The 144,179-nt window shown below is 38.8% G+C and overlaps 1 protein-coding gene across 1 annotated transcript; it reads left to right on the forward strand.

Annotated features, from left to right (window-relative positions):
- Positions 1 to 37,688: 37,688 nt before the first annotated feature.
- Positions 37,689 to 117,130, forward strand: IPCEF1 (interaction protein for cytohesin exchange factors 1). Its single transcript, XM_060114519.1, has 10 exons — positions 37,689 to 37,759; positions 43,480 to 43,625; positions 44,245 to 44,414; positions 76,102 to 76,175; positions 77,611 to 77,682; positions 84,159 to 84,217; positions 85,543 to 85,631; positions 94,606 to 94,978; positions 108,190 to 108,383; positions 116,915 to 117,130. The coding sequence occupies exons 1-10, from the start codon at positions 37,689 to 37,691 to the stop codon at positions 117,128 to 117,130; spliced, it is 1,464 nt and encodes a 487-aa protein (XP_059970502.1).
- Positions 117,131 to 144,179: the final 27,049 nt, after the last annotated feature.

Raw genomic sequence — 144,179 nt, forward strand, 5'->3', positions numbered from 1 at the left:
GCATAAATGATATTTGCAGATACCTTCAACAATGATACAGGAGATGAGAATACCTCATTTTGTTTCTATGGGAAACAAAATCACAGATGCTGATAAAACTTTGGTGGTTTGTTGCCAGTATTTATATTAGAAAAAAATGTTAAGTTTCAGTTAGAGATCAGTGAAAATGAACATATACTTTCCCCATTTAAGTGTAGAGACTCCCTGAATTCTGTTCACAGGACCCTTGGACCCCCAAGTGAAGGACCCCTGGAATAGGAAAATCATTTTCATAGGATTATGAGCATTGTTGAGATAAAATTTCTTCATATAAATATTTGTATACAATTCCTGATACAGTTATGAACATTTATTTTTAATTTAATTTATTTTATTTTTATTTTATTTTTTTGCGGTATGCGGGCCTCTCACTGTTGTGGCCTCTCCTGTTGCGGAGCACAGGCTCTGGACGCACAGGCTCAGCAGCCATGGCTCACAGGCCCAGCCACTCCACAGCATGTGGGATCTTCCCGGACTGGGGCACGAACTCGCGTCCCCTGCATCAGCAGGCGGACTGTCAACCACTGTGCCACCAAGGAAGCCCTGAACATTTATATTTTTAATTCTCAAATGGAAATGTCATTCATTCATTCATTTATATTCTTCCTTATAAACTGCCTTGTTTTTGAAAGGATTTGAGGCAAATTGCATATTTACATACAGCAAAATGTAATAAAATTACAAGATTGTAGATGAGAAAAAAGAAAAGTTGGTGTGAAATGTAAAAGGTGTTTTGAAGTAAAGTTAATATACAAAGTGTGTGGGAAAATTCTAGACCTTTACTAGAGTACAATGGCAAATTTGATTCTAAGTTTAACATTCAATGCGAAGAGTAACAAGCAATTAGTTATAGATTCACGATCACATCTCCTGAGATGCCAAACTCTTTCTCTACTAAAACTAGAGAAAAAATTCTTCTATAGGCTTTGCCTCATAATGACTTTCTTAGCTTGAGCTGTTATGGCAAAATACCATAGACAGGGTGGCTTAAACAACAGACAAGTATTTGTCACAGTTCTGGTGGCTGGGAAGTCCCAAATCAAGGTGCCAGCATGGCTGGGTTCTGGCGTGGGCTCTCTTCCTGGTTTGCAGACAGCCACCTTCTTGCTGTGTCTTCATGGGGTGGAAAGAGAGCGATTTCTTTCTTTTCTCTTCTTCTCTAAGGACACTAATCCCATCATGAGGTTTCTACCTTCATGACCTTTGAATGGCCCATCTCCAAATATTTTTACATTGGAGTTTAGGGTCTCAACATCTGAATTTTGGGAGCAACACCATTCAGTCCATAGCAATGATACACTGAGGAATGAAATTAATAGTACTTTTGAAAACTTCCCTTGTTTCATTGGGCTATTTCTTATAATTTCTCAGTGTAAATTACCAACATATGTTTCTACTGGCCCAACTACATATAGAAATGGATTTTAAACTATCTAGTGTAAATTTTTAAACTTTTGGAGGTATAAAGTATTATTTATTTACTTTTAGTACCACCTTCTTGGAGGTACTTGTTCTTGAAATGTAGATTAGTGATTATTAATTTTTACCACTTTGAGATGCTGATGAAAGCTATAAATGCCAACACACATTAAATTCTGCATTCAATTTCAGGGAATCACAGACCTCCTGAGTTCTCAGTACTCTGAGAATAAATAACTCTGCAATATAGAGTAATAGATATGCCTTTAAACATATTATATAAATATTGTTTACTGTAACTGAGCATTTGACATGGATTGAGAACCAGCCAGTTGGACTTAATGCTCTTGGCAAGCATGGGAATTCAGCTATTCTATGATGCAGATTAAACAAATGCTTTAATAACTTGGAGAATAGGAAAGCTGCAAGCACATTTAGCTAAATACAATGCTAATATTTCAAGGTTGGAGGGATGCCTGGATCATATAGCCTGAATTCTTATACCCAAGATTCTCATGCCCTTTGGAAACATCACAAATCTCTAACTACCACCATTTCATGGTCCCAGGATGACGACCCAAATATGGTCACAGTCCCCAATTCCTCCCCTAAACCCCTCCTCCCATCATATATCATAGCCCAGTTGAGACCAAGCTGTAATGTGAGAAATCAGAGATAAACAAGGTGGGTCCAGATTTTGTAAGACCCAAATCTTATACAATTTCGAGAGTCCTTTTTAGGAAATATGATACAAACTTACAAAGTTGTAAAGAAACTCAGTATTTAAAAGGCATGACAGAAATGACAATAAATTTCAAAATTTAAAAAGCTGACAAAATACCAGAAATAGCACATTAGTCAGAAAAATAGGATCGTTTAAAAATTAACTGCCTGACATATCTCTAAAATCCTTTCCCCCTACATTTTTAGCTGCATGTTTTTTGTTGCCTCTTCACATGATAATGATTTTATAGTCACTTTTCTTGAGAGAACATAGAAAGATAATCCAGTCTGTCTAGCATAAGTTGATCAGAATTGTTTTTTATTGATTGTTCAGAAAAACCTCTTTTGCCTTCACAGTTTATTGCTGGTAATGTAAAATTTTAGGATTTCTCTTTCAAGTTTCTTTCACCTGTGACCTATAAAATTAGGAAGAATTCCCCCCACACTTACTTCTGGTTCTGTTCATTAGAAACCCTGTTTCCCTCCACTACCCATAGGCACAGGGAGACACATGACCTGTTTACATTGTAATATGATCTCTGGTCCTGAGCCATCATATCACTGTGCCAGGTGAATTGGCCAATGGAAAGTAGTGTCACCGGAAGTTATTACCACACTTGACAGTTGGCTATAACCTAACAAAGAAGAGATTGTAAGAAACATAAATATATCCTAGTAACTACAAAGCAGGTATATCCCTCCTTATATGCCTGCTGTTTGAAATCATGGGCCACAGCTCACCCTCGTGAGAGCATTTTTGTTCTCCTCTCTCACAGCCTACTCCAAGGGCTGTCTACATATGGCTGTGGCTGTCTTTGCAGCACCTCCATAGAGCCTTCTACTAAGATTCCTTAGAGTTCAGGCTCAAGAGAGCAAGGCCAAGAAAAGAAGGAGGAGGAAAATTTTTCTTACCATATCTCAGAATCTCAATTTTTCCAAGTTCGTAGACATGGGAAGTATATGCCCTCTTCTGGGAAGATCTCATTCCCAGTTGCAGGGGTATGATCTTACCATAGGCCCCAATAAGGCAAATATCTCAGAACACACCAGCCTAAGATCAGAATGGGAAAAAGCCACTTGGAACAATATGCGATTTATTTCAATTCACAGATGAAAGGGTGTTTAAGGCCATAGACACATAGACCATAGCATATGGCTTCAGTGATTTTAACCTGGAAGATCTAGAACCATATGGTCATTTCAACGCTAAAACTCTTAGTTCAGCACACATGGACTATTTTAATTCATTGATGTAATTTTCTGGTGACTGCCCCAAGATAATTAGCTACAAAATATAGGCTTTGGTAATTGGTCGAGTTAACTTGTTTTATAGATATATTGACTATAAGCAGATTACATGAGAAGCTAAGTCTAACAAAGATGCTCACTTTGGGTTTAGAATTGTTGATCTGTAGTCTTCTTTTCAGGGGTCAGGTATCAAGGCAACTTCTCCATTAAAGCCACTCCTAGCTTGCAACAATAAAATCTATTGTTTTTGAATACAATAGATTAAGAATAAGAATTCTTATTTTATTACAAAGGGAATTGTCTATTTCATCCACGAGAAAAGTGAGTTGTAAAGGCATGAAACATCTGCTTCTTCAAAGCCTATGGGAAGCACCATGTTTATGTTTTTGACTTTGTATTTTTGGGGGAGTATCTACTTTGCTTGTTTAGAAGAAAAAGCCACTTCTCTCAATACCTATGTTCAAATAAGTTGGAAATAAATATTTTCATAGACTCAGTTGAAGAATCAGAATAAATAAGAACACTCTGCTTATGTTTAACCTAAAGTATCATCTGCTTTGGACTTTATCCACAAAGAGGCCAAACCTGCATTTTATTTTATTTTTAAATTTTTTTTTACTTTTTGGCCACACCACGTGGCACGTGGGATCTTAGTTCCCCGAACAGGGGTCGAACCCGTGTCCCCTGCTGTGAAAGCTCGGAGTCTTAACTGCTGGACCACCAGGGAAGTCCCAGCTGCATTTTATTTTTAATGGAGATGCAGAGGAGCTGTTCTTTCCTTCTGGGAAGGAATACATAACACCAGAAATCATAGTGGGAGGAACGCCCTCCTCCAGGCATAGAGGCTTAGAAAATGAGCAGTGACGTTGTAGACGAGAAGCGTAATACATCTGCATTAGCGTCAACTGATTTATAACAATTCTAGAAACGGGTTTTCATTTTTTATGTAGTAATCCAACTATGAATTTTATAAATTATTCAGACATAGAATAATGAGAATAGTATAGATTCACAATATTCAAAAGAATTAAAAAACGTATTTTTAAAAGTCATGGAACCTTTTCTTTGAATGAAAGTATGGCCTGCATTTTAAGGTGAAACCAGTAAGTGTGGACTTGCCCAGCTCACCCAGGCTCTCTGCATCCTCCTTAGTCTCTTCTCCCTGCATAGAACTCTGCCTGGTCTTGGGCATAGAGCAGGTACCCAAGTTCATGAAGCTCTCATGGGAGGATTGCTTGTTCAAGGTTTCAGGAGGAGAACCACTGACAATAGCATTTTAAGGCAGGGATGATTCACAACCTTACTGTGAAAGAAATAGTATTTCCTGAGAACTTTTGGGGTGAATACTGCAATAGACAGAAACACTGGCAATCTTTCTTCCTTTGATTACACATGTGTGTGTTTATGAGAGGCTGACGCTGGTAACCTGAGTAAGAATTACTCATTTTCTGTTGAAAGAAGAGACCCTTCATGGTTCTTCATTCTTTAAAGGAAGGCCGCCTTCTATTTCCTTTGCTCTCTTTGGGTTTGTGTCATTTTTTCAGTTGAATTAACTGAGCACAGTCTGTTTCTTGAATGAACAAATAAAAATATCTTCTTGATTGGAGATGATATAATTGACTATAATAACTCATGAAATATTTGGGAAGTTAAAGTTAAGCTGCCGGCTTAAATTTGCTTTGTTAGTAATAAGACATTCTTACAAACCAAATTTAAAAAGATATTTTGGGGACAATTTGAGAAATTGTTAAATCAAAGTGGTGTGTATATGCAATATAATTGTAATATGTTTTCTAATATGACCTCAAAGTTTTTTCTAAGAAAAATTTTCTATAGTTCTCTAAAATAGAGCCAGATGATCCTGAATCCCACATTTTCAGTGAATTTTGAGTGAAACAATCTTTGCTTTCTGTCATTATGTAGCTTTTTCCCCAAAAGAACACAGAAATGTTAAACAATGAATATTTGAGATGGCACCAATCATTGAGCCTTATAAGTTACTGGTCTTGTTCTCAAAAGCACTTCTGTGCTTTATGTGCTGGTTTCAAATGCTGAAAATGTCCATGTGGACTTTTACATTATTCTGTACCCTAGGACCTCCTGCTCAACAACTGAGATAAGAAAAGAATGCTCTTGAGAGCATTAGGGTGCTGTCCAAAATCTCATATATGCCTGATAAAGTTAGTGGAATGTCAGGGTCTCTGCTGTGATTAAAAGATCTAAATGTGACTTGTCAAGTAGCTCAAATATTAGCTCTAATCCCCATTTGCACAGAGCTCTAATTTTAGGCTTTGTAGACCCAAAGCTGTATATGTAGAATATCCCTTGTTACATTACAAATTTTCCAAATGAATACAAGGAAACGGAGCAGGAATACACAAGTTAAGAGCGGGTATCTCTGGAGTTTGGGCTTATGGGTGATTTTTGTTTCCTTTTATTAACTTTTTTTCTTTTGCATTTTAAAGCTCAAAACAATGCAAATATGTATTTTTTAATATCAAAAACTTCATTTTCTAAAAAGTAGAATAGATGCTGTAGTTATTGGCAGAGCCAACCTTGGAGTAAGGACATGGTGAACAAGGGTCCTGAAGACACCTTGTTCCTTCCAACACTCAATAATAAGCACCGTGTCAGACGTGCCTGTCAACTTCGGGTTTAAAAATATGCTTATGGTAGGGGTGGTGAATCAGGAGTCTGCTCTTTTTTTTTTTTAAAGAAGATGTTGGGGGTAGGAGTTTATTAATTAATTTATTTATTTTTGCTGTGTTGGGTCTTCGTTTCTGTGCGAGGGCTTTCTCTAGTTGTGGCAAGCGGGGGCCACTCTTCATCGTGGTGCGCGGGCCTCTCACTGTCACGGCCTCTCTTGTTGCGGAGAGCACAGGCTCCAGACGCGCAGGCTCAGTAGTTGTGGCTCACGGGCGTAGTTGCTCCGCGGCATGTGGGATCCTCCCAGAGCAGAGCTCGAACCTGTGTCCCCTGCATTAGCAGGCAGATTCTCAACTACTGCGCCACCAGGGAAGCCCAGGAGTCTGCTCTTGCAAGAAGTACTAAACAACTAGAAATGTAGTGACTCTAGACCAATAGGGAAGAGAAGGGGAAAGCTTCTTGTATAACCTGCATTTAGCATGTGCATCCCATCCTTCCACCCCTCCCTCCCAGCATCGGGAGGTGGGTGGGAGGTGGGTGGGAGGTCCCTGGCAGCCTCTTCTACTTTAATGTTCCTTTGTCTTTAAGCCACTGATGCTGATATTTACGAATGAGCAGTTTAGGTGGAATACGCATTTTTGTCAGTGAGAGGTACAGAAGGGGAGTCTTCCTAGGTGCAGGAAGTTGACACAAATGAACCTGCAGTCATGGGAGTTTCTAGGGAGTGTGACGGAGCTTTGGGGGGGCGGACATAGGTAAAATACGTGATTTTGGTTTCTGGGAGAAGCAGAATAGGGAATGGTAAAGCGGAGAAGGGACTATTGTGTTTCGTGTTTGCCTGCCTTCTTTATATCCTCTTCTGTGGCAGCTTCTTTCCCTGGCCTCCCATGCCTGGCCTCCTGCCGCCCTCTGGCTGGTCAGAGACCTACAATAACACACCATCGAATTGCTCTCTTCCCCTTTCTTTTCTTTCTCCCCGTGCCTTCCCTTCATTCTCATCAAATGTAAGTAGAGTTGACAGCATATCAATAATCAAAGCACAGAAAAGTTTGAGAGTCATGAACTTTACCTCCTTCATGTAGCTAATCATTTGGAATGTAGTCTCTTGAACCATGTCAGGATGAGAGTTGGCCAACACAACTGGCAAAGTTAGGCTGCAGCCAACCAACTGCTAATACACGTGTGCATGTCACAGCAGGGTCACTCCTGGCTGGCTGAGAGCATTTGGTGAACAGCCAAGTAGCTTCAGAAAGGACTCAGAGGCATGACCAGGTGCACTGCGTGGGGTCCAAGAACCCTGGGAAAGAGGGGCTAAACTTATCTGCAGTTTTGGTTTAGACATGGCAGACTTGACTGATGGACAGAAGGCTTCCAAAAGGACCTGGACTAGAGGGAGAGGCCTGGGTGCCTGGCAAAAGCTGAGATGAAAAAAGCTACCCATCCCTTCACAATCGCTCTTCTAGGGTGTCTGTGGGTTCTGGAGGGAGAGAGATACGGTCAAAGGAAAGCGTATGTCACTGTGGAGAATCCTCATCAAAGTACTGATCAGAAACAGGTGTGTGTGTGTGTGTGAGAGAGAGAGAGAGAGAGAGAGAGAGAGAGAGAGAGAGTGTGTGTGTGTGTGTGTGTGTGTGTGTGTGTTGGGGGGCGTGCCTAGAGGAGGTTGGGGGTAGTGCAGGCAGCCTCCGATGAGCATTGGGGTGGTAGCTGTCCACAGAGCAGAGGATGCCAGCCAGAGCTGCATCTTTCAGGGCAGTCGTCTTCATCTGTAAAAAGGGAATAAAGACAGCACCAACTTCACAGAGTTGTGAAAACTAAATGATTGATGCGTGTACAGCATTTAGCATATGCCAGCACAAACAAAGTGATAAACAGTGTTTAATAAATGTTGGCTATTGTTATTTTCATCATTGTTGCTTTTGTGAGATCCCTTCTCTCTGCTTATCTTCTACTTATTTTCAAGCGGTTGCATAGTTTGATTTTATGTGATGCAATAAAATGGATTTTGCCAGTGTTTTTGTTTTTAATCAGAGAAATTACTTCTCGGGATGTAATAGAAAAGGGTTAGATTACACCTTAAGTACGTTGAACTTGAGCAAAGTTTTAAAAATGATTGTGGCATCTCCAAGTTGAATTTTTACTGAATAAAAAAATTAAGCACGAATGTCATTTTTTTTCTCTAAGAAGATCATGGGAATAACTAATAACACTTGGTAGAGGTTAACATAGTATTTAAGGTAGTAATTTTAACAGTTTTGAACTCATTTTTAAAGACATAATTGGAATACTTTTCAATAGACATCAGTCTTTATTTCTTAGGAAATTACAATGATTAACTGCAGGCAGCTTCTCTTATTGTTATTTGAAGACAATAGGAGTCTGTTGAGGATTGGTGGGGCACAAAATGAATGATACATGTTTTATTAAAGACTTCACCGCTGAAACATTTTTCATCACTCTTTCTGTCTGACTACAATTTATGTATTCAAGGCATAGTCTTCAAATGCAGCTTTCTTTACTGTATTTGGCCTAGAAAATGAATTCAAATGAAGGAGAAGAATAATGCTTTTCCTAGGGCTAAGATATAGATTTTTCTTTTGAGGGGCTATAGATTTTTTTTCCACAAAAGAAAATGATGTTACACTTGCAGAACTCTGTGAAAGTTGAAAAGAGAATTTTCTTCCTTTTGTTCCTGCTTTGGGTATTTTCAGGATTCTGCTTCTGCTTCCTTATGAAACTGTGCACTGGACAAGGACAAGAATATCACTCTCATTATTCAGGCATTTGAAATTACTCTTTTCCTTTGAAATGAGATATTCAAATCATTGAGTGTTAGAGAAATGGTGCATGGGTGTTAGAGTAAACGGATCTTGATCTGTCCTCTCAGCATGAGGCTTTCTAGAGGTGGTAAAGTGGTTTTAATCAGTGGAAAATAGCACCCAATTTCTACAAGATCTTCCCAAGCTCAAAATGATTTAGATAGTAATCTGAGTCTGAATACCACCCAGATAAGCACCTGCAGTCACATTTACCTGGACGCGGGTGACATTGCTTTTTACATTTCAGTATTACTATAAAAGTTGTCTGGCTTTTACCCCTATCAGTTCTCTTGATTTAGAGGATGGGAAAACTTTGTGCTCTTTCTGGCTGGAATGTCTAGTTAGAGATTCATTCTGCTGGCTGTGATCAAGTTACTTGCACTGATACCCCAAATTTTCTTGATCTGGCCCTCAACTAAACAATACCAGGACTGTGAAGTCCAACAGTAAAGAGAAAAATTTAAAACGAATTTAATGTACTATGAAGTTCTTGTACAAATGCTGATTACTACAACGTGAAACAATGCAGTTTTCACTGTTTTGGGAAGTAGAAATCTTGTTCCGGGGAGAAAGAAAGAGCTGGTTTATTACTAGGTACACTAAGTGCAAAGACAAACTTGAACAGAAGTCCATGACTTGGCATCCAACACAGCTAACATTCATCTACTTTTACATTGTTTCTGGTGAACTATTATAATTTCAAATCATTATAGTTGGAAAATATTTAGATAAAACATAATGTCACATTACTTTTCAATTTAAAATAACAAAACTGGAGCTTTAAGCCACACAGTGTGAACAATGTGGAGCGCAGGTTGTAGGAGAGAAAAAAAGATGTCTAGATGTATTTGACATGAAAATAGAGGGCCTTTTACTGCAGTATGATAATTACAGTATCTTTATACTTAAATTTTGGCCACAGAAGTAGTCTTACTGGTTATATACACTTGGATAGATTTCCATCCAAAAAGAAAAGATGATTAAAAATACCTATCTTGGGACTTCCCTGGCGGTCCAGTGGTTAAGACTTCACCTTCCATTGCAGAGGTTGCGGGTTCGATCCCTGGTCAGGGAGCTAAGATCTCACATGCCTTGTGGCCAAAAAACCAAAACATAAAACAGAAGCAATATTGTAACAAATTCAATAAAGACTTTAAAAATGGTCCACATCAAAAACTCTTTAAAAAAGTACCTACCTCACTCAGCCATAAAAACGAATGAAATAATGCCATTTGCAGCAACGTGGATGGCCCTAGAGATTATCATACTAAGTGAAGTCAGACAGAGAAAAGTAAATATCATATGATAACGCTTATATGTGGAATATAAAAAAAAGATACATATGAGCTTACTTACAAACCAGAAATATTCTCACAGACATAGAAAACAAACTTATGTTTACCAAAGGGGAAGGGGGGGAGGAACTAATTAGGAGCTTCAGATTAAAACGTGCACATTACTATATCTAAAATAGATAAACAACAAGGACCTAGTGTATAGCACAGGGAACTCCGCTCAGTATTCTATAATAACCTATGTGGGAAGAGAATCTAAAAAAGAATAGATATTTATATAGGTATAACTGAATCACTTTGCTGTACACCTGAAACTAACACAACATTGTAAATCAACTATACTTCAATAAAAAACCATAATATATATCTATACTATAACTGAATCTCTTTGCTGTATGCCTGAAACATTGTAAATTAATTATACTTCAATAAAAAATAAAAATTAAAAAAAAGGAGAAGTGGAAATGTATTTTGAGGAATGTTCAAGAGATTAGAATATTATTTTCATTTTATCTTTTAGAAAACGTTCAATTCTGGGGGAATCTCAGTTTAATGATTTCCTGCTAGCTTACTACCCAAGTTTTCCTATTTTCTATGAGATACAACTTTCTGCCTCATTCTCCAGGAGAGACACTGGGTAATTATTATGATGAGCAAGTTACTATTTTGCTGCCTCTTCTTGGGGTTGATGTGGTAGGACTCTAACTTCCTCCCAGGCAGTTGAGTCCTGGCAGAAATCTGATGACCTCTTTCTTGTCTTTTTCTTGTACAGATCAGAAGCAACAGAACTGGAACGAGGAAGTTCATAGCTTTTTGGTATGTAATTGAGAACTCTTCAAAACCAATTCTTTCTTTTGGTGATATTCATGACCTGAACAGCCCATACTCCACTTTGTTATTCTAATTTGTGAACCAAATTATAATAGCCTAGGTATATTTACCCCTAGGCTAGGATTAATGCAGAGAGAAGCTAATGGTATTCATAAATAACCAACTGTATTTGGTCCTCTGGATTTCCCTTGAAAACGGATTCTTGACGGCGATTACATTTCAGTAGGAGAGCTGTTTAGTAAAGCAATTTATTTATGGAATTGTCTTGTTTGAGCCCTTTACTGGTCAGGGACATAACAAACTGTCAAAGTACCATAGAACTATAATTATGTGAAGAATCTATTTTATAAGCAACTATGGGTTTAGATGCCCATATGTAAATTGAAAGTTCTAGAAATGAGGCATTTACTAATATAAATTTACTAAGGACTATAATGAAATATTTATATTTAGTAATTATTATATCAATATAAAAGTAAAATAATCTTAAGATGTTCTCATCTTTAAAGTTCATCCCTAATGATCTAGGTAAGACTGGAGTTCTACAAATATATATCTAATTTTTCTCATTATTCCTTTAATTTCCTGTTTATAAAATGATTCAAAAAGAATGTTTAGTTACTCACTGGGACACCCATCTCTTGTTTAGTTTAACTCTGCTTATAACTTGCCAGAGAATACAAGAGAAACATTCTTTTCACAGCTATCTATCAAGAATACCTTCTTTTGTGACTCCATGGATATAATGAAATAGTAGTAAATTTTCAGAAAATATTAGTATATTAATTCAAGCGCTATTATTTTTCTATGAAGTGAAGAAACAATAGTAATAATAATCACTTTTCTCCCCAGTATGTACTTTCTACCACTTCCAATTACCTAGCAACTGCCTTTGAAACATTGTTACTCATTATAATTGCTTTACAATGGTGTGTTAGTTTCTGCTTTATAACTAAGTGAATCAGCTATACATATACATACATCCCCATATCTTCTCCCTCTTGCATCTCCCTCCCACTCTCCCTATCCCACCCCTCTAGGTGGTCACAAAGCACTGAGCTGATCTCTCTGTGCTATGTGGCTCCTTCCCACTAGCTATCTATTTTACATTTGGTGGTGTATATATGTCCATGCCACTCTCTCACTTCGTCCCAGCTTACCCTTCCCCCACCCCATGTCCTCAAGTCCACTCTCTACGTCTGAGTCTTTATTCCTGTCCTGTCCCTAGGTTCATCAGAACCTTTTTTTTTTTTTTTAGATTCCATATATATGTGTTAGCATACAGTATTTGCTTTTCTCTTTCTGACTTACTTCGCTCTGTATAATGGACTCTAGGTCCATCCACCTCACTACAAAAACTCAATTTTGTTTCTTTTTATGGCTGAGTAATATTCCACTGTATATATGTGCCACATTTCTTTATCCATTTATCTGTCGATGGACACTTAGGTTGCTTCCATGTCCTGGCTATTGTAAATAGAGCTGTAATGAACACTGTGGTACATGACTCATTTTTTTTTTTTTTTTTTTTTTTTTTGGCGGTACACGGGCCTCTCAATGTTGTGGCCTCTCCCACTGTGGAGCACGGGCTCTGGAAGCACAGGCTCAGTGGCCATGGCTCATGGGCCTAGCCGCTCCGCGGCATGTGGGATCTTCCCGGACCGGGGCACGAACCCGTGTCCCCTGCATCGGCAGGCGGACTCTCAACCACTGTGCCACCAGGGAAGCCTGACTCTTTGAATTATGGTTTTCTCAAGGTATATACCCAGTAGTGAGATTGCTGGGTCGTATGGTAGTTCTATTTTTAGTTTTTTAAGGAACCTCCATATGGTTCTCCATAGTGGCTGTATCAATTTACATTCCCACAAACAATGCAAGAGGGTTCCCTTTTCTCCACACCCTCTATAGTACTTATTGTTTGTAGATGTTTTGATGAAGGCCATTCTGACTGGTGTGTGGAGATACCTCATTGTAGTTTTGATTTGCATTTCTCTAATGATTAGTGATGTTGAGCATCCTTTCATGTGTATGTTGGCAATCTGTATATCTTCTTAGAGAAATGTCTGTTTAGGTCTACTGTCCATTTTTTGATTGGGTTTTTTTTTTTGATATTGAGCTGCATGAGCTGCTTGTAAACTTTGGAGATGAATCCTTTGTCAGTTGCTTCATTTGCAAATATTTTCTCCCATTCTGAGGGTTGTCTTTTCGTCTTGTTATGGTTTCCCTTGCTGTGCAAAAGCTTTTAAGTTTCATTAGGTCCCATTTGTTTATTTTTGTTTTTATTTCCATTACTCTAGAAGGTGGGTCAAAAAGGATCTTGCTGTGATTTATGTCATAGAGTGTTCTGCCTATGTTTTCCTCTAAGAGTTTTATAGTGTCTGGCCTTACATTTAGGTCTTTAATCCATTTTGAGTTTATTTTTATGTATGGTGTTAGGGAGTGTTCTAATTTCACTCTTTTACATGTAGCTGTCTGGTTTTCACATCACCACTTATTGAAGAGGCTATCTTTTCTCCATTGTATATTCTCGCCTCCTTTATCAAAAATAAGGTGACCATATGTGCGTGGGTTTTTCTCTGGGCTTTCTATCCTGTTCCATTGATCTACATTTCTGTTTTTGTGCCAGTACCATACTGTCTTGATTACTGTAGCTTTGTAGTATAGTCTGAAGTCCAAGAGCCTGATTCCTCCAGCTCCGTTTTTCTTTCTCAAGATTGCTTTGGCTATTCGGGGTCTTTTGTGTTTCCATACAAATTGAGCAATCTTTTGTTCTAATTCTGTGAAAAATGCCAGTGGTAGTTTGATAGGGATTGCATTGAATCTGTAGATTGCTTTGGGTAGTATAGTCGTTTCGACAGTGTTGATTCTTCCAATCCAAGAACGTGGTATATCTCTCCATCTGTTTGTATCATCTTTAATTTCTTTCATCAGTGTCTTATAGTTTTCTGCATACCGAAAACTTGTCTTTTGTCTCCTTAGGTAGGTTTATTCCTAGGTAGTTTATTCTTTTTGTTGCAATGGTAAATGGGAGTGTTTCAGTAATTTCTCTTTCAGATTTTTCATCATTAGTGTATAGGAATGCAAGAGATTTCTGTTCATTAATTTTGTATCCTGCTACTTTACCAAATTCACTGATTACCTCTAGTAGTTTTCTGGTAGCATCTTTAGGATTCTCTATGTATAGTATCATGTTATCTGCAAACAGTGACAGCTTTACTTCTTTTCTGATTTGGATTCCTCTTATTTCTTTTTCTTCTCTGATTGCTGTGGCTAAAACTTCCAAAACAATGTTGAGTAATAGTGGTGAGAGTGGGCAACCTTGTCTTTTGCTGATCTTAGTGGAAATGGTTTCAGTTTTTCACCATTGAGGATGATGTTGGCTGTGGGTTTGTCATATATGGCCTTTATTATGTTGAGAAAAGTTCCCTCTATGCCTACTTTCTGGAGGTTTTTTATCATAACTGGGTGTTGAATTTTGTTGAAAGCTTTTTCTGCATCTATTGAGATGATCATATGGTTTTTCTCCTTCAATTTGTTAATATGGGTTATCACATTGACTGATTTGCGTATATTGAAGAATCCTTGCATTCCTGGGATAAACCCCCTTGATCATGGTGTATGACCCTTTTAATGTGCTTTTGGCTTCTGTTTGCTAGTATTTTGTTGAGGACTTTTGCATCTATGTTCATCAGTGATATTAGCCTGTAGTTTTCTTTTTTTTGTGACATCTTTGTCTGGTTTTGGTATCACGGTGATGGTGGCCTCATAGAATGACTTCGGGAGTGTCCCTCCTCTGCTATATTTTGGAAGAGTTTAGGAAGTTTTAGTTTTGCCAGTTTTATTATTTTATATAAACAGAATTATACAGTGTATATTCTTTGTTGTCTGGCTTCTTTCTCTCAATATTATATGACTGTGAGATAAGGAGTTTCCCCTTTTTTATTGCTAAGTAGTATTCCATTGTATGACTAATCCACAATTTATTTATCCACTTTCCTGTTTATGGACATTTGGATTATTTTTTTTAACATTTTCTCTATTATTAATAAAGCTGCTAGAAACATTATTATACATGTTTTCAGTGTACATGTGTGTGCATATCTGATGCATGTACACTTAAGAGTAAAATTTATGGGTTATAGGCTATGCATGTGGTCAGCTTTAGCAGATTTTGCTAAACGGTTTTCCAAAATGATTGTCCCAATTTACGCTCTCTACAGCAGTGTTTGAGTGTTTTCTTTGGCTCTACAATGTACTTGTTATTGTCAGTCTTCTAAAATTTCATGATTTTGGCCAGTGTTTAATGATGTTTCTTCACAGTTTTATGTTGCATTTCATTGAATGGTAATGAGGTTAAGCACCTTTTCATACATATATTGGCTAATTGATATCCTCATTTGTGAAACGGCTCTTAAGTCTTTTCTCATTTTTCTCTTGGGTTTTTCTGTCTGTTTCTGACTGATTTGTAGAAATTCTTTATGCATTCTGGTATATAGCCTTGTATAGGTTATATGTACTGCACATATCTTTTCTCATTCATTTACTTGCTTTTACAATCCCTACTGTTGTCTTTCGGTAAATGGAAATTCTTAATTTTAGTGGGTTCCAACTTATCAAGTTTTTCCTTTATGATTAGAACCAATGGGGAAATGACAGTGTTTTCAATAAATGATACTGAGACAAGTGATTATTAGTTTTAAAAATGAAAATTAACCCTTATTTGAAACCAGAATCAAAGATTAATTGCAAGTAGATTATAGATCTAAAATTAAAGGCAAAACAACAGAAGTTCTAGAAGAAAAGGTAAGATAATATCCTTTTGGCCGTAGGATAATAAAATTAACAGCAAAGAAAAAGCACTAACCATAGTCATCTTTGCAATCTTTTTTTAAAAATTTACTTATTATTTTATTTTTTGGCTGCGTTGGGCCATCGTTGCCGTGCGCAGGCTTTCTGTAGTTGTGGTGAGCAGGGGCTACTCTTTGTTGTGATGCGCGGGCTCCTCATTGTGGTGGCTTCTCTTGTTGTGGAGCACGGGCTCTAGGAGTGTGGGCTTCAGTAGTTGTGGCACATGGGCTCAGTAGTTGTGGTTTGTGGGCTCTAGAGCTCAGGCTCAGTAGCTGTGGTGCACGGGCTTAGTTGCTCCACGGCCTGTGGGATCTTCCCGGACCAGGGCTTGAACCCGTGTCCCCTGCATTGACAGGCAGATTCCTAACCACTGAACCACCAGAGAAGCCCCATCTTTGCAATCTTGAGTCCTCTAATTAATGAATATGACATATCCTTCCATTTGTTTAGATCTTCTTTAATTTCTTTCAATAATGTTTTATAGATTTCTTCATAGAAGTGTTACATGTCTTTTGTTAGAGTCATTCTAATGTATTTGGAATTTAATGATGTTATATTTGTATCTTCTTATAAATTTTATTTTCATGCTATCTGTTGCTGGCATGTACATATTGGGCAGGTATCTAGAAACCCTTCTGTATCCACTTTTTAGTTTAAATAATTCACATGTAGATTCTTTTCCATATGTAAAATCAAATATGAAAATATTGACAATCTTACTTTCTTATTTTTTAATTATTGTAATTCTTACTAATTTTTAATGAGCTCTTCTGATACAATGTTCAGCATCTTTGGTTTATTCCTAATATTCAAGAAAAGGTTTCAACATATTACCATCAAATATGTGATGGAAGAAAGAAGGACCACCTTACTTACTGAAAATGGTAGAGTGAGGACCTCTTTGTTTTGCCCAGGACAGAATTTGAGAAGAGCTCGGCTTGGCAGTTCTTCTCTGATTCATGTGGTTTTAGCTGGAGTGCTTGGGACAGAAGGATCCGCTTCCAAGATTTTTTTTTTTTTTTTTTTGCGGTTCGCGGGCCTCTCACTGCTGTGGCCTCTCCCGTTGTGGAGCACAGGCTCCGGACGCGCAGGCTCAGCGGCCATGGCTCACGGGCCCAGCCGCTCCGCGGCATGTGGGATCTTCCCGGACCAGGGCACGAACCCGTGTCCCCTGCATCGGCAGGCGGACTCTCAACCACTGCGCCACCAGGGAAGCCCCAAGATCACTTTTTCACCCACACGTCTGTGTTCCTTAGGTCCTCCTTTTCCTAGCACTTTGTTTTCCTGGGACTCTCCACATGGCTTGGCTTTTCCTGGCCCAGCAGTCCCAGAGTGACTGGACTTTGTAAATGTAATCTGGCTTCCCTGAGAACAACTGTTTCTCTTTCAGATTTAAAATTCTACGAGTGGAGTCCGTGATTTCATACCCATTGAAATTAAACTTATCTATTTAATTAAAAAAACCTTTCTCCTCTAAATGTTTGACATAGCCAAATTTCAGTAAAATGGGGTCAGGAAAAAATAAATAATTCCTTGTTTCCTTGTGATGACAGACTTTTGAGGTTAAAGTTATCTAGGGCAGTGGGAGGGCGGCAGATGCAGATGTAAGCTGAATGTGAGAAGATGGGTATAAAACAGTGTGTAGGTGAGGTGTGGGTGAGAAATGCAAAACGAAGAGAGCAGGCCGGTCACAGGAAGCTGGGCGGACCACAGGAAACTGGCTGGAAAAAACGTCTTTGGCTTTACTTAATTAAAAGCAAGAATAAAACAACCCAAAGACAAATGGAAAATCTCATACATAAAGTCTATAAAGAGATGGAAACAAAAAAATAAGCACACATGAGTTCAGAGAAAGGTGAACTCAAGTGGCTGGCCAATTACATTCTACTCTAATTTTTGTGTTACTTCTCAAGACTTTATGCAGTATGATAATCTAATTAAAAAACAGTAAAGAGCAAAAATTTCCTTTAGAAATAAACAAATAATAGTCTTTTGTAAAGCTTAGATTTCCAGCTTTATGATTCTAGTAGTTTTAAAAAATGCTCTATTGAAATCAAAAGCAGGAGTGAGAATGATCTTTCAGTCTTCGGTCTCAAGCTAAACGGTGTACTTACATGTTTGTCCACTAGGTGTCTCTTTGCATACATGTTATGATTCCAGAGAAAGCTAATCTATTTCTGCAGGCAATAGTTTACATGGATTGTGTCAACAAATGTCTCAATTTTGGGGTATTTAAGAATGGCTTTAATTTAACAGGTCTTCTTTAATAAATAGATGCATCTTGGCTAGAGCTCTCATTCTTGCTTTAAAAAAATTTTGGAGACATTAACCAGGAATTGTCAGCAGACACAGAATTCAGGTACTTGCATCAGGGTTGTCGGCAAACTGATACAGGCAGCCTGCCCATTAAGGATTGCGACCAGGAAGTTAGCCCTACATTATTTATAAATGAAGCCTTGGCAAGGGTGCTCAATTCCAAAACAAGCTGCATTTGGCTCTCCAATGTCTCTTTCCAGAAACTATATTCCTTGTGGATCAGATCCTTCAAAATCACCCAGTGGCAGCTGACCTGTGGTCCCATATGTAGCCCTTTGAGTAAAAGATATCAACTGTGGTGAGTCACATAAGGCTTCTCTGAATTGTTCAAACCTGGTAAATTGTTTACCTTCTCTAACTTGTCCTAAAATACAGGCAGGGTCAATATAGATCAACAGATATTTATTAGGTGCCTACGGTATGCCTGGCCTGCAGTATCTACAAGAATTATGGGACTCAATTCATTCTGTAAGAATGTGATGAGACTTACTGTTTGCAGAAAAATTAAGCATGCTGCTAAGGAGAAGTTGAAAAGGCAACATTATTATAAGAGGCAACACTGTTAATGTCCAAAGGACCCTGAGCTTGGGGTCTGAAGGCTTGAATTCTGACTTTATGACTTGCTAGCTGTGTAAAGTAGCTAGTCTATCTGCTCTGTATGTCAGTTTCTTTACTTGTAAAGGTATAGGTAATATTACTCTACAGAGTTGGGACTTCCCTGGCAGTCCAGTGGTTAAGACTCCATGCTTCCAATGCAGGGGGCGAGGGTTTGCTCCTTAGTTGGGGAACTAAGATCCCACATGCCTCACGGTGTGGCCAAAAAAAAAAAAAAAAAAAAGAAAAAAAGAAAAAAGAAAAAAAGAAAAAAGAAAAAAATTACAGAGTTGATGTGAAGACTGCAAATAATTTGCTATAATTCTGCCGAGTATCATTGTAAGAGCTTCCAAGAGAAGTCTCCCTCTTCTTGGTAAAGGCAGCCTTTCCTATTATGATGCAAAGCAGGTTAGTTCCTTATGGTCACTACTTCTCCTGTCGGACAGGGCCTTGGGCATGAATTTTGCAAAATCATGAGGCCCATCAAAGTGATATTTCCCAAGAAAGAGCTAGCCAGACAAAAGGGGAATTTTTGCTCCAACTGCAGAGCAATGGGTGCAAACAACAGGCAGCTTTGTAATAGTTCTTCTTTTTCTGGCTTCCTTCTAGCCTTCAATGGTCCTGTAGCAGAGGCCACTGCTGCACGGGGTACACCTATTCCTTTTGGTGAAAAGAGGGTTCAATGGAGGGTTGTTTGGCAAAGCTGAGTTAAAGTGATGGGCTGCTCGGAGCAGTGTGAACACCGTCTGGAGTTCACAGGCAGAAACATATACTCTCTTCCAGAAAGCAAAAATATGAATATAACTCATGTGGAGAAATTTAGGGCTGCAAATGGCCGAAAGGTAAGGGTGATCATTTGCCATTCCTGTCCGGCCCAGCTTAGTGCATTGTATCTGCTTTCACCCCACACAGGCTGGAGTGAAGTGAATTTATGAATCAGGTGTTGTTACTCAGGGGCTGCCATTGTAGACAACCAGGGTGTGCTTATGGGACAGACTGTTGTTGCCCTAATAACTGATGCTTTGCTTGGGGGCTACCAGTGCTGCCTGTGGTCTTGTCATAGGCCTGGTGGCCCTGTCCCTACTTGATGGAGCATCCTGGGGCTAGTACAAATCACTGAAGAGGTTCCTTGGGTTTCCATCACAAATCTTTTAAATCCAACCTAAGCACATAGCTAGTTTGGATCTTAGAACGACTGGCTCCTAGAAGTGTCTTGGATCTGTCACTGGTCTAGGAGGCAGGTGCCTTGCAGGTTTTATCTGCATTGGTGCACAAAGCTGCTACTATGGCATGCATGTGTATGTGTGTGTGTGTGTGTGTGTGAGTGTTGGGAGGTGTGAAAACATATTTTGCAGGGCCCCTACCTTTATAAATAATTTGAAGAGCCAAAAGTCAGTGTGCTAGCCCGATTCTGGAGGGCTGGTGGGATCAATCACTTACTGGGCTGGTGCTGTGGAATTTAAGACAATCGCGGAAACAGAATCAACCCCACAAAGATGAGTTCTGGTGGTCTCTGGGCATCTGGTCGACCTCACTAGCTGGTGAAGGGAAAGCGCCTCGGTTGGGAGCAATGGGCACAGGGCACACATGGGCAGCGCCTGGCTACTGCCCGGAGGTGGATCGGCAGGGCCCTGCCCCCTTGCCAGAGCCCTAAGGGCATGCTGGGACACAGACGATAATCTGTGACTTTCGGGTTCTGGAGGCTGCACACAGGAATATACGCCTGCCGCAAGGGATGCCAGGGAGCTTCGTGCCTCCCTAAGGGGCAGGTCCAGCAGCCGTTTGGGTTTGGTGCAGGTTCTTCCAGGACGTAGAAGAGACAGATTGTTAGTGATCGCTTACAGTTTGCCACCTGCTTGTTACTTTGGTAAAATCATCCTTTGGGAATAGAGATTGACATTGTTGGCTGAAAGAAGTGTTTTTTTCACCCTTAGATTTGTGGATTTTTATGTCTAAACCTTGATTGTCAGGGCTGACAGCTTACGTGGGAATGCAGGAGAGTAAGGAAGAAGCCTGCCAATCTCCTCAGATGATGGATCACGGCATTTCAGTGGTGTTGAAAATAAAATAATTTTATCATCGTTTCTGTTTTAAAAAAGTCGCGGCTCTTAAAACCATCTGTCAGATTATCCTTAAAGTTGAGAGACTGCAGAAAAGAAATGCAGTGAAATGAGTGGAAAAGTTAAAGATAAAAAAGAGAAAATAAATGAAAGAGGAAGAATGAGACTTTTAAAGCATGTAGGAGATGGATTGGAACAGAATGACAATAGAGCTAAAATTAAAAAGGAAAAAGTTTGAAATAATTTGGATAAATATTTCCATTTCATAAATTTCCTGGACAAAGTAGCAACCCCAGGCCAGCCCATCCCTGCAGGTGTACCGTACATCCCTGCAGGTGTACTCACAAGAAGGTCATCTTGCATTTTGCTCCCTTCTCTCCTGCTCTGCCTTAACAAGAGATTTCCTGCTAAGTAGCAAAGCTAATGGATTGTTTCATGTCCTTTGCTTTTATATCTGAGCAAAGATGAATTTTCTCTCCTGCTTCCCATGGCATCACTACGATGGACAATCACTTAACAGAAGATGCTTACAGACAGTTCTCATTGTTAGTTAAGTGTACACTTTGTTGTTACATGTTTTCCATGCTTTTCGATGATTGAGACTTCTGCCTCTAGAATGACCTGCATCTTCTGGCTCCAAAGAGCTCTAGTTTTTGGATTAAGGATAATGCACATTGTTTGCCTCCTGGATTGTCCATAAATCCGTTCACTGTTCTGAGAATGTCTTGTCAAATGCTAACACTGTAATGTTAAAGGATAAGCATGTGAATTAATCTGTTGGTTTTTAAAATTTTTGTTCAGTTTTGTTGTTTTCACTTAAGGCTCTATGAAAAAGAGAATAAACCTAGCTCATAGTTTCTTTCAATTGGAAAATTATCTCAAAATCACAATAAATTGTATTCTTTAAAAAAAATCTTTAAAACAGTAGGCATGGTACTTGTTTTGCTGAATCATCCCAAAGATTATAATGTTCACTGAGGAATAATCAAGACAGTTACTTTTGGATCAGTTGAACCTATAACTGCCTTTAGTGAGTTTTTTAAAAAAGTTTTTTAAAAAAATACCAGTTATACTATCTACTGTCTGCTTTATCAATAGTGCCTTTGTTGCATATTGATATTCTTGGTTTATTTTCTGGTTTTAAAATGATACAGGACCAGAATCCATATTTCTGACTTAACTGATTTACCAAACAGTTTCTAAAATAAATTGCTAGAATGAACTTTTGTTTGTGTAAAATGAGAGGGACTGATTCTTCACCAGTGTCTTAGTCAGCTTGGGCTTCTATAACAAAATACTGTAAACTAGGTGGCTTATCAACAATAGAAATTCATTTCTCACAGTTCTGGAGTCTGGAACTGGCATCATGGTGCCAGCATGGTCAGGTTCTGGTGCGAGCCCTCTTGTGGGTGGCAGAGTGCTAACTCTTCTTCTTGTATCTTCACATGGTGGAAAGAGTGAGCTGGCTCTCTGACCCCTTCTTAAAAGGGCACTAATCTCATTTATGAGGGCCCCTGCCATCATGACCTATTTACCTCCCCAAGGTCCCACCTCCAAATACTACCACACTGGGAATTAGATTTCAACATACGAATTTTTCAGGGACACAAACATTCAGTCCATAACAACCAGTATATATTAAGGAAAAATCTCTTCTTTGAAATTAGCTTTATTATGCATTTGGTCATGAAATGTGTTTCCACTTTTCAGTTACAGAGCTTATCAGAAATACATTTTATGTCATTGCACTCACTTAAAAAATATTAATAACCTCAGTGTTTTGGCTAAGTTGTGGTGTGTTAAGAAATTGTTCTTTAAAGAAGGTAACTGTCTCAAATATGACTGAGAAAACTATTCCCTTAAACTCTGAAATATGGTACCAAAAATGTCTAGAGGAGAGTAGGTTAGGGAGTTTAATCCACCTCCAAGTGTGAACGCTATTTTATTTGATGAAAACTGCTGTCACCCTGGCTCAGACCCTTCAGTTGTGTGCTGAGTCCATTAGGAAGAATAGTTTTCTATAACAAAGCTATTTCTAGGTAATTGCTCCCATTCTATGTAATTGCTACCACTTTTTGAGCATCCACGTGTTCCCCATATGAGATTTCACTTAATTCTCACAAAAACCCTATCAGCTGGTTATTATCATTTCTGTTTAAGAGATGAAGCTCTTACCATTTATAGAAGTTAAGTGATTTTCCTAAGTTTCCGCATTTAGCAAGTGGCAGAGTGAAATCTGTTTGACCATAATCCATGTGTGTCCAGTAGTTTTAAAGCTTTTTTTTTTTTTTTGGTTGTGTACCCATAAAATAATATGGAAACCCTATGTGCTCCCTCACAGTTTAAATTGTCACTCAGAGTTTTTATTGTATGTTTAAATAGATGCGAAAGATGTAATTTCTGGCATATTATAAATCTTCATAGTGAAAAAGGTAATATTTCTCTTTAAATACAACTTATGCAATATAAACCAAAATCTGACATGTCTTGTTATTTTTTTAAAGTGATCTTTGAAGTTTTAGATTTTACATAGCTCTTTTTTATTTTTCCCCCCAGAGCTCATTTTTTCATTCCAGTACTCCATAGATTTTTGTTCAATTATATAATATTTTTATGCTTGAAAATTTATTGATAATTATTAATAATCATTAATAAAATTATTATCAATAATTTATTGATAATTCTGTAATACAACTATATATATTTAAAATTAAATTAATTAAAAAATTTGAGGTGATATAATTCTTTAAGCCATAAATGATTTCATTTGGAATGAGTTATTATTATAATTATTATTGGTACATAACAAACAATATGAATGTTACACATTTTGACAGATAATGATAACTACAAGAGGTAAATATTTTTTATTGAAAATGCATTGTTTAATGACATAGATGAAGCTTTCCTTCTAATTATGTAACATACCCATGAATATTATTTACTTCTAGAATGAGAGTTCAGAACCAATTTTAATCCTATTATTGTTTTTTATGTATGCTGAACACTTAAAACTATTTTTCACATAAATAAATAGATGGGAATGGAGCACTTTTTGAACTCCTTCCAAGGATATGCCAAATATTACGGTGATTTATCACAACTACTTTTAATAATTAAGAGACTTAAACTAGATTTTTCTTCAATTTTGTTGAAAGCAAAGAACTGGAAACTTGATTTACAAATGTTATTTGTTACCCTGTCATTAGGCTCTTATATGTTTTTAACTCCTGGGAACTATACAAAAATTCTTTATCAAGACATATCAAATAACTACTACTTCTTCCTTTAACTCTTTCACTCATGGGCACCTTGCTCAAACTGACATTCTCAGAAAGATTGGGAAAATGGAAAAATTATTACTTCCGAAGCACTTTTGCCAACATTATTATTATTTTTCATGAGTTACTTTTATGGTGTGCTTTATAAATATTTTTATCAAATCTTGGAGCTACATGTTATTTATCATTGAATCATTTTGGTGAAATTTTAGATTTTATATATGTCAACTACCTCAGGAAACAAAGTACCGAAACTCCAAAATCATTAAGTAAACACTCCCATAGCCTCCACAAAGGTATATTCATTCCTAGGTCCCCTCACCTATGCGTCCTTGCAGCAGTGATTGCATATTATTTCTACCCACTTGCTCTTTGATTTGGGAGGTTTGACATCAATCAACACAGTTTCATTTCCATATTCAGCAGATTGGGAAGATTTCTCATGGGATATTCATGACAGTACTATTTCACTAAATGAAAAAATTTGTAATTCATAGGTTTTCTTTATGGAAACTCATCTATAGTTTAGTACTTTCATTTTTTGTATTTTTAATTCATTTGCTCAACAAATGTCTATTTAATCACCTGGTATACAATGACTGTGGATACAGCAGTAAACAGATAGAAAAGGTAAGACAGAGTGCCTGCCCTTAGACAAGTTATACTATAGTGGGAGTCAGAAGTTAAAGAACTAATTGCAAAATTAATAATTCTGTACAACTATGAGACCTTCTATAAGTAAAAGATAAGGTACTATGAGAGCAAACAAAAGGAGATCTCTAATAAGGATCATGGAAAGCTTTCTTGACTAAATGATATTTGGTCTGAGTGTTGAAAGATTAGATGGTATAAGTCATCTTGGCTGGTGACTGTTGAAAAGCGTGCACAAAGGTTCTGAGATTGGTAGAAACGTGTTTAAGGAATTTAAAAAATATCTAGTGAGTCAGGGAGATGGAAAGAAAGAGACATGGAAATGATCCAAGTTGGGGTTGGAGAAGGAAGCAAAGGCCTGGTAGTACAAAGCCTTCCTTTCATAATTTTGGTCTTTATCTCAAGACTCAACAGCTATTGTAGAAGTGTAAAGAAAGAGATGAATAGTTAGATATGCATTGAAAAAACCTGACTCTGGGCAAGAAGGAAAGCCAGGACATTAGCTAGGATGTTCCTGCAGTGGTCCAAAAGTGGTCCAATTGCTAGGGTGGTAGCAATGGGTATAGACAGAATGGATGCATTTAAGAGATAGTCAAGTGGTAAAGAGGTACAATATGTACAAGGGAAATATTCCTCGAGTTCCAAGGAAGGCTTAATATCAGTGACTGAAGAAGTGTATTGTCTACCTATCCCAATGCTTAGGAGAAGAATTAGAGGTGAATTTTTCCCTTTGTCTTCCATCATCTCCTGTCAATTCTGTGCTTGTTTTACTACTAGAAAGCTGGCTGAGTGAAGGGATTTAGGTTTCCACTGAAATAATAAAGTTGCCTGAGGGTACAGTCTAAGCTGTGTGCCTCACTGGGCTAGAACATGGGGCATAAAGAAGACTGGGTCTTGGCCTCTGCCTTTGACATTCTCATTGTCAAACCAGGGAGACCTGTCCAGCCATTAGGAGTTAGTGGGAGACTTTGAGGGAGCCAGGATAGTATTGTGGTGGTTAAGAGAGCAGGCTCTGGAGTCTGGGTTTGAATTTGGAAATACCTATTTACTAACTTCCTCCTCTAAATTGCCTTATCTAAGACATCGGACTAATAATAGTATATTATTCATAAAGTGGTTCTAACAATAGTATAGCATGATATATGAAATCATCAATTGGCCAGGCACATAGTAACTGCTTAATAAATGCAATCAATTTATGTTATTATACGGGAGGGGCCAATTAGCCATCTGGGTAGAGTCAGGAAAGGTTACACTGTGATCCCTTACAACTTATTTAAAGAGTATATATAATTGACCTTTAATAAATGCTTGCTTAGGGAATGAATATGTTTTATGACAATAAAATAATTTATTGAGCAATTATTCTATGTTAAGCCCCATGTGAGCCTTATAAAGATATTTTCTCATTTAATTCTTATCTGATCCTAAGAAGAAAATACAATTCTTATCCACATTTCACAGATGGGAGTCCTGAGGTCTCAAAATATCAGTTATTTGCCCAAGATTACAGAGTAAGCTGTATTTAAGCTAGGATTTAAGTTCAGTCCAGACCAATTCAAAATTTCGCTTTTAACTTCTACAAGTTCTGCAAGCTTCTTTACCTAAAAGCGCTGCTGAATTAAAACTAGCTTTTACTTATTATGTATTTGCTCAGTTGATTGATACTAAAAATACGTTAGTATACAGAATCGAAAAATATTCATAGTATTTTACCTGAACATCTTCATTTTATAAATAAATACTTATTGTAGGAAAATAAGTAGGTATGGGAATAAAAATTAACATTATTACAACTCATAATTACTATACACATTTTGCTGTAGATTTCTTCAGACTTTTTTCCCCAATGCATTGATGTTTGAGTTGTATGTATATAAACCCACATTTTTATGATAAAAATTGAATGAAGTTAAATCACACATATTTTCCCCTACTTTTTCATTAAGAATATATTGAAAACTCTTCACATGTTTGGTATGGTAGCACTTAGCATGGTTGATGGCACATAGTAAAGATTCAGCCAATGTCAGCAGCCGTTGAAATTGTCACCACTGTCATCAACATCATCTTGCCCTCCAGCAAGGCTGTAATGTTTTGACATCCCAAAAACAAATTATTCTTTTCAACGCACCTCCAGCAAACTTGGCTTCTGACAGTTCTTTTGTGTATGCCAATCTTGAAGAATGAAAATGGAATTAGGCTGTTGTTTTACTTTGCACATACTTTATTACTAATGAGATTAAACATTAGTCATTTTTATTTTTATGTTTTGAATTTTCCTTCACTTGCTATTTTATTAGTTCTCTATTTTATTTTTTTAATTTTTAGGTTTTTTTCTTGAAGCATGTTTGATTTACAATGTTGTGTTAGTTTCTGGTGTACAGAAAAGTGATACAGTTATATATATATATGTATATACACATATGTATATATAGTTTTTCAGATTCTTTTCCATTGTAGGTTTATTATAAGGTATTAAATATAGTTCCCTATGCTATACAGTAGGACCTTGTTGCTTATCTGTTTTATATATAGTTGTGTGTATCTGTTAATACCAAGCTCAATTTATGATGGAGAATGTTCTGCCTATGTTCTCTTCTGGGAGTTTTAAAGTGTCCTGTCTTATATTTAAGTCATTTTGCGTTTATTTTTGTGTATGTTGTGAAGGAGTGTTCTAACTTCATTGATTTACATGCAGCTGTCCAGCTTTCCCAACAACACTTGCTGAAGAGACTGTCTTTTCTCCATTGTATATTCTTGCTTCCTTTGTCGAAGATTAATTGACCATAGGTGTGTGGGTTTATTTCTGGGCTCTCTATTCTGTTTCATTGATCCATATGTCTGTTTTGTGCTAATACCATGCTATTTTGATTACTGTAGTTTTGTAGTATTGTCTGAAGTCTGGGAGTGTCATGCCTCTAGCTTTCTTCTTTTTCCTCAGGATTGCTTTAGCAATTCTGGGTCTTTTGTGGTTCCGTATAAATTTTAGGATTATTTGTTCTAGTTCTGTGAAAAATGTCATGGGTAATTTGATAGAGTGCATTGCATTAAATCTGTAGATTGCTTTGGGTAATATGGTCATTTTAACAATATTAATTCTTCCAATCCAAGAGCATGGGGTATCTTTCCATTTCTTTGAATCATCTTCAGTTTCCTTTATCAGTGTTTTATAGTTCTCAGTGTATAAGTCTTTCACCTCCTTGGTCAAGTTTATTCCTAGGTATTTTATTTTTTTTGACATGATTTTAAGAGATTTTTTTTTTTCCTGACAGTTCATTTCATTTCTGTGTTTACTGTACCTGGATATGTTTCCTTCTTTAGGTTTTGGAAGTTTTCAGCCATAATTTCTTCAAATACTTTTTTGGTTCCCTTTTCTCTTTTTTCTCCTTTTGGGATCCCTGTTATGTGTAGATTGGCATGCTTTTTTTTTTAACATCTTTATTGGAGTATAATTGCTTTACATTGGTGTGTTAGTTTCTGCTTTATAACAAAGTGAATCAGCTATACATATACCTATATCCCCATATCTCGTCCCTCTTGCGTCTCGCTCCCACCCTCCCTATCCCAGCCCTCTAGGTGGTCACAAAGCACTGAGCTGATCTTCCTGTGGTACACTTTATATTATCCCATAGGTCTCATGTTGCTTTCATTTTTTTCATTTTTCTTTCTGTCTGCTATTCTGATTGAGTGATTTCCATTATTCTATCTTCCAGATCACTTCTTCTCTCTTCTGCATTATTTAGTTTACTATTTATTGCATTTAGCTCAGTTTCCATCTTGGCAATTGAGTTGTCTAATTTTAATTGTCCTCTTTATAGTTTCTATTTCCTCACTACAGTGATCCACACTTCTATCCATAGTCTTTCTTAATTTCTTCAGGATTTTTATTACTTCCTTTTTGAACTTGGGGTCTAGTAAACTGGAGGGGTCTGTCTCATTGTTTGTTCTTTCAGGGGATTTCTCTTCTTTTAATTGGGAATGGTTTCTCCTTCATTTTACTTATATTTCTCTGACTCTATTAATTTAGGAGAAGCAGTTATCTATTGTGGTCTTGAAGGGCTGTTTTTATTTGAGTCTGATATTTTTAGCGTCCTGTATGAGTCTAATATTTTTTGTGCTAGGGCTGTTTTCTGTATGGATGCCTGCCACATCTTTCCTCAGTGTGTGCTGGCCATTATCCCCTTGATAGGGGGTGTGATTGATGTTGTGGTGGCCAAAGCCTGCACTGGATGTTGGAGGGGTCTCCTCTTTGCTCCATGGTTGTCATAGCCCTGTCGGGGGCAGGGCCTGCTCCCCAGTTATTGGAATAGAAGCCCTAAGATCTGGTTCTAAGCTGTGGTGTGAGGTAGGTGGGACTGGCGCACTCTCGCTGGGAAAGGAGCCGTCCACTGAGACGTGTGCTCTGTGATGTTGCCTGTCACCCTTGTGCGTGCTCACAAAGTACACTGTTGAAACTGCTCTCTGCCCCATCTCAGCAGAGGAAAAGCTAGCAATCAGGCTGCAAGTCCCTCAGGCGCTGTGCTCACAAATCTGCCAGTGGCGTAAATCCGTGGAAGTCACGCGCCCACCAGGAATCAGTTCAGATTTCAGCCCCACTTCTGTGTGTCGGCAACCTGCAGGTGTTTGTGTACGCCCAGAGCTTGTAAAGTTGGGGCTGCACCCTCTGTGAGCAGGCTGAGAATGAGGCTGCTATGATAGGGCCATGCCCCTCCCTTTGCACTAGCAGTGACAATAGGGCTCCTATTTGCCCTCACACACCGCCAGCTGTGACCTGAACCACTATTACGGCCAAACTGAATCTTCTCCCTGGGTTTGTCTGCTGAAGCCCGAGTATCAGAACCCAGCTGCCACCGGCGAGCACTCCAGCAGGTATGCGCTTCAGGCTGGGGCATGCAGTGAGGTGGCCAGGACCTTCTGTGCAGGTCTCTCTTTGTCCTGCCTTCTACAAGCTAGTTGCTGCACTCACCTCTGAGCCCCTGAAGTCTCCTATCTGTCCTGGCTGATCTCCCAGCCCGTGAAGGCGGTTCCCAGGGTGAGGAAACTTTTCACAGCTCCCTCCAGGGGTACAGGTCCAGTCCTACTTCCTTTTCTACCCCTTTCATCCTACCCAGTTATGTGGTGGTTTTTCTTGCAGCTGTGGCTGTATGAGACCTTCAGCCAGCACTCAGTGGGTGTTCTGTGAGAACTGCTCCAGATGTAGTTTTGATGTATCTGTGGGAGGAGGTGAGCTCCACGTCCTTCTATTTCACCATCTTCATCTCCCAGTCTGCTTATTATTTTCTTATTGGTGAGTAAGGACTCTTTATGTTATGATTCTCATGTATTAAATGTATATTGCAGATATTTTCATCAGCTTGTGATTTGATTTTCTATTTATATTTTAGTGTATTTTTTAAACAATTAATTTAAAAATTAAGTAATTAAATTGGTTGGTCTTTTTTTTTTTTTTTTTTTTTTTTTTGCGGTATGCGGGCCTCTCACTGTTGTGGCCTCCCCCGTTGCGGAGCACAGGCTCCGGACGCGCAGGCTCCGGACGCGCAGGCTCAGCGGCCATGGCTCACGGGCCCAGCCGCTCCGCGGCATATGGGATCCTCCCAGACCGGGGCACGAACCCGTATCCCCTGCATCGGCAGGCGGACTCTCAACCACTGCGCCACCAGGGAGGCCCTGGTTGGTCTTTTTTATTGTGGTTTTTCTCTTTGGCATTTTACAAATAAATGTTTTATTCATATTTATGTAATATAAATACGGCATTTTTGACATAAAAAAGTGGTATACATTTTTCAGAACTTGGGGAACCATTGGTGTAAGAAATAAAGTCACATGGGGTATATATCTGCATTTATGGTGTTACTGGGAAGAACTGAAAGGCTCTTTGCTTTGGGGAGAGTTTCAGTGGCTTGTGGATGCTTACCAAGTTCCTCGCTTGTCAAAGTCTGAAGATATGAGATTTTTTTTCTTTTTGTTTTCATCTCCTTTTCTTGAAACCAGAGTGTCTTGTTTTTCAGGTAATCCACTACAAAGTGCAATACATCAAAAGGGGCTCATCTTTATATTAAAGTTGGGACTCCTGAGGCAGAGGGATTAGTTACATTTTTGAAATTGTTAAATTAATACAATCAGAATAATAGTAATGGATCAAATATTTCTGCATCTTACATTATGTTGTTCATCATGAAGATGAAAATATTTTCACTTTCAAAGATATACATTTATGTATTATACAATATTAAGTAGATAAAAAATAGATACATCTTGCTGTAGACTTGAAAAAAATACTGACAAGTGTGTGGATGAAATTCTGGCTTATTTTATGAACTCAGTTTTTAACAGTTGGCTTATTCTGGATTAAAAGGCCATGTAATGAATCACTTTTATTGTGAAATTCATCGATCAAAATAGAAATGCCCTTCATCCCGTCAAAGAGATACGCTTTTATGAACAATTTAATCCAACATTTAACTGAAAATCCTTCTTTTCTTCTAGTTTTTGTTTCTATCAACTTGACATCATACATGGCTACTGATGGCAGTGATCTTGTAAGTACCCTTTGGAATACTTCAGACTTTAAATATTAATTGTCAGTTTGATGAATGAGTAAAAAATTAGGTCGATTTTAAGTTTGGCTAGCTATTTATTGTCCTCCATTTTGTTAGTCACAATGGAATTAAATGATCCTCTTGTTAGAGTCTGAGGGTTTCTTATGATCACCAAGCATTTGTTTAAGACTCCTAGCTATTTACTTTTAAAGAGCAAGAAACATAACCGGATTTTAACATACTGTACATAAATTATCTCCATTTTAAATTAACTATGTTATAGTGTAACCTCTCATGCAACTTCTATGGGAATAAGTCTGCTAATTATTATGGTGAAATTGTAGGTTCTTCTAAAAATAATTTTATAGCCATAAATTTGCCTAACTTAGGTAAGTCAATTGAGCAAATTTCCTCTATTAGATGAGGCAACTTATGCAGGGCAATTAGAGAAGTTGGTATCAGTAACATGACACTTCAAATAGAAGGGGATGTAGGATAGTGTGGGATTGGATGGTGTCCGTTTTTTGGCAAATCTAATGACTTCGTGATGGACGCGTAGGACAGAGTTTTTGCAGCAGAGCCAAAAGCAGAATCAGAAGCGGAGTGTCCAGAAAATACAGTATAGACTTCCTGCCAAATAGGGAACCTGGACAATGGTTTCCTGATGAACATTAGGAGATGGATGTCAAGGAAGGTTGTAATAATAATGATGGAGAAATGGAGGGAGCCAGACAGCTCCTGGAAGGGCCACTTTACTAAAAAGCAGGACAGCATAGTAATTCTCTGCTTCTTAACAATTTCATATTCCAGAGAGAGAGAAGGCAATGACAGCACTTTAATTCTGATGCTGCATCTAAATGAGGAGGGAAAACTTGCTAGTGATGAAAAATGGTGGACACTTCGGGAGACAGGGCTGCAGAAAACTAAAAATGAAAACGCAAATTACAGTCACTTAGGCAAGCTAGGAAATTCGCTATCTAAAACTTGCAGAAAGAGGAAAGTGTGATTCTTTGGACATGAATGGGTGTGTGTGTTTGATGATAGAAATGTGAACAATCACAGTGAAGATAAAGAAGAACAACTAAGAGAATAAATGTGGCTGCGACGGAAGATTTTTGCTAGGATGAGATAGAAAGGTGTTTGTACAGGGTGTTAAAGGAGGGTCTTATGGTCAAGGGCAAAAGCAAATGGATGTCACAGATCTGTAAAGATAGAGTCAGGGAGACTCAGGTTCAGAATATACAAAGTTTCTGAAAAATTTTAAAAAGAAAAAAATGCATGGGATTATAAGCATATGTGTCCTGTGTATGTGTTATGTGGAACAAAGATATGAAAAGAAAGAATTAGGACTGTTGGGTCCTTGAGAAAGGTAATGGAGGGTTTAATTATCACACTGCTTTGCTTTTTCTGAAGAAAAAAGGTAGTCTTCCAGCTGGAAGGAGTTCATCTTATATGTTTAAGAGGAAATGGAAATTAAGATAATAAGAGACCACCTAAGGACGTTAAATGCATAAGTTCGTTCATTCATTCATTGAGACATTCATTTAATGCTCACTGATTACCTCTCCTGAGTTTATCAAGTGTCAACCACTGTAATAGGTGAGAATTGGAGATTTAATTGTGACTTGAAACAAGTTAAAATCTTCACATCTTAAAAATAAAAGTATAGCCTTGGGTTTTGGAACAAAGATGGCAGATGTGATTACCAAAGGACTAACATATCATTCTGTAGCCCCCAGTCTATAGCTATTACCACTGTAATAGGTAACCTGCTTCCCCTTGGTCCTGGGCACAAGTGGATTCTGTTCTTCTTGGTGGGAACTCTGGCTATTTATGGGTCTTTCTCATTTCATGAGCCATCCTCCACTCCTAGACGCAATCAGCTCAGCTCTCCTTGTGTGTCTATTTACCTGTTATTTTTATCTCACAGCCATCAGCGTCTGGGCAGTACTGCTTAATGTCTCTCTTAAGCATGTCTTCCAGCTGCTTTTCAGTGGTTACCCTACTTTATCTTTCCATTCAGAAAATTAGTTCAATTTTCTGCTGTCATTTGTTCTCTAAATAAAATGTAACACAGGAGACCTATTTTTATGCTAGGTAGTTTCGGTAGGTGTGACACATTTGACCTAATCGCGTCCCGAATTACACCTCATTTCCACTAAACTAACATTTATTGAACTACATGTGCTGAGCTCTCTGCTCGGTGCTGGGCTACGAAGAGGAGAAGCCGACCACCTGGTCGGGGCAGGATGATATGGTGAAGTGGTGCTAATAAAACTGTTCAAGAAAGTAGATTCTAAGCATCTGAAATCTCATTATAGTATACTCATTATAGTATATTATAGTATAGCATAGTAAAAAAGCATCGGTCTTTTTTTTTTTGTTAAGCTGACTTGCTGTTATCTGATGGTATTCTTTTCTTTCCTCCGGTTTTCTCTCCTCTGAAGGGAAAGAGCAGAATTTTCAAAGCTAAAGCTTCACACAGAATCAAAAAGTATTAACTCACCAAGTTCTCTGTTTTCCCTCCCAAATATTTCTCCGTCTTCGCAGATGCAACGCTTGCCCTTCCTTCTGTTCACCGAGCTCTTTGCCTCTCTCTGCACCTGCTCTCAACTACCCCACCCCCGACTACTCTCCGCCGCCTCACAACAGCCAGGGTGGATTTTCCTAACTGCAGATGTGATTTTGCCACCCACCTGCTTCTATCTGTTCAGTGGCTTCCCTTGGCTCGCCGATGAGCTTCATACTTTCAAACATAACTTACATGACGTGGCTTGGCCACTCTGAATGTGGTGACCACGTCCAAAACCTACCTGCACTCGGTGGTCAGTGCCTCCTGGCTTGTACCTGCATGTCTGTATCACATCCTCTTAGGCACAGGGCTTTATCTGGAGGGCCTGCCCTGACTCCCCAGTTCTAGGTAAGCTCTGTAATGGAGTGCAGACCTCATTATCCTTGTTCAGCTCTCTTTCTTCTGTGTTTCACTGGAAGCTGTGTTAGAACTTGCTTGCCATTGAATCTCTGGTCCTCGGCACTTAGTAGTTGTGCAGTAAGTGGTGGTAATCACCTGTAGTCATAGCTTTTTGGGAAATTTTTAACATAAATGATTAAATTTGGTACAATCGGTAAACATCCATTTGTGTAAGTCTTGATGTTTATAAGACTTTCCGTACATTATACTGTGGTGATTAAGCATTATACACCAAATCAGTATGGCTTAGTTTTCTTTTATGATTAGTTTCTTTTTTTTTTACATCTTTATTGGAGTATAATTGCTTTACAATGGTGTGTTAGTTTCTGCTTTATAACAAAGTGCATCAGTTATACATATACATATGTTCCCATATCTCTTCTCTCTTGTGTCTCCCTCCCTCCCACCCTCCCTATCCCACCCCTCTAGGTGGTCACAAAGCACTGAGCTGATCTCCCTGTGCCATGCGGCTGCTTCCCACTAGCTATCTATTTTACATTTGGTAGTGTATATATGTCCATGCCACTCTCTCACTTTGCCCCAGCTTACCCTTCCCCCTCCCCATATCCTCAAGTCCATTCTCTAGTAGGTCTGTGTCTTTATTCCTGTCTTACCCCTACATTCTTCGTGACATTTTTTTCTCTTAAATTCCATATATATGTGTTAGCATACTATGTGTTAGCATAGTAGTTGTTCTCTTTCTGACTTACTTCACTCTGTATAACAGACTCTAGGTCCATCCACCTCCTTACAAATAGCTCAATTTTGTTTCTTTTTATGGCTGAGTAATATTCCATTCTATATATGTGCCACATCTTCTTTATCCATTCATCTGTCAATGGACACTTAGGTTACTTCCATGTCATGGCTATTGTAAATAGAGCTGCAGTGAACATTTTGGTACATGACTCTTTTTGAATTATGGTTTTCTCAGGGTATATGCCCAGTAGTGGGATTGCTGAGTCATATGGTTATGATTAGTTTCTTATTAAAATAAATAGATAAATAAATAATAACGACCAGCATGTGAATCTTAAGGCTTGGTTAAGAAACTTCTCTGGTCTCAGATTTTAGTAACAACATTCTACGTAGAGAAAAAAAACAGCCTTAATTTAATGATGACAAGGCTCAGAGGGAATGTGACACATCATCTCTTTTACCATTGTACATAATTCTTTTCCCTAAAGCTTTCAGGGATGACTTTCAGGGATTGCTCTAGTGGGGAAGAAATGTCAGAATTATCTTAGATCAAAACTTTATGACAGTGTTTTCTCAAAAATTGTTTAAAATAAATTTCCTTCAGGAAATATTGCCTGGAAAAAATGTCAAGTGAAAACTTTTTCCTGAAACGAAAGTCTCTGCATATAAATCATGGTTACATTGCTCAATTTTTCCGCTGATGAGGACAAGCTCACTGAATGCGAATGGACATTTACTTCTGGCACTGTGGTCATTGGGTTATCTGCTGTTGCCTGGACTGTCATCTATGTGGTGATCTAACAGCAGACGGGTCCCTGATGCGTTTGCTTCACAAGAGAGCTCTCCATTCGATGTTCACAGAACATGTATTGCCTGGTCTTTATGTGTACTGTGTGCTGTGAGCAGCCCAGATATGATTCCAGCCCCCATGGGAACCTGCTCTGCCCCCCACTCCATCCCTGTGCTCATGGTGTGTGTCTCAGGGATGTGGTGATATTCAGGGATGAAGTGAGGAATCTAGTTTCCACCTTTTTGATCAACTAGAAAGAGCTGAAATGTTGGCAGCTTGTTTTTTAGGCTCCATCAACAGAACTCTATGTTGAATTGGCTGTGCCAATGCTGCCTTGGACGCAGGAGACTGTTTTGCATATTTTCTGTCCCAAGTAGGACTTCGAGTGGAGAAGTGTGTGACAGCTATCTGGGGACCAGATGACTGGGGGAGGGCTTGTTAACTACCACTGGGAAACTGTGTCCCTCCTCCCAGTGCCTCTCCTCCACCCCATGCCTTCCTATTTCTTGGGTTCCTGATTCTTAGTATTTGGTGGATATGGTTAAAACAGGATGCTGGAGAGCTACTGTGTTTTTTGAGGAAATAGTATTTTACCTTCAGGGAAACGCCAAGGGTCATCTCTCCAGGTGGGTTCAAACTTAGTGTCAATTGATCCCAGGGGCTTTTCTCTATGTATGTTCCTCTCTGGGGGGAGAAAGATGTTGGAGCAACTTTTATGTTGCTTTTCTCTGCTGATGTTAGCGGAGGTATTTTTCAGCTCTGAGTAATCAAACAGTAGAAATGGCTTTCCAGATATTTGTTAAATCTCCACTTGTACCAGGCACTATTATTAAGGCATTATAGGAAGTAAAATTTAATACAAGACCCAGTTAATCTTTTGGTAAATATTTATTGAACACTTCCTCTGTGTCAGGCATCACTCTAGTTGCTATATTTTGAAGTCATGACGTGTTCAAGAACGTCAATTCTATCTTGAATTCTTGGCCAATCATTGACTCTAAGCAGAGTCGTCATTCAACTACAGAGCTGATAAAAGAGATTTGATAAAAAGCAACATTAACAGGGGAAGTGATTGAGTAGTTGTGTGGGATAGAGGGTTGGACCATTAGATGGATTGTGTTACTACCATGTATGTACCACTCAGATATATAAAGAGATAGATTATAATACCCATTTAAGAGGCATCAGCAAAACATTGTGGAATATAAAAGACAGAAGAAGTAGTAACACTGAGTTAAACAATAGGCTTAGGAGTCTGACTGGCCTGGGTCCTAGTCTTGGCTCTGCTACTAGCTATGTGTGATCTGAAGGGAAGTTACTTAAGCACACTGAGATGAAGTTCCTTTTGTGAAAAGGAAGGTAAAAATAGTACCTACCATGAAGATCTTTGGGAAATAATATAAATCAATTGTTACAGTGACTACAAATGAATAACACTGGGTGAATGTAAGATTTTTATAAGAGCTCATGCCTTCTAAAGTCAGAAAGGGCTTTATGGTGGAGGTGGCATTTGACCTCGATCTGAAAGGATGAGTAAGCATTAAGCAGATGAAAAATGGGGGAAGAGAATAAAGCATTCAGAAGTATGGAGTTGTTAAAGTGCCTCACATTTCTGTAGGATAGAAAAAAGTTTAAGGTGCCAGGAGCAGAATTGGACAGATGTCTTGGTGGGATATTGAAGCTACTGTGGGAAGGGACTTGCTTGTCACTTAAACTGTGATTTCAAGATGGAATCTCATACATGAAATGACTGGCTTCCATTCAATAATGGTCCTGCAGGTTCACACGTAGACACTCCACTCTGCTATAAATACAGAGCAATGATAGACAAAGAGAAACATAGAAAACAGGAAAAGCACAGTTAGGCTCAAAAACACAGTAATCATCTCTATGGATCAGAAATAAAAAGTGGCAACATGACTGAAGCTTCGGCCTGTTGGGCACCTACCTCATCTGGAGGCAGGAAGCAGTTTGCCTCCTGGTCCAGGTTAGGGAGGTGGGAAAATGCTCTGCTAAATATGAAGGAGCTATGGTCACTTATTTTTTTAAATTTTATTTATTTATTTATTTATGGCTGTGTTGGGTCTTGGTTGCTGCACACGGCCTTTAGTTGCGGTGAGCAGGCGCTACTCTTCCCTGCAGTGCACGGGCTTCTCATTGCAGTGGCTTCTCTTGTTGTGGAGCACAGGCTCTAGGAGCATGGGCTTCAGTAGTTGTGGCTCACGGGCTCAGTAGTTGTGGCTTGCAGGCTTCAGTAGTTGTGGCTCTCGGGCTCAGTAGTTGTGGCTTGCAGGCTCTAAAGTGCAGGCTCAGTAGTTGTGGTGCACGGGCTTAGTTGCTCCGCGGCATGTGGGATCTTCCCTGACCAGGGCTGGAACCCGTGTCCCCTGTACTGGCAGGCGGATTCTTAACTGCTGCGCCACCAGGGAAGCCCCTACGTTCACTTCTCAATGACAGTGGTAAACAGCAGCTCCCCCACTCGTGAAAGGGGCTAAAGATGAAAAGAGAAAAGCACTGCCTGGGGTTACACAATTCCACAAGCTACCTGAGGACCTAAGAAGGGAGGAATAGGGACACGTACCAAAATCAGGAGCTAAACCTAGTCACCAGCCAGACCAGCAACTGGATAGGCAGGAATTCCCATGATGGCATCAGGACCTGATTGTAGGACCGATTCCACATCAGGTGGAGGCAACGTCCAAACGGATAAGGAGGGAGACCCGGCTGTAATGGGGGAAAGGGGAGCAGAGAGGGAGGGAGAGACTGAGAGAGAGAGGGAGGGGGAGAGAACATAAGGCCCTTCCACTCACAATTCTGCAAACTTAAAAGTCCAAAACAGATTTGAGAAATGCTAAGAAAGATAGACTCTCAAATACAAAATTCAAGTATAACTTTATTTTACATAAAAACAAAATTTTAAAGCCTGACAAAAAAAGCCTGTTACTCTCATGTCTCCTCTTTTCAATCAAGGTTCTGGTGAGACTAGTCTTCAGTGCTGGGTTGACTTCTTTAATTCCCATTCCTCCCCAACCCACTGGAATTTGTTTTCCAGCCAAGAGGACAATGAAACTGTTTTGCCAAGGTCTCCAGGAGCTTTTTCTTTCCCTTTGACACTGGTCGTATTTAATGGTTTGGACTCACCTTTCCCTTCCATCTCTCCCTCACTTCCATGACAGCTCCTCTCCTGGTTTTCTTTTGTCCTTTGCTGTTCTGCTCAGTCTCCCTGACCTTTCCTGCTGCTTCCGTGTGAACATACTGGTCTTCCTTTGGATTCTGACTTCAACCCTTTGACATTCTACACATCTGGGTTATCTTATCCAAACTCAAGACTTCCACTCCCTGTACACTGATGATTCCTAATTGTATGTCTTTATTCCAGATTCCCTCCAAATCCTTAAACCCTTAAGTACTATATATACTGACTGTTTCCATCAGATGCCTCTTGTGTACATCAAACCCAATATGTTGATTACTGAATATATTATAATTCAGTATATAGGACCGTGTCCTCTATATTGATGTCATTTATCCCATTGCTTAAGCTGGAAACTCGTTCCCTGGCACGTTGCTCTCCCTCACTTTCCAGGTTCTAAATTCCTCCTCCTCTTCCCCCTCAGCTCCCTGTCCGTCCTTCCTTTTCTCCTCTCTCTTTCTTCTTCTCCCTCTCCCTAGTCCCTCTTTTATAATATTTCTCGAATTTCTCTTCTGTGTAGAAAGTGCCATTGCTTCCAGCTTCCCCTCAGACTCTAGTCCTTGCTTCCCTGTCCTCCTCCTTTATACAACATCAACAACCAAAGCAAATACCTTAAAGGCTACTACTTTGTGAATTTTACTCTTGAAACAAATACTTGCCTTTTACCATTTACTTTTGTGACTTTGGGCACAATACTGAACCTCCGTTTGCTTCCATTTCCTCACCTGTAAAATGTGCATTATAATAGCACCTAAGCCATAAATGTTGTGAGCATTCAATCCAGGTGTTTATGAGAAGACTCAGAGCAGTGACTGCCCTATGGCAAACATTATATGAGTATAAGCTTTATATATATTTCTTAGCTATCATTGTTTTCAATTACTGTCTATTGTTATTATAAAGTCTCTTATCTGTCTTCATTTTTCACTAATAGAGATTTTCTTTTCATATTAACTTATTAAGTAATATTAAAGTGGTTAGCCTTCTGAAAAAAACTAAGCAAGTTTTTCATGTATTTTTACAGGTAAAATTTTAATATATAAAAGCTTTAAAATTCTCTTTACAAAGTTGAGTTTAATTTGCCAGGAAGGAGGAAAGATGTTTGTGGGGCAAAGGTGTTTGTGGGGCAAAGTTGTTTGTGGAGAAACATGCCTAATAGCTTTATCAGCTGGAGCTGGCTTGGATCTAAAATATTTAGGAATTTTTGTGGCTTCATTAAAGTAGTGGTAAAATTGGCAATCGTGAGGTTTTACACCATGGAACTTGGGTAAATGCCACAAATCAAGACTAGCATAACACTATATAATTGCTTAATACCAGGACCATTGTGAAGTTTGATGTAATGACAAACCACTTTATGGTGAATTTTAATATATCATGGGGGGTAAATTGTACCTGTAAGAGTTAATAATTACTATATATATTAGAAGTCAATATAATAATTACCCTGATCTTGGTTGTGAGCACCATCATTCAATATCAGAGGAGGTCCATTTGTATATTTTACACTGGTTCCTTTTTAAGTTTATACAACGTGTGATTTTGAGTGATTAATGACCAAGTGAATTTTTTAACCACCTTAAAAAGTAAAAGAAAAATAGTCTTTTTCAATAAAAAGGAAATATTTATTTAAAAGAGAAAATTTTCTCAAGTTTTAGAACCAAGTTAGGGCAAATTCAGAATTTAGAGTAATTCTTCAGTTTTACCTGCAACATGCCAATGGGTAGAAAATTGTGTGAGAAAAATATCTTATTAGGCTTCGGATATTTGTTATGATTGTTTTAATTCCCTATTGAAAAACTGTCTCATAAAACGCACACTGCTTGCTTGGCTTTTTGTCACTCACCTAGTGAAATAAACCACATGTAAGATCTTTATGAAACTGACTAGTTCGTGGGTTCCATTTCCTGTTGTGAGGGGTTAGATGTATCTCAAATTCACTAAAGTTCTCAAGATTGTTTTCATTTTTTCATGTAAACCAGTTTAGGTTTCAAATTCATATATTTCAAGTGAAACTGAAATTCTCTCTAATTTGTCGTTTCTATAATATGCAGTTCTGCTTCTGGTTGGGGGAAAGAGTTTGAACAGTTATACAGATTTTATGATAATTTGCCTTAGGAGAAGTACTGTCTGAGGAGGGCAGACTCAATGACCAAACTCCCTGCCCCCCTTTAAAAAAGTCTGAATAAAGTCCTCTGGGTGTTGGGCACTCACATTGCTTGAGGTATTGTCCTGCTTAGAGCCCCACTTCTCATCCAGCCCAGGTGCAAGAATCTAGCATAGATGGAGCCCTGGTTTGGGGCAAAGTTGAGATAGAGCCTACAGTTTGATAGGGGGCTTTCTCTAGAACCAGCCGTACGGTTGGCTGGTAGAGCTGGAGAGCCCTTGCTGCACTGGGAGTCCATAAGCGATGGATGGAGGAGACTCACTGACTCCCAGTCAGGAGGCTTGGAGTGGGTGATGCTTCCCTTTACAGATCCTACAGCTGTCCTCTCCTACTTCCTCTCTCTCTTCTTATCAGAGCTGCTCTTTTTGTATGAGCTAATGTGATTTACCTTGTTCTGATGGGGCCAGAACGCTCTAGGAATGCCTCTGTCTACAACTCCCTTTTCTTCCTATTCCCCTGGTTCTTAGTTTGTCTTGAGTACTTCCTGGGGTCTCCTGGAGCCCAGATTTTCTAAAAGTGTTCCCACGATCTAAATTGACTTACTCTCTTCTTCACCTTTAGTCCTGGCTCTCAACTAAGTTCTAGCTATCCAAATGGTATACATTATGCCAATAAGATATTTGGGCTAATATATTTTGTTAATAGGTTTTGCTGACCTCAGATAATTGCCTATAGAAAAGACTCCAGGAGACCTTTTGAGGGGATGGTGGGAATTTTAGACCGAGATGCAGGTCAGTGTGGGAGATATCTTATGAAGTGGAGCTGGGACTGGAACTTGGTCAAAAATGCCTAAATTTTAGTTGTGTGTCGTGACTCTAGCATGTCTACTCTTGACTAAAATTTAGAGCAATTATTGCCTTTGTCATGTCCTTTTTTCACAAGGACGATTAATTTCTTCAGGAATAAAATTTTCTTCTAACATTTGTAAAATAAAAAGTCGGTACGGGATTTCCCAGGAAATACAATTTAAGCACTTTAACTTCATCATTGTTGCTGAAGGAAATACAAATCCTACCTATCTTGAAAATCACTAGGAAATTTTTGTTTATTAGATATGAAGTACTTGTTTATATCTATAATCATGTATTATAGTACATAGTCACATAAAGTATTTTTAGTTTTTAGTGCACTTTCAGGTACAATCTTGTTAAATATTTTTGAGACCTACAGGATTGGAATTATTATAAATATCTTGATTTTACAAATGAGGAAGTTGGTTTTGAATAATAAACTGATTTTTCCCTGAGTAACACAGCTACTATGTATGACAACCGTGAGTTGATTTCAGGCCTCTGGATTTTAAAATCCCATTTTATTTCCACTCTGTCATATTCCCTCTTCAAACATATTGTAGAACCATTGTAGCTATTAGATCAATAGTTAGATATGGAGAATACTAGCCAGGTGCATCTAAAATAACATTATAAAATCTTGTAATAAGATTGCATACCAGTTTTTAGAACTGCTTTTCAATTATGTACAATGTTTTTCAAATTCTCCACTTGTTACCAGAAAAGATTAAATCAATTAAACTTGACTAAATTCGGTTTAGATATTGTGGAGGAAAAAATGAAACTTCTTTAATCTAAAATGTTTCTCTCTCTGCACACACATACAAAGCCATTGAAAGCATTTTTTTTGTTTTCTATTTTTGCTGATAGTCTGATGATTTTACATGAATTGTTTAAAATGTATTGTGAAAAACATGTATTTCAGATTGTCTTTTGTCTGATTTGAATATTTGAAGAGCTAATGTCAAATAGAAATTGGCAATTAATTTATCTTCCATAAAACATATGAGAAACATTCAGAGATACTTAAGGCAATATGTAACTTAAATCTAGATGTAAATAAGAATTTCCTGATAAGGAGGGTTGATAGGTACTTAGATCTCACCAAAAGAGGTTGTGGAACTTCTTTTTTCTGGGATGTTTACTTCATGTGACTTAGATGCAACCCCATGGTGTTAGCAGGACCATAAATTTAACAATCTGATGTGAACCTGTAGTATTGCGACATTGCAATGGTTATCTTGCAGGTTTATTTAAATAACTGCTGTTATTTAGAAACGGCACAAAAAGAAGCACAACATAATTTTGTCTTCTCTCACAAAAAATAAAAAGGGAAATATTTTTATTATTTTTAAGAACTTGAGTGAACGGTGTCCTGTCATAACTAAAGCGGTAGTGAGAAAGATGCCTGTGGGTGGAAACAGGAAACATTAGTGATAAATGCTGTTACATATTTTTTTCAGGTGCAGCTCCATGTCTATTGATTCTAATTAGCACATTTTGTGCCTCAGCTAGTAGCTCCCCTTTAGCTCTGCTTGGAGAGTTTTTTTTTTTAGCTTCCATCCTGCTCATACATACTGCCACCTCCTCCCTGTTTCTCTCGTTACAAATGTTACAACACAATCAGAAATTTCCTCTTTTCTTTCCTTCCTGCATTTCCAGCAGGTTCCCTTGCGTCAGAAGCAGAGAAAGAAAACTAAAGGTAATTAGATCTTTTGTTTCTTTATCCCGTTTGTGTGTGTGAGTGCCCTTTCTCCTGGATGCCTTCTTTAGGATCTGATTTTTGTCTGTCTTAATGCTAATATCAGAAGATGGATGGCAGATTAATTTGGGGTTCTTTTGGATCGATTTTAAGAAATAACGACATGCTGTTCATTTGGATTAATCCCCGTGGTATGTCAATAGAGCTTAGAAAGACTGGCACTGAGTCGGGGAAGTGGCCGTGTTTCTAGGTGGGCATTAACCCTTTTGCATCTCTTGCATAACTACTGCTATTATTGTTGAAACGAGCTGTGTTAGTGCAGTGATGTGCCTGCCAGACTCATGATTTTCATGTTTTCAGCTTATTCCATTGAAGAATATTCTTAGACTAACACTTGCATGTGAGTCTCACTGTTTCTTTGATCATATCTTGTACCTTCTAAGCACCAAATGAATGGTTAAAAATAAAATCGATAAATTACTTTCTTTTTGCATTTGCTTTGCATAAATCTTGGTACAAAAATCCAACTTCCTGGAGGTAAACAGCGAACAGTTATCTTTCAGTCTGTCACATACATCGGGGTACGATGTTACCTACCTTTTTCACATAATTGTTGCAGGTTTTTTCACCATGAGTCGGAGGAGGATATCATGTAAAGACCTGGGGCACGCTGACTGCCAAGGGTGGCTATGTAAGAAAAAGGAAAGAGGAACTTTCCTAGGCAACAAATGGAAAAAGTTCTGGGTGGTCCTGAAGGGATCATCTCTGTACTGGTACAGCAATCAAATGGTGAGTCCACTGTCTTCCTCCTGTCCCAGGACTCTTTAACAAAGGGTGGGTCCAAGATCATTGTGGAACAGGTGATCCCCATGGGAAAGACCATTTTTATTTCTGGGACTTGGAACAGAGCAAAGAAACAAATAAGTTCTAGAAACTGTTTCTGTAGATATGTAGGTTATTCTATTACACTTGATGGAGGAGAAAACCATCCTGCTTGACTAATCTTTGGTTGAAGAGGGGCATCGAAATATATATCCTTATTGAAGGAGGATTTCAGGGCCTGTTAATGTTACTCTTCCATGATGCTAATCATTTCAGGATTTCCTTGGACAGCACCTGATATGGGAACTTGACATTGTTAAGAGCTCTACTAAAAAAATGGGACTCAACTTTAAGACCTATTGGGGTGTAAATGGATTCAGTCCACAGGAAGCTATTTTCTTTTCTCCTCCTTTATTATCTTCTTTTCCTCTGACCTTCTCTATCAGGTGGGTTGGTTTTGGAATCGCTAACCTGTGTGCCAGCATTGCGTTGGTGACTGTCATCTCTTGTTCTTTGGCATGTACAGTGAAGGCATTAAACTAATGATGCTTGGACAACACTTGATAAGAAAGCTGCCTAATTTATCCTGTAATAGGCACTTCACTTTTGTGGTCTGCTTTGCAGGCGAGGTTTCTTTTGGAAAGGGCTGCAAATAAAGTTACTGTTAAAATGTGTACTGATCTTTCCTGGCTTGAAACATTCTGAAAACAACGCTATTTGTTGAATATTGAGTAGAGACCTCTCACAAAGGAACTCTCTCCACGAACACCGAGTAGCCATTTGCTGATCTCAGGAGAGCCTGAGTTTCTCTTTGTGGTAGAGTGAAGGTCAGCAATGGATGTCCTTTAATCCATTAAGGGAAAATCATTTAAAAATTGACCACAAGCCAGAAAAATTCTTTTTATGTGACACCATTCTTTTAAAATGACTTGGGTATGCCCATCTCTCAAGCAACAGAGCTTTAGGGCAAATAACTTTATAAATGTAAAATAAGTGCCCCGTGTAGTTTGTGGGTGAAATTTTTAGTTGATAAATTTACATTCACTGGCCACTAATCAAAAAATTGTGTACCCACATAACCCAAGGCACCTGTCCTGTAAGGATTTGATTAAACTGGACCCAAATCCAATTCCAGTGCCCTGGAATAAGCATCCTCCCCTGTGCTTTTCTCTGTACTCCCCCTCCCCCGTCCCCCGTTCCCAAGCTTACAGATTTGGTTTCACCCAAAACATGGTACAAAATTCTCACTGAGTTTTATAAAAAAATATATTTTTGAGCTTTTGGTGAGTTTTAACAATTTTATCAAATATTTGGGAGCTTCACAAGAAAGAAACACCTTGCAGAGTATGCAGTCTTTCACTATCTTCTTCTTCTCTCTTTTCTTCTCCCCTCCTGGATACATTTACCATCTTGTCTAGCATGGAATAGTTTTACCCAAATTAAGGCAAACTGGAGCTGGAGGTCTCACCTTCTATCCTAAGGGATTTTTCCTGAACAAATACAGCTTCCTTCTTAACGAAGGTTAATTAATTGTGGTTAATATAACTTTCTCCCTCTCATTTATAATATTTTAGGCTCTTGCTTTTGGTTAGTTGTGCAAGTGATAGTTTGCATCTTCTATGAAACGAGAGGGCTTACTGATTTACCTTTTAATAGCTCTCTAGGAATTTTCCGAGGCTGTTGGAAGGATTGGGTACTGAGGGAGCATGACACATCTGTGGGAAGTAACAAAACTCAGATATAAGCATAGAATTAATTTTCTCATTCAGTCACATTATTCTGCACGTATGTTCTGGTGCTGTTCCTGTCTTCATGGAATCGAGTCCCCTCTGAACCACACATAGTTACAGATTTGGCTTATTTGGCTTCATAAGTTCATTTGGCTTAAGTTTCTCTTAGAAGAGCAATGAAATACCTATTTTAGGCATTAGGAATCTCATGCTTCCACCGGGAGCAGCACTGTTGACTGAGACTAGATTAGAAAGAGGAACAGGAGAGAGCATCAGACCCCCTTGGGCACCCCTGGCCTCACTTGCTGTCATGCAAACAGATAAAGCAATATTCACATAGCAAATCACGTACTCGAATAGAATTAGATTAGAAACATTGAATGGAGAATAATTTCACTGTTATTTGGCCACAGAATTATTCTATTAAACTTGTGGTATATAACAGAAGGACCCTTTCAACTTCCTAATTCTATGACTGTGTTCCAGAGGAATAATCTCTACACACACACACACACACACACACACACACTCTGGCATCTTAATTATATGTTTGTTTGGGGGAAAAAAGGCTACTCAGTGAATACTTAATTAACAGTCATAGTCCTGCTATCTGTGTGAATATCAACTGTGAAATAATTGCCGAACACATACCCTCAGGCTGAGAATATTTATTTACTTTCTGCCACTCAAGGAATTCAGATTCAATAAGGTAGCTCCCAAGGCACCAACGTCTCATGAACAAACTTCTGTTTCTTCTACCTTCCCTGTTCCCCATTCTTCCTCATATGGTAACGGAGCTGACAGCATCACAGCCAGAACCACCTCTTATCGAGGCACCTTCGCCTACCATATGTCAAGGGAGAGTCGAGGTACCTTTCATACACACTCTTCTTAACTTCTCCAAAATACTCTCCAAGGTAGCAATTGTCACCACGTTTAGAAAGTTGGGAAGGCTGAGACTCATAGAACTTGTGTACATTCTCCAAGTGACCCAAGTGACCTAAGGGAAGAGGGTCAAATAGATCCTCTTTAGCCCCTTTGACTCTTCAGCCCCCGGTTGTTGCCATATGCCAACCTGACTCCATGCAGGGACCAGGATAAATGATGTGGTTCAACTCCCCTATTGTCTGCATTCAACGGGGTTTGGAGAGAACAACTCTAGAAGGGAAACGTGGGGCCGTTCTTATGTGCAAGTACAAGTGAGCTCATGGGATCCCCTTGCTTGTCTCTCTTGTTCCCTGACACAACCTGAGGAGACATCGCCCTCACCTCTCTCAGCGTTTTGTCATTGCTGTTACCTAGTAACTGACGCATGGTGTACTGCCTTCTTCCATCACTCTCTGCTGCTTTAAAAAGTACTACCCAGATTTCCTTGAGAAAGGTCAAATCCAGACAGTCATCTACTATTTTTCACACCCCATATTATGTGCATAGAATGAGATGCAGCACACAAGAATTTATGCCATGTCTTACAAAACCATATTCAAGTTGAACAGACTTAAAAATCCAGGCTGCTTAAAATCCTGGATTGAAATCCACACAATTGTTTTCCTTTGCCTCTAGATAAAGTACCAGTTCATTTCCTGGCTCCTGGGCGTCTCCTGACCTGTACCTATCTTACTTCCCCAGCTTCCCCACCTCCACCCAAGCTTCAACTACAGAACTGCATTTAATTCCTTATTACTGTCCTATATGCCGGCTGTCTCTTTAAGGCTTTGCATATGCTGTTTTTCAGCTCAGAAAGCTCTTTGCCTTCATGCTGTACAGTCTTTCTCCCACCCAATTCCATCAAGCTTATTCCTCCTCATAAGTCAAATCTTAGTTTAAATAGCGCATCCTCGAGGTGTTCTTACCTTTCCTCTGACCCAAATTAGGCTGCCTCTTCTTCTCCCATAGCAACCTATACGTATACACTTCTCTTCCTCTTTCGTACATGTTGTTAGACTTGCTGTTTTCCATAATTGATAATAATCTCTGTAGGGAAAGACCGTAGTATATCTTTAGCACCTTAGGTAGTGTCTGATACTTCCTAGGCACTCAAGTAATATTTGTTGATTTCATAAATAAATCAGATTTAGGAATCATCAGCATTTACCTTACCCATGGGAATTTTGAGAAATGGGATGGTGAATAAGGACTGCTTTTTTAAAAAAATTAATTTAATTTATTTTTATACAGGAGGTTCTTATTAGTCATCCATTTTATACAAATCAGTGTATACATGTCAATCTCAATTTCCCAATTCATTACACCACCACCCCAGCCCCTCCAGTTTCCCCCCTTGGTGTCCATACGTTTGTTCTCTCCATCTGTGTCTCTATTTCTGCCTGCAAACGGGTTCACCTGTACCATTCTTCTAGGTTCCACATATACGTGTTAATATATGATATTTGTTTTTCTCCTTCTGACTTATTTCACTCTGTATGACAGTCTCTAGATTCATCCATGTCTCTACAAATGACCCAATTTCGTTCCTTTTTATGGCTAAGTAATATTCCATTGTATATATGTACCACATCTTCTTTACCCATTCGTCTGTCAGTGGGCATTTAGGTTGCTTCCATGTACTGGCTATTGTAAATAGCACAGCAGTGAACATTGGGATGCATGTCTCTTTTTGATTTATGGTTTTCTCAGGGTATATGCCCAGTAGTGGGATTGCTGGATCATATGGTAATTCTATTTTTAGTTTTTTAAGGAACCTCCCTACTGTTCTCCATAGTGGCTGTATCAATTTACATTCCCACCAACAGTGCAAGAGGGTTCTGTTTTCTCCACACCCTCTCCAGCATTTGTTGTTTGTAGATTTTCTAATGAAGCCCATTCTAACTGGTGTGAAGTGATACCTCATTGTAGTTTTGATTTGCACTTCTCTGATAATTAGTGATGTTGAGCAGCTTTTCATATGCTTCTTGGCCATCTGTATGGCTTCTTTGCAGAAGTGTCTATTTAGGTCTTCTGCCCATTTTTGGACTGGATTGTTTGTTTTTTTAATATTGAGCTGCATGAGCTGTTTATATATTTTGGAGATTAATCCTTTGTCCGTTGATTCATTTGCAAATATTTTTTCCCATTCTGAGGTTGTCTTTTCGTCTTGTTTGTAGTTTCCTTTGCTTTGCAAAAGCTTTTAAGTTTCATTAGGTCCCATTTGTTTATTTTTGTTTTTATTTCCATTACTCTAGGAGGTGGATCAAAAAAGATCTTGCTGTGATTTATTCAGAGTGTTCTTCCTATGTTTTCCTCTAAGAGTTTTATAGTGTCCGGTCTTACATTTAGGTCTCTAATCCATTTTGACTTTATTTTTATATATGGTGTTAAGGAGTGTTCTAATTTCATTCTTTTACATGTAGCTGTCCAGTTTTCCCAGCACCACTTATTGAAGAGACTGTCTTTTCTCCATTGCATGTCATTGCCTCCTTTGTCATAGATTAGTTGACCATAGGTGCATGGGTTTATCTCTGGGCTTTCTATCCTGTTCCATTGATCTACACTTCTGTTTTTGTGCCAGTACCATATTGTTTTGATTACTCTAGCTTTGTAGTATAGTCTGAAGTCAGGGCGTCTGATTCCTCTAGCTTCGTTTTTTTCCCTCAAGACTGCTTTGGCTATTCAGGGTCTTTTTTGTCTCCATACAAATTTTAAGATTTTTTGTTCTAGTTCTGTAAAAAATTCCATTGGTAATTTGATAGGGATTGCATTGAATCTGTAGATTGCTTTGGGTAGTATAGTCATTTTCACAATATTGATTCTTCCAATCCAAGAACATGGTATATCTCTCCATCTGTTGGTATCATCTTTAATTTCTTTCAACAGTGTCTTATAGTTTTCTGCATACAGGTCTTTTGTCTCCCAGGTAGGTTTATTCCTAGGTATTTTATTCTTTTTGTTGCAGTGGTAAATGGGAGTGTTTCCTTAATTTCTCTTTCAGATTTTTCATCATTAGTGTATAGGAATGCCAGAGATTTCTGTGCATTAATTTTGTATCCTGCTACTTTACCAAATTCATTGATTAGCTCTAGTAGTTTTCTGGTAGCATCTTTAGGATTCTCTATGTATAGTATCATGTAATCTGCCAACAGTGACAGTTTTACTTCTTCTTTTCCAATTTGTATTCCTTTTATTTCTTTTTCTTCTCTGATTGCCATGGCTAGGACTTCCCAAACTATGTTGAATAGTAGTGGTAAGAGTGGACATCCTTGTCTTGTTCCTGATCTTAGAGGAAATGCTTTCAGTTTTTCACTATTGAGAATGATGTTTGCTGTGGGTTTGTCATATATGGTCTTTATTATGTTGAGGTTGGTTCCCTCTATGCCCACTTTCTGGAGAGTTTTGATCATAAATGGGTGTTGAATTTTTCAAAAGCCTTTTCTGCATCTATTGAGATGATCATATGGTTTTTCTCCTTCAGTTTGTTAATATGGTGTATCACGTTGATTGATTTGCATATATTGAAGAATCCTTGCATTCCTGGGATAAATCCCACTTGATCATGGTGTATGTTCCTTTTAATGTGCTGTTGGATTCTGTTTGCTAGCATTTTGTTGAGGATTTTTGCATCTATATTCATCAGTGATGTTGGGTCTTTTTTTGTAGTATCTTTGTCTGGTTTTGGTGTCAGGGTGATGTTGGCCTCAGAATGAGTTTGGGAGTGTTACTTCCTCTGCAAGTTTCTGGAAGAGTTTGAGAAGGATGGATGTTAGCTCTTCTCTAAATGTTTGATTGAATTCACCTGTGAAGCCATCTGGTCCTGGATGTTTGTTTGTTGGAAGATTTTTAATCACAGTTTCAATTTCATTACTTGTGATTGGTCTGTTCATATTTTCTATTTCTTCCTGGTTCAGTCTTGGAAGGTTATACCTTTCTAAGAATTTGTCCATTTCTTCCAGGTTGTGCATTTTATTGGCATAGAGTTGCTTGTAGTAGTCTCTTAGGATGCTTTGTATTTCTGCAATGTCTGTTGTAACTTCTTTTTCATTTCTAATTTTATTGATTTGAGTCCTGTCCCTCTTTTTCTTGATGAGTCTGACTAATGGTTTATCAATTTTGTTTATCTTCTCAAATAACCAGCTTTTACTTTTATTTATCTTTGCTATCATTTTCTTTGTTTCTATTTCATTTATTTCTGCTGTGATCTTTATGATTTCTTTCCTTCTGCTAACTTTGGGTTTTGTTTGTTCTTCTTTCTCTAGTTCCTTCAGGTGTAAGGTTAGATTGTTTATTTGAGATTTTTCTTGTTTCTTGAAGTAGGCTTGTATAGCTATAAACTCCCCTCTTAGAACTGCTTTTGCTGCATCCCATAGGTTTTGGATCATCATGTTTTCATTGTCATTTGTCTCCAGGTATTTTTTTATTTCCTCTTTGATTTCTTCAGTGATCTCTTGGTTATTTAGTATCGTATTGTTTAGTCTCCATATGTTTGTGTTCTTTACGTTTTTTTCCCCTGTAATTGATTTCTAATCTCACAGCATTGTGGTCAGAAAAGATGCTTGATATGATTTCAGTTTTCTTAAATTTACTGAGGCTTGATTTGTGACCCAAGATAGATCACAATTTTTTGATCAAGCTTTGTGATCTATCCTGGAGAATGTTCTGTGTGCACTTGAGAAAAAAGTGTAATCTGCTGTTTTTGGATGGAATGTCCTATAAGTATCAATTAAATGTATCTGGTCTATTGTGTCATTTAAAGCTTGTTTTTCCTCGTTAATTTTCTGTTTGGATGATCTGTCCATGGTGTAAGTGAGGTGTTAATGTCCCCACTATTATTGTGTTACTGTCGATTTCCTCTTTTATAGCTGTTAGCAGTTGCCTTATGTATTGAAGTGCTCCTATATTGGGTGCATATATATTTATAATTGTGATATCTTCTTCTTCAATTGATCCCTTGATCATTATGTAGTGTCCTTCCTTGTCGCTTGTAACATTCTTTATTTTAAAATTTATTTTATCTGAAATGAATATTGCTACTCCAGCTTACTTTTCATTTCCATTTGCATGGAATATCTTTTTCCATCCCCTCACTTTCAGTCTGAATGTGTCCCTAGGTCTGAAGTGGGTGTCTTTTTGATAGTGTATATATGGATCTTGTTTTTGTGTCCATTCAACAAGCCTGTGTCTTCTGGTTGGAGCATTTAATGCTTTCACATTTAAGGTAATTATCGATATGTATGTTCCTGTGACCATTTTCTTAACTGTTTTGGGTTTGTTTTTGTAGGTCCTTTTCTTTTGTGTTTCCCACTTAGAGAAGTTCCTTTAGCATTTGTTGTAGAACTGGTTTGGTGGTGCTGAATTCTTTTAGCTTTTGCTTGTCTGTAAAGCTTTTGATTTCTCCATTGAATCTGAATGAGATCCTTGCCGGTAGAGTAATCTTGGTTGTAGGTTCTTCCTTTCATCACTTTAAGTATATCATGCCACTCCCTTCTGGCTTGTAGAGTTTCTGTTGAGAAATCAGCTAACTTTATGGGATTTCCCTTCTATGTTATTTGTCGTTTTTCCCTTCCTGCTTTCAATAATTTTTCTTTGTCTTTAATTTTTGCTAATTTGATTACTATGTGTCTCGGCGCGTTTCTCCTTGGGTTTATCCTGTATGTGACTTTCTGCAGTTCCTGGACTTGGGTGGCTATTTTCTTTCCCATGTTAGGGAAGTTTTCGACTATAATCTCTTCAAATATTTTCTTGGGTCCTTTCTCTCTCTCTTCTCCTTCTGGGAACCCTGTAATGCGAATGTTGCTGCGTTTAATGTTGTCCCAGAGGTCTCTTAGGCTGTCTTCATTTCCTTTCATTCTTTTTTCTTTATTCTGTTCCACAGCAATGAATTCTACCATTCTGTCTTCCAGGTCATGTATCCATTCTTCTGCCTCAGTTATTCTGCTATTCATTCCTTCTAGTGTATTTTTCTTTTCAGTTATTGTGTTGTTCATCTCTGTTTGTTCTTTAATTCTTCTAGATCTTTGTGAAACATTTCTTGCATCTTCTCAATCTTTGCCTCCATTCTTTTTCTGAGGTCCTGGATCATCTTCACTATCATTATTCTGAATTCCTTTTTCTGGAAGGTTGCCTATCACCACTTCATTTAGTTGTTTTTCTGGGGTTTTATCTTGTTCCTTCATCTGGTACATAACCCTCTGCCTTTTCACCTTGTACCTTTCTGTGAATGTGGTTTTTGTTCCACAGACTGAAGGATTGTAGTTTTTCTTGCTTCTGCTGTCTGCCCTCTGGTGGATGAGGCTATCTAAGAGGCTTGTGCAAGCTTCCTGATGGGAGGGACTGGTGGTGGATAGAGCTGGTTGTTACTTTGGTGGGCAGAGCTCAGTTAAACTTTAATCCACTTGTCTGCTGATGGGTGGGGCTGGGTTCCCTCCCTGTTGGTTGTTTGGCCTGAGGCGACGCAACACTGGAGCCTACCTGGGCTCTTTGGTGGGGCTAATGGCAGAGTCTGGGAGGGCTCATGACAAGGAGTACTTCCTAGAACTTCTGCTGCCAGTGTCCTTGTCCTCACAGTAACACACATCCACTCTCCACCTCTGCAGAAGACTCTCCAACACTAGCAGGTAGGTCTGGTTCTGTGTCCCTTGGGGTCACTGCTCCTTCCCCTGGGTCCTGATGAGCACACTACTTTGTTTGTATGCCCTCCAAGAGTGGAGTCTCTGCTTCCCGCAGTCCTGTCAAAGTCCTTCAGTCAGATCCCACTAGCCTTCAAAGTCTGATTCTCTACGAATTCCTCCTCCCAGTCCCGGACCCCCAGATTGGGAAGCCTTACGTGGGGCTCAGAACCTTCACCCCAGTTGGTGGACCTCTGTGGTATAAGTGTTCTCCAGTTTGTGAGTCACCCACCCAGCAGTTATGGGACTTGACTTCATTGTGATTGCGCCCCTCATACCATCTCTTTGTGGCTTCTCCTTTGTCTTTGGATGTGGGGTATCTTTTTGGTGAGTTCCAGTGTCTTTCTGTCGATGACTGTTCAGCAGTTAGTTGTGATTCTCATGTTCCTGCAAGAGGGAGCGAGAGTACATCCTTCTACTCTGCCATCTTGAACCAATCTCCCCTGTCTTTGTCAGAGTTGAATGAAGGAGCTTTCAAATTATATGGAGGGAAAAAAAAATCTGTTTTAAAATTATGTGGACTACTGTCTTCCTTCTTCTATCCCTCATATTACACAGCACAATCCTTGGTATGATTTGCTAAATTCTTGTTAGAGTGAAGGTATCTTATTTTGTTGTTGTGTTTTACATTCAGGCAACGAATGAGTTGGGGATTGTTCCCATTAAGCAGGTGAAGATTATACTTCCATTTCTCTAGTGAAAGATGATCTTTTCCAGCAAGAGACAGTTATAACCAGTGAGTCTTACAGAAACTCAAGACCTTCTCCCTTTTAAGATCTGAATGCCAGAAGAATCTACCATAAACTGGGTGGATTAAATAACAGTTTTTTTTCCCTCACAGTTCTGAAGGCTTGGAAGTCCCAAGGTTAGGGTGCCAGCATGGTTGATTCCTAGTGAGGGCTCTCTTCTTGGATTGCAGACAGCCACTTTGCCTCAGTGCCAGAGAATGTCCCAGGACTGCTTTTGCTAGAAAATAATTTTCCAGCAAAACTATGTCTCTTTTAAAAATAGTCACGTATAGTCACATCCATTCTTAAAAATACAGGAAAAGGTCCAATTTGAGATTTGCTAGAAGGGCTCCATGGTCCCAAATAGGTCCCACACAGCAGTTCCCGTTTTGCTAACATCTTATCAGAGTTTATTTTATTAGATTCTTTCTAGCCATGGCCTCTGGCTGAAAACAAGGGTTCATTCATCCAGATCACCAGGCTGGGGGCAGAAACGTTGAAAGAGAGAAAGGTTTCCCAGGGAATTCCCTCCATTCTAGCATTTCACCTGGATTTCAGGCACAGCTGGAGACTGATGTTTGTGATCAATATCTTCTCTCTGGAGAAGGAGAAGCAAAGTTCTGAATTATTGTTTTCCTTCAGGCATGTTGCTGTGAAATAGTGACAGTATAGGTCCTTAAGATGTGATTACTTACTTGTTAAAACTATCTTATATCTTACAGTTTTTAGATTTCCGTCTTTTGCTATAACTTCTTATTTTTCTTTTCTAAGAATTCTTAATTAAAATTTAGCATAGTTCCTTGGGAAATATATTGTGGATTTTATTTATACCCAAGACCAATCATATGGTAAACATTATACATATTATTATGTTATACAACCCAGTTAAAATCAGTGAGGTTCTTAAATGTTTCTACTCAAGGAGCATTTACTCATCTTAGTGGTGTATCTTCTTACTTTATCCAAGAGCACATGTGAGCTATCAAAATACATCAAGGGAACAAATGCATTATGCTGGTATACAACTTGGAGGCATTGCCTGAACAATTTAGGCTTTAATTACAAAGCACAGTTTAATATTAGTTACAGATAATAGTTATTAAAAGTCTCTTCTTAAGTGAGCCCAACATGAAAAGTTTATCATCCATCCATCCATTCATCCACCTACCCACCCACCTACATATCCTTCCACCAGTATTTATCGAGGACTTAAAAATAATTTGGGCTAACTGTTGTAAACGTAGAATTAAAAATAAATGAGAGACTACAGTTCTTCTGTCTTAAGAACTTACAGACTGGTGGAGAGGAAAAGACCTATGTAAGTGACATGATCAAAGAAAAGTTGGTGAAAAAAATGGCTCCGAGATTGAACAATACAGATGAATTCTGGAAATTCCAGGGGTAAGGAAAATATTTTGGGTCGAATGTGAGAGAGTTCTGCCAAGCAACTTTTATTCCTGGAAGATTCTTTCTCCTTTCTACCTAGGAAGGTGTGTTTTTTCTTTTCTTATCATCTTCCAAAGCTGCATGATTTCCTTGGTCAAAGAGGCCAGCCTTCTTTACTAGATAAACATAATTTTCACCAATCAAAAAACATTATTCCTGTGGGTTGCAGTGGATGTAGAAAGTCTTCATGGAGAAGATTCTCTTAAGATCAGCCTTGGAAGGCAGTTTTTGTTTGTTTGTTTGTTTGTTTTAAGGATAGAGGGTAGTGTGTGGGCATTCCTGTCTGGGGACTAATGTGAACAAAGGAATGAAAATATACATGAGCTGTGCCAACCCATTGTTTTAGGCATTATATTGAATTCTCATAATAACCTGGCAAGAGAGATTGTATTATTCCCATTTTTCAAGGGAGTTTAATGAAGCTCGGGGAATTTAAGTAACTTGCTCAAAGTAGCATAACGAGTATATGGCAGGGCTGGGATTAAAAACGAGATCCACCAACACCGAAGCCAGGCTATTTCCTGGGCTGCATGGCTTCTCCATTTAGAGGTGAGCCAGGGCTGGTAAATGGGGTCTCAAATGCACAGGGTAGGAATGTGGATTTGATCCAGTAGGCAGTAGGGAGCCACTGCAGATTCTTGAGTCTGAAGTTGATCTCATGAAATTGGCATGTGAAAATACTAACCAAGCAGTAATAAAGGGGATGTATTGGAGAATAAAGGAGTTTTCAGAGGGTCAGTTAAGAGATGGTGACAGAATGCAAGTATTGAGACAGGAACTCCTAGAGTAGAGGGGAAACTGAAAATTTGGGACACACTACACAATACGAAAGGGCAAGGTGTGTTGAGTACTTGATATAGGACACAAAACATTTGAAGCTAAAATAAGAATGACTCCAAGTTTTGGAGCCTGGGGAGACTGGGAAAATAATATGAAAATTGAGGAAGGACAAGTTCGTGGCTAAAAATGTGGAGTTCATTTAGATTCAATGTCATTGACTTTTCTGGTCTATTTTAGCTTTGTACACTCTTTCTTTGTATAAAATTACTAGAAATCCATGTTCTTTAGTAGTGAAGTAACCATTTATTGATGCCATTTGTGCTATTGCATCAGTGGTTCAAGGGAGCCCTGGGCCTCTTATAGAAAAGGTGAATCACCAGCTCTTTATTTCATAAAAATTTTTGGTAAACTGGTGAGGTTTGTTGGGTTACCATGTGGTTTAATACATATTATGCAGACTTTTCAGTTCTTTGAGAATCCAACCTGCCTGCCCTAATGTGATCGTCTTTTCCCCTCACCGTCTGAATGATTCCACGTGTCTGCAGGTTCAAGTTACTGGGACTATATCAGATGTTTTAGTATTTAGCTGTATATGCAGGTCCTGTGAATTTTGGAGGATCTTAGATTTGGAAGGGATTTTTCTTGGAATCGGTTTTATGAGAATCTCTATAGAAAAAACCTAATCAGTTTTTAGATTAAACTGAATATACTTCTGCAGAAAATGTTACTTGAAAGCCAGAATTTCTCTTTTCATGAGACAACTGTTCTAAAAGTTTCAGTAAATATAGAGCACCTTATTTTTTCAGCATAAGAAAAGTAAGAAGTGTGTTAATTCTCCCTTTGAAAGAGACATTTAAGTTTTCTTAATTTTCCTTATTAATCACCTATCAGCATAGATTTTGGGAAAAGTGTCTCAGCAAGTTTAGCATAGGTTGAAAAAAAAATCTGGGACTTCCCTGGTGGTGCAGTGATTAAGCATTCGCCTGCCAATACAGGGGACATGGGTTCGAACCCTGCTCCCGGAAGATCCCACATGCCACGGAGCAACTAAGCCCTTGAGCCACAACTACTGAAGCCCACGTGCCTAGAGCACGTGCTCTGCAACAAGAGAAGCCACCACAATGAGAAGCCCGAGCACCGCAACGAAGAGTGGCCCCCGCTCGCCACAACTAGAGAAAGCTGGCACACAACAACTAAGACCCAACGCAGCCAAAAACTAAATAAAATGAATAATTAAAAAAGTAGATTAAATAAAAAGAATCTGTAGGCATTTATAGTGCAATCAGAGCTTATTATATTCTTGTTTTCTTTTCCCCACTATAATGTAAACACCTGAGGGCATATTCTTTACCTCTCAGGTTTAGACTGTGTCCCTAGAGCCTAGAACCAGTAGGCACAGGGTAGGCACCAGTCATTTTTTGAGAAAATTACTTATTACATTACTTAATTATCAATTAGTTATATAAATCAATTAATCAAAGCATTTTGAACACCTAATATATTCTGAGAGTTCTACAAAATGAGATGCTTTATGAATTATGGGCTTCTAATGTGTTTGATATCCATATTCATTGTTTCGGCTAACAACCAGCTTCTGTGTGTATCCCGAGCAAAATTCCAATATTTAGAAAAGTTTCTTCAGTGAAGACAATTGAAACCAATTAAGTAAAACTGATAAACTCTTTGCCAACCTGTGTTTCTAGAGTTTGTATGGGAAAGGAATATGAGAAAGTGAAATGATGACAGATCCACACAGGGCAAAAGATGTTTCAGCAGCTGTAAGTGAGCAGTTTACTTCAAGCTGACCACATGGGTGAAAGGGGTAAACGGGACAGTTTAGGTACCTGAAAACCTGAACATAGGAATTATTGAGGACTTTTTGAATTCTGTTACTTCCCTCATAATTTCAGGTGAGTGAAGAGATCTTTAAAATGGATGTTTGTTTTTAATTGGAGTATAGTTGCTTTACACTGCCATGTCAGTTTCTGCTCTACAACAAAGTGAACCATCCATATGTATACATATCCCCTCTTTTTTGGATTTCCTTCCCATTTAGGTCACCACAGAGCACCGAGTACAGTTCCCTGTGCTATACAGTAGGTTTTCATTAGTTATATATTTTATACATAGGGGTGTATATATGTCAATCCCGATCTTCCAATTCATCCCACCTGCCCCCCGCCATTTTCTCCCTTGGTATCCTTATGTTGTTCTCTATATCTGTGTCTCTACTTCTGCTTTGCAAATAAGATCATCTATACCATTTTTCTAGATTCCACATATATGCATTAATATATGATATTTGTTTTTCTCTTTTTGACTTACTTCACTCTGTATGACAGTCTCTAGGTCCATCCACATCTCTACAAATGACACAGTTTCGTTCCTTTATAAGGCTGAGTAATATTCCATTGTATATATGTATCACATCTTCTTTATCCATTCCTCTGTTGATGGACATTTAGGTTGCTTCCATGCCCTGGGTATTGTAAATAGTGCTGCAATGAACATTGAGGTGCGTGTATCTTTTTGAATTATGGTTTTCTCTGGGTATATGCCCCGGAGTTGGATTGCTGGGTCATATGGTAGTTCTATTTTTAGTTTTTTAAGGAACCTCCATACTGTTCTCCATAGTGGCTGTATCAATTTACATTCCCACCAACAGTGCAAGAGGGTTCCCTTTTCTCCACACCCTCTCCAGCATTTATCGTTTGTAGATTTTTTGATGATGGCTATTCTGACCAGTGTGAGGTGATACCTCATTGTAGTGTGTTTGGTTTTGGCTTAATTTATTTGCTGTTTATGATGCTATCACCATGTCCTAACATTTATTTTCCTTGGTAGGTTCCAGAATGTATTTCTAAAATAATGGTTCCCCATCCATATCTTTATGACCAGGGCAGTCAATAGCTGAGGCAGGCTTTTTTTTTTTTTTTTTTTTTAAATAACTTCTTGTTGCTAAATTCACACAATGTGGGAACAATTGCTTATGTTGCCAATATTATTTTCCTTTCAATTCTTTCCAAACTTTGCAAAAGCAATTGTGAAACACTAAGGCTGTGAAATGTTTCATTTGTTGTCTTCTTCTCAAGAGGCTGTGGTATGCTTGGGCACTGCTGATTTGGAAGAGGACACCAGGGTTAATGACATAGGTTGGGCTGTATCAGAGGACAGTCTTCTTAGCTCACAGCAGTGACTGAAATGCCCAGTCAGGGGAATGCAGCATTATCTTCTCTCATCTGGTAGGCAGTGCATAGTGCTTTTTCTGATGTTTCCACAACCTTTCTCTCTTAAATTACTTTATCTTTTTTTTGGTAGGATCCAGCTTCTTCCTTCTTGAAAATTTAAATAATTTTTTAAATGCCTTAAATAATTAAGAAAATGCTTTAAAATATCAGACAGATATGGAGGCAGACAGAAAGAAATAAATGAATTAAGATCATTTATTTATTTAAATGAATTAGGATCCCACCACCTTGGTGCGATCACTATAAACATTTTAGTGTATCTGTTTCCAAACATTTTTCTATGTTTTCCAAAAATAAAATTATAACTTGGTTTTCTCACTAAGCAATATATTACAGACATATTTTCATGTCAATATGCATATATATCCACAACATCATTTCTAATGGCTGTATTACATATGGATATATCATAGTTTATCAATCCATAGAATTTGAAATCAGAAATCCTGTTATTTTAAAATCATTTAAAATATCTAACAGAAAATGGAATATACAAGCACACATATGCTAAATTGAATATAAAGCAGTAGGTATTTATAGTTATGTATGTTTAATATATGTGTTTATATAATTACTAATATGTATATAAATATATTGATAGGTGTGTGTGTGTGTATAACTCAATTATTCTTTTAAGCAAGCAGGCAGGAAGGTGAGTTTCGCCAGCATGTGTATGAAGGACAAACGTCACCAGGATTCTAGTCCTGCCCTTTCGTACTAAGTTATGTCATCCTAGGTCAGTGATGTAACTCTGTATGCATCCATTTTCTTACAAGTACACTTTGACCAAGAATGCTGTCCCTACAGAATTCAGAGTGTTATTTGAGATCAAATGCATCTTAAAGCGATAAAAAAAATCATATAAAGAAAGACAATTTTATATATGCTTTAGATGAGATGTGCTTACATAATATTGTGATTTTAGTATGCAGAAGAATTGTGCTAAGGATTTTCAGACACCAGAAATGTTTGTTTGTTTTTGTTTTTGTGTTTTGTTTCCTTGGTGGCAATGGCTATCGTGTGCTGGAGATTCTAAAAATACGCTTACTGACCCTGTGTCAAGGGTGATTTTAAGCCATAAAACAGGACAGTGAACTAGGAGGCCCTGGGGGATACTTCAGCACAGTAGTTCCTAACCTGGAGGAAGAGTTTAGGTAATACATGATTTAGTGATACGGGCTGTGTGCACATTTCCGGAGCAATAGAATGAGAAGTGCCCCATGGGATGAGCTGAACTTTTGGTTAGTTTTGAGGATTTTCCAGAGAAATCATTATGTGAACATTTATCATTCCCCTGGAGCAAGCTTTTTAAGGACCAAGGGACCAGCTTCTTCTACCGACAAGCTAGCTGATAAACTCGTCTGTCATTGTGCTGCTGTGTTTGGTTTCCCATAAAACATGTTTCAAGAACATTTGGAAAGGAAGCTATGCAGTGGAAATGAAATATATATATATATATATATATATATATATATGTATATATAAATATAAATATATATAAAATATTTTTTTAAAGGAGTCAGCATTTAAAACATGTTTGAAACAATGTCTTCAATAAGGACACAAGGAAATGACATGCTATAGTCGAAGATGTCCCGGGGTTCAGAATCAGGATGACGGTTCCCACCGTGATGCTGCAGCCAACAACTTAGGCCAGTCCCCAACCCACTCTGGGCTTTCTTCCTTATCTGTGAAATCGGAACATGAAGAGCTGGCTGTTCCCTGGGAAAGAGGTGCTCTCACGAACAGCATATTAACTACTGATATTTTCCTATTTTGAATCTTAGGAAACTTACTGTGGCAAATGCATTCTCACCCTTTACTGACAAATAAAGATTTTCAGAGTAGTAGCTTAACATTTTTTAGAATTTATTTTTGAAAAATTATGGTACACTGCACATAACGTGAAATTTCCCATCTTAACCATTTTTAAGGGTACAGTTCAGTGGCATTAAGTACATTCACATTATTGTGCAACCATCTCCAGAAGTCCTATCATCTTACAGAATGGAAACGCTGTATTCACTAAACAATAACTCCCCATTCCTTCTTTCCTCCATCCCTGGCAACCACCATTTGACCTTCTGTCTTTACGAGTTTGACTACTCTTGGTCCCCCATATAACTGGAATCATAAGGTATTTGTCCTTTTGTGACTGGCTTATTTCACTAAACATAATGTCTTCAAGGTTCATTGCATTATATTGTAGCATGTGTTAGAATTTCCTTCCTTTTCAAGGCTGAATAATATTCCATTGTATGTGTATACCATATTTTTTTATCCATTCATATCTGTTGATAGCCACTTGGGTTGTATCCATATTTTGGATATTGTGAATAATGTTGACATGAATATGGGTGTACAAATGTCTTTTTGAGACCCTTCTTTCAATTCTTTTGGTTATATATCCAGCAGTGGAATTACTGGATCATATGATAATTCTATTTTTAATTCTTTGAGGAACTGCCATACTATTTTTTTTATGGTGGCCATTTTACATTCCCACAACTGGTGCACAAGTGTTCCCTTTTCTCCACATCTTCACCAACACTTATTATTTTCTGTTTTTTTGTTTGTTCTTGTTTTTGGATAGGAGCCATACTAGTTGGTGTGAGGTGGTGTCTCACTGTGGTTTTGATTTGCATTTCCCTAATGATTAATCACCTTGAGCATCTTTTCATGTGCCTTTTGGTCATTTATATATCTTCTTTGGAAAACTATCTTTTCCCATTTGGAGTTGTTTTGTTGTGGCTCAGTAGTAACTTACTGGCACTCATGAAACTTATGAAAACAGTTTGAAGAGATTTGATAGTTTCTGGAGTATTCACAGATTTAATATGCATTGCATGAAGGCACAATTATGTGCTATACTAACTGTGATTTTGAAAGAACTAACCTTATTTTTTATTTCTCTTAAATTTCTAATATTGAAAGCAAATGCACCAGATTTCAAGTTTTCTTAAATGATGTTCCTTTATTTACTCTTCCCTCACTCCTGCTCTAACCATGGATGGTAGATGAAATTTACTGGGAAGCAAGAGATACAATTTATTCTGTAATAGTGAAATTTAATCAAATGTCTTCCTATTCATTAAAATTTTTTCCTTCCTTTTTAGTGCTTTCTTTCTTTTTTTTCTGACCATGTTGCTGAAGAGACCAACTCTACGTAGGGGAAAGTGATAGCATCTCTAGGGTCTTAAGGCATCTAAAAGACTGATGAGAGTTGAAGCTGAATGGGGCAGATCACGAATGGCCTCATGCACTAAGGCTTGTACCCTGTGGTGAGGATATTATATTACAGAGAAAAAAACCACAAGATTGTTTTGAGCTAAGATTTCCGTCTTAATTTTTTCTGAAAATATTTCAGAAGATAATGACTATCTTTTATGTCAGACTACCAGAAAGTTCACTAGTAACTTAATTTCATTTAAAATATGATTTCATAGGGAGAGAATGGAAGAATGTAAGTAAGAATAGCTAGCTAGGGGAGCTGATTTATAAATCATACAGTAAGATGCCAGTCACTTCTTGGTCACCACTTAAATTTGACCTAATATGATAATGAAGTAGTCCCATTCTCGGGTGATTTTTAAAAGGAAATAATGAAAAGGGATTATGGTGTCAAGCAGATGGACTGTTCCTGAGCAGGAACCACGAGTAAGGACATTTTCAGTGAGCTGCATAGCATCTCGGTTTAGATTTCCCAGAAGCAGACCCTGAGAAGAGAATTTGGGTGCAAGTAATTTATTTGCATAGTGATACCAGAAATACTTGGAAAGGGAATGAGGAAGTGAGAAAGGGTGGAAAGTTAGCTGATAAAGCTGTCTTGAGGGCTTCCCTGGTGGTGCAGTGGTTGAGAGTCCGCCTGCCGATGCAGGGGACACGGGTTCGTGCCCCGGTCCGGGAAGATCCCACAGAACGGCTGGGCCTGTGAGCCATGGCCGCTGAGCCTGCACGTCCAGAGCCTGTGCTCCACAACGGGAGAGGCCACAACAGGGAGAGGCCCGCGTACCGCAAAAAAAAAAAAAAAAAAAAAAAGCTGTCATGAGCAAGCAAATTATGACTGTGGGTAACTTAATTCTGCTGGGGAACTCTGAGAGACTGAAAAACATGCACTTCTGAGTTTTTCACCCAAGGGACAGGGGCACTGGAATATTTATATACTAAGTCCCAATGGTCATTGGTTGAGGGCTTGTCCTGGGGTCAATGCCTCTCTGCACAGGCGGGGAACTGGAATCTGTCAGCCAGAGAAGTCCTCCCACAAAGAGATGTAAGGACTGGAAGTGAAGTCTGGCCAGTGTGCCCCAGGTGATCAGGACAAGGCCATGTGGCTGGGTCGCTAGCAGCATCCGCTGCAAGCGGTCTGCTTCCTTCAGAGCCCTTTTCTCTCCCCCTTGCTGAAGCCTCAGCCTTTCAGAACCATCATGATTATTACCATCAACACCTTCAGTCCATTTTTATAATGAATGCCAGGAATCTGTGGGTTCTGTAGGAAAACAGGTCTTTCTGTTTATTAACCAAGAACACTTACCACATGTTTTCTATGTAGAACGTCTGTTTGTAAGAAGAAAGACTTCCTGGGTGAAAATCTCATTATATTCATAATGTAATGCTAGATAAACCCCAATGCAATAACATTTTAATAAAAGCATACCCCAGATAATGTATGAAGGATACAGAGAGCTTGCTAACATTATTGTTCTCCAAAGAATTTAAAATATTTTTTACAGCAATTAATCTGACACAGAGGAAACAGGGAGAGCTTAGACACAGAAAGAGCTACTCAGAGGGCTCGGCTGACAGTGGACAGAGCAAAAAACTTATTTTACTTCACCTTTGCCTTTTTGGGTCATTCCTTCTCTTATTTTCTTTCCGTGCCTTTTCCCAATTCTTATCATTAATAATAAAATCTTAAATTATGTATTGCCCTGACAATTTTACAGTATTACATAGATTCATGTTAACTCTAGTTAGCCTGAAGACTCTGGTTAGATTCACCATGTGGTGCTGGCCCGAGAGGTTAAGTTGCTCGGCCTAAAATTACACATTAAGTGGCTTGCTTCAAGATACTCTGATTCAAATCCAGGATTCTTCCTTCCATGCAATCCGTCAACTGCAGATTCTCTTCTATTTCAGCTCTTGTCTGAGACTGAAGAAATTTTTGTCTAGAATTATTTAACTGAGTTCTGGCTTCTGGTTTGAGTTTTGTCACTTTAATGACATCACATAACTTTCTTATTGTATAATGCCAATCTAGTTTGATGTCTAGGTTAAAGACTGATCAATTTCTTAAATTCTGGCATTTGAATATGATTAATTGTCCTCTAAAGGCTAATAGTACCTAGATGGCATATGCTTAGCACTCAGTAAATGTTAAGGTTTTATTAGATATTGCTCAAGACTATTATAATTATTATATTTCTTAAAAGGGTTTCAAGCATTCTCACTGCCAGGCCTGCTTCTGATATCTAAAAACAAAACAAAACAAAACAAAAAATTATTTTTTCTTCTTCCCTTGCAGTGCTTGTCATAGCCCAGTGCTAATACGCTCAGCTCTCTGCCTGCAGGCCCAGGTAATACTCGCAGAATGGAGATTGCCTTGGTGTATAATCTTCCTAGTTCCTTTCCTGAAAGGAAGAGGGAGTCGAGTTGCTTATCAGAACAAAGCAGCATCACATAATCTGTCATCTGGAGAGAAGGAGGGAAGATTTAGATTTCATGCAATTTTTTGAGGGGAAGAAAAACTACTAAAACTATCTAAAAATAGTAACAATGTCACTACAAAAAGTTCTTAGACTGTATTCCACTAAATATGTATAGTCAAGATTCTGTGCTCTATTATTATTTATTTTTATTTTTATTTTTTATTTTTTGTGGTACGCAGTCATCTCACTGCCGTGGCCTCTCCCATTGCGGAGCACAGGCTCCGGATGCACAGGCTCAGCGGCCATGGCTCACGGGCCCAGCCGCTCTGCGGCATGTGTGATCCTCCTGGACCGGGGCACGAACCCGTGTTCCCTGCATCGGCAGGTGGACTCTCAACCACTGTGCCACCAGGGAAGCCCCCTGTGCTCTATTATTATTTGTGTGGGGTTATGTCACCATGTTTGTGTTCAGTTAGGTTCCTTTGTTTCTATTTGTTTAAAATTTTTGGAACTGCTTCTTTTTGTTTGTTTGTTTTTGGTTTATTTTTTAAATATAAATCATTTACTCAATTCCAAAGTCAAAACTATTTACAAATTACAACCAGGTAAGCCTTGCTTTCATCCCGTTCCTCTACCCACTTTCCTCCCTCCTTTTATGTTTGTTTTAAAATTTTTTTTCTGTTTCTTTTTACAAATATAGGCAAGTATGTATACTGAGGGGTATCCTATCTCTCTTTTCTTACATAAAATTAGCATACTGTATCTATTGTACTGTACCCTACTTTTTCTCTTGCTTTGTCCTGGAGATTACTCTATATGTATATATGTCATTTTTCATAGTTATTCATTATATGTAGATGCCATAGTTTATTCAAATGTCCCCTGATGATAGACATTTGAATTCTTTACAATCTTTTGTTCTTGCAAATAATGTTGCAATACATATGCCATTTAACATATTTATATTTAGGATAGATCTCAGAAGTAGGATTTCTGGGTCAAAGGGTAAATGCATTTTTGTTAGTTATGGCTCAGTTTCCTTCTATGGGGTTCCATTTTGCATTACCACTAACAGTGTAATGAGAATGACTGTTTCTCCATAGAGCTAGAACTTTAAAAATTGATTTCACCTTTTCTTTCACCTCAATTTATTTTTACCTTGTATTTTAGAGGATATAATTCAAATTTCTTTAGTGTCATGAGTCTGTGTATCAATAGAATTTGCTTATTTATTACTTATTTATTTACTTTTCATTTTTATTAAACTATAGTTGATTTATAATATTATATTAATTTCAGGTGTATGGTTTAGTAATTTGATATTTTTATAGATTATACTCCATAGAAAGTTGTTATAAAATATTGGCTATATTCCCTGTGCTGTACAATATATCCCTGTAATTTATCTATTTTATACCAGGTAGTTTGTACTTCTTAATCCCCCTCACCCATTTTGCTCCTTCCCCCACCCCTCTTTCCACTGGCAACCACCAGTCTGTTCTCTATATATGTGAGTCTGTTTCTGCCTTGCTATGTTTGTTCATTTGTTTTATTTTTTTAGATTCCACATATAAGTGAAAACATACAGTATTTGTCTCTCCCTGTCTTACTTAACTCACTAAGCTTAATACCCTCCAGGTCCATCCATGTTGTTGCAAATAGCAAAATTTAATTATTTTTTATGGCTGGTAATATTCCATTGTATATATATGTATATTCACAATATATACAATATTCCATTGTGTGTGTGTGTGTGTATATATATATACACACACACACACACATATATATATATACCACATCTTCTTTATCCATTCATCTGTTGATGGACAGGAAAACTGGGTAGCAATACCCATATCAGACAAAGGTGACTTTAAAACAAAATCTATAACAAAAGACAAAGAAGGACATTATGTATTGATAAACAGGTCAATCCAGGAAGAGGTTACAACATTTGTAAACATTTATACACCTAATACAGGAGCGCCTAAATATAGAAAGCAAACATTAACAGATATAAAGGGAGAAATTGACACTAATATAATAATGCAAGGGGACTTTAACAGCCTACTTATATCAATGGACAGATCATCCAGACAGAAAATCAATAAGAAAGCAGTGACCTTAAAAGACACATTAGATCAGATAGACTTAATAGATATTCACAGAACATTCTTTCCAAAATCAGCAGAATACACATTCATTTCAAATACACATGAAACTTTGTCCAGGATAGATCACATGCTAAACCACAAAACAAGTTTCAATAAATTTAAAAAGATTGAAATTATCTAAAATATTTTTTCTGACCACAATGGTATGAAACTAGAAATCAATTACAGGAATAAACCTGGAAAAACCACAAACACATGCAGACTAAACAACATGCTACTAAAAAAATCCCAATGGGTTAATGAAGAAATCAAAGAGGAAATCAGAAAATACCTTGAGACAAATAAAAATAGAAACACAACTTTTCAAAATATATGGGATGCAGCAAAATAGAAACAACTTTTCAAAATATATGGGATGCAGCAAAAGAAGTTCTAAGAGACATTTTTAGCAATGTAAGCCTACCTCAAAAAGAAGAAAAATCTCAAATAAACAACCTAACTTTACATCTAAAGGAATTAGAAAAAGAAGAACAAACAAAACCCAAAGTCATCAGAAGGAAGGAAATAATAAAGATTAGAGAGGAAATAGAGACTAAAAAACAATAGAAAAGATCATTGAAAGAAACTGAGTTGTATCTTTAGAAGATATTGATAAAATTGATAAACCTTTAGCCAGACTCATTAAGAAAAAAAAGAGAATGGGCCCAAATAAACAAAATTAGAAATGAAAGAGGAGAAGTTATAACCAATGTCATAGAAATACAATCATAAATGAATACCACAAACAGTTACGTGCCAACAAATTGGACAATCTAGAAGAAATGATTAATTTCTAGAAACATACAATCTTCCAGGATTGAATTAGGAAGGAATAGAAAATCTGAATAGACCAATTCCTGGTATTGAAATTGAATCAGTAATCAAAAAACTCCCAACAGACAAAACTCCAGGACCAGATGGCTTCACAGGGGAATTCTGCCAAACATTTAAAGAAGAGTTAATCCTTCTCAAGCTATTCCAAAAAATTGAAGAGGAGGGAATATTCTAACTCATTCTATAAGGCCAACATTTTACCCTGATACCAAAACCAGACAAAAACACTGCAAAAAAAAGAAAATTATAGGCCATTAGAATTTAGTGACAACTGTTCCAAAGTGACATGAGAAAGGACAGCTCTGCTTAGAGTTTAGATTTTGCTCGTTTCCAACATACTGGAGGTTTCAGGGCAGAACTGAGCAAACCACGGATTTATATGGAGAACTGGAGTTTTGCAAAGCTCCTAATTCTGATATTCATTGGGTAACTTCACTTAAATTTATTTAAAGTAATTCCAAAACTGTCACATCCATATTCACACATAAATGCAAAAGTATATTACAAAGAAATCTATATTTTGTTTTTTAAACTAATTTTTTCCTTGAACTTAAGATTCTATTCACTTAAACACATACTTTATTTAATAACAGAATTTTGAGTGAAACTGTACAATGAAAATTCATATAGATTCTAATGTGCCTCTTGATTTCAGAACTATTGAAATGTAAAAAATCAGATTTCTCAGAATCAAGGAAATAGAGTTCAACTGAGAATAGAGAGATAATTATACTCTTTATTTTTCACCATGGAATACATAATAATTTCCTGTATTATACTTCATTTGCTTCTGGTTTGGTCTTCTTTGACCTACTTATCCTCTGGAATATATATATCATTCTTATTTTTCTAGGTCTCCTCTCTACCTTTCTGACATATGTAGTTCCTTAAGCAGTGATTTTATCTATTTTGCAAGGTTTGTAGTATGAAAAAGCCAAACTTTACTGATGGCAATGAACACTTATTTTGCATTTAAATATTAAAATTTGATGTCCTATCTTAATTAATTTTAAAAAATATGTCTGACTGTGGCAAATTCTATGTAAAATATTTTGACTCTAAAATTCCTGTAGTCCAAAATTGAAGCAAATAAGAAATATTAACCTACTCTTGTGTCTAAAGTTTGAACAAATCATATTGAGTCATCAGCGGGATCATCAGAGACCTCATATTTTACCTTCATTTAAGTCTTACTGATAGCCAAACAGGAGGGAGTTCATTCATTGTTTTTTACTCCCCAAACTTTTCCTGCATCTCATGTTTTTAAAAACAGCTTTATTGAAATATGTTTTACATATCATAAAATTACCCTATTCAAATTTACAATTCAGTAATTTCTGGTAAATTTACTGAGTGATGAGCCATCATAAGACATCAGCTTTAAATCATTTTAATCATATCTATAAAATCCTTTATGCCGATTTACAGTGAATCTCCATTTCCACCCCCAACTCCAGGCAACCACTATTCTATTTTCTGTCTCTATAGATTTGCCTTTTCTCTACATTTTATATAAAGGAATCATACAGTATTACATGATTTCTTGTGTCTGTCTTTTACTTAGCATTATGTTTTCAAGACCCTTTCATGTTTTAGCACGTGTCAATTATTTACTAAACAATATTCCATTGTATGAATATACCACACTATTTACCAGTTGATGGATATTTAGATTGTTTCCCATTTTTGGCTATTATGAATAGTACTGCTATGAATATTTGCATGCAAATCTTTGCGTGGGCATATGCTTTCATTTCTCTTGGGTAGGTACGTAGGAATGGAATTGCTGGGTTGTATGGTAATTATATGTTTATATTTTTTAGAAACTGCCCAGTGTTTTTCCAAAGTGGCTTCTGCATCTCATTTTAGCACTTTCTTTATTGTCAGAGGACAAAGACCATGTTTCTGTCATTCATTCATTCATTCATTCACAAAACTCATTTCTTTATTTTGCATGTGTTGAACACGTACCTTGTCCCAAGAATTAATGATATAGCCATAAACACAAAGTTGTTTCCTCCAAAGTGCTCACCATCTGTTGGAGAGCCAGAGGAATACCTAGACAACTAAAGACAGTAAAAGAAGTATGGTAAGCAAAGTCCACCACTGGGGTTGAGGTGCAAAGAAGAGAGCACAATTCCAGGCTTGGAGGAGCAGGAAAATGTTTTGGAGAAGGTCACACTGAAGTTGATATGTGGAGACATATCTAGGGGAGTGATGGAGGAAGGGCATTATAAGCCTAGGAGCAGAAGGCATCCTGCCCTGTTTGCAGTCAGAACCCCTTTACCTAGATAACCTTTACTTTTTTTCATAGCAGTTATTGCCTACCATGTGCTATGTAATTTATGTGTTCATTTGTTGAGCTATTGTCTCTTTTCTCCTTGAAAGTAGAGATCTCTGTCTGTTTTGTCCACTGATAGAGCCCAAATATCTGACATGGTATCTGACACAAAGAAATGGTACTCAATAAATATTCATTGAATAAATGAATGTATAACCACAAACAGTTTTGATAAACATGTGTGTTTAATGCTGCATAATACACCAACTACAGATGAAGCTTCACTGAATTGAACAAAATCAGAGTTGCTGGGTAAAGTGGATGGATGGGTACATGAGGAGGAACACATTTAAGATTGTAGAACATCACATCACAAAGTGAAGAGCAGTGTCTTGTTTCAGAATTTAAGACTAGATTTGGTAAGACACGTTTGCACAGTGACGAAAGGATGGTTTGATACTTCTGGTAAGAGAACAAGATTTTTATTACATTAGAATCCAGAGAAAAAATTGCAGGTACCAATGCAGAAATTTCAAGTAACTTTTCAGAAATTTAGGAATGATTGAAGAGGAAGGATGCCATTTGAGAAAGTTATTTAATTAATACAATAAGGAACAAGGAATCTGAGGGGGTGGAGGAGGGAAAGGAGGAAGAAGAGGAGAAAACTGTCATTTCCTTAGGATTTTCCCACTGTGATTGTCATTTTTGAGGCATTTTTTGCAATTCAAATAAGCAAAGACAATTTTTGACACAGTTGCGATTTTGAATACACCTTGAATGTCTTAGGTACAATGAAAAATGCCTTTGCTCATAAAGGAAACATTACTGGGGAAATACTAAAGCATCTTTTACTCATATTCATTTTGGCTCTTATTTGAAGGAATCTCAGCCATCTCCGTTTTGCAGGAAAGGAATCCACCCAAATGAAGACTTACAATTTATCTCTTACATATATCTGTATTTAGTTTTTTGTTGATTGACTTTTGTGTTGTTATCATTTAATATGGGCTTCTTGTACTGAAAACAAATTGTCTAGAGACTAATAATGCTATAAATTGGGTGTTAATTGTAATTCAGCTCAATGGAAGTATTTTTCTCTGTGTTTTAATTTTTTTGTTTATTTTGGTTGAATAAGAGGTAGGGACCCTGGAGGAAATGAAATTGTATTATTAAGCAGGGCTTGATCATGCAGCACCTTTTATACTCTGCTAAGGCACTTAGACTTTGCCTAAAAGCAATTGGGAACCATACAGGATTTTAATGAAAGAAGTTCATGGAGTGAAGATTTGCTGTGATTGTGATTTGGACACTAAATCAGAGGAAAGGACAGAACCAGAGAGAGGGATAATGGTTTAGAAGACCTTTGCAGTAATTCAGGTGAAAGTTAATGGTGGTCTGAAGGAGGTGGCGGATAAGGGATGCATTAAAGAGCTGTGGCAGATGCTGCAATGATACAACTTAGTGGTTATTTGCACAGAAGCTGAGAAGGAGATTGAAGCATCAAAGATGTGTTCCATGTTTCCTTTTTTTTTTGGGGGGGGGATAACTGGATAGAAAGTGATATCTTTCACTGAAGAGGAGAACACAGGAGAAAGAGGAGCAGGCGTTTCATGGAGTAAAATGATGAGTTTGGTTTTGGATTTTCCACTCTTGGGGAGAGTCTTAGTTTGTGCTGTCACATAACAAAATACTGTAGTCTGGGTGCCTCCAACAACAGCTATTTGTTCCTCCCAGTTCTGGAGGCTGGGATGTCTAAGATCAAGTTCTGGCAGATTCCATGTCTGCTGAGGGGCTTCTTTCTGGTTGGCAGACAGCTGCTTTCTTGCCATATCCTTAGATGGAGGAGGAGCAGGGAGAAGAGGGGGAACCACTGGTCTCTTCCTCTTCTTATAAAGGCACTAATCTCATCATAGGATTAGTAAGGGCTTCACCCTTATGACTTCATCTAAACCTAATTACCTCCCAAAGGCCCCACCTCCAAATACCATCACTTTAGGGTTTAGGGCTTCAACATATGAATTTGGGATGGGGGGGCACAAATATTGGGTCTGTGGAACACCCATTGAATAGGTGCACTAGGCAGTTGTATCTTGGGACAGAAGCACCAGGAGTGAAATGAGTTTGAAGTATAGGTTTTGGATATGTGTGTACAATGGTTATACATGCAGTCATGGGTGTGTGTATGATTCCCTGTGGAGAGTACTGGAATGAGAAGAGAGTAGGTCTGTGGTTAGAAATCTGGGAAATACTGACATTTAAGAAACAGACAGGGGGAAGAAGACCCTATGAAAGAAAGCAAGGAGTAGTTAGAGGAGAAAGGGGGAAGCAGGAATGTGTTGTCGGAAGAGCAAGATAAGAGGCGTTTCAAGAGGGAGGGAGTGGGCTGTAGTGTCCGTTCCTAGACTTCAATTAAATGAGGGCTAAAGAAGGTAGTGGGGTTTAGCAACATGAAAATCACTGGAGTTCATGGTAACTACCCCTTCTGTGGAATAGTGGATATAGAAATGAATGAGGGGAGGAAGTAGAAACAAATGGTGAGTATAAATTGTTTTATTCTTTCTAAAATAATTACAGGAATTTACATGAAAATACCCTAGCCTATCATAGGGTTTTTTTAATCAAGGTGAAATTTACATGAGGTTATCCATTCTTTAATGAACAATTCAGTGGTATTTAGTATACTCACAGTATTGTGCAACCACTATCTCTATCTAGTTCCAAAGCATTTTCATCAACCCAAAGGGAAACCCATACTCTTTAAGCAGTTGCTCCCTATTCCCTACTCCCCCCCAGCCCCTGGCAACCACTAATCTGTGTTCTGTCTCTATAAATTCACCTATTCTGGATATTTCATGTAAATGAAACATGCAATATGTGATGTTTTGTGTCTAGCTTCTTTCCCTTTGCATAATGTTCTCGAGGTTCCTCCACATTAGAGTATGTATCAGTACTTCATTTGTTTTTATGGCTGAATAACACTCCATTGTATGGATAGACCACCATTTATTTATCTGTTCCTCTGTTGATGGGCACTTGGACTGTTTCTACCTTTTGACTATTGTGAATAATACTGCTATGAACATGCATGTACATGTATTTATTTGAGTACCTGTTTTCACTTCTTTTGAGTGTATATCTAAAAGTGAAATTGCTGGAGCCTAAAATAGTTTTTTAAAACTATACTTTTAGTGTGGGTGGGGGAGGGATGGCTTGGGAGTTTGGGACTGGTAGATGCAAACTATTATCTATAGAATGGATAAACAAAATCCTACTGTATAGCACAGGGAACTATATTCAATATCCTGTTATAAACAATAATGGAAAAGCATGTGAAAAAGAGTGTATCAATATATATGTATAACTGAATCACTTTGCTTTATAGAAGAAATCAACACAACATTGTAAATCAACCATACTTCAATAAAATAAATGTTAAACACTATACTTTTATTTTATTTTATTTATTTATTTTTTTTTTGCGGTATGCGGGCCTCTCACTGTTGTGGCCTCCCCCGTTGCGGAGCACAGGCTCCGGACGCGCAGGCTCCAGACGCGCAGGCTCAGCGGCCATGGCTCACGGGCCCAGCCGCTCCGCGGCATATGGGATCCTCCCAGACCGGGGCACGAACCCGTATCCCCTGCATCGGCAGGCGGACTCTCAACCACTTGCGCCACCAGGGAGGCCCCACTATACTTTTATATAATGCTAACTGAGAGTTCACAAGAAGCATTGTGCATTGTAGAAAAAGTTGACGTACCCAGTCTCTTTTCAAGTTCTTTACATTCTCTTTGAGATAGGATTGGTGAAACCACCATTCAGTAATTAAATAATACATCAAAAGAGAGATAATAAGTTGAGTGAAAAAAACGTATAATTTTTAAAGAAGGAAGTGCCCTTTCGAATTGAGTTTTGAGTTTCATAAGAAGAAAGCACTTCAGGTGAAGAGTTTGGATAAGTTGACTCATGTAGGAAAGAGAAGACAGGACAGGGCTAAGGTTGGAAGTTTCACAGTTTAATTTTTCTGAAGAAAGAATGCAAGTTGCACCCTATTTGGTGATAAGGGAAAGAAACACAGATGAAGAGCACCCATGGTGCTGATTTCATAGCTAGCTGACTTTAAAAATTAAGGTTGTATTTTCAAAACCAATTTTTACTCCTCTCCCAATAACTGGCTCTTTTATGTTTAATCTTGTGGGTTGTAATTCTCCATTCAGAGACACCAGTGTAGATGGAAGATTTGAGTTCCGTCTATGATAAGCAATCTAGCCTCCTATGGTTCAGTTAAATTTTATTCATAAAGTAAAGATTAAGACATTTTTAAAGGTGGAACAATGATTACATTTCCTATAAAATTCTTGGTGTTTTAAAGTGGCATTCATTCTACGTCCTTAAAAGTGTCATTTTCCTCTGCTGTCTCTCCTTTCTAGAAAAAACTCCTGGGAATTGATTATGGAACTGAGATTTTCCAAGACATGGCTCTGTGATTTAACCCCCAAGGAACTTCCTAAAGACTTGGGAGAGGAAACAATGTTTGTTGAGTATCTGTTAAGTGTTTTATTTGTCTGAGCTCACTTAAGTCCTATAACAACTAATAGCGTGCTAATTAGGTTCCTTCTTATGTGCTTGTGGCTTGCGAGAGAAGTAGGATGAGAAAGATGCTGAGGATAGCAGGAAGTGGAGCTCTGATAGGTGAGCTCTGATGTTTTCTAGGAAGACAAAAAGGGGTCGGATAGGTCCTACTTGTGCCACACCTTGGCTGTCCCTAAACTGTGCCATGTTACTTCTCAGGGAAAGATTCTGGATGATTTATCAGAAGAATATTAATTCCTCTTAAAAATATGTATCTAGGATAAGTCCAATGCTGATTCAGAGGGTTTTTTTTTTTTTTTTTTTTGCGGTACCCGGGCCTCTCACTGTTGTGGCCTCTCCCGTTGCGGAGCACAGGCTCCGAACGCGCAGGCTCAGTGGCCATGGCTCACGGGCCCAGCCGCTCCGTGGCATGTGGGATCTTCCCGGACTGGGGCACGAACCCGTGTCCCCTGCATCAGCAGGTGGACTCTCAACCACTGCGCCACCAGGGAAGCCCAGAGGGGTATCTTTTGACACACCTCCATTTCACTTACTCTATCTCTATTCAACATATATGATCTCAATAAGTGAACTGCTAAGATGGACACTTTTATTCATATTTGTGTATGTATTTGTTTCAGTCAGAGAAAGCTGATGGATTTATCAACCTGCCTGATTTCACTGTAGAGAGAGCGTCTGAATGCAAGAAAAAGCAGTAAGTTTTCTATCATTTTCCACAAAATATGTAGCCAGGACAACATCTCTTTATAATGTTCCTCAGGTGATAAGGTGATTTGGAAGTTAATGATGGTGACATTCAAGTGTCTGAGAATTTTGACTTTATGGGTTAGAACCCCAAACAATAATAAAAGCTTTTAACCTCTTGTTTTCTGGAATTTCATTTTGTGGAGCAGATGGATTTTAAAACCCCACGGAGCCCTGGCAGGGCGTGCTGTTAATGATGGTGTCTGTGATCCAATGAAAAACAAGCTGCCATCCAGGACTGGCAGGGTGATGAGATGTCAAGGCTGTGTCCTTGTAAAGAGAATGACTACATAGGAGTCACCAGAGCTGCAGATATGATACAAAACCAGTTTATTTTTCTTAGTTCATGAAATTGTCAGTAACATCCTTGAAATAGAATTCTCTGAGATATCTTAGACTTGGGGATTAGCCCCCTGATATAACTGAAGTCCAAAAGATTTGAGAGCTGACGGGAACCAAGAGTCACCAGCCCATGACTCCAGACCAGCTATCCAGACTCCCAGTTAAGTGCTCTTCCCATGATAGGATCCAGCTGCATTTTGCATATGTGTCCTCTTCACCTTTTACTTATTCTTTATTCTGCTTTTGATATCTTTTCCTGTTTTATTAAAGTGGGTCAGTTCCCTATTGACCTGTGTTCCTGGTGGCAGCAATTGGTTAGTTTTTCTTTTAATGAATAAACTGGTGTTGGCTTTAGGTCTTTGCCATTCTGATATAGCTTCCTATCTTTAGTGATACACGAGGTTGTGGTTTTGACCACACTGGTCATTTACAAAAACTCTGGCCCATACAGCAGGACTTCCTGTCTAAATGGTAAAAAGGAAATACTTTGTTATCTTCAATGTTCTATACTTTTCTTTTAAACGAAAAATCTGCCTTATATTTTTCCTTTACTAATAGAGAATAGATTGGATAAAGTTTTTGATGTGTTTTCACAGTGTAGTTTTATACTTGATTATTTTTCTGTAAATACAATTATTGTATATGCTTGATTGAATTTGAATGAAAACTTTGCTTGAAGGAATTGATCTGAGTATTTTGAAGTGATACATCTATCACTTTATATTTTAATTTATTGTCTATTTATAGCAAAACAGCAAATGAAAATAAAAGAATATATCCATATGTTTTAAATAGAAACTATTGATCAGCCATGACTCAGTCCTGGTCTGGATGTCCTGACATGATGAATTACCCCTCTGCTGTCTACATAAAATAGAGATTAGACAATAGGTATTTAACGTAATTAAAACTTTTGTTTTTGTAAATTAACAAAGAAAGCAGATGAACTTACCATACTTGTACTTGACTGTTTTACTTTCGACTACGTTGTTGGCTATACTAACTTCTAATTTCTTATGTGTCTATGCTTTTCCCCCTTCAAGTGCTTTTAAGATCAGCCATCCACAGATCAAGACCTTTTATTTTGCAGCTGAGAATGTGCAGGAAATGAACCTGTAAGTAGAGAAACATCACTAACTCCAATTACTTTGGTCAGGTGTCTGAATTTTAAGCACATGTGCATATCACTTATTATTTTTTTATTTCTGCTGCTTTAAGGATTAATCTCCTTAGCAGTTTAAAGTCTTCTTGCTTTCTTTTCTAGTATTTAGAAGAATTTTGGAGAACTACACAGATCAAAATGGCTATTTTAGGAAGAAGTAATAAGGTTCTTCTGAGGGAACCAGTAAGTTGAGAAAGGAATAGAAGACATTATAAGAAAATGTTAATATGAGAATCAGCATCACAGGGAGAAAGGCTTGAAAGAATTGTGTAACCAATCTCACAGCGTTCAGAATTCTACACGAAAAATATCTCTGCAGCATTTCATATGTGCTGTGTGATTATCATGATGATTCATGGTTATCATCTCTCCATGTTCTATCCCCAAATTTTGCAAAACATCTTTGTTTAGAGTACCTCTAATATAAATATATATCCCTAACTCCATTTCCTGTTTGCCCAGTTTAAGTAAGTGGAATATACTGGTAGAGCATTACTCGTCTTGCGACATCCCCTGCTGGTTTAGATTACAGTGTGATCGCAGTGGCTGTTACTTGGATGAGGCTCTATATATTTAAGGTGCTTGAGGCATCAGAGGGCATTCTATTTAATTTAAGTCCTAGTCTCAGAATTCAGTGTTTCTTATTACTTTCACTTAATTAATTAAAAATATATGTATGAAAAAATATATATGTATGGAATAACTATTATGCGCTTCCTTGCAGCAGATCCTAGGCACTAGATGTGAAGAATATAGACATATTCCCTCCATTCACAGAGCTTATCGTTTAATCTATTTTAATCTATTTATATATTTATATTTAATTATATATTTATATCTATTAATTAATCAGTTTATCTTTTAACAGATCTTTTTTTTTTTTTTTTTTTTTTTGGCGGTACGGTGGCCTCTCATTGTTGTGGCCTCTCCCGTTGCGGAGCACAGGCTCCGGATGCGCAGGCTCAGCGGCCATGGCTCACAGGCCCAGCCGCTCCGCGGCATGTGGGATCTTCCCGGACCGGGGCACGAACCCGTGTCCCCTGCATCGGCAGGCGGACTCGCAACCACTGCGCCACCAGGGAAGCCTAACAGATCTTTATTGGAGTATAATTGCTTCACAATATTGTGTCAGATTCTGTTGCACAAGATAGCAAATCAGCCATATGCATACACGTGTCCCCATATCCCCTCCCTCTTGAGCCTCCCTCCCACCCTCGTTATCCCACCCCTCATATTAATTTATTTAGACATAATGATTTTCTTATCTATCTGTTCTCTGTAATTTCTCTTTGGCCTCTTGCTTTAGAAGTGTAAAGAAAAAAACTGCCTTTTACTAAACATGTATGAGCAAGAGTACACACACAGAATACCTTACACCATATCCCCAGGGAAGCCTTTTCTCCCTAGAAGCATTCTCATCTGTTCCCTGCATTTATCTCGCCACCACAAACCTTTAGATGAGGGCGGAATTGCTCTTTACCAGAGAAAGTTAGGGACCCCTGCGTTAGAAATCACAAAGCAAGGTACTGACAACGGCGTATTCCAAACAAGTCTTTAATTTACTTGGACAAGGAAAGAAGTTGTTTCTATCCTCTTTTCGACTTTTAACTCCCCCTCCCACACCAGCTTTCTCAAGCATCTGAGAAAAATAAGAGCAGATACACAAAAGGAGGAGATAAAAATTTCACAGTCAAAGCTCTTTATTTCTCTTTTTATTTGTGTTGGTAATGCTAAATCCTATTGACTAGCAAGGTCTAGGTGCGTGGAAAGCTTAATGTCTTGCCCAGCGGTCCTTGGAATCATATAGTAGTGAGTGTCCGTCCGGAGCCGAGCCATACATCAATGCCAAGTGGTCCTTTCTAAGCTTTAATGGTGGTGAAACAGGGCTGCCCGTCAGCAACCTCTCCCCACCCCCATAGGCTCCCTTGGCGCCTGGCTTCTCCCAAACAGCTTCTTGTATCTCCAGCTTTCGTCCGGTCCACATCCTTCCCATTCATCCTGTGACTGGTTCTTTCAAAGTCGTTCTGTTCTCTCCAACAAGGGCAGAGTAAGACTGAGTTTACCAGAAAAACAATGACTGCGAAGGGTTTTGTTACCGAGAGAATTTCTCTACCTACACAGTGAAACACATTTTAAGCCAGTAAAAGTGTGAGACCCTTACAAGATTATCTGAGTCGGCTCTATTTCAGGCAGATGTGCTTTCTCAATCACACATCAGAGTTATGTAGCTCCCTGCCCACCCACTCCTCCAGTTTTTGTTTACATTTCTGGTCCATTTATCTTCACTTTTCAACATACTCCCTTTGCAGAGCTCTATCTAAGGCAAGTACAGTTGATGAGTACTAGCTACACACTCTGCCTATTTGACTGTTAAACCAAAGCCTTTTATAGTTATGAAAGCCAAGATCTCATAGCCTATCTATGCTGTGAAGATCTGTTAATTTTACTTGAAATTATTTTAGTATTTGTTTATCTTTCCAGCTTACAAACAAGATGTAAAATTGAAATTTGAATGTGAGGTGTCATGACCCATATATTTGAATCTCTCAGTGACCTTTATACTCAAAAATTGTCCGTCTGGCTACTCATAAATAAATGGCCCATTTTGTCTGTGCCTGAATGTATCACAATTAATGTATCATAATTTTTCATTTATAATGTCGTTATTAAGCTTTATTATTTTGAAGATGGTTTTTTCTAATAGCCAACAATGCAGAATCCCTTCCAGCCTGCAAGTTAACTTCTTCTTTCTCCCACAGGAGTAGGCAGGCGGGGATTAAAGGTTTTTTTTTTAATTAATTACTTAATTTTTATTTTTGGCTGTGTTGGGTCTTCGTTTCTGTGCGTGGGCTTTCTCTAGTTGCAGCAAGCGGGGGCCACTCTTCATCGCGGTGCGCAGGGCCTCTCACTATCGTGGCCTCTCTTGTTGCGGAGCACAGGCTCCAGTCGCGCAGGCTCAGTAGTTGTGGCTCACGGGCCTAGTTGCTCCACGGCATGTGGGATTCTCCCAGACCAGGGCTTGAACCCGTGTCCCCTGAATTAGCAGGCAGATTCTCAACCACTGCGCCACCAAGGAAGCCCTAAAGCTTTGTTCTGCAGTAGCCCCTGAAGAGCTTCCTTTCTTACTGATGAGGTCTATTTAAGTTAGGACGGAGTGCATCTGGGTATTTCTTAGTGAGATGCAGAGGTGCTAGGGAAGGAGGGAGTGGTATTTGGAGAGATGGATCCTGTTTCAGAATTTCACCTCCTTGGGAAACTGCCTTTTTGGGTGGTGACATTTCTCTCAGTGATGATGAAGGAAAAGGTAGTTAAGTTTAATAGAAGCACTGTGTGTTCTGCAGGGACCCTCAATTTACAAGTATAGGGGTGAGTAATGAAAGATAATGAAAGGGTTGGTTTCTAAACAAAGACTGGTGGTAGCTGCCTTTCTCAGATGGTGTTTGTGAGAAAAATGTCATTTTGTACATCAGTTTCTTAACACTTGTGCTTCTTCAACACACACATTCACATCCAGTTAACATACAACAAACTCCCAGGAAACATCTGTCATCTTCTTTTATGTAAATATGTCTTTTTGTGCATACATCTATTTAGACACAAATAGAAAGTTTGCTACTGCCTGGATGGTTTTTTTAAAAAGTGCTTAGCAAAGGAGGTACTCCAACCCCGTGGGTTCTAGAAAGAAAACAAACAGGATTCTGAACAATCACTAGTTTTTCCCAGAAAGTAACTGATGGTGGCAATTAAACGTATATGAGTTTTGGGTAAGGGCTGAGAGGAATCTGCTTTACTGTTCAATACTCTTTTGCTATATCTGGAAAGGAACTTAGAAACGTCTTTTCTTATTTCAGGCATTCTCAATTTATCCAGTTTTTTGTCTTGTTATGTTAAAAAAAGAAGTTTGTCTATTTCACTTTGAGATGATTGTTTTGCGGGCAGGGTCAGCTTGTACAATTATGAAATCAGGAATAAACTAGGAATTAGTGAGCCATTAAATTCATTGTGCTTTACCTGATCAGTTTTTCTTTGTTTGTTTGTTTGTTTTTGGCGGTACGCGGGCCTCTCATTGTTGTGGCCTCTCCCCGTTGCGGAGCACAGGCTCCAGAGGCGCAGGCTCAGCAGCCATGGCTCACGGGCCCAGCCGCTCTGTGGCATGTGGGATCTTCCCAGACCAGGGCACGAACCCGGCACGAACCCGTGTTCCCTGCATCGGCAGGCGGACTCTCAACCGCTGCGCCACCAGGGAAGCCCCTGATCATTTTTTTAAAATGTACTTTTAAGTGTTTCTTTTAGTTGAGTAATGCATAAAACATATTCTTGTAAAGAATCATGTAATACAGAAGTATGTAAAGTGAAAACCTTCCCATTCTCCCAACTTTACCTTCCCGTTCTACTTCTTTCCCTAAGATAAAGCCACTTTTCACAATATGACTATGTCCTTTTCTGAGGCTTTTCTTTGCATACCAAGTCTTGTATAATACATATGCAAATATATAGTTTTAGAAGCACATTGAATCAGGATAAACACTTTGTTTTGTACTTGCTTTTTTCACTTAGTAGTATGTTAGGATTTTTCCAGGTCATTACAAGGCCCCCCCACCCCATCTCAGTCTTTTTATTAGCTTCTTAATAACATGGTACTTTTGGAATTGGTACCATACTTTATCCGTTTTCCTGTTAATGGACAATTATACTGTATCAGTTTTTTCTTTTTGCCTTTGCAAGCCTTGTTGAATTAATATTCTTCCACATTTACTTATGTACATGAAGGTGTGTTTTGTAGGATAGATATTTATAATTAGGATTATTGGGTGAAGGGGATGAAAATTCATGTTTTGAATAGTATCATCAAATTACCTGCTTAATATTGGCTGTTCCAGTTTTTCATGGTCAACTCAACAAAGGATGAGAATGTTTTTCCTAAAATCTAATAGAAATCAGCAATATTTAAAATTTTTGCCAATCTAGTGGTGAAAAATAATTTCCTATGCATTTCCCAAAATACTACTGAGCCTGAGAATTTTTCCATATATTTATTAGTCATTTGTACTTTTTTTTGGTCATTTTCTGTTTCTTAGTTTTGTTTATTTTTCTACTGAGTCTTGATGAGCATTTTTCAGTTCCTATGGCATGATCTGGGCCCAGGTATTGGTCCAGTTTTAAGTGGCCATGAGAGACTCATGTTTATCATGGTGCAAAAGGGGACTTTCTAAATGAGGCTGGAGCTCATCTTCCGTCTTGTAGGCAGTTCTATTTTATTTATTTTTAAAAATAAAATTTATTACATATTTCCTGTTAAAAAATAATCAATACAGCAAGACCATGGCAGGATGAGGGTTGGGTAAGGGTTCCTAATTTGTTGACAATTGCAGACTTGGGAATGTGCAATATTTGTGCTATGGTAGGGGTGTAGCTGGGTAATTTACCAGGAATTACAGGACTAGAAAAAATAAAATATATAGGTGAATCAATAAATGCATAGCATTATTATTATCATTTTGTTGATATTGATTGACTTAGGCTACTTATGTTTCAAAAAAAGATGAATACCCATTATGGGATATTTTTTAAAAATAAAGAAAACTGGAAAGAAGTGGGAAATAAATCACTTAGATTATCGCTATCCCAAAATGATATTTTCCCTTTAAATAGAAGGTTATATAGCTAGGAACATATGAAATAGATACATTTTGTGTCTTTTTTGTATTAAAATAAGTTTCTAACTGAACCCTTGAAAAGGAACTACAGTGGCCTGAAGTCATAAGCCAAGTTTGTGTTCCTTAAGGTTTGTCTAGTTCTTTTTTCATTATTGATGGGTAGTTGAAATTCATTGCCAATAAAATGGTAAATCAATGGAAGATGAGACATTGTCAATTTTTACCTTACATAAAATTTTTCAAGAAATTGAAATTTTCCCCAGCTTAGGAATAAGTGTGGAGCTCTGGCCAGATCTTTTTACTGATTAATATAAAGATTGTGGTTTAAAAATAGATCATCTTCATTTTGTGTGTGTGTGTGAAATAAGCTTACATTTTAAGAATTAAAGAGATAGAACTTTAAAGGTCAAGTTAAGAAATTCATTTTGATGGTTGATAAGAATTTCAAATACACAATTACAAAACGTATATTTGTTCGTATATTTAGAATATCTAATTTAGTTGCCCACTTTAACTAGCTGTATAATGGGCCACCTCATTTCTTATCTGACAAAAATGCCCTAAGTATGGACAGTATTGTGAAGCCAGAGGTCTTAGGTTTCCATACCACAAACTTAGGCTGTTTCTAGAAATGTTTAGACTGACCATAGCACTCTGACTTAATTTTATTATAAAGTCTGGTACAAGACCTTCCTTTAGGGTCTAGCGTAAAGGTGAATATGTTGGGAACCAGTGTCTCTGGTCAAACATTCATTTTCTATTTGAATTTTAGGTGGTTAAACAAATTTGAATCAGCTATAATCCATCTTGAATCCACTACAAAGGATGAAGGTATGTTCTATTTTCAATTTCTGAAAATTTAGCAAGAATATTAGAATAGGGTAAAAATACAATGTCAAGTTTTATGTATAGTCTTGTTCTAATGAACCATACTTTGTTATTTAAAATTATCTGAAAATATATATAGACAGACATAGACACACAGGCTCACCAACATGGAATAGAGCTTCCCATGCTGGCTAAGAACGCTTTTCACACTTCACCCACACGTTAGCAGCTGTAGGCTTCACTGAGATCTCAACCAATTGCCAATGCAAATGTTTTATTGCCCCACTTACTGAATTCTTACTCATAGACATGATCTCGTCATGTTTGAGACATAACTTTCAGCCCACTGTTTCCTCTCTGATATTTTAGTATTTCCACCAGGTGTGTGCTGAGACTAATTACCCTAAGTTTGTACCAGGAGCCTGAATGTCAGATCGGGACAGAGGCCATATTTTTAGCTCAGTCTGTAGCTTTCAGGGTTCAAAAACTACAAGAGTCTAATTCTTCTTAATGATGAAGTTACCCCTTAATATTGAGAAGAAAGAGGATTTAGGTGCCAGGGTCACAGAGCTGACACTATTTCTGAAATGCTCAGACCACATAAAACTTGGAAATTGGAAGTAGGGAGTTATAGCTTTGGAGAACAAAATCATAAAATCTTAAATTTAGAAATGAAAAAGTGACAACTTGATTTAAAACAATAAAGAAGTGTAATGCAATACTGTGAAATCAGTGTCCTAATCATCTCCTTGGTCTTCTTTTCCATAAAATAAACACCCATTATATATTTGAAGTATATTTATAGATTGTGAGCAAAAAGTAACTACAGAAAAAACTTCTCCTTTTCCTGGTATGTAAGGCCTTCTATGATATGGCCTCAAGCAACCTTTCAGCTTTGTTTTCCACCCTGTCCTGTAGGGGACTCTGAATACTTGGCTCAGTCTGTGTCCTCAGCCTGGTACTCCTATTATTCTGTGTGCACCATTGATGGTTTACTTATCCTGCCATTTTCAGCTCATTAAGATTCCTATGCTCAAAATTAATCACTACTGATTTTATGCTCCCTTAGTGTATGACTCACACCTCTTTTGAGGAATTAGTTTCATTTTCCCTGAGCTATGGTTAGTCGTCTTTCTGCTTATTGGACACTCTTTGAGGGCAGAAACCCTCACAGAGGGAAACTCTTATGTATCAGGTAGCTCACTAGATAAGTGCTTTCTGAATTGGGTTGGAAATGCAATAGCCAGATGGAGAAGAACCTCTGCTCATGCATTATGGAGTAAGTGATGACAGTGCTGAAACATTCAGCGTTTTCCTTTTTGTTATAGAATGCTACAGTGAGAGTGAACAGGAAGATCCCGAAATAGCTGTCGAGACACGACCCCCTCATTACTCTGCGGAGACTCTCTCTCCTTTGGTACGTACCGTCGTAACTGGTCTGTTGGTCATCGATCAAGTGTGTGGATGTCGTTCCTTCCAGTTGGGTAGAAACTACTTTGACTAATACATTTTTAGAGGACGCTAAGTTAAGGTACTTGCCAAAGAGCAAGTGCAGTTCTCAGGGTGCTGATTTTGAGCCTTCTCTATAGCAACCCATTTATATGACAAATTCAGTGCATTTGTGTGTGACCCACAGATGTATTATGCTCAGAGGATTCATGGTAATGCAAAGGACTTCTAGGTAATAGGCCAATGCTTGCAAAGATTTGTTTTATAATGTTTATTTATATCCTACTTGTTCTCAGAAAGAATTGAAATTACCTTGCCTAGGTGCATGCACTCTAATGATGTAAAATGAATGTAAAGGGGATGAAGGCAATAACATGAAGAGAAAATTAGAATCAGAAAGAGAGCAGGAAGCCAGGAGTGGGGTAGTGCATTAAATCTGGGTATGGAATGATTCAGTATATTTACTAGAGAGAAGTCCAAGTTTGAGTCTAAGCTTTGGAAGCATCCAGTGTAAGTTCAGGTTATTAATGGACGTTAAGGCTATGGAGAGTTGCTTTATATTTGGATGTTCATGGGCGTTATAGCGATGGCACGTAGAAGGAGTCAAGCAAAGATCTTTGGCGAGGTTGATTTATGGCTTTTATACCCACCATACACCAGCACTTATAAAGGTACTTTAAATATATAATCATTTACTGCCCTCAGATAACCCTGAAATGCAGTATTATTTTATCTGCATTTCCCTGATTACTAATGAGGTCAAGCATCTTTTCATGTTTTTTTTTTTTGATATTTGGATTTTCTGTTCTGTTAAGCATCTCAAGTCTTTTGTACATTTGTAGCTGTCTTACTACTATTATTTTGGATTTATAGGATTTCTTTATTAATCTGTACATTAGTCCTTTGTCAGTTAAAAATGAGGCAGATATTCTTTCCCAGTCTGTGGCTTTTATATTTTTTAAACTCTGTTTCTTTTTGTTGACAGATGCTCTTGATTTCTGTGTGTCAGGTTTATCCATCACTTCCGTTGTGGTTGGTGTCTTTGTTTCTGGCTTACATATTGTTTCCTATTCCCAGGTCATGAGGACATAGATATTACTATCTCATTTCATGGATTAGGAAACAGAGGTTCAGAGAGGTAGAATGACCTGGTCATACCCCCAGTAAATGGAGCACCTGAGATGGGAACCTCGGTCTGTCTAGCTTTATAGCATATGCTCTTTCCAGTCTACTGTGACACTCGCTCATCCATGGACCCAAACAACTATAAGTTCTAATAGGTTACTGCAACTCCTTCACTTACCAGACCTCTTCTGCCAGAGTTTTCTGTTTTGTGTGATAAGGTTTTCAATCTTTATTTGCCAGTTCCTGGGTTTAAGGTGTTAATATCATTTAAATAATGAATTCTACTGTTTTTATCTGCTGTCAGTGGGGAATTGTGGCCACTTTTCTAATTTATTTGGCTAGCAGCTGAGACCAGAAATAAATATTTATTGAATGAATATTTATTAAAAATCTATTAAATAGGATTAGCCAAAGTTAAGCAAGACATAAATAAAATTAAACTTTGGTAAAACGTCGACCAATTTTTGAACTATATTTACAATATAACCTCTCTTAATATAGTTTTCCCTTGAAATAGTCTATCTCCTCTTTTAAAATCAGTTTCTGCATTTAGAAAAAATGAAATAGATGTGCCTTGCTGGTTTAATAGAGACGCCTGTATTTCTGTTTAGTTTCTTTTTGCCTTCATCTCTGTTTCTCTGTGTCTCTCCATTTTTGTCTGTCTCATATGATTTAGTTTTGTTCTAAAATACTGTGATTTTCAGTTTTATAATGGCAAACTATATCACAGATTACAAAGAGCATTGTCAGGCATCTAGAACTCTACTGGATGAAAGTAAAAGCAACAAAGTTGTCTTCTTAGATGAAGGATCATGGCTCAATTGCATTATACAATGATAGTCTTACATAATGTTAGAGTAGGAGCCCAGAGAATGCTTGTTTCAAAGCAAATAAATGAAGGGATGGATGTGAGACCAGTAGGTTAGGTCATTGAAGTGGGAGTATTCTTTAGAATGTCATTCTAAACGTCAATCAAATGTTATTCCTTAAAGTTCTAAGAAGTTAAGCATTTTTTTGAAGACCACTAAGGCTAACATTATTTTTTCTGAAGAAATGTATTAGAAACAGATAAATGTTGAACAGTTAGATTTTATTTTCCTTAGAAACACAGTATGTTGCTCCTGCTCGTGTATTTCCCAGGCAGATTTTGTTTTTGTTTTCTCTTGTTTCTGAAAAACAGACATGCCAGACACTTGATTAAAATAACACTTAAGCTTTTTATCTAAACAGATGAAATTTTAAAAATCATGGTAACTTTTATCCAGAGCATGAAGCAGCTTATTGTTTTGGCTCAATCTGGCATAGGCTAGCCATGACTGAGCTATATAAGCCTAGCCAAGAAAACAAAACACAACAAAACAAAAACCAAAAACACCCAAACCTTTCCCAAGTTCTTGCTTTTAAAAACAACTTGAGCTGTGCTTATATGCTTATTCATTCATTTAACAAATATTTATTGAGAGCTACTATTCTAAATAATACTTGGGACACAACAGTAAATGAACAAAGATTCATTTCTTCATGTAGCCAAACTTCTGATTGAGGGAGACTGAAAATAAACAATCAACATAAGTAAGTTATCTGCTAGGTCAGTAGAAGAAGTGGAGCTGAGGGGGTCAGGACAGTTTGTGAGAATGAATAGGGGAACCAGGATTAGCCTGAGTGAGAGTTGAGATCTGAGCAAAACTCTTGAAAGGTGGTGTAAGAGTCAGCCAGGTGGATATTCAGGGAAGGTGTTTTCCAAGCAAAGGGAGCAGTTAGAGTCCAGATCTCCTTGGTGCATAGATGGCAATGCAAAGAGGCCAGTATGGCTGGAACAGGGTGAACCAAGCTGAGAGTTGCAGGAAATGAGGTTGGAGGGTAATTGTGTCCATATGTATGGGGCCTGTGGACCATTAAGGACTTTGATGTTTTGAGTTCCTTTGCCTTTGGAAGTTTTGAGCAGAAGAGTGATGTGACTGATCTCTATTTTAAAAGGGCCACTCATGCTGCTGTGGGGAAAGACCCTGTGTCATAGGAGGAAAGTATAGAAGCAAAGAAGTCTAAGGGGGAGTGTGCAGTAATCTAGTATAGTGAACGTGATGACTGGGATGAGGTCATAGTTGAGAAATGGAATGGTTGGATTTTGAACGTAGTTGGAAGGCAGACCTACAGGTGGATCAGATATGAGAGACGATAAATATCCCAGTTTTAAGCAGCTCATGCAGATTATTTTAACATGATAGTCCTTATATTTTGATGCGTTTTCAGAAATACAATTCCTTTATATGGGAAAAAAACCCTGTGTACTCTGGCCCATTGGCCAGAGGTCAAAGATTAAACACAAAAAGGGGTAAAATCAATTTTAGAAATTCAAACTTAATCTTAGTAGGATGGCTCTTGCACAGTTGTTTACTAAAAGACATGACCTTTCGATATGTGTACTATGATAAAATAATAGAAATGCTTTCAAGTGAGATAATTGGATGAAAAGTTGTTAGTGAGTACATATACTTACAAAGAAAAGGTAGAAAAAAAATTCACCCTCTGTCCTCAAGATGCAAAACATTTTCTTAAGTTCTATGGTTGAGCACTTAACTGACTTTAAGATTTTTCTAAAATTAGATTTTACATTTCGCCTCTTGTTTTAACAGTTCATCTTCTGGCCGTCAGTCACAAGGCAGAGGGGCTGTCCCGCAACCTCTCCTGGGCCTCCATGTTGCTTACCCCTGCCCTAGTTGGGGTTTGCACTAGCTCTTGCCCAGGCTATTTTGAAATACCAGCCTCTTTTTTTTTTTTTGTCTCTAATCTCTCTCTCCTCTTAAAAAAACCACTTCCAAATTAGTCTTCCTCATGTGCAGTTCTGATAAATTGATTCAACAACAAGAGACCTTTCCATGAATCCTCATTGCTTATCAAATTAATTCTCAATTCATTGGCTTGGTATTTCAGGACCTTGGGTTTACTTCTAACTGCCATGACAGTCTTGTTGCTGATTCCTCCTTTTTCAGCAGCCCAATAAACTGCCCCCTATTTCCCCAAAGCTTTCCAGACTTTCCTGCTCCTGTTCCTATATTTACAAAGTTTCTGCACTTGCAGGAACCATTCACTCTCACCCCAATTCCACCTTCTAAATATCTTTCAAGACTGGTTTAAATGTGACTTCTTTCATTAAACCTTCCCTGGTCCTCTGAGACAGGAGGATCTTTCCTTCTTCTAAACTCTTTATATTTCTGTAGTGCATTTTCTGGGATACTTTTTTCATGGTGTTAGTCTCTGTCTTGAATTATAGATTTTGTGTATCTGGTTTATTTATCTAAGTATTAAATTCTTAAGGTTAGAGGCAGTGTCCAATATCTTTTTCTTTACCTGCAACATCTATGACCTTGTCTAACACATATTTGAACCTAATTAAATATTTATTTAATGGATTGATAAATGGGCGAGTGGGTGATGATTGTGACTTCATCCACTTCCTCCACAGATCTGTAGCTATACAAATATTCCCCCATGTGAATTAGAAAGTTACTTTACACTTGTCTAGTGATTTCACTTGGCTTTGAGAAGGATGACTTCATTCGACTCATAAGTCTCATCTTTTACAAATGAAGAAGTCAAGTGCCAGAGAAGTAAATAGAACTATCTTAAGTAACCTTTGCAAGCTTAAGTTTACCTTTTATTATGAATATCTTTTATGTTCTCTCATTTGCTCTTTTTGATCATCTAAGTCAGGCAGACAAACCACTGACAAATTTGTTTTTCTGTATCAACCACGTGCCAGATATTTTTCAAAGAAGGGGATGCTGAACTGAGCTGGACAGCCTCTTCCTTGGAGCATCTTAAGTTCTAGGTTGAAGAAAAGTCACAATAATTTGTAATTCAAACAGTCTCAAGTACTGATAACTGCTATGAAGAAGCATTAACTGGGGCAGTGTTCTAGGGAGTGGCTGGGGTTGAGGTTGGGGAAGATGTTGCTTTGCTTACGACCATCAGGGAAGAGCCTGCTAAGGAGGTGACATTTGATTTGAGACCAAAGTGATGGGAAGGAGTCAGCCAACCCCACATCCACAGTGAGCTTTTCAGGCAGAAGGAACCAGAGATGTGCTCAAGGAACAGCAAGAAGACAATGTGGTTGGAAAGGAGAGGGAAGGGGAGGTTGAAGGAGATGTTGCTGGAGAGGTAGGGAGGGGTCCATGTGAGTTGTCTTGGCTATAATGATGACTATGGATATTCTACTCATGATGGACAGTTACTGGAGGATTTTCAGCAGGACAATACTATGATGCATTTTCTGCTTTAGAAATGCTCTAGCTATTGTTTGGTGGATGGACTGGGGTAGGGAGGGGGTGGGTAATGGTAGACAATACCTCCTAGGGCTTAACAGCAATTGGTTAGTTTGTTTTCATTAATATGGCCAATGGAAGGAAATAATAGCTGTGTACTTTCCTTTTTTTCTCATTTGGTTGTATTTTGTTTAGTCTTAAGTTATTCCTGTATTTTCTTTTACTTTTTCATATACTTTGACTAATGTTGCTTAAGATTTATATGCTGACTCACTCCTTTCTAATTACAGGCTTTTGGTGGCCATTTTCAACTCTTTTTTCCCCATGTTAAACTTGTGTTTTAAAAACAATTCAAAGAAAAGAATTTTAGAGCTAATCAGCTTTTGAACTAAGCTTCTTCAATGAATAAAAATCTCTTATACAGAAAATGGAGAAAAGCAATATTGATTTTTTTATTTAATCATGTACATACTCTCCTCATTAAAACTAAGATTTTTAAAATGTCTTTCATTTTCTCATTAAAAAAATAGAAATTTGAAGCCCAAGTGTTCTGAAATAAATGAAACAACATACATTATTAATGTCTAATAAATAAAATAATTTTATTTGAGATTCTGAGAATACTTTGTGGGAGTATTTGCACTGCAATCAGTAATGGTCACCCCTGGATCCCAGGATTAGGATAAATCATCCATAGCAACTTTACAGAGAATTTCAGGGTGCTCCTGAGTAAGAGACTGAACTGCTCTGAGCTGTTTGCCTTCACATAGCTGGTTTTCTAGACCAGTCTTTGTAGCATTAATTTATTACCAACTAGCTATTAATTTATTAAATTTACTAAGGTCAGGCACAAATGCAAAAAAATGGAGATGCAAAAGTGATTAAAAGCAGCCTGCTCTCAAGTAACTCACCGAAAAAGAGGAACAAATCCATCAGCAATTACAGTATTAGTTGACAGATAAAATGATACTCTACCTGGTGTGATAGAAGTAAGCCCAGGAGCACAGGGAAAAGATACCTACCTCGCCCTGAGGCCACTGGAGAAGGCTTCCTGAAGGAGGTGGCTCTTGAACTGACCCTTGAAGGATGGGGTTGTGTGAGCCAAGCAGGGGTGGGCTGGAGAGGAGAGACTGTCGCTCCTTTCTACCTTCATGTGATTTGCAGTGGGGAGTTTTCTGGGTATGTTACTTGGATGGTTCATAGAAGGCACTGAGCTAAAGGTTCTCTGTTTGACTTATGGCTATGAAGAGCTAGAGAATGATAGAAATAATAAAGCAGAATTTAGCTTTATTAAACCACAGAGTTTATAAAGCACATTCCCCTATCGATCCTCCGTAACTGCACTCCAGGTAACCTTTGATTTGTGTCAATCTCTCTTCTAACGAAAACTCCCTCTGACCTGGTACACACCATCCTTTTCTCATTTTGTTTTTTCTTCTCTCTGGTTGTTTTCCTTATTCCTTTTTCTGCCCCTCACTCTTCTTTTCTCTGTTTGAAAATCAACTTTATACATGCTACGTGGTGCTAGAGAAAGTGGACTGGAAGCATTGGCTGTGTGTTTGAAGAGTACCACAAGCAGGAATACACTCCCCGGAAATTTCTGATGCTCATTGAATATGTCTTTCCTCAGTCTTTTAAGCAGAGTTTTGAGGTTTAAAAAGGCTTATGGAAAGTGCTGCAGCAACAGCTTTTTGCACAAATAGCCCATTTTGCTGTAATCAAATTACTGTAGTATCAGCAGGAGAAACAGGAAAAGCTTGTGTTTGGTCTCTTTTCAGAAAAGGAAGCTGATCCCAGTGAAGCCAAGTTTTACTAAAATAGCTCACAATAGGGAACTGTGTCAGGACTGGGCCTGGGTATTTTTGTTAACATTTATTCCATAGATCCTGCTAACGAGTAAACAAGTCTTGGCATTTATTTGGACAGTTTGGTAGGGGGTGCATTACCTCCTCTGGGTAGCTAGGGTTTTATTTAGTGAATTACAGATCTGGATCTCCTAGTTAAGTGGTCTGGGTGATTGAAGGCAGCTGGTTTGAAAGCTTTTTGACACATTCCTGAAAGGAAAGTTTTCATGTCGTGCCAAATATATTATTATTAAGAAGATGTGTGTGCTGAGTTAGTATCTTAACTAGATGTTTTAGTGTCATGCTACTAAAAAGTGGATTTATTGCTTATTTGGCAATCCATGTCTAGCATGCAGCCAGCTAGGCACTCATCAGACACTTACTGACTTTTTCCATCAGAACTCAGAGCTTAGAACCTGCAAAATTCTTGGGCACATATTAATTTGGAACAAAGTCAACTATCTCGAGTTAGTTGCAGTGATGCTGAGGTTTTGGGGAGAGGAGGCTACTTTGCTCTTTGGCTTCTTCCCTCTAACAATCTCCTTCCTACCAGTTCCTCCACTTCCTTGGAGTTCTGAATACTTGAAATTGACAGGAGTATCTCATAGGATGACATAATGAAACCAAACCAGAAAAAGCCTTCTCTGTCTTATCCGCCATTGGAGATATAGGGTGACCCCTAGAGCACTGGTGTTTAGATTTTTTGGATTTTTATTGACCAATAAAATTTAAAAAGGGAGGAACAACATATAGTTGCCAAATCTTTATTTTGCTATGGAGAACATTGAAAAAAATCTCCAAAAGACAAAAGCTAATAGCTACCATTACCATTTTCCAAAAGAAGGCATATATTTTAACATCAAAATGTAACAAGGATAAAATCTCAGAATAAATGAAGTTCTTCCTCAGAGAGGACATTGGTGATGTTGCATTGATGTTTTCTCCATGGACTGGTGAAAATTTTGCCAAGGATTGGCATTCACCCTTGGATTGTGTGTCAGGAGCTGCTTTCAGAAGATCCTACACCATCAACCCACTTCTCATAGTTTTTGGTTTCCCTTTAATGAATTAGGTGACTGCATATGTATTCCCATCTTCTTTGGTGAAAGTTTATTGACATTTTAAAATTATTGAAGAGTGAATGAGTTAACATTATTTCACTTAACTCTGCAGTTATGAGCTTATACTGGTCATGTGCTAAGGAACTGTGACACATATTTGAGGGTGTAAATGTATGTGTTGTACCCACATCACTGGTCTTCCACTCAGTTAATATTATTTTGCTTCCCGTCTGGCTCCAGCTTTTGCTTTCTCTCTCTTAATCACCTTTGTCAAGATTTTTTGCTCAATTGGTAAGAGTTCAGTGAGAGATTGCAATCTACTTTTTGCTCAGAGCGTCCTTCAGTGTTCCAATGAACTCCTCAAAGGAGTCTTTTAGTTATCTGGAGAGCATTGAAGAGTAGGGTAATTCATGACATGGAGATTTTTCAGATCCTAGAGTAGTGAATTCAAAGTTATACAGATTGGTTTTGGAAAATGGGATCATAGTGTCTGTCATACTAGTATAAATACCATCTCTTTTTCTTTTGAATCTTTTATTATTGGCAACTTTTTGAAATGCTGGAGTACCTTCCGTGAAAATGAAAAGTAGAGAATGCTGACTTAATCATGATTTATTTTATTCTCTTTTGCTTTTATTTGTGAAAAACAGGCTGCCCAGCAGGCATCTTCATCTTCACCCAAATTGAATGAAATATCACGTTCTTTCTCTTCCATGGAAAACATAAAAAAGACACCCAGCAGTTTGTCTTCCCCCATATCTAGAGAAGGACGGTCCTGGATGGATGTGGTTGACAGCTTGTCTGCCGCTGAAGACGTGGGACAGTCTGTGACATGCGCTGTGCAGGCCCGCTCACCTGCACCCTCGGAGGCAAATGGTCGCAGGGCCCTGGAAACCAGCTTCGCCACATCAGAAAGTGGAATTTTGAACTCTTTATCCAGTGATGACGCTTCTTCATTGAGTAGCAACCTAGATCATCTTTGTGTCCCAGACAAGCCGGCTGGATCAGAGATGACGGATAGAGGTAAACCAAGAAACTATTTACTCTTTTTTGAGAATGAATATTTGTATGTGGATGTGGAATGCTAACGTTGATTGTAAAAAGAATGTTTAAAGTCACGAATGATTCAATAATTAAATGGTCAAGTGGGGCTAAGTCCAGGGGCTACTTCCGTAGAGGAGAGGAGATCACATGTAGAAAACTCCAGCTTCAGGACCATTTATTACCCTCTGTAAGTGTCACCAACCATATGCTTGCAACTATGAGACGTGTCAGAAAAGAATGATACTTTTTCACCAATCTGAGGTAAAACTTGAGTTTTTTGTTTTGTTTTGGTTTGGTTTTGATTGGTCCCATGTGCTGTGCTCTGGAGCTTGTGGTGATTAGATCGACATTTTGTAGATGACATCACCACCAAACATAACGCAGAGCTACCACCTTCCCTGGACTATAAGCACAGATGAGGTCTGGGTCCTAGCAGGTCAGCTCCAGGGGGGCCTTCCTACATGGTGAACAGGAAGACAGACAATCTACGTGCACTTTGGGGGGCAGCATTAGAACTTTAAAACCAAAGGAGAGCACAGCTTATGTGTTTGAAAAAAAGCTTGTTAAGTCTTAGCAAATGAAAGAGTTTATTGGAGTATAGAAATGAAGAGTGTGAGCTTTCTTAATACTCCATGATTGTTGGTCCTTGTCTTTTATTCAGACTAACTTTTAAAAAATGATTAGTTTTCAGTCATGATGGGTCTTTCCTGATGGTCTGTGCCTTATTCATTCCAGTGTAAAACAAGTTTACCTGATAGCAGATACTGAAAAATGAGAGAATGACGAGATTGATTTGTATTTTTTCAGTGTACCTTTGAGGGGAAGTTGACTAGCTAAGTTCCCATGATCGCCAGTCAGGGTGGCCTGATGACGTAGGTGACAGCTGTCACCTCTCCCCCAGCCTAATCAGGGAAAGTTTCTTTAAGTTCTCAAGTTTTCATAGTTACCCTATTAATTTGATATTTAGTATCAGAGTAATTTAGGCCAAGAATTACAACTACAGACCCGTGTGTCCATAGTCACTGCTCCCTGTGACCTTATGTGAGGATGCTTTACATACGGCAACTCAACATAAGTTGAGTTATCTGCCTGGCCTCTGATGTCATTTTTGTTTGATACCCCTAATTTAGGCCAATTATCTACTTTACAATTAGAAAAAATGGAGTAAATGAAGTCATTGCCAAAATAACCTACTTTTAGAGGTGAATGAGGTAGGGGCAGGGGGATCAATATTGGACTGTACAGAATGGAAGGCAGTAGACTCAAGCTGGCCTCAGCTTTGTGAGGTGTTTTGATATGAAGATATTGGGCTTAATTTGTACCTCTGTGGAAGTATGAAATTGATGCAAATTTTGAGGCCAGTGGTGCAAGTAAAAAGGAGATGATTTTAGGTTCAGCATAAGAAACTTCTTTTTAACATTGAGAACTGTTCAAAATTGAATAGGCTCCTTAGAAAGTATGTGTTCCTCGTCATTGAAGGTGTTTACTCATTCTGAGACAACCATTTTCACTGGGTATTAATTGCATATTGCATGTCGATTACAATTTTTTCTCTTATGAAGATATACTGAAGAGGGAATTTAAGTACCTTGAACTAGATGGCCTCTAACTTGATACTTAGAAGATCCTTCCAGATACAGGCCTGGTGGAACTAAGGAAAATAATGAAGAGGACCATATCTATTATTTTCCTGCTAAAAACTCTGGCTTTAATTATTGGGCCATTAGTAGAACTAAAGTGTTTGTTTCATCATGCACAAATACACATACACTCACATGCACACACACACACAGCACCCCGGGATGAGGATGGCCTCAAAAGCAAAATAGAGAATAAAATTTCATTTGCATTCGTTCTCAAGAGATAACACTGCGGATTGAGTTTTCCTTTAGGACGAGTAACCTGATAGTCATGGGAAGGTGCATGCAATTCTTGTCCATGTCTAATGTCATTCTGGGCACGAGTGTGCTGCAGAGCCTGGCTGAGTACCAACAGCTCTTTTAATCTAAGAAGGAAGAAACCAGGTATTTTAAAATTTTGAGTTAGGTGCAGAGTGACCAACAATATCTGTATGCTGCTTCAAACAGCTTGACATAAAGGTATTCCTTGGAGTAGAAAGGAAGAGAAAATAAAACTATTTTTCCCCTCACTGATTTGTTGGCACTTGCCATATGTTACAAAATTTTTGCTGATGATTTTCTCCTGCTGCTGGGGATTTGGTTAAATTCCCAGAAGAGTTAAACTACATAAAGTCATTGCTATGGAAACAGCAACCCAGTTTTCGCTTGCGTTTGCGATGACGTGCTGTTGAGTAATCAGATTGAGTACTGTGCTTTTTTTTTTTTAACATGTGTGTCTGTGTGTTGGAAAAGAAGGTAGCATTTCATTTTTGTGACTTCTAAAAATTATTATCTTTTTAGTTGCCAGCTAAAAAAAGAGAAAAGTGCTAAAATTCCTGTGTTTGAAATATTGTTCAGCATTTTTTATAATAGGGATTGAAGTTTTGACATGGTCCATGACAGGAGTTAGGATTTTAGATTAAGTCCCAGTTTCAAGATGTGTTTGCTGGAGAAAGAGGCTTTTATCCTAGAAGAGATTCTTAAAGGTTAATAACTGAGCCCTGAAACAAGCAGACAGAATGTATTATAGCCTTCTTTTTATTTAGACAATGAGAGAAATATTTTACAGTTGGTATGTGATTAAAATTGTGGTTGCTAGAATTTTATACCGACTTTAAACCTTTTTAGACGTTTTTCCCCTGCAAAGTAAGCTATTTAAACAATGCAGGGTGTTAATTGCATTCTATTGCCTTTCTACATTGGGAGTTCCAGAGCTCTTCAGACTCTTCACTGAGTCTTTCCACAAAGTGTAATGGGGTTAAATGGAATATTCACCTCAGCTCAGTTTTACTCTATACCGTTTCTTTCTTTAATGAAAGGTTATTTGGCCCATGACTCATGCCTGTGTAATGATGACTCCCACTAAAGTAGTATATTTTTTAAAACTGATGAACTTACAGTGACACATCATAATTACCCAAAGTCCGTAGTTTAACTTAGGGTTCACTCTTAGTGTTCTACATTCTGTGGGTTTAGACAAAGGTATAACAACGTGTATCCATTAATACTGTATCATACAGAGTATTTTCACTGTCCTACAAATTCTCTATACCCCACCTTTTAATCCTTCCCTTCCCCAATGCCTAGCAACCACTGATAGTTTTTACTATCTCAATAGTTTTGCCTTTTCCAGATGCAAATTCATGTCATATATGAACAAAGATAGTTTTATTTTTTCCTTCCCAATCTGTATACTCTTATTTCCTTTTCTTGTGTTATTGTGTTGGCTAGGACTTTCAGTACAATGTTGAAGAGGAGTAGTGGGAGGGGACATCCTTGCCTTGTTACTGATCTTAGTGGGAGAGCTTCTAGTTTCTCACCATTAAGTATGAAGTTAGCTGTAGGTTTTTTGTAGATATTCTGTATTGAGTTGAGGAATTTTCTTTCTTTTTTTAAAAAATTTGGGGCCTCCCTGGTGGCGCAAGTGGTTGGGAGTCCGCCTGCCGATGCAGGGGATGCGGGTTCGTGCCCCGGTCTGGGAGGATCCCATGTGCCGCGGAGCGGCTGGGCCCGTGAGCCATGGCCGCTGAGCCTGCGCGTCCGGAGCCTGCGCGTCCGGAGCCTGTGCTCCGCAGCGGGGGAGGCCGCAGCAGTGAGAGGCCCGCATACCGCAAAAAAAAAAAAAAAAAAAAAAAAAAAAAAAAAAAAAAAAAAAAATTAATTACTTAATTTTTTTATTTTTGGCTACGTTGGGTCCACGTTGCTGTGCGCAGGCTTTCTCTAGTTGCAGCGAGCAGGGGCTATTCTTCGTTGTGGTGCCGGGCTTCTCATTGCGGTGGCTTCTCTTGTTGCAGACCACAGGTGCCTACGGGCTTCAGTAGCTGTGGCTCGAAGGCTCTGGAGTGCAGGCTCAATAGTTGTGGCACATGGGCTTAGTTGCTCTGCAGCATGTGGGATCTTCCTGGACCAGGCCTTGAACCCACGTCTCCTGCATTGGCAGGTGGATTCTTAACCACTGCACCACCAGGGAAGCCGCCAGGAATTTTCTTTTTATTCCTTGTTTACTGAGAAGTTTTTTTTTTAAATCACAAATGAGTATTGGGTTTTGTTAAATGCTTTTTCTGTGTCTATTGATATTATCATGTGATTTTTTTCCTTCTTCCTCTTAAGCCTATTGATGTGATCAACTACATTAATTTATTTTCAAATGTTGAGCCAGCCTTGCATATCTGGGATAATTCCCACTCGGTCATGGTGTAAAATTTTTTTATTCTTCAATTTGCTAATATTTTGTTGAGGAATTTTGCATCTATGTTCATGAGGTATATTGGTTTTCAGCAATGAAATGTATTTGTCTGGATTTGATGATTAAGGTAATGCTGGCCTCATAGAATGAGTCAGGAAGTATTCCCTCTGCTTCTATCTTCTGAAAGAGATTGTAGAGAATTGGTATAATTTTTTCTTTAAATGTTTGGTAGAATTCATCAGTGAACCCATATGGGACTGGTGCTTTGTTTTAGAAGGTTATTAATTATTGATTCAATTAGAAGGTTTTCAATTATTGATTGAATATAACCCTATTCAAATCATTTATTTATTCTTGTGTGAATTTTGTTTCTTTTAAAGAATTGGTCTGTTTCAGCTAGGTTATTAAATTTGTGGGCACAGAATAGCTCATAGTATTTTTTTTTACTATCCTTTTAATGTCCCATGGGATCTGTAGTGATATCCCTCTTTTTCATTTCTGATGTTAGTAATTTGTGTCCTTTCCCTTTTTCTCTAACCAAAACCAAATTTTAATTTTTACTTTTACTGTATCTATCTAGACACTTGACATTTAGTAAGTATAGTTTACTTACTGAGTTTTTAAAGAATCCAAATCCAAAATTAGCTTGCTGTGTTTATTATGTATGGATATACGAAGGAGGTGAGAATGAGATTAAGAATGGAAATTTTGACCAAACAGTGAATGTTTAACAAATATGTTTTGAGGAGGTACTATATTTCTGGCTCAGTTGTTGGCATTTGGAGATGCTTTTTGAAGATAACAAAGGCAATAGCCCTCTTGCATAGAACTTACAGTCTGGCGCGTGTGTCTCTTTTGGCAGGGTTTGGAGATGATTATCAGGTAAATAGAAGAACAGGATAATTTCTGGTAGTGAGTCAGTTCTATAAGGGAAATTAGGTAAGGGTATATAATAATGGAGGTAGGAAGAACGACCTTTATTTAGATGACTGGTTGGGGAGGATCTCCATGAGGAGGCAATATTTGATCTGGGACCTGAATTTCACAAGGGAACCTACACATATAAACAATAGCTGGCAAAATGCCCCAGACAGAGAGAAAGTAGAGTATAAATGCTCTAGTACTGGCACAAATTTTGAGGTTCAAGAAACAGAAATAAATCCAGCATGGCTGGAGCAGAGTGGGTAGGGGCAGCATAGGAAGATACTGGAGAATTCAACAGCAGCTGGCTTCTGTGGCAACTCTTGGGTCCTTTAAGGTATTTGGATTTTGTTCTAAGTGCAATGAGATATTTTTGGAGGAAGTGAAGCTGAGGAATGTTTTCATGTGGTTTACATTTTTAAAAGATCACTTCACTGTATGAAAAATGGATATTAGGAATGTAGCTGTCGAAATAGACCAACAATGAAATGATGGTAGCCATGGGGTGGGGAGCAGAAAAAATACACATATGTGGGATATATTATAAACATACAATGTAAGAATGTAAGATTCATAAAGGATTGTTGCCTGGTTTAGTCTATCCCTAGTCTTTCAACTGCACTGCCCAAGTACACAGTGGACATTCAAAGATATGTAATGGATGAACTTAATAAAGGGATCAAACGTGTGAGGGAAAGAGAGGAATCAAGCATGAGTCATTAGTTTTCCAGAACATTCAGTCCCCTGTGGCATGAAATATAATCTCAACTGTATAGAATTTTTATCACTCCCTGGGAAAAGGTTTATTAGTAGGGATATAATGGCCATGTTGACATATGTAACTCTAAATGTGTACACTGAGGATTTCCTATAAGGCAAAAATAAGGAAATCTTGCAAGTAGTTGTAGATCACACTAGATTATAACCATAGACATAAGGACAAGAGAGCACCATCTTGAAAAGGTAAGGGCATTTATCTGCTCCAAACCTTCATTTTCTGCTTGTGAAATTGTACTGGGGTAACTTCTTCTTCCTCTTGCCTCACTGCTCTTGGCATGAAGTGCCCCTCATATCTTTCCCCTCCTTTTGACTCTTCCGTTTTTATATTTTGTGCTCATTTGTCCCCATCATGGATCCATGTGGTTGATCGATCCAGCAGGTTATGGAGCCAAGGTTGACATATTTACCTACTGTGCATTGGGTTTGTATACTTGATTTTAGGCAGTTTCAAGCTTTTTTCCCCATTTATTTCCTATTCAAACTTCACCTCATAAATATATTTTAAAAAGAAAAACAAAAAAAAAAACCCTAACCAGGGCTTCCCTGGTGGCACAGTGGTTGAGAGTCCGCCTGCCGATGCAGGGGACATGGGTGCGTGCCCCGGTCCGGGAAGATCCCACATGCCGCGGAGCGGCTGGGCCCGTGAGCCATGGCTGCTGAGCCTGCGCGTCCGGAGCCTGTGCCCCGCAACGGGAGAGGCCTCAACAGTGAGAGGCCCGCGTATGGCAAAAAAACCCACAAAAAACAAAAACCCTAACCAAATACCTTTTTATGTGCATGCCAATGTTTTTTGTCTTCCTTGGGTGTGAGCAGATATAGAAATTTTATGTCTGCATTAAATATTTCACCTAATCCAGGGTGCTCATATGATTGGAAGAATACATTTTGAAAACAACTGGAATCTTTGTTTTAAGAATGTAAAGCTACTTATTAGAATCTTAGGCAATGAGCTCAAGCTAAGATTATTTCTGAAAATCACTGCCACAGAGGCAGTAATAATAAAACAAAAGAAAAACAAACACTAAACTTCTCCCAATAGACTAGGTTTATTATTATCAATAAAAGCAATAATGCAGTACAAACATACTGAGTTGCCTTGCTTAACAGAAACATCAAATATCCAAGAGAAAATAGGTAACTGACAGGCCGAGAAGGTAAAGCAAATATAGGAAAACGAGGGAAACCAAAGTGAAATTCTTTTCCGAGTTACAAGAACACAAGTCAAAACACTAGCTTTATACTTGGATGCTTTCTCTGACTTTCTCAATCTGATTTTTCTCTTATAGAATTTCTTTTACTTGCCATCTTTTTTTTTTAGACCCCGACTTTGAATTCTCCATTTCTGTGCATTTATACCTTTGCTGTATACAGGGACCCGCCTACCATGATAGCGACTCTTGCCTTCTGCTCCAGATTCAAACTGGTTCATTATCCCCAGGTGCCCAGTTCAAATGCCCAAGCAGAGAATCTGATTATCCAGTCTGTGTTTTAGGTTGCTGACCAGCTTACGAATTTCCTCTCCTAGGATCTAGTGCCGGGTGTCCCTGTGAGAACAGAATCTGAGGTATAAAACCTGGGCATCTCAGAAGCAGAGGCTCTGGGTGGGGACTTTTCCCTTGGAAGATAGAGTAGTGGTGGCAGGCATCTGAGCCTTGGCCTCGCCATCTACCATCTTGATGACTATGCATTATCTCATTTGAAATCTTCTTCACTGAACTTTATTCAAAAGAAAGTATATCAAATATACTTATAGTACAAAGAATAGTGTATAAGGCAATAAGCTTTAGGTCAGAACCTAGGTTTGTCTCTTTGTGAATTTGGTCAAGGTTTTTAATCTTTCTGTGTCTTGACATTCTCTCCTTTATATCAGGGTTAATAATACTTTCCTTGTAGGGTTGTTACAAAGGTAATGACAGAATGTTGGTATAGCAGTTAACACAGTGCCTGTCACCTAGTTAAAAACTAAATACATGATAATGATCTCTACCACCATCAACAAAAGCAGAAATAGGCAATCTGTCTCTCAAAATTATACTATGCTAACGTTCCTGCTTAGTAGTATCCTTATGGTTACAATAAGTTATCTGGATTTATCTTAGTTAAAAATTTAAATTTGTCTGTCATTATGATTGTAAGTCTCTTGGCTGTAGAGTTGTCCAAATCACTAATTAAAGGAAGTCTGTAGGGCTTCCCTGGTGGCGCAGTGGTTGAGAGTCTGCCTGCCGATGCAGGGGACACGGGTTCGTGCCCCGGTCCGGGAAGATCCCCCATGCCGCGGAGCGGCTGGGCCTGTGAGCCATGGCTGCTGAGCCTGCGCGTCTGGAGCCTGTGCTCCGCAACGGGAGAGGCCACACAGTGAGAGGCCCGTGTACCGCAAAAAAAAAAATATCATCCCTTTATTGAGTCTAAATCATTAGATTATTGACCTAAGTTTGGAGAATGTTTACTAGTCTGACCCCTCCAGACATTCTGAGCCAGTCTAACAGAAGTAAAGGGTCACTAACATTTACCTCAAATTCCTACCAACTCAACAATATTGAGATACTGCTGCTTTAGAGCAGGGATTCTGGAACCCTCCCTTGAGGAAGCCAGATTTGTTTTAAAACTATGATATGGCACGGAGAAAATAGATGCTGCTTTCTGGACAAGTCTCACCTTTCTAGTTGTAATTTCAGTCCTTTTCTCTTCCAGTGAGCTGAGGCTGTTTCTGCACGACTAATTGCTGGGGAGCAGTCTAGCCTTGCTACTCAGAGCATGTCCATGGACCAGCACTTCTGACATCATTTAGGAGCTCGTTAAAAATTTAGAATCTCAGTGCCTGCCATCCCAGACTGAATGTATCAGAAACTGTATTTTAACAAGATCCCTAGGTGATTGTTTGCTTATTAAACTTGGAGAAGACTGGTCCAGAAGTGCATGGGCCTGCACAGTGTGGAATCAAACTTTTATTCCTAATTCCACACTGATTTACATTTTGGAAAGATCACTTACTGTTTTCCAAGAATCTCCACATTTTTTCTCATCTATAAAATAAAAATAGTTTTCATCTTCCTTGGCAAAGAACTTGTGAGGCGTGATGCCTTATGTGGTGAAGGAAATTAAAGTCCTGTTATTTTATGTAAGAAGACTAAAATATGCACTTGAGAGGAAGGATAACAGTTGCATTGGAAACACTTGATTGTCAGACAAAATTCTTTTATTTTGCCACAAAAGACAAGGGAGATAGAAATAATTAACTTGGCTTCTGTTTCCAGAGGGAGAGAGACCAGTGGTCTTTTCTGCCAATCTTTTTTTTTTTTTTTTTTTTTGCTCTTTTTATAATCTGGTAAGATAAGGGAACAATGTAGTGTTTCCTAATATGATATTAGAATTTAGAAAAATATTTACATAAGAAAGGTGAAATGGAGATTTAAAAAATATTACTCTATCGAGAAGCCTTTGAAAGGTACAGGGATAGCCCTGTAGGATTAGCCAGCCAGCGCAAGTCTTCCATACAGCCATTAGGAAGGACTGTCACCTCGGCTTGGGGTCAGGTGCAAGCTGTGTTTTCTTGTGTGCTTGTACCCTTTGGGTCCTTTTTTTGTCCTATGATCCTATTTATCATCTGCTTCCATTATTACTGGATGTTCATTTTATTGTCCTGTGAAGACCTAGGCACCAACCATTAGCAACAGTAAAATAAAATCCCCATTTAGGTCATGGATGAGGTTAGATCACAGGTCTTTCCCATGAGTATCTAGCAATATGTTGTATGTCTCTCAGATTATGATACAAAAAAGGCAAATAGCGGCAGGAATATGTGTATGGGAGGGAGATAATCTCTGATATTTTTAATTTAAAGGTAATATATATTGATTTAAATATATTAAATAATAATACAATTATCCAAAGGGGCGGTCCTCTTTACTTTTCATTTAGGGAATGTGCTTTATGCCATGTTATTTCAAGATTCTAAAGTTTATTTTCATCTTTACCAATTTAATATTGTTGAATTAGATATAAGATCTTAATATAATCATTTTACTTTGACATAATTACAAATTAATGTGTTAGTCAAAAGTATTTTTATTTTCTATCACAACCTTTAGCAGCACAACTGAGCAGCTTGGTGAACACAGGGAAAGTAAAGAAGTCATTCTGTTTATCTTCTTTGTTGTATACTTGTTTGGTTTGTTAAATATATATTGCTTTAAAAATACTGTGGTATTAAAAGCTATGTATTCAGGCTTTATTTGAAGTAGAGTCCCCACCTGCCTATCTGTAAAAAAAAAGGATGTGTACAATTATTGTGTTCTCGTGGGACTGAAAACTCCCAGAGTCCTCCATGCTAACGTTCCCCTCTACGAGTCAGATGTCTTTTCATTTACATTTCTTAAGACTTTCTAATGTTTCCAGCTTAACTCCAGGACTGTTGCCGCGCTTAGTATTTCTCCTATGCAAGTGTCATCAGTTATCATGATAATCTTATAAAAGTCTACTTTTTAATACCTTTATTGACATATGCTTCACATACCATAAAATTCACACATAAAAACATACAGTTCAGTGGTTTTTAGTATATTCATAGAGTTGTGCAACTAGCTCCACAATCTAATTTGAGGACATTTTAGCACCACACACAGGAAAAACCCCATACATATTAGCAGTCATTCCCCATTCCTACTTGTCCCTTCCTCAGCCCCAGACAACCACTAATCTGCTTTCTGTCTCCATGGATTTGTTTATTCTGGACATTTCATTATAAACGGATGATACAGTATGTGTCTTTTGTGACTGGCTTTTTTTACTTCAAAGACTTTTTCAAGGTTCATCCATGTTTTAGTATGTGTCAGTACTTCATTTCTTTTAATGACTAATACTCCATTGCATGCGTGTACCACAATCTGTTACCCCACTCATCAGTTGATGAGCATTTAGGCTGTTCGCACCTTTTGTCTATATCATTCAGGACATTCATGCACAAGTTTTCTCTTAACGTGTTTTTAATTTTCTTGAGTATATAACTAGAAATGGAATTGGTGGGTCATATGATAACTTAAAATGCTACATTTAGCATTTTGAGGAACTACCAAACGGTTTCCTAAAGTGATGGGTGCATTTTATATTCCCACCAGCAACTTTAAGGGTTCCAGTTTCTCCACATCCTTGTCCACACTTCTTATTGTACCTTTTTGATTTTAGCCATCCTGGTGAGTGTGAAATAGTATCTCACTGTGGTTTTGATTTGCATTTCTCTAATGACTGATGATATTGAGCATCTTTTCACGTGCTTATTGACAAAAACCTACTTTTGATGTCTGCACAGACTAAGCCAAAAAGTCTAATTGTGTTCAAATGTAGTTTTGAATATTTCCTCCTGTTTTGATAATATTGTGGTAGTGAACAAAGAAGTTTACTGACCAATACTTTAATTTAGTTGCAAAGTTAGCCCAACATCTTTGCTCTTCATTTTATTAAAGACTACTGGGCACACTTGTGGACTTTCTGGTGGTAGAAGGGGGAAAACTATTGCCTAAAGACACTTAATCTTATAAGAGTAAATTGTAAAGTAAGTGAGTGTGCTTAATTTTGATGCTCCTAGACTACTGTTGTATGCTTTTCTCTTCGGTGAGACCTTTTTTCCAGTTCTTCTAAGGCCATACTTCCTATATGATCCTCTATCAAGCTTGTTCTCAGGACGGGAGCTAAAATGCATAAACACTAGGGAGTACATGGTAGACAACAATCTTATTGTCTATCTGTCCCAACATTATTTTCAGACTGAAGTGAATAAAGGACTGAAGTTCTTAGTAAGAAATTAAAGCAGCATCAACAGATGGTTTTCTTTGAGTAACTTTCTATATCATTTGAGACCCTTTCAGCTGCATATGCTTGAAAACAACACTCAGAATATCTTAACAAAGGCAATGTACTGGCTCTCATAAGCTAAGAGGGCACTAATGGTATCACCAAAATCCATGTGTCAGTTGGATCCTATGGATTGGCTCCATTCTCATGATTCTTGGCATGATTTCTGGAATCTTCCAGGTTACATCATCACACCACTCAGTTTAGGAAAATAGAGAAATTGATTCCCTGACACCCCAAACCAAAGTCTCAGAATTGAGTCTCTTTGGCCCCAGTGGGCCTGATCTGAGACACATGCTCATCCCTGGATGAATGACTATGGCTAGCATGATGGAACTGCCACTGGCTTAGCCTAGCACATCCGGGGTTCCCCCGGATCCTGGGTGGAGTCACTTTACTGGAAGCATTTGAGCTGAGGCTGGCAAGCTGTGGTTAACAAAGAGAATGGAGGTGTGTGGCATGAGGAATTTTTATTATCTGCTGAAAGCCACAGACCACAGGTGGATTCCTTCATTCAAAGAACAGTTCTAGAAAGGACATTAAAAAGTGATCTGGGACAATGGTTCTCAAGCTTTAGAGTGTGTACTGGTTGGTAAGGTTATCCTGTCCCACCATTGTATTTTAGAAACAGAGAACTTGTTTGGTTTCACAGGTTTATAGGTGGAGAGGAACTTTGCCCCAGGATGAATCATTCCCTGAGTCCCACCAATCTCTGATTTAGATGGTATTTGGATGAGATTTGAGACTTAGAGTTGATGTTTGAATGGGTTAAGACTTTTGGAGATGTTGGGGTGAGTGAATGTATTTTGCATGTGAGAGGGACATAAATTTTGGGAGGTTAGAGGGTGTACTATTATGGGTTCAGTTGTGTCCTTCCAAAGTTCCTGTGTTGAAGTTGTAACCACTGAGACCTCAGAATGTGACCTTATTAGGAAATGGTTATTTTTTGCAGGTGTAATTAGTTAAGAGGTCATTAGGGTGAGCCCCTAATCCAATATGACTGGTGTCTATAAAAGGGGGAAATTTGGACACAGAGACATGCACACTGTAAAACACCACGTGAAGATTAGAGTTATGCTGCCACAAGCCAAGGAACCACCAGAAGCTGGAAGAGAGGCCTGGAACAGATCCTTCCCTACAGCCTTCAAAGGGAACATGGCCCTGTTATGACAAAGTACCACCAACTGAGCGGCTTAGACAATAAAAATTTATGTCTCACAGTTTTGGAGGCTGGAAGTCTAAGATCAAGGTATCAGGAGGGCCTTGTTTTAGGACCACCATGTCAAATGTTCTGTCCTTGATTAACTGGGTTTATTGTTATTTATTTATGTTAATAGAAGAGACAAAAGTGTCTGAAGATGATGAAATGGAGAAGCTCTACAAATCGTTAGAGCAAGCTAGTCTATCTCCTCTTGGGGACCGGCGACCTTCAACCAAAAAGGAGTTGAGAAAGTCCTTTGTCAAGCGGTGCAAAAATCCATCCATAAATGAGAAGCTCCACAAAATCCGAACTTTGAATAGCACATTAAAGGTAAGAAATTTCGGACTGTAGATGAACTCTGTGGATGTGGGGTGAGAAAATGCTGGTTCTGTAGAATGATTTATGCTAACCACATGTGTGGGTGGAGGGTAGGGAAAGGCAGTAAAAGCCAATACAATCTCTATAGGGTGAGTTGACCCTTGACATTCTTAAAACAGTAGGAAATTCACACAGTAGCACCCAATGCAGTTTTTTTTTATTTGTTTGTTTTTTGTTTTTACAATAGGCCTTGATTTTTGCATTCACTCTGGTGTAAAATGTCAAATACTAAGCTCCTAGATGGCAAGGATCATGTGTAATTTGTTTTTGTACCCTACTACCTGGAATAATAAATGTTGCTGAGAGCCTAAGATAGTCAACTGGTGAGACTACACAGTAAAATTTAATAAGATCTTGGGATTTTGCCTGATTCATTAAAGGGTGCCGTTCTTTTACACTATATCCAGAAGAAACTTTCTACATTTCAGATATAGCAGACTTACGTGATGCTAAGCTCTTGAGTCTGGAGCCAAGAATACCATGAGAGCTGGGCAGTGGGAAACAGACACTTCATGGTAGCAGACGAGCAGATATTTTCACAATGAGAATAAGGGACAGGGCACAGGATGTACTGAAGCTATATTCATGGCCTGCCATAACTAAAATGGTTCTTTATAACAAAAGCATCCTGCTTTCACATTTAGATTATAGCACAAACAAGTAGAGGCCAGAATACTTTGTAAAACAGTCCTGAATTAGCAGAAGATTTATAGATTCTGAAAAGCCTTGTAGACCTGCAATTTAATTCTGTTTTGTACATGTCCTTTTGCATCTTGAATTTGAATCCCTTTCCAGGAAGAAATATCAGCAATCAAAAGGACAAGGCTACAAAAGATGGTGGAGTGACTCTCAGTCAGATGTCCCAGTTAGTCAGTGGAAGACCTAAGCACCCTAAAAGGCTTGTAAAAATAAGGCTGAAAAATAAAAGGCAAAGGTGTATTTTATTTATACAAAGAAAACCCAAATGTAGAGGAAATTCCCTAGCATTTAATGATGAAAGACATCACTAGCACTCATTTCAAAGTCAAATATGTTCCATAGTATTTATAGAGTTGATAAATGTGTTTGGTCATCCAATGTAATATGCCATACTATGTTGGGATTTTACTGTCTTGTTTGTGATAACTGATATGAGTGAATACATTTTTTATTGAACAAATACTTCCCGACTCTTACTATGTATGAGACACTACTCTAGGACACTGTGACCACTGAGAAGACCCCACTGGACAATGGAAACATAAAGGAAAACAATTACAATGAGATGTGATAAGTGCTATAGTTGATATCAGCTTTGGTAGCCCAGAGGAGGAAACAGCTGCCTACCTGAGGCCATTAGGGACAATGCCATGGAGATGCTGAAACTGGCCCATCGTAAGAGATGAAGAAAATCAGGAAGAGAAGGAAGTGCATTCAAGGAGGAGGAGCTGGCCTAGGCAGATGTATATCAGTGGATGAGATGTTGCAGCCCACATTGGGAGAAGTAGGGAATAGAGGCTAAGGAGAGCCTGGACAGTTCAGGCTACTTCTAGAAGGAGAAAGACGGTGGTCTCAGCTTTCCAAAGAGCAGGAAACTCAGGATTCTGGACCTTCACCCGACCATGGCCAGGGGCTTGGAAACTGGGAGCGCAGGTTTGTACAAAGAATTCAAAGTTTTACCGACACAGCTGGTTCTCTGTGACCTCTTGTTCTCCAGGCACTATGGCCACAGACTTGATGAACTCGGCATCTTTTTCTTTTCTTCCCAGGTATTAGTTATCTATTGCTAGGCAACAAAATACCCACAAACTTAGCAGCTACGGGCAATAGACATTCATTATTTCACAGTTTCTGTGAGTCAGGCATTTGGGTGTGGCTTGGTTAGGTGCTTCTGCTTCAAAGTCTCTTATAAGGCTGTAATCCAGGCATCAGCTGGGGCTGTATTCATTCCTCCCCTGGGGGAGGGTGTGCTTCCAAGCTCTCTCACGTGGTTGTTGGCAGGATTCAGTTCCTCGCAGGTTGTTGGACTGAGGGTCTCAGTTGTTCACTGTCTGTTGGCTGGAGGCCACCCCCAGTTCCTTCCCATGTGAGTCTCTTCATAGGGCAGTTCCCAAAATAGAAGCTGGCTTCCTGCAGAGCAGTAAAGCTACGAGAGTAAGTGAGCAGGGTGGGTTATACCCCAATCTCAGGAGTGACATCACATCGCATTTACAGTATTCTATTCATTAGAAGGAAGTCGCTAGGTCAGCCTTCCTACAGTCAAGGAGGGGAATTACAGAAAGGCATGAGTACCGGGGAGCAAGGAGCATTGGGGCCATCTCAGGGGCTCTCTACCCCACCCAGCTGAAGAGCTGCGCTCTCTGAACATTTCTGGAAAGAAGACCTTTCCACAGATCCCTTACACTGGGGCTGATGAAATGTACCCCATGTTATGTATTCCTGTGAACCTCCCAGGAGGCAGGAGGACATGATGATGTGGAAATTGACCTTGTTGAAAAAAAAGAGAAAAGCACGTCAACCTATTCATTAGAGAAAGATGATTTGGTACGTGCATGTTCATTCATGTCACAAAGCTATCAGAATTATTTTAACTGTCTTTAAAACTCAAAGCAGTCAGGATAGTGGTTGCCTTTGAGGGGAAGGGGAGGATATGAACTGGGAGAGGCCACAAGTAAAGCTTTTGAGATGCCGGGTAAGAGTCTTTTTTGACTTTGATGGTGGCTACACAGATGTGTTCATTTTGTGATAATTTCATCAAGCACAAACCTTATATGCGTGTTTTTCTGTATGTGTGTTACGTTGCAATATAAATGTTTACTTAAAAAATACTTCAAAGCCGGAGTGTGGACAAGCAAAAAGAACAGTTTCATGCAGAAACAAGGAAAGTATTTTAATAATAATGTTTATATTAGTAATAGGCACATTCCAGAAATGAAGAAAAATCCTCTCACTGGGATTGTATTGAAATGAATGCTCTTCATGGAAATTCTTCTAGAAAGTTGAGCAAACTATCATGTCACACACTAAAGGCCTTTAGATTAGACCTTTAGGAGTTTCTGATAGCTCCACATCCCTGGACTTTTGGCTAAGCCTGTATTTATTTTTAAATGAACGATTAATGGGTCCAACTGAAACTTTCTCCCAAGATTCCTCTTGCCTGTGTCAAAAGAGGAACGAACACTTCTTTGCCCATCTGCTCTGGTAGAACACATTTCCAGTGCTTAGGTCTTAAGGCAAGTCATGTACTGAATATTTGGAGTGAAGAATGAAAGTACGTTATTTTTCAGAACCCCTACCAGACCCTGCCTGCCTGCCAGAAAGCCAGGAGTATGTTGTCAAAGTGGTTCAAAGCATTCAGTGAGCCTGCAGCTCCATAGGAGAGAAGCAGGGCCTTTGCGTGATGCCCGTTGACCCCAGGGTGCCGAGTCAAGGAAGGAGCTCAGAGGGTTAAGTTGTTTCATTAATTTCCTTCCTCTCTATTCTTATCTACAGTTTTTTCTTTTATCCATAAAAGAACTAACACAGACTTGCGCTGAATGGTAAGAAATTTGAATTATTTAGAGCTAAAAACCATTTGAGAAGTGTTAGTTGAAGAGACCCTTTCCTGAAACCTTTTATCCCCTTTAGAGTGGTGGTGAATTCATTTTTGCCTTAAAAAAATCAATTTTCCAAATTTGGTTGATCTGCAACGATCTTATTTAGTTTTTTTCAATAAAATATTAGGATCTCTCTCTGCACAGATGTCAAAATTTCTTAAGAACAAAGTAACACTCCCTAAGTAACTTCATATGAATTGCACTATGGTAATATTAGAGAATGAAAGCTTTTTTTTTTTTTTTTTTTTGGAAAAGATTGTTTTTGGAAGTAGAGATGTGGAGAACTCAGAAGAAAGAAAACTCTCTTGGTCCTGCTTGACTTTCTACCAGCAATCTTTCCTAGATACCTACTTATTAGCTAACCTTTCTTCCCTCTGCTTCAGGGTCCTGGCCAACCTGCTTCATATCCCTCTTTGGTTACTTTCCTACTGCACAATTTTCTCTCCTTCCTGAAACCCAAATATATCTTTTGATCTCCATTTATCACCACACCCTTTCTCTCTTGCTTTAAAATTATAAATCTCACCACTCAGATTACTATATGTGTGGTACTTTTCCCTCGAAATCAATATTATTCTGACCAATTTAGAAATAGGAAAAGAAGAAAACAAGAAAATGTAATAAAACACCCAAATAAAATGTAATTTAAAGCTAATTGTAGAATATAGAAAATACATTTGTGTGCCACTAATATTTGGGATCATGCATGAGCAGATACCTCATTTGGATAAAATAAATGCTGCCAATTCTTAGAATCCCTAAAACTGTATGCAAATGTGTGGATATATCTATATCTATATCTATGTCTATGTCTATGTCTATGCCTATGCCTGTATCTACCTATATATCTATAATATATATTTATATAACATATTATATATTATGTAGATATAATACAGATATATTCAATAATATGTATATCATATATATAATTTTATATATATATATTTTGTTTGTTTTTTTGTCTGTTTATGGAGAGGATTTCCTCAGACTCTGAATAGGGTTCATGATGCAAAAGAGGTTAAAAGGCAAATGGGTGACTAGTTCTTTCATTCATTTCTTATTTGATATATTCATTTTTTTCAACAGGTATTTAGTGAAAGTCTACTATGTGTCAGTCATTCTTTCAGACACCTGGCTATATATCAGACAAAAGTGCTTGACCTCATGAAGCTTACATTTGGGTGGAGAAAAAAATAAAATAAATACGTCAAATTTGTAGTGTGCTAAGTGGTGATACATTTGGTAGCAAATAGAAGAGAAGGGGAATAAGGAATGTTGAGGGACTGATTTGTAACTAGGATAAGCATGAGAAGCCTCTTTAAAAGATAGAATTTGAGTAAAATCTGAAAAAGGAAAGGGAGTGAGCCTTCAGTCTACCTGAGGCAGAATGTTTTGAGTAACAGGGACAAAAACACACATTCCTTGGGATGGGGGGTGTGCCTGGTCCAGTTAAGGATGGATAAGGAGGTCAGTGTGGCTGGAATGGGGTGGGGAGGCAAGACGGGGAACAGAGCCATAGGTCCAAGGGGCAGCAGGGGATCATAGCCTGTAATGCCTCCCTGACACTGCAAACACCTTGGCTTCAACTCAGAGTGCAATAGGAAGCCTTTGGAAAGTTCTCAACGGAGCTGTGCCATGGCTTGACATATTTCGAAGGTAGAACCATCCGAATTTTCTGGTACGTTGGAAATAAGAGAAGGAGTCAAGGGCAACTCCAGTGTCTGGCCTGAGCAACTGGCAAGATGGAGTTGCTACGAAGGGCTTTGAGGATGACTATGGTAGGAGCAGGTTTCAGTGTGTATTGGGAGTAGGTGGGGGTATGGAGAATAACAGGAAGTAAGTTTTGGATATGTTATATTGGAGATGCCCGAGTGGAGCTGCTGAAGAGATCAACAAGTATGGAGTTCAGGGCAGTGGTAAGGCTGGGAAGATAAATTTGAGACCCTCAGTGTGTAGGGAGAGGGGAAGAGAGTACATGACATTTCCAAGAGCATGAATGTAAATAAGACAGAGAATAGGCAACATCTGGAGCTCTGGGGCATACCAGGGTTAAGAGATCGGGTGGAACCAGCAAAGGAGGCTGAGAATAAGTGGTCACTCCGGGATGAGAAAAATCAGGAGAATGTGTCACAGAAGCAACATGATGAAGGTGTTCAAGAAGGAGTAGTCAACAGTTTTAGAGGCTGTTGATAAGTTGCCGATGAATAATTGATCATTGGACTTAGCAGCATGGTGGTCATAGATGGCCCTAACCAGAGCAGTTTTGGTGGAGGGATGGGGGCAGAAGCCTGATGGGAGAGATTCTGTGAAAGAACAGGCACAAGGACGTGGGAGGCAGAGAAGAGCTGCACGTTAGCAGGAATAGGGAAGTGGGCTCAAGGGAGGGCTTTTACGATGGGAGAGATTAGAGCATGCTTAGAGATTAGAGATTAGAGTATGCCGGTGAGAATGATCACGTGGAATCAGGAAACTGACGAGTTACAGGAAAGAGGGGAGAGTTGCTGAAGTGAATTTCTTGAATGTGAGAGAGGAAGTACTTGCACAAGTAGAGAGATTGGTCTTCGCTAGGAGCACAGATATTTCACCCAAATGAACAGGAAGGAAGGCAGCTTATATTTGTGCTGGTGTAGGTAGAAGGTGCTAGGAGCTTGGGAGAACTACTCTTCTGATTGTTTCCATTTCCTCCAAAAAATAAAGAGCAGGGTCATCAGCTACAAGGGAGGATTGGGGAGGAGATTTGGGTAGAAATGAGAAGTTTTGAAATAGTCATTTGGGAGAGGGGGAGAGAAAAGGGATAAGAAAACACAATTATTGAATAGTTGTGAAAGTCCATTTAATGGCAGTGGTCATGAATTTGAACTTTGACCAGTGAGCACACTTGTGAATATTTAGCACATGCTGACCTGGATCTAGGCAGAGAGATTAGTTCAGTAATGAATAGGCATTGAATGTCTACCTATCATTCATTACTGTGTTAGGTACAGGGAATACAGGAGTGAATAAAATATGTTCCCTGTCGCCTTCCTTAAGAAGCTTTAGAATAGGTGGCGTGACAGAGCCATGAACATCTAAGCGTAACATGGTAACTTCTAAGAGGGCTGGATCCCAGCATTGGAAGGCATGTGAACATACAAAAAGCTTCTCAGTTCAGTCTGGGGTTCAGAGGTCTTTTTGGAGAGCATGATGCCTGAAGTGAGTATACCTTTATGAGTTGTAGTAAAATCCAGTAAAAAACAAACTGGGAAATGTTCCATGTAAAGGTCCCTCAAGGAATTAGAGTCCCCAGGTGAAGGAAGGTGAAGAAGTTTCTCTGTGTGGTACATCCCAGGGGTATGAAGTAGCACCGTGTCAGGGAGAAAATCCACATCAACACTCTTAGAGAGGAAGGGAAGAAGGAAGTCTACGGAACCTTGGTCAGGAAGGGGAACCATTAAGAATACTTGGAATTTTAGGGGGACCCCTTGCACTGTTGGGCAGAGGGTGGATACAAAGTGGGGACTGGAGGCAGGAACCTCCCTTGGGAGGCTGTAGCAGCAGATCAAGTGTGATATATTGGACTTTATATCCGAAAGTGGAATTATGCTCACAGGGATGAAGGGAACAGGAATAGATTTGAGATAAATGTGTCAGGTTGAGAGATTTTTTTTGAATGTGGCGGCTGATACATCTTATGTTTCAATAGATTGTCTACTAGCATCATTGAAATACAGACTCTTTGGATGGAAGTTTAATAGTCTTTTCTTTGAATAAAATGATAGCCTACGTATTTATTCTGTATATATTAAATAAATGTGTGAAATTTATTAAAAATTGGTATAATTTAATAAAAAATAAAAAAAATATATATATATTTAAAATAAATTTATTTATTTTTGGCTGCATCGGGTCTTCATTGCTGTGCATGGGCTTTCTCTAGTTGAGGCGAGCAGGGACTACTCTTCGTTGCGGTGCGCAGGCTTCTCATTGCGGTGGCTTCTATTGTTGCAGAGCATGGGCTCTAGGTGCACGGGCTTCAGAAGTTGTGGCCCATGGGCTCAGCAGTTGTGGCTCATGGACTCTAAAGTGCAGGCTCAGTAGTTGTGGCGCATGGGCTTAGTTGCTCCGTGGCATGTGGGATCTTCCCGGACCAGGGCTCTAACCCGTATCCCCTGCATTGGCAGGTGGATGCTTAACCATTGTGCCACCAGGGAAATCCATATATATATATATATATATATATATATATATATTTTTATTATGTAAGGGTAGAATGTATTGGGATCAAGGCATAAAGAATAGGATTATCCCAATATAATGAGCTCCCTGATAAAGGGATTTTCTTAAGGAAAAAGGGTAAGATATATGCAAAGCATAAGGCAACTAATGAGTTTTTAAGTGGGCTATTTCAGTGTTGGGCCAGATCCAATATATATCTCTATCTCTATCTATCTCTATCTCTATCTCTAAAAAGATATATTTTTGTACTGACTTATGTCTTAGGAAAAGTACTATGTCCCAACTTTACTTAGTGAAGTTTGGATGGTTAACGGCATGATTATACAATTATCCATTCCAGGAGGAATAAAGCTCACACCAAGATAGAAATATGACTGTAGTGTGGAATAGTGGATTGATCAAGGAAGAGCGACACAGGAGACCTTGGTTATATGCCTAGTTCTTCCCCTAAGTCTTGGATGGGATGCTTACCTTCTTTGTGGTCAGCCTATGTAAATGGGTGTCTTGCCATATCTCTTAGGGTTGTTGTAGGGACTTGAATATTAATATGTAAAAACACTTTGATAATTTTACGGTCAAGGTATATGTGCGTTTATTTGTAAAAGGGCTGAAGATGGTTTATTGAAATTAAGATAGTCACCACATCTCACCCTCTTCTTTCTCTCTCTCTTTTTTTTTCTACTTGGACAGTGTAAAGAACATGACCTGGCCATGATTAACCAGCTGCTGGATGATCCGAAGCTGACAGCCAGAAAATACAGGGAGTGGAAGGTCGTGAACACCCTGCTCATCCAGGATATCTACCAGCAGCATCAGCAGCAGAGGACCCCTATGTCTACCCCCGAAGGCTCCCTCCAGGGACTCAAGAAACCACCTTCCTCTGCCTGCATTGAAAATTCGATTTGAGAGCAAGCCAGGATGCTCTCCCCCCTATCTTAGCCCAAAGCAACTCTTCAAGATGTTGTAGTAGCTTAACATTTTTCCTTATAAAGGAAAACTGAAAGCCAGTTCCTGGAAGCACCAGCTCCTCCTCTAGGGTTGCAACTGGGGTGAAGACAAACACTGATGCTGCATCACCAGTTTCAGTGCTTCCATCCCAGCTGGAGGGATGGAGTCCAGCTGAGCAAATGGTCTCTGTGTTGCTTCTGGGAGCCCCCGGCCATGCTAAGTTCTAGGTGGGATGTGAGAACTGTCCCCTCTGTTTGTTGCTCTCAAGAGAATGACAACATTCCATGGACAAAAGATCACTTCTTACCAGGGATACTTATTCATAGAAGTACTCTGTTTTCCAAAAGAAGAATGTATATATTCCATCTTGTTGGGTAGCTGAGTTCCCCAAGTCATCTTTTGAGGGGAGGAATGCTATCTACAGCAGTAACCGGAGCAGGACAGATGTGGTATTGTGGAACCCACATCGCTTGCCTTTGGTCCAGAATGGTGGTGCCTTTTCCACGTGTTGAGAAATACTTCATAGCAAATGATGTGCGGGAACGCCCAAGGAGGAGGCGTGTCCCATATTCCGCTCACTCAAAGGACAGCTTAATATTTTCAGACTTTATCCAGTTTGGGTAAGGGATCTGATTAACGTTTCCTTTCCACAGAACAGCTAAAGAAAACTCTCTCATTACACTTGGACACCTCTATTCCCTCTGAGATTTTCTAAACCACTCTAGGACATGGTAATATGTCCAGCGAGGAATGTTTCCTGACTTTGTCCTTGGGTGTGGTAGCTATGCACAGTATAAATGTACAACCAGGGACTTCCCTGGCAGTCCAGTGGTTAGGACTCCGTGGTCTTACTGCCGAGGGGCCGGGTTCAATTCCTGGTTGGGGAACTAAGATCCCCCAGACAGCACGGCATGGCCTAAAATAAATAAATAAATAAATAAATAAGTAAATAAATATATACATGTACATCCAGTTGCCCCAGGATCAATATTGACAAGAGGATTCTGGTGTCTGAATTGTTTTAGTATCTTTAGTATCTAAAAAAAATCAACCCAACAGAAACAACAAAAGAGTTAAAACATGACTTTTATTTTTGTATGTTTATGTGTCACTTTGTGTCCTATGTGAATAGATAAATATAATATGTTATTTAAGAATATTTATAGAAGTTCAAATTACTAGTGTCTTAAAAGATGATATACTATTATATGTTTTATTCAGTATATGTTTCAAAGTATATACTTTTTGCTTGAGAAAAATATGAATACTATGGATTCATTGGAGTTATTATGTTGCACTATAATGTCTGAGGAATGCTCAGGAAATCTTGTGGGATAAATGTAGGGCATGCATTACTAATCTTTATTTTCTGGCTTTTCTCTGCTTCTTTCTCTCTTTTTTCTCTCTCTCTCCAGAATGCTTAGATTTCTATCTGTTGTAAACCATTCTCCTAACCAGAAAAGGACTTTCCTTTTACATTATCCCTTCTAGTAAATATACTTTAAGTTTTAGGCCATTTATGCCTACGTATCCTAAACCAGATGAAGCACAATTAATGCAGTCTTTTGATGGAAGACCAATAGAAATTTTGGGGTTTACCGTTTAAGGGAACTCATTTTATTAGAGAAACAATAGGAAAGTTTTCACCCACTAATCACCATGAATACCTCTCACCATAAGAATAACCACAACCCATCAAAGACCCATTTTGGCCTAACCCCTAGCAAATTGGCAACACAACATCATTGGCTTTATAGTGTCAAAGTGTGTGGCTTGACATTCAAGTGGAAATAACCCCCTGAATCTTATCTGCGAACTAAATGGAAATAGTTATTGAAATTTTCCCTAAGCTTTACTAAGAAGTCTTAATACTTTGTAAACAAAAAACAACCTTAGCATTAAGAAAAAACAAAACAAAACCAGGAAGCAAGTTGTAATACTAGAAGCTTCTGAAAGGCCATGCTAGTCAGTTTGGCCCAGTAAACATTTAGGTGCTCCTGCAACAGGTGGAGTGTGCTGGGCAGGGCTCAGACCCTGCAGAAGAGGGGACCTGGCCCTCTGTGAGTTTACTGTTGGCGCAGAGAGAAGCAAACATTTAGGTCCTCAGATTGGACCCTGAAGTTTCTGGTTTGAAGGCCAGTGCTTTAATCTCTTAACTCTAGAAATCAGCATTGATTCTTTCTGTAATTAGCAGCATCGAATTCTTACCATAATTAGGTGGACTGTTTAGGATTCACAAAATAACCAAAGTGGTGAAAAAAGGAGAAATAATCGCGGAGGAAGGGATGGTATGATAAAGCATTCTTCTACCTTTTTCTCTTTGGTTTCCAGCACCAACCCATAAACGTTAAACCAGTTTTCCCTAAAGTGAAGTGCTTCGAAAGCTTTTGGCCAGGGCTTGCAAATATATTCTAACGCTTTACTTTGACTTTTCATGAATACATATTTAACTGACCTTTTAAAGTCCATTGGTACCACTCCAGCTTAAAGGCAAAACAGATCGGTGAGATTACTCAATCTAGCTTTTCAGTTACTTTTCAAAGTCAAGTTTGTCGAGATGTTTTTGCTTTGTTCATTAGAACAGTTACTATGCAGACCCTCCCAAACGAAAGTTAAACTGAGTTGCACGATTTCGCACCCGGCTCTTCTAGACCAAACTCACCTGCTCACTTGTGACTTCCCTTCTGAAGATGCTTTCACTCTGTGTTAACGTTGTGCTAGGAAGTAGGGGCACTGCTGCTGTGAGTCTCCCTCCTCCCTCTGCCTCTGCCTTGTGCAGTGGCTGCGGGGACCCAGCAGCTGGACTTGGACTCTACGTGCCATCGCGCTGCAGTGGGCGCAGGGCCATGGTAGCTTTTGCGAGGTCATCCACTGGAAACCCAAAGGCCCCTTTTCCTTGAGTACAGTCTCTTCCTCATGGCCTGAAAGGTTACTGTTCCTCCTGCAGTGACCTGCTGCTGGGCTGGCTGTGGATTGGGGTGTAACTTATCACTCTTCTTCCTTTCCTTCCTTCTGTAAAGTACACTGCTTCTTAGGAGCTGTGAGATCCTTGGATGAAAGGGATCCATTTATTTTGTTTTCCTTTTAAAACGTGTCAGGAGATGCCAGAGACCGAGCTTAGTGAGTAAGGGTTAGGACCTTAACTTTCCTCTCAATTACTTTTCATGTAATTAGGCTAATTTTCTCAGACAGCCTCTAAGTCACAAACAATATCATAGATACGAACCAGATACTTTTAAGTCTTTTGAAGAGAGGTGCTTTACCAATTCCAGCCATATTTAAATTCATGGACACATACCTCTTTGTACGATACTCTGAAAGATAATATTTTGATGAGGCCACACAGAAGATTGAGTGAGTAATTTAGGTACACAAGGTACCCATCCAACAGTCACTTTATGTTGCAAAGCTGCCGTGTTCAAATGAAGTTTTAGGATGCCTCTCTTCTTGGTCTAATAGAATTTGATATTTGATTGGGGTTTTCCAATTTATTTCACCTTTCAATTTTTTTTTGTACACTTATAAGAGGAATGGAGTCCTAGAAATGTGAGGTGACTGTCCTGCCTATGGATTTGTAATATGCCACTAAAAATGGAAGCCCCTGAAACTAGATTTTAACCACTCATAGGAAATAGACTGGGGATGGGCCATCCTTCCACCCAGCACTGAGAGCTGCGCCTCTCAGCGAACAAAATAACGAGCCTCTACATGTTTCTCTATGTTGTGAGACAGGAAGTGATGTTCTTACCTCCTCTGCACATCTTTATTCTTCCTCACGTCACCACAGACCACAGAGAAAACAAAAAAGAAAAAAATAGATATTTATAGATATTTTTTAAAATAGTTCTATTTCTCCTGCTGTGAGAAGACTTTACCGCCCTGTTTTGATATTTCTTTGAGTCCAAAGGGGAAGCATGCCCCAGGGAGACGTCGAGCATCTCTTAATAAAGCCCAGGATTTTATTTATTTATTTATTTATTTTTAACATCTTTATTGGAATATAATTGCTTTACAATGGTGTGTTAGTTTCTGCTTTAAAACAAAGGGAATCAGTTATACATATACATCTGTTCCCATATCTCTTCCCTCTTGCGTCTCCCTCTCTCCCACCCTCCCTATCCCACCCCTCTAGGTGGTCACAAAGCACCGAGCTGATCTCCCTGTGCTATGTGGCTGCTTCCCACTAGCTGTCTATTTTATGTTTAAGCCCAGGATTTTAAACCACCATCTTAATGCCCTTGCATGATGGGGATGTGACTTTTTGCACTGCATGGTGTTTGGGGGCAAGATGTTAATGTAGAAATGATACCTTCAATCTCATTGTACTTTTATTCTGTCTTCTACCCTCTTTGACCGAACTGAAAAAAGGGGCATGACTCATTTCTCCTGCTTTATGTGTTTGAGGATGACTTGTAAGATAAAAATAAAAACAGGAGAAAATAGATCTAGTAAAATACATGGAAAACATTGGAAATGTCCCAGTGGTGTTCGTTTTCTGCCCTGCAATGTTGCTTCCTCAAAATAAAAACACCTTGGGAAGTGTGGAATGGCTGGGCTTTTATCGTCTACAAAGGGTTATAGCGCCCTCTGGTGGCAGCCTCAAAATAATTGATTCGAGACGATCGATCTTTTTATTATTAAATGAAAGATTTAATTATGTTGGGAAATCTATTTCAACAACAACTGATGTGGCCTCCTTCAATGGTCTTCAGCTTACAGATTTCTTTGTACCGAGATATTTATATTTTTCACAATTGTCGGTACACACAATTTGACTCGTTATTAGGCACCCACATTTTGTTTAGAGAATCTTAAAAATTAGAAGATAATAAAAGTTACAACCAATAACACATAAGTTCCTTAAAATACATAAGACATCTCTTTGAAAAAGGAACAAATAAAATATTGAAGTAGCGTAATAAACTGCCTTTATTCTGGATCCACTGATGAGAGGAAGTTAGCCTGCACTGACCTTGATTCACACCTCCTTGTTTGCTGTCTACACAAAGTGTTATTTTTTTCCCTCTCTCTCTCTCCAAATTTTCACTTTACATGCTGAGGCCCATCCTCTTTTTCCTCCATCTGCCACCACCAAATCTGTCCAGGCTCCCACACGGAAGCAGTAAAAATTATTCTAGACCAAAGAGGTTACTCTTAGCAAAAGGATTGATACAGTATGTTCTTGATTTCTAGAACAATTTTGCATTAGTTTCCATTGCTGCTGTACCAAATCATCACAAATGCAGTAGCTTGAAAATTGTGTTTTCTTCCAGTTGTGGATTCAGAAGTCTGACACCGGTTTCCTTGAGCTAAAATCAAGGTGTGGTCAGAACTGTGTTCCTTCGGGAACCTCCAAGGAAGAATGCATTTCCTTGCCCTCTCCAGGTCACCCACATTCTTTGCCTCTTCCTCTATCTTCAAAGGCAGCAAAGTATCTCTCTATACCTTTTCTCTCTAGTCACACCTTCCCCAGACTGACTCTTTTTGTTTTTGTTTTTTTTAAACATCTTTATTGGAGTATAATTGCTTTACAATGGTGTGTTAGTTTCTGCTTTATAACAAAGTGAATCAGTCGTACATATACATCTGTTCCCATATCTCTTCCCTCTGCGTCTCCCTCCCTCCCACCCTCCCTATCCCACCCCTCTAGGTGGTCACAAAGCACAAGGCTGATCTCCCTGTGCTATGCGGCTGCTTCCCACTAGCTATCTGTTCTACGTTTGGGAGTGTATATATCAGACTGACTCTTTTAAGGACCCTATGATTACATTGGGCCCACCTGGATAATGCAGGCAACCTTCTCTGTTTTAGCAACCTGAATACAACCTGCAACCCTTATTCCCCTTTGTAACATAGACTCAGGTCCAGTGATTCATGGTCATCATTCTGCCGACTATAAACCTCCATTTCAAATATCCTGCTTAGTCCCCCTGAACCATCAATTTCTTCCAGAAATTCCAGGGTGTCTAAATTTTCATGACAAGCATGAAATCCTTTGTCATACCATGTGGCTTGAATTTGATTTCATCAAAGTATGTTCGCCACAGGAAAAGCAATTCCATCTTTACGAGGAGAAAGGGGGGAAAATTTCTAGTTTTTAAAGTCACACATACACAGGTTTGACAGGTACAGTAGTTTCTCAATCAGACCAAGTTTTAATAATACCTGCATTTAAACACAAAGCATTAGAATGTCACTTTTGAGAATTGAGTATCATGATGCAGAGGATAATTTAGGCCTCAAAATCTTAGGTTTATGAGCTGCTCTGTGCCATGTCAGACAGGCTGAGGGCTCTGGACGAGTCCCAGCTTCCTCTCCAAGGAAAGAGTCGCAGAGACTCTTGTGAGAGCGTTGTGGTGTTCAAATGTACTGATAGGCATAGAATTGTGATAGGTCCTGGTCCTCATAAATCACAATCCGAGTATTATTATTTTCTCTTAAAAAACCCAAACAAGCCTGTCTTTATAGGTAATTCCTTGATGCTGCTCTGCTTGTTTATCCAGTATCGTGGTTTAGGAAGTCATAAGCGCTCTGCCTGCCCCAAAATCTCTGCTGAGTGTGTCTTGGCAGTTCTGTCCAGAGCAGGTGGTGTGGGGAAGGGACAAAACTCCCAGGCAAACAGGGTGCCTGGATGTTTTGTCAGTTATTATCCTAGCACCAAAGGTTATTGTCGTGGACACCGTGGATGCCCGCCCAGACCCCTTCCCTTGGCCGGAGCTTTCATGCCTCAGGATTTGCACTTAACAGCATCCCCCTTTTCCAGAAAACTGTCCTCAGCTAAATGAGATCCACTTAGCCAGGATGTCATGTCCCTCATTCTCAACCAGGGTGGCCGTGGCCAATAACCGCCGAGGCCAGATGGCAGCACTTGACAATCACAAGCAGGGTAGTCAGAATTACTGTGATGGACAGTAGTGACAGCCTGGGTCTGGTGCTGACCATATGGGTCTTTGGAGACTGCTAATAGAAAATGGTACCCCAGAGCCAGAAATACCTGGGAAGCCAACAATATGTAGAAATATCTTCAAGGGAAATTGGATACAGGGTGCAAATTGTCAGGAACCACCCCCAAATAATATGGCCAATGGGTTATGGGAGGGGAGGGGCATATACACGCCAAGTGATAAATAGCCTATATCCTCTAATTTCTTTTTTATTTTTAAATTTTTTGGCCACACCATGTGACATGTGGGATCTTAGTTCCCTGACCAGGGATTGAACCCACACTCCTTGCAGTAGAAGTGCGGTGTCTTAACCACTGGACCACCAGGGAACTCCCTCTTATTTCTAAATGTACAATTAGAAATGCCATGCTTAGCAGCTGGAAGACTTCTCATGTCAGTTCTTTGACCAGTAATAGCTATTGTAGTAAAAAAACAAAGGCCAAGTAGAAGTCCCTGAAGCTGCCTTCTTCAGGAAAGATAGTAAATGAAAATCAACATTGCATCCAAGGGGAATGGCAGAGATTAGTGCCACCCTAAAATACTTTAAGGTACAGGGGTAGTGGTTCCCACTCATACCTATTCAATTTACAAGTTTGTCTCCTGAAAAACCAAGATGAATCATGGCAAATTATGGTGGATCCTTGCAAACTTAACCAAGTTATAACCCCAACTGTAGCTGCGGTGTTGGATGTGGTCCCTTTACTAGAGCAGATTACAGCCGCAAGTACATAGACCTTGGCTGGGTAAGGGGATTCTCTTCAATATCCTTCATTTTACATTTATACGAGATGGATGACAATACACATTTATGGTCTTGACCCAGGTCTATGTCTATTCTCTTGCTATGTGTCACAAAATAGTTAAAAGGGAACCAGACCATTGGAACATTCCACAGAAAATCACATTGATTTACCATATCGATGACATCATGTAATTAACAATAAAAACTTGATGAGCAAGAGGTGGCAGGTGCTTCAGAGGCTATGATTTGACACAGGAACTCCAGAGCATGATAGATAAACCCTATAAAGATTCAAAATCTTGCTAAATATGTGAAATATCTAGGGGTCAAATTGCTTGGGGAAAACCAGGACATCTCAAGCAAAGGGTAACTTATCATACTTTAGACTACTACCAATAAGAAAGAAGCATTATGCTTGGTGAGACTGTTCAAGTTTTGAAGGCAACATATCCTGTAATTGGGAGGATTGTTCTGACTTTATCCACTGAGTGACAGGGAAAGCTTTTAGAGCCCAGAACAAGAATGGGCTCTACAGTAAAAATAGGCTGTGGTGCAAGTAGTCCTTCTCTTGCTTGGGCTATATGACTTGGCAGCTCCCATGTTAGTAGAGACTTATACAACACAGAAAGAAATAATATGGAGTCTATGACTCCATAGTCTATGGAGTCTATTTCAACATGAGAGTCACGGCACAGATCCCTAGGATTCTGGACCAAGGCCATGCCATGGCATATCTTCTGGCTTTGCAGCCAGAACTAACCATCAAGAGGTGAGTACTGTTAGACATAACTTTAGAGGGGTCCAGAAGTAATTTATTGTAAAATGGAAGTGGCACATCCAAGACTGGGCTTAAGCAGCTCTAGAGGGCACAAGGAAATGGCATAAACAGGTGAATCAGACATCTATGCCACTTATCACTGTTGCACAGTCATGTCCCTTAGTTTAACATTGACCCCATGGGAAGTTTTCATTGTCAGAAGAGGAAAATGCCTGAACCTAGATAATTGGTGGGTTGACTTTATATGTTAGTTCAAGCCAAAAATGAACTGTTCAACTGCCCTATCATCTCACTTATGGGTGACTCTGAAAGCACCAAACCACCCAGGAGTCAGAGCTTCAGGCAGTGCGACTGATCATCCACTTTGTGTGGAGAGAGGGGTGGCCCAAGTAACACTGAGGACAAAGAGGTCTGGGGGAGAAGCTTGAGGATCTACCCATGGGAGAGGGCGTAATATGTGAGAACCTGATCTTTGTATTGAATGTTCATACCCATCAGAGAGCATCCATTTCAGAAGAAGCACTAAGCAACCAAGTAGCTGGATGAGTCAGCCAATTGATGCCCACTAAGCTGTGGCATTGACCACCCCAGGGCTTGCACACGGGCTCATGGGAGAGAAACCAGAGTGGCAGAGATGGAGGCCAACCATGGGCCTCAAATCGTATGCTCCTTCCTCAAGGGGGAAAGGTACTGCTTCTACTGAATATCTTGCCCACTAGGAACAAAACCAATGCTGAGTCCCAAGGAGGTGTCATGTTTTGAGGAGACCAAGCAGCTACTTGTTGGCAAGTTGATTAGGTTGGACCCCTTCTATGTGGGAAAAGGCACTGTTTCACCCTGACTGGGATTGATGAGGATCCACATATGGATTCATCCAAGGCTCACAGAATGTCTGATCTATGCACGGGATTCTGAATAACATAACCGTTAGGGACTGAATGTTTGTGTCCATCCAAAATTCATATGTTGAAATCAAATCCCCAGTGTGATGTTATTTAGAAGTGGGGCCTTTGGGAGGTAATTCGGTCATAAGGATGAAGCCCTCATGAATGGGATTGTGACCTTATAAAAAGCTCATTCTCTCTCCACCGTGTGACAATCCAGTGAGAAATCAGGAGTCTGCAACCCAGAAGAGGGCTCTGGCCAGAACCCGATCACACTGGCACCCTGATCTCAGACTTCCAGTGTCCAGAACTGAGAAATGAATTTCTGTTGTTGACAAGCCACCTACCTTATGGCATTTTGTCAGAGCAACTGAGTAGACTAAGAGCATTACCTTAACAAGCAGCCTGCTGTGTGGCCAAGGAGTTGAGGCAGTGGGCACATGACCGTGAGACCCAGTGGTTCTATCACATGCTGTACGTTCAGAAGCTGCTGGCCTGAAAGAGCTTTGGAAAGGTCTCTTGCAGGGGCAGCTGAGACACCTACTGGTAGGAGACACCTTATGAGAGTGGAGCGCCATCCTTCAGAATATACTGTACTTTTCAAGAGCCAGTGGCCATTGTATGGTACCCTATTCACAACAGGCTAAATTACATAAGTCAGGGAACAAGGGTCCCAAAATAGGACTGGCCAGCTGGGACTGGCCAACATCAGTCCAAGTGATTCAGCTGGGGAATTTGTTTTCCATCCCTACAGCATCAGGCTCTGTGAGTCTAGAGGTCCTACTTTTATGAGGTAGGGGTGGGGGTGGACATAAGAATCCCAATAGGGCTTCCCTGGTGGCGCAGTGGTTGGGAGTCCGCCTGCCGATGCAGGGGACACAGGTTCGTGCCCCGGTCCGGGAGGATCCCACATGGCGTGGAACAGCTGGGCCCGTGAGCCATGGCTGATGAACCTGCGCGTCCGGAGCCTGTGCTCTGCAATGGGAGAGGCCACAGCAGTGAGAGGCCTGCGTACTGCAAAAAAAAAAAAAGAAACCCAATAAACCTAAGACTATGGCTGCCACCTAGTTCCTCAGGCTGGGAGACCAGCAGGCAGTGAAAGACTCCACCAGACCAGAAGGGATCATTGACTATGATAATCACGAAGAGATAAGATCACTGCTACATAATAGAAAAGGGAAAATTATGTTTGGAACTCAGATAATCCACTGGGGCATCTCTTGGTACTCATGTCCAGTTATAACTTGCCCAGTACAAGGGCAAGTACAGCAACCGGCCTGAGAAGTGGTGGGCGTCTGAACCACAGAGAGCAGACGTGCAAGGCAAGGGGAATCTAGGATGTGTGCTGGAGGAAGGAGATAAAGTGTCAATGGAAGCCCTAGGACCAATGGCACAGCTGGGCTATAGCTCACCATCCTAACTTGCCTCTTGGAAGTTTGCTCAGAAATTGTGACTATGCCTAAATATAGTAAACAATATGAAAATCAAGAACAAGAGCTCAGGAGGTGGACTCCTTTGTATGTAGATGGTACATGGTTCAGATCCAGACAGACCCAAACCCCAGTGAATGTTGGCTGCTAATAGCTCACAACTGCCCCTTTCACCAGAGATTGGCCTTTGGCTGAATAGCAGTTGCCTCTCTACAGGCTGTCTTCCAGCTCCCTTTCCCCCCCTTCTCCCCCAGAGTCCGGGGAGCAATAATAACTGGTTTACGAGAGTACAAATTTGTTTCCCTTGTATTAAGATAGGACCAACTCTGTGGTGCAATGTATACTTCAGAGTGGCCCTTGAGATCAGATCAAAGCTAGTTTACATCCAAACCACTTTGTTCATTAGTTTTCTTCCCTTACCCCGTCCTGTTCACCCATGTCCCTCTTCCTGAGGGCACTCCTCAATACATCACTTCAACAAATATCTCTGTCTCTGGCCATGCTTCTATGGAAACTTATCTAAGACAGTCATCCACCTTCTCTGTTTGTTTTTTTCACATGGGGGGCTCTTTTTGTCCTGTGCTGCATAATGTCACCCGGGGAAGCACAGTATAGTGAGGGTGATACTGTATTTCTCCTTGCTTAATAATTTGTCAGCCCTGAGAATAAACCCAGAATGCAAACGCTCTTTACTTCACACTCCTAACCCATCACCTTAATATATCTTCAGGATCATCAAATCCATGACTGAAGTCAGAATCATTCATTAGCAACCACACAACACATCTTAGTTTTATACATTATGCACAAAATGCTCCATTTCATACCCTTAAAGCATTAGTTGGAATTTAAGTGTTTACTCTTGTCATCACTCATCTTTGCAAATTATTGATCAGAGTTGGATTGTGAGATTTTCTTTCTCACTTTCTTTACCTAAACATCCAAGTTAAGCAAATATCTCTCTAAAAACGGCTACCAGGGGGGAATGGTGGCGGCGAGGGATAGTTAGGGAGCTTGGAATTGACATGTACACACTGCTATATTTGAAATGGATAACCAACAAGGACCTACTGTGTAGCACAGGGAACTCTGCTCAACCTAAATTATGTAACAACCTAAATGAGAAAAGAACTTGCAAAGGAATAGATACATGTATATGTATAACTGAATCAATTTGCTATACACCTGAAACTAACACAATATTGTTAATCACCTATACTCCAAAATAAAATAAAAAGTTAAAAACAAACATACTGCCTTGCAGAGATGTCTCATCCTAATATTGCCTTATCATTAGCCCATTTTATCAAGGACAGTGTGATACTTTTCGTGGTACTTATGAATTGAGGTTAATTTAAAAAATTTTTTTATTTATTTATGGCTGTGTTGGGTCTTTGTTTTTTTTTTTGTGCGAGGGCTTTCTCTAGTTGTGGCAAGCGGGGGCCACTCTTCATCGTGGTGCGTGGGCCTCTCACTATCGCGGCGTCTCTTGTTGTGGAGCACAGGCTCCAAATGCGCAGGCTCAGTAATTGTGGCTCACGGGCTTAGTTGCTCCGCGGCATGTGGGATCCTCCCAGACCAGGGCTCGAACCCATGTCCCCTGCATTAGCAGGCAGACTCTCAACCACTGCGCCACCAGGGAAGCCCAAATTGAGGTTAATTTTTGCCTCTGGATGTCCAATTGCTCCAGAACCACTTGTTTAAAATGTTATCTTTCTTCCATTGAATTTTGCACCTTTGTCAAAAATTAGTTTGGCATATTTGTGTGGATCTTTTTCTGAGCTCTCTGTTCTGTTCATTTGATCTATGTGTATCTCCCTCTGCCAGTATCCCACAGTCTTGATTACTGTAGCTATATAAATAAAAATTGAAATTGGGCAGACTGCTTCCTCCCACTTTATTTTCTTTTGCAAAATATTTTAGCTATTCTAGATCTTTGTCCTTTCAAGTAAATTTTAGAATAATCTTGTCTATATCTAGGAAAAAACCTTGCTGGAATTTTCCCTAAGTTTTATTGAGGTGTAAATGACAAATAAAAATTGTATATACTTATGGTATACAAAATGATGTTTTGATATATGTATATGCTGTGAAATGATGACCACAGTCAAGCTAACTAACATATCCGTCACCTCACATAGCTATCACTTTTTTGTGTGTGTGGTGGGAATATTTAAGATCTACTCTCTTAGCAAATTTCAGTTATATAGTACTGTATTATTAATTACAGTCACAATGCTGTGCATTGTGACAGACGGCCAGAAATTCTGAGCTTTAGAGCCCTTTGACTAACATCTCCCCCTTTGCCCTATCCCCCTACCCCCTGGCAACTGCCATTCTAATCTCTGCATCTATCAGTTTGACTTTTTTAGATTCCAAATATAAGTGAGATCATGCAGTATTTGCCTTTCTGTGCCTGTCTTCTTTCACTTAGCATAATGTCCTTCAAATTCATCTATGCTGTTACAAATGACAGAATTTTCTTCTTTAAGATTGTTTTGTCTATATAATCATGTCATCTGCCAACAGAGACAATTTTACCTTTTCTCTCCAATTTGGATGCTTTTTGTTTTTCTTGTCCAATTGCTCTGTCTAGGACTTCCAGTACAATAGTGAATAGAAGTGACAAGACTGGGCATCACTGCCTTGTTCCTGATCTTAGAGGAAAAGTTTTCGGCTTACCATTGAGTATGATGTAAGTTGTGAGTTTGCCACATACAGCCTTAACTAGGTTGAGGTGTATTCCTTCTAACTTATTGAGAGATTTTATCATGGAAGGATGTTTTATTTTGTCACATGCTTTTTCTGCATCTATTGAGATGATCACATGATTTTTATCCTTCATTCTTTTAACGTGGTATATCACATTTATTGATTTGTATATGTTAAGTCATCCTTGTATCCCATGGATAAATCCCATTTGATTATTGTGTGTGATCCTTTGAATGTGCTGTTGAATTTGGTTTACTAGTATTTTGTTGAGAATATTTCTATCTATGTTAACTGGCGATATTGGCCCATAATTTTTTTTTTTTTTTTTGTAGTATTGTTGTCTGGCTTTGGGTAATGCTGGCCTCGTAAAATGAGTTTGTGTTTCTTCCTCTTCTTTGTTTTGGAAGAGTTTGAGATGGCTTGGCATTAATTCTTTAAATATTTGGAAGCATATATCAGTGAAGACATCAGGTACTGGCTTTTTCTTCGTCTAGAGGTTTTTGATTACTGATTCAATTTCCTTACTCTTTACTGGAATATTTACACTTATCAGCTGGTCAAGATAGGGACAAACTGGTGACTTAATGACATTAATACATATTGCCCACATATTGTGTGTAAGGCAGTATGCTTTATACTAATATTATTTTTATCCTTCATTCCGTTAATGTGGTATATCACATTTATTGATTTGTGAAGTAGGTTTTAGTCTTTTGATAAATGGGGGAACTAAGCTCAGGGTGATTAAATGCTTTGCCCTAAATTGTACATCCAGTAAGAGCTGGAGGTGGATTTAGTTTGACTCCAGTTTGACTTTGGCTCCATTACTGAAGCTCCGACAAAACAGTAGGGTCTACTACTCCAGAGCTGAGAGCATAAATGGCTCATTTGTTCATTCTTGCCTCCACAGGGTCTAATATTGGCCTATAATCAGAATGTGACAAATAATGATTGCTTTGACCACACTGGAACAGCAGCTGAGTGATTAGGGTGTGTCGAAAGGGAAGCGGTCTGCAGGAAGTTTGAAGAAAGGGTGCCCTTTCCCAGACTGTAGTCAACTGGGGTGAAGGTAGAGATGGCACCCCCTGGGAGTTGACCTATTAAATCTCTGTTTCTCTGTCCAGTAGTTTTTTAGAGTTTTCTAAGGCTGCATGTGATTCTTGGGAGGCCCTTCTGTGAGCAGCCCCTCATAAATAAATGGCTGAATTTTATTTTTAAGGTTGATGATGAAATAAATCATAGGTCTGGGAAGAGAGTGAGATGGAAAGTTGGAGTTCTTAAAAATCTTACTTCCTCTGGGGAGGATAAAAGCTGTGGTTCTTTTGTTGTGATAATGACCGACTGTCAGTGTCTGTCTACCTGAGCCCTGCTCACTGACTAAATGCTGGTAACTGCTAATTGCTTCAAGAAGAAACTGACTCAGCCCGAGAGTGACTTGCATATCAATGTTTCAGGCCCCTTGTGCTGGTTTTCTTTGAGAGCTGGAGTGTCTTACTGGAGTCTGCACACTGGTTTCTCCAACTTCCTGCAGGTTAGGACCGGTTCAAGTGTGACTTCGGCCAAGAGATATCCTTACCGGGAAATGTAACACGTGGGATCAGTGTTCCTTGTTGCTGGCCATTTCAGTCTGCACATCATGTTTTTCATTTTATATACACTAGAGAAAATGAAAAGCTTTTGATTAAATTTCTAACAAGCTAGGCGTTAGGAGCTGATGTAAGTGGCTACCCACACTTGCCAGGGTCCTTCAGTGTTTTCCACTCTGACTGCTTCTCTGAAAATGTATTAGCCTACTACAGACTGATGGCTGTGTTAGACATAGCTGCAGCCATGGTGACACCCTTTCTTTCCTTCAGGACAATTCTAAACTAAAAAGCATGTTCCGACATGGGGAGGGGGAAGGGTAAGCTGGGATGAAGTGAGAGAGTGGCATAGACACATATACACTTCCAAATGTAAAATAGATAGCTAGTGGGAAGCAGCCGCATAGCACAGGGAGATCAGTTTGGTCTTTGTGACCACCTAGAGGGGTGGGAGGGAGGGAGACGCAAGAGGGAGGAGATATGGGTACATATGTATATGTATAACTGATTCACTTTGTTATAAAGCAGAAACTAACACACCATTGTAAAGCAATTATACTCAATTAAAGATGGTAATAAACAAATTTATTAATTAATTAATTAAGAAATAAAAAGCATAAACAAACAAACAAACAAATAAAAAGCGTGCCCCCAGTGTATACCCTGCCCTCCACTTTAGGGGCTCTTTCTGACACTGCAGTGACCAGATGAGAGAGAGGGAACATGGTCAGAGTGAAGATGGACAGGGGACTGCTCAAGGGGTCACTGTTATTGATTGCTGTCCTTTTCCATTGCAGCTGCTGAACTCTGTGTATTTTCTGGTTTGTAGTTTGCTCCTAGTTGGAAGAAAAGTAAGAGGCAAGAGATTGCAAGGGGAGAACTCAATGACTTTGAGATGTACCATGAAGGGGACACATTTTTTATGTCCCCTAAGGGAGAAATATAACCTTGCTCATGATCTCTCCAATGTCTGTTACACATCTGATATTTTCCCCATCTTTTCTGCGGGATTCTGATACCTGCTGCACAAGGCAGGACTCATCAATTCTGGGATGCCCACCTTGGCTGTCTCTCTGCCCTCCAAACACATGGGCAAAGCGTCTGATCTCTTCCGTGTGTTCAACCTGGAAGGCATGCGTGTGAGAATTACCTGGGGACTTCTAAAATGTCCTGATGACCAGGCCCCACCTCCAGACACTTAACAGATATAATTCATCTGGAGCAGGGCCCAGGCATTGGTAGTTTTTATTTGAAAACAATCAGATGATTTAAATGAATAACTGGGATGAGAATCACTTCTATATGAAGACACTCTAAGATAGTAACACTATCAAAACCCATATAACTGTCACTTTTTTTTTTTTACTGAAAACTTTCTGCCTATCGTCTAATTTAATTCTCATGTCAGTTATTAATGATTTTGCCCTGGCAGAAACAGGCTCAGGGAGGTTAAGAAAATGCTAGTGAGTAGAAGGGGTGAGGGGTTAAACCTGGTCAGTGACTCGAAAGCTCAGAATTTTAATTACTACACTATTACAGATGCTGCTTTAATTTTCTTTTACACTGGGATCTGAGCCCCCTGAAGGAGAAGATGAAGTCTTTTTATCACTCTCTTTCTAGTGCTCAGCGCTATGCCTGATGGTAGTTGGACACGATGAATACTCTATGTTGTTCAAGAATTCCAGGACCTTTCAGTAGTAAGATGGGTCTTGGCACTGACTTCTGGGTCTTCAGAGAGTTCAAAACCAAAATTCAGCTGAATACATTTCAAAGATCTTAATGGCTTTATTCATGAGTCGGGCAGCATCCAACCTAGCATATAGAGAGGAGCTCCGAAGAGCTATACAAGGCAAGAGATGTTGTAGGCAGAGGCGGGCAGGACAAGGAAGTTGTACTAGGCAGAAAAGCGGGTTGGTTACTGCAAGGTTACTTTCCTTACAGGGAAGAGTGGGGATTTGTCAGGGAGATTACCTATTAACGCTGATCAGGTGATTCCTAAGTGACTAGTTTAAGATTCCATTTCTGGGAGAGCAGAATCTGTATTTAAGTCTTGGTTTGGTGACATGTGGCCTAGCACAAGCGACTCCATTTTGAGCCTTTTGCCTTGTTTTTTTTTTTTTTTTTTTTTTTTTTTTTTTTGTGGTATGAGGGCCTCTCACTGTTGTGGCCTCTCCCGTTGCGAAGCACAGGCTCTGGACGTGCAGGCTCAGCGGCCATGGCTCACAGGTCCAGCCGCTCCGTGGCATGTGGGATCTTCCTGGACCGGGACACGAACCTGTGTCCCCTGCGTCGGCAGGTGGACTCTCAACCACTGTGCCACCAGGGAAGCCCTTGCCTTGTTTTTAACAAGAGTCATTTCTTCTTTTGCACCTGGCTCCTGCGAATCCCTCTGCCTCCAATGTCATACATTATCCTATCCATTGATCTCCATATCATACTTATTTGCTTTATCTTACCTACATTTTCCTACTTACTTTTCCAGGCTAACTTGGCTGAAATGGTTTTTCTTTCTTTGACCTCTCATGGCACTTAACACATGTATTATATTATTTGGTTTATGACTAAATCTGTACCATTCTGTGTTGTATGTATAAAGACCATATACTCCCATTTGGATTTGTAAGATAATTGTAGTAAGACTGTAAACAGACCAGAATCTTCTGTTTTGAATTTCCAATAACCTCCAATACTCCAGCTATAGAGCGCTTGCTAATTAATGTCTGTTTAAATTAGTCTGTCCAAATTACAGAAAAAAGTATTTCTAACATTAGAAAATAAAATTATTGGCATAAAGAACTGAATATATAAAGGTTTATCTCTTTATTTAACCATAAAATAATTCATTAATCTTGCACAAGACATGCCACAGAAAATAAACATATTCAGCAACAGATATGTTTTTAAAGAGTAAATATACTCTTATCTAATTCTTTTTACCACTGTAAATAGCTGTAATTCTTCTCTTTACCATAAGCTCACCTCTAGCTTTATTTTTCCAATCATGGGCTTTTATTTATATTTCACTTGAATGTTACCTATATGCTTGGGAAATAATTTTTGAAAGAAGTAGTATAATGTGAAAGTTGAGAGCATACATTTGAAATCATTCACTCCCTGGTTTACTAAGGAGAATATAATCTCTCAGTCTTGATTTCCGCATCTGCAAAATGGGATACCAGTGGTATTGCCTGAGAAGGTTGTTGTGAAGATTAAATGAAATAATAATTATGAAGCACTTCATGGAACAACTGTAGTTTGCACTTGATGAATGTTCACAATATCCATATTATGTCTTTATGATCATTATAAGAGTTTTAAAATGAGTGCCCTTTATATTCCCAACTAGTCGTGGGGACTTTTTTCAGCAGGTAGGTGTGGGCAGCTACCTACTACTCTACTTGCCTCACTCTTTTGCCTTCCTACCAGGAGTGAATAGGTTGGAATCCCTTCAAAGCTCACTCCATCCACATTGCATAGGTGGATCCTGAAAAGCAGTAGTGGTTTTCATTGCACTTCCCCCACATATTGGAATCTAAGGAGCTGTACATTTGTGTTGTGCCTACACTTCAGAATGTGGCTTGGCCTCTGTTTATGGGGATGCTGGGCCAGTGGGGGAAGAAGATGCAGGAAAGGGGCTGAGTGGCTGAAGGTGTGGGTGGGACATGAGGTCCCCTAGCCATTCTAAAGAGGGAGCAAAAGGTCAGCATGAGAGATTTAGATGAGCTTAGTCTGCAGAATCACTTGGCTATATATCTAGCATCTCTTTCTACATTATTCAGCTGAAATCTGATACCACGGTTTTACTAGAAGAGTCAAGGATAACCAAATGTCATAAATTCCCATAGAGGTTTCTCTCATTTCTACTTCTGTCCTCCTACCTTGGGCAGAGTATTTTTCACATTAAACATTGAGCCTCAGAATGGAACTCTGGTGCAGTCAGGAATGGGGAAGGCAGGGGGCAGTGGTGACAGAGAGATGGAGAAGCAGCATCCCAGGAAAACAGCCCTGGTGACAGGTCGTGACACAGGTAAGATTGTGCATAGGATCCCTTTGATATGGCTTCTCACTCTTTTATGATAACCAGGTCCCATTCAGTCACTCCCATGTGACCAGCCAGGTCTCTCTGGGTGTAATGTCTCAGGCTTTCTGCATGGCAGAACTGAGTTATGTCTTTATAGGTTCTAAACACGCAAAAGACAGTGGTTCCCCACCTTCCATATGTAAATTAAAATAGTGAAAATACTCAACACTAAAAAAAAGAAAGTTCAATATATACACTACCTAATGTAAAATAGATAGCTAGTGGGAAGCAGCCGCATAGCACAGGGAGATCAGCCTGGTGCTTTGTGACCACCTAGAGGGGTGGGATAGGGAGGGTGGGAGAGAGGGAGACGCAAGAGGGAAGGGATATGGGAACATATGTATATGTATAACTGATTCACTTTGTTATAAAGCAGAAACTAACACACCATTGTAAAGCAATTATACTCCAAAAAAGATGTTAAAAAAAACAAAGAAAGTCCAGTGAGCTTGAAATTTTCTATTATGATGATATTGGTTCTTCCCTAGGGAATATTAAATATCAAATTCTTTCAATTTTCCCTCTATCCTGGTGTTTTTAATACACCTGCTTTGATTTTCCTCTAAGAAAGGGCATGTCTAGATTCAGTGGGGAGGCTTGGCACTGCTCCGGTATCAGGCTGCAATAGGAAGAGTTTGAATGGAGCTCCAACCACTGCCTTCATTGTCTTGGAGCATCCGTGTGTCCCTGCCAAAGCTGAGAGGCACTGGAGGCCTGGATACGAGGCCCAGGGAGCTCAGAAACAGTGGGCACTGTGGCTGGTCCAAGCCTTTCATATGCCACCATGGAGCCTGTCACTAGGGAGAAGACAGAATTTATTTATTTATTTAAATTTCATAATTTTTAATATGCATTATCTGCAATAACATTGTGACAGCTCCATACCGTGGACTGACACACAATACTTAGAACAGATTTATCATATTTGGTCTTTAGGGAACTAATAAATGTTTTAAAATGGCCTAAATCTACCATTCTGAGCCGTCTCATTCCACTAGGAAAACACAGGGGTTTTTCCTCTCTTTAAACAAAAACTTAAATACGAAAATAACTACCCGTAAATTAATAATGTTATGACAATGACATTTAAAAATTCACAATAAGGCCAAAAGCCCTCTTTCTGTTTGCATGCTGCTCAGCTCTGACCCGCAGAACCCTCTGGAAAGGTGGGTGGCTTTCTTCCGGAGGAACGTGGGCTGAGGCCGTGCGGGCCTCCTACTCCTCCTTCTCTCACCTTTGTTTCCTTTCCTCTCGCTTTTATTTGTTGTAGGAGAGAAGTCAGCCTTAGTAACGGACTCAGTTCTAAAAGGTTGAGGAGCGTTTCCTGTTGCAAAGCTGGGTGTTTCCAATGCTTACCCGGACGGAGGGCGCCTGCTTCCAAGACCCTGGCGTTTAACAGGCAGCTTCTGCTCCGTCCCAGTCGCTGCTACTGCCGTGAGGGGGGCGAACTGCAGCATCACTGGGCTGCCGGCTGGTCGGACGATGCCGAGAGCTGGTGATGGTACCCAAAATAGCGATCGTGCCACGGAGAGATCTGTGACGTTTGTTTGAAAAGGGTGTGTGATAAAAGATTGAATCTTTTTGTCTTTCCAAATGAAGAAGCAATAGTTCTGTCGTTTTAAACATACACAATACGTAGGAGACTTGTTTGACTTAGAGTGGAAAATTATGCCCGGGACAAAGGCAACACAAAGAAACGAACAACAAAAAGTAGCAAGAAAGAGGAATGGGTAAGTGCAGCTCTGCGAGCCTGGCAGCTCTTTACATCAGGGTTACAAGTGGCCCTTGGGTGTCCGTCTGTGTGTCTGTCGGTCCTACACACGGAAATGGAGGTGGATTAAATGCATCAGGTAACTGCTCTAATGTGGAAAATTTGCAAATGTCAAGGGAGAAGACAGAAATTAAAAGAGAACTAAAGTTTCCCTTAGATCCGGACAAAGATTCAGGCTATCAATATCCCTTAGGATGGATACACAGACTTGATAAGGGAAAATATTTGTTCTCATAGACTTCTAGTTATTATGGTCTATTTTGGTTTTGCAAAAATGTCTACAATCAATTCCATGATACACACAGTGAACAAAGCTTTGTCAAGAGGTGGAGTATAGATCTGACCTAAAGAAATGATCTAAGGTTCAGTCTGCCATCAAACTGCCCCGGAAGTCCCATGATCCCGTAGGGGATGGATGGGAAATAAAGAAGAGCTCAGAGGTCTTCTCTTTTCAACCTGAAATTTAATTTAGATAGATAGTTCCTGCCATCTATTTGTGATAAGTGGTTTAGTTACTATTCCCATTTCCTCTTCTCAAAGAGTATTTTCCTTTGACTCTTGTCCTAAAAATGCATATGAATTTTTAAATGAGCTGCTCAGCCAGGCAGTTTCTGGAAGAGAGCTGTCTGTACTTTTGTAGGACTGCCTGACTGCTCCTGCTATCTGGGTCAGAAGTTGGAGGGGAAGAAACCTGAGTCATGGTTGAATATGTTTTAACGAGTTGCTGTTTTGTGTGCATTTCATTGCACACAATGTGACTTCTGGATGTATTATGTCCAGCCCTTTTAGTGCTGAGAATGTTCCCTGCCTCAGTCTGGGGGTTAGATGAAGGGGAAGGGATGGGTGGAGAAGAGGATGGGTAATTTGGGCACAGCTGAAGTACCAGAGCCATTGTATCTGCTCTCATCAGCTCAACATCCCAGAGAACTCCATGTCTTCCCTGCAGATATCAAGTGGTTCAGAGAGGGTAGCCTGCCTCTCCTGCCTCTCAGACCAAACTTTGGACTGAATGTTGGTGCATTGGAAAGGAGCACGTTGCTGGCAGTGTTCACTCTAAAAGGGGACGACTTTCCCCCGCCACCACTAGGCATGAAACAACTTCTCTGCTTTCGGGTTCCTGAAGGAATAACTCATTTCTCAGCACCTGGGTATGAACATATCCCTACTTTTAAGGTAGGTGTCTGGGAATTTCGGTGGATGGAGTTGGGTATGGATACTGCTTCCTGGTGATCTTTCAAAAATGCCAATCTAATCATCTGACTTAATAAAGTATACATTTCTTTTTTTTTTTTTTTGCATTACGCAGGCCTCTCACTGCTGTGGCCTCTCCTGTTGCGGAGCACAGGCTCCGGACACGCAGGCTCAGCGGCCATGGCTCACGGGCCCAGCCGCTCCGCGGCATGTGGGATCTTCCCGGACCGGGGCACGAACCCGTGTCCCCTGCATCAGCAGGTGGACTCTCAACCACTGCGCCACCAGGGAAGCCCTAAATTATACACTTCTTAAATAACATCCAAGTCCTTTAAAATTTGGCTTTAGCCAAAGTTAAAGCTTCTTCCATCATTCAGCTCTCAAACCCTATGCCCCAGTCATAAGCCATTTCCAGCAGGCAACACTTTATATTAATCAAAATGCCTTTGGCCTTTTCTGTATAAATCAACAAGCTGTCTCAAAAATTTGTATGGGAACTTAAAGGGCCAAGAAGAGCGAAGTCAATCTTGAGGATGAAGAACAAAGGAGGCCATATGCTATTAGATAATCAAGAATCATTGTAAAGTTATGGTATCTAAAATAGACCAATGGCCCAGAGTAAGCATAAACAGACCCACACATATAAGGTTACCTGAATTACAGCATAGGTATGCTGCAGTGCAGAGGGGAAATAGTCTTTTCAGTCAGTGGTGGTGGACCAGTTGGATGTCCATATGGAAACAACAGTGAATACTGTGCCTACTGTGCCTTCTTAATTTAATACATATAAATAAATAAATAAATAAATAAATTTGTTAAAAACTGACAAAATGAAACATTAGCAAGGTTGTGTAGCACTGGAACTCTCTCTCTGGAACACACTGCTCAAGGGAGAGTAAATTTGTGAAGTCACCTGAGAAAACCATTTGGTATTCATTTACCAAATAATTCCATCCCCAGGTACGTACCCAGGAGAAATGCATATATTGATATATGTGCACCAGAAGATATATATATACTAGTATTGTTTATGATAGTCTCAGACTGGAAACAACCTGACTGTCCATCAATAAGTGAATGGATGAATAAATTCTGGTATATTCACACAAAGTATGAAGTCCCTTGGATGTCATGAAAAGAGATTGGACTTTAATTGTTAGGTAATAGAACACCATTCAGAGGTGTTCAGCAGAGAACAGAGTTGTGAATGAAGAAGTTGCATCTGGTCATGCTATGCAGAGAAGATGTTTGCACATATTGGGATTTGGACAGAGGTTTTTCTTTTCAAAACGTTCAGGTTTACAACTCTTTTTCAATATATAATCTGGAGTGATCCAATATTATTTTGAAATAGTTTTTTCTTACCATAAAGTGTTTTCATGTCAAGATTGCTTCTACATTCAAAAAATCATACCTAACAAATTAAAGTATGCTTTAAATTTCACCCTGTTGAACTTCTTGTTTCTTGTAAAGAATTTCATTGCTTAAGATATTGAATTCATTTCAAAAAATAGACTATAAGTGAATGAAACTATGTTTATTTTCAACTATGGACTTTACAGCAGAGGATTTTTTTTTTTTCTCTTTGTACAGTTTGGTTGGCAGTTCTAGCTGAAGGAGTCATGAAGTTAAGATTAGGGACACTTTAGTTCTAAAAATAGAAGTAATTCACGAAGAGAAAAAGCCCACTTCTTTCATTCATTTCTAAGTGCTTATTCAGTATCAAAGTCATCTGTTAGTCTGATTCTTAGGCTCTTTACATACATTGGAACATTTACCTGGAGAATATTCTTTTTAAACAGGCCAGTTATTATGTGTGAATGAGAAAGACAAGAGGAAATTCTAGATTTCTATTATTATCAGGTTTTCTTTATTGGTCATATATATCATCATACATTACATGCAAAAAAATCACAATATAGACCAAAATGTATATATATTCCGTCACAAGAGTAATACATTGCAAAAGTTTATGTTTTTACACACAACTATCTTAAACTGTCAGATAGGAATAATGTAAAATTAATTTAGCGATATGCTCACTGTTTGACGTACGGGTCAACATTTTGATCTGCATATGAGACCATTGTGGTTTGACAGCTCATTCTTTTGAAACCTACAGCTGATCATCCTATGCTACTCAGAAATGTGCATTAAATGATAGCTTGGTCTTTACTGCAAGTGAAAATATTTGTTTTTCAACAGTGAAAAGGACATTCTGACGGGACTAACACAGTAATTAAAACCAAAACATAAACAAAAAGCTAAAGAAAAACTACCAGACCATCAAAATGAAAAGAATGCTGTATATTTTTACAATGTTCTCTTTGTGTGTTACGGTAACCAACAATATATTCATATGTCTCTATTTTCCTGGCAGGGGCACATACGTGAAGTATAGATACCAGGCAATACTTTTGTCTTATTGTGGTGAAGACAGATATGGGAGGAAGATCTGAAAAATAAATACAGGAAGCATGTTGTATTCATTGTTAAATTTATGGATTTCATAGTATGTTTCAAAAGATGAACTATTCTAGGCCGTCTTTTTATGTTACTAGTTGGCATTTCTTCTACTTGCTCTTTAGATAATTAATTGCTGCAGGAAAGCTGAATCCATAGGCAGAACAGCAGATCTGTTTCTTTCCTTTTACTCCCAATACTTTCAAGGAAAACGATCAATTCTGCTCTTCTCTCAGACCCTGGATGGGAGCCACTTGAATGAGATCCATGCATTGAGTTGATTGCTTATGTTAGGTTTGACTTTAAGCTATAGAAACAGGAAGTAAAAATTCTGCTACCATTTCTATTGCTGGGGAGAAAAACAGTTTGTGGGCAAGGACTTGTTTAAAAATATTTGAACTAAGTCAACTACAGAGAATCTCATTTAATGAAACATATTCCTTTATGATATTTTTCCCACAGAAACATTATGGTTATCTTTATAAACTAAATGTTTTTAGTTACCTGAATTTCAAATGTAATTGAAAACATACAGCACATCTTCTCTTTTCTAATGGAAATTACCTTTAGAAAGCAAAAATGTGTCAATAATGTTACAAAAAATTTAATAACAAGTGACAGAGCGCCTAATATTGATTCACACTTTTTAAAAACTTGTCTTTTTTCTCCATTTGATGGAGCAGATTTTTCAATTTCTTTTTTCTTTTAAAGCGCCACTTGCAAAGTGGTTTCTTTTTTTCATTTAACAGAACAAAATGAAAACAAGAAACTTGTTATTTTAAGTTTCCAGAATTACATCAGTAGATGAAAAGTTCAGAAAATGTTTTACGAAGGGAAGGATGAGTTAGTGGAAACTGGCATTTCTTCTTTAATTCCCATTAAACTAATGGAAATTTACATGCCAATATAAATATATAGGTAAGTTTATATAAATATATATATTCCCTTTATATATTCCACTTATATGAGATATATATATTCACATTTAATGGGACATATAATGGAAAATATATATGCCAATATTCCTAATTTGTTTCTCATTAAATTAATGGGAATTTATATTCTGATATTCATAGAGCAGAAATTTTTTATGGTGGGAGTATTAAATTGTAAACAGTAGCATTGAATTTTATGGATTCAGAATTTATGACCATTCAAACTTTTCATTGAAATTGATGGTTTGGGTGGAGACCATAGCATCATTTAAAGTTCAAATTAAGATTTAAATAGAGAATGTGTAGTTGAAAGCATTTTCTAATTTTCATTTTTAGTTTACAAGTAGTTTATTGAATCTAGACTTTCAAATAAGGAGCTACATTATCAATAAATTTCATTTTATTGATTGCTTTCTATTTTGATTACAATTACCATATAATTTCCAAGGCTTCATTTTGCTATGGGGTGTGTGTTGGTGTGTGTGTACCAATGATAGTTATTTTAAAGGTTATACTGTAGTTATACTGTATAATGTAAAGTACCTGACTGATAACAGAAATTCATCCAAACTAGCCATTTAAAAAATCACAGGGTTCTCTGATCCTCAAGAGGCTACAGAGCTATTCCTAACAGTTAGGGAGTCACATGTTATCAGGCCATGAACTAAATAAATATGTTTGAGAATATACGTAGAATTATCTTTCAAATGTATGTGGATATTCTTACAAGAAATAAAATACAATCTAAAAGTATGATTGATGTTTTAGTTTTTCCATTAGGCGTTTTCTCAAACAGGGGCACTCAAATTCAAATAATATTTGTATGTGGACGTCTCCAATATTATATCATGTTGCCATGAACTTCTTAGATTTCAAATACTTTAAAATACGGATACAGGCTGAAACTATGCTCTTTTAACATAACAGAGTCAAATTGACTTAGTTTATAGATCCAACCTAACATTAATTTCCTATTATTTACAAAGATATCTGTGTGCTATGCAAAAACAGAACTAGAGGAAACACTTCTGGTTTTCCAATTTATGTCAGAGATAGCATGGCGGTTACAGGCATTCCCCTCTCTTCTCCCTCAGCTCTGCGGGAAGTATAAGGGAGCCTTTTTTTCTCATGGTGTCTTTAATTGCTCAGTGTTCACGTGTCTCTAAGTGAGAAACCAGCCAGTTAGAAAGCAACTAGCAAAATTGCTTCAAAGATCTTCAGGATCAATAAGAAAACTAACCAAATCAATCTCCCAATTTCCTACTGAAATTGGTATGTGAAATGGTTATGATAAGATTTAGTGCATTCTTGGAGAAGGAAGGATTTCATAATAAAAGTGAAAAAGGAATCATGTAATCAGGGTTTACTTCCCCCCCCAGCCCCCGCTAACTAAATGGATGGAGTTTATTAAAACAAACAAACAAGCAAAATCATTGGTCAGTTTTTCTTACTGTTGTTATTTTTCCCCAGTCCACGTAGAAATTATGTGATTG

Source organism: Mesoplodon densirostris, chromosome 12 (genome assembly GCF_025265405.1).
Source record: "Mesoplodon densirostris isolate mMesDen1 chromosome 12, mMesDen1 primary haplotype, whole genome shotgun sequence".
In the NCBI taxonomy this organism is placed as follows: Eukaryota; Metazoa; Chordata; class Mammalia; order Artiodactyla; family Ziphiidae; genus Mesoplodon; species Mesoplodon densirostris.

What these genes read in the sequence shown, in the direction of transcription:
- IPCEF1 (XM_060114519.1), top strand. Translation starts at nt 37,689, where the DNA reads ATGACTGAAGCTTCGGCCTGTTGGGCACCTACCTCATCTGGAGGCAGG. An exon ending in AATGTGCAGGAAATGAACCT is followed by an intron (nt 77,683 to 84,158) that starts GTAAGTAGAGAA and finishes TTTGAATTTTAG; the next exon opens with GTGGTTAAACAAATTTGAAT. An exon ending in CGGAGACTCTCTCTCCTTTG is followed by an intron (nt 85,632 to 94,605) that starts GTACGTACCGTC and finishes TGTGAAAAACAG; the next exon opens with GCTGCCCAGCAGGCATCTTC.